The sequence below is a fragment of the Ovis canadensis genome, chromosome 22 (assembly GCF_042477335.2).
Source record: "Ovis canadensis isolate MfBH-ARS-UI-01 breed Bighorn chromosome 22, ARS-UI_OviCan_v2, whole genome shotgun sequence".
NCBI lineage: Eukaryota > Metazoa > Chordata > Mammalia > Artiodactyla > Bovidae > Ovis > Ovis canadensis.
Genome location: NC_091266.1, coordinates 58417280 through 58561458, shown reverse-complemented (window position 1 = coordinate 58561458; position 144179 = coordinate 58417280).

Here is a 144179-nt window from a genome sequence, read left to right as displayed (position 1 = left end):
ATTGTAAACCAACAGTCTCCAACTAAAAGGAACACACTTGATTCTCATGCTTGCCCTGACCTTCCTTGGGATGAAGGTGGATTGACCCCCAGGATCCAAGCAAGTCATTGCACCTCTCAGTATTAGGACACTTGAGGGGCTGCCTCTAGGAAGACTGTGAAGACTGAAGACCACTGCTTAGCTTACTGTTTTTGTAGAATTGTCTTCAAAGCTAATTCCTTGCTTTGTTAGGTGTTTATATACTTCCTCCGATCCTCCCCTCCCACACTCTCCACGTCTACATATCACATAACTTTGGCCTATATAGCATTTCTTTCCAAAATTAAAATGTTCTCAGGATGCGGAAGTAAAAGAGAGAGAGAGAAAAAAAGAGGGCAGGGGATGCAGCGGGGGAGAGGAGCAGGAAGAGTAAACGAGAAGGAAAGGAAAGCAGGAAGGAAATTTGCAAACTGGGGATCTTCCCACCGCTCAGGCCATTTCACTTTTCTGTAAAGATTTTTGTAAACGTCAGTCTTGCATTAGCTCATTCGCAGTGGCAAGTGCTCTTAGCAACATAGTGGTATTCAAATTGGATTTGGGCAATGGACATTCCCTGAAGTAATTTGCACATATTAGCTCCAGAGTTTCAGGAGCCGTAGTTGCTTAGGAGCAGAGACTCTGGCTCCCTGGATTCTGGTGAGTAAGGGGCACGGATGATGGAAGCTAGGGCCGCTTGGTACCTGGTACCCAAAGCCCAAGCTCTCCCTGCAGCCCAGCCCCCAGGGGAGGAGGTTTTATCAGCCCTGATTTTCACTGGGCTTAACTGTCCCTTGCAGGTTCTCCTGAGGTCAAAACAGCCCATCACAGGGGTTTACAAATATGCTGGGTCTTAGAACCCCCTGGATGAGATCCCATCCAAAACTTAGGAAACCAGACTCGAGGAGAGGCAGGGAGTCTGTCTTCTTAGCAGGATGAACGAAGTGACTTTTCCAAGGCCTTCCTCAGAGCCACTTTGTGCCAGCTCCTCAATATCCAGGCTGGGAAACCGGGTGTCCTCTTTCTTCTACCAAGTTCTCCACAGCTTCCAGCGGCTTCCGGAAAAGGGACAGTTTGACATCTGACCCTGAGCCCAGCGATGGTGTTGCAGGCTGCTCAGGGCAGGTGGCATGTAAGAGCCGCTTTCCTTCCTCAGGACCCCTGTCTCCTTGGGCATAGGGACTCTTAGAACCCCACCAGGGCTAATGAAACATCCCTGCCTGCCTGGAAGTGAACTTCCACCCTAGGAGACAGCCAGATCTACTGTGAGGATCTTAAATCGGTAGATGATTGGATCAATAAATAGGTCAAACTAGATAGATAGGTAGATAGATAAATAGATAGATAGGTCATTTCATGGTAGAACATCTGAGATAGACGATTTTGGTTCATTTCCAAAGACCTGTGGGCCTTGAGCCAGTCTCTTTGCCTCTCCGAGCCCCACACAGTTATCTATAAAATGAATGAACTAAAGTTAACCCTGGCAGCCTGTGCTTGTCTTCCTAGAAGTGTCCCAGGCAGTCAAACGGAGGGAGGTCGCTTTGAGCGGCAGGCACCGTGTCCCCATGGTGGAGGTGGTGCAGGTGAGAAGAGGAGGTGCAGGAGTAAATGCCACGTGCAGTGGAGGATGGGATCAGAATGAAATGTGAGGAGGAAAGGATTCTCTTAGAAGGAAATAGGAAGAAGACAGCTGGCTTCCGCCTAAGGGAGACATGTCCAGCCTGGAGGTTCGAGGTGGGTTTTTTGTCTGTTTTGTTTTGGGCTGTGCAGGGTCTTGGTTGCTGTGCAGGCTTCTGTTTAGTTGCAGTGAGTAGGGGGCTACTCTAGTTGCACGTGGGTTCAGTAGCTGTGGCTCTTGGGTTCTAGAGTACAGGCTCAGCAGCCTTGGCACCCAGGCCCAGTCACTCTGCAGCATGTGGTATCTTCCCCAACCAGGGACTGAACCCATGTCTCCTGCATTGGCAAGCTGATTCTTTATCAGTGAGCCATCCAGGAAGCCCTAGAGGTGGCTATAAGGGAAGTGGCTGCAGCAAGTGGCTTCTGATTGAGGCCACCACTTCCTGAGAAAGACAAATCTGGGGGTAAGGTGGCAAGAAGGTGGGTAACTCGGATTTCCTTGAACCCTTTCCCCATCACGTTGGAGCTCTGCCCATGGGACAAGTGTGACAATAGGGGGTGGTTCTGTCCCTTGGGACCGGGATAGATGGGTATTGAGAGAGGAGAAATTCTCCAAGTAGCATTTTTTCTACAAGGACACATAGACTGAGCAGAAAGGCTGTGAGCTGGAGAAGATGTACCCCACACGGAGTTCCCAGGTTAGAACATGGGGCTGGAAGAGCTTCGCGACTTCCGGGAACATTTTCCTTACGGGAAATGGCATCAGTCAGTGTCCAGCCATGACACAGCCTGGAGAGGTGGTGGTGATGGACGAATACCAGGCTTGGAGGAGGGGCCATGTAAGAATCTGGAGACTGTCTAGCCACGGGCCCAGCTTTGTGAGCTTGTTCCGGGATCTTGAGGAAGACACTGCTGCTCTGTAGACTCAGTTTTCCTATCTGGAGATAAGGGGATGAGATCTCCTAGGGGGCCTCTCTTTGAGGCCTCTCTTGAGACCACGCAAGCCTAGGGCTCAGGGAAATGCCATATTGCCAGGAGACTGAATTAGCAAGATGCTTCATCTCTGCCTTGGGAAACCGAGTCTCTGATTTGTAACATGTGAGTGATGTGAATGGGAGACCAGCAAGCCCTGGGGGCCTCCACGTTACAGATGATGAAACTCCCCCAATTTATGGTGTCCCTCCAGTAGCAAGGTGCATACCTAGCACCCAGATCTTGGTTTCTTATACCCTTCTCCAATGAAAGGAACCAGGGCTCCTTGGAGAACTGACTGATTCTAGGACTGAAGAAGGACACATGCAAGATAAACCCACAGTGTCCTACACCAGAAAGTATGGGAGTGCTGACACGTGTGTGCATGCATGCACGCGCACACACACACACACACACACACATACACACACACACACGGAAAGTGATAAGGCTATGTCAAAGACACAGGAGCTAACTGAAAGAGCTCCCAAATTGAACAAAAAATAAATATGGTAGCATCAGATTATAAACCGATGTATAAAGTAAGTATGAGTCCATATTGATAACTAGATGAATGAATAAACAAATAAAAGGAGGAAGGAGATAAACCCTCCTATGCAGAAGAATTTCAAAGAATTGATGTGGGCTTCATGCAGTGACTTTATTTCAAAGAACAGAATATGGGAGGTGAGTAGAACAGGAAAAAAGAGCAACTTTACGGTGGAGAAATCTTAGGAACACAGAGTAGGCATTTACGAACACTGTTAGGCAGATGGTTAAAATTAACCTCAACAATGACAACTCACAGTGATAGTATGCACCCTTGATACAATGTGATGAAAATAGCACCTTACCTCTGTGGTTTTCCTTCCCAAAACCCACAGCACCAGTGGGGAAAATATCAGACAGATTCCAATAGAGGCACATTCTGCAAAATAGCTGACTGGTGCCCCTCAAGACTGTCAAGGTCATTGACAACATGGAGAGCCTCGGGTATCATCAGAACCAAGAGAAGCCTAAAGAGGCATGAGGGCAGGTAATGTGGGATCCTGGCTGGGATCCTGGAGCAGAGAGACGGGAGATTAGCTAAAAACGAAGGAAACCTGAGTCAAATATACGCTTTAGTTTAAAACGTTGGTTCATTACCTGTGACACATTAACGTACCACAATAAGGTAAGATGCTAATAACAGGGGAAGCAGGGTTAAGGGTATGCACAAATGCTGTCCCATGGCAACTCGCATACAAATCTAAGCCCATCTTTGTAAATCAACCATATTTCAAAAAAATCTAAAAGCAGATCTAAGTCTTCCCTAAGATTAAAAATTTACAACAAAAACAACAACGAGAGGAGGACTCACTACATCCTCGGAGTGACTTTGACATGCTATAGGAGCTATGTTCACGTCTCTCTCTCAGGGCTTCGGTAATTAATCATGCATAATGGATAGATTTAAAATTAGCCCAGGCATTTTGGTAACAGCTGGTCCCCCCAGTCCCCCCCAGAATCCACAATATATGATTTATTTTGACAGACTGTTCCTGGAAGCAGTGGTGGGGGAAGCACAAAAGATTTGCTACTGCTTGGAAAATGGTCCTTCTGGTCCCCAGTTAGGGGTCTGTCGGGGAAGCTGGGGGCCTGGGTCTACACTTCCATCCTGCCATCAAAGCCCTGGATGGATCCCTTTACTTCCTACTGATGAGGATGTGTCTGGCTGTATCTGCTGGAGCAAGGGGAGTATGTGTGGATGCCGGCCAGTGCTAGCTGGTGAGGGATGACTGGCTTTGCCCTCTGCCAAAGGACACGCCAGCCTCCTCCTGGCAGGTCGTGGGTGCCATTCCAGGCAGAAGGGCTGGTGCTGAGGCTGGACCACAGACAGCCATGCTGGAGGCCATGGATGGGGGTAGAAGCGGGGTGTGATAGTCCAGCTTCGAGAAAGGAATCAGACAGTCCTGGCCCTGGTCTGGGTTCTGATCCCACGAAGCTAAAGATTCATGAGCAATGTACCTCTTCTCTCTGGGCCTCTGTTTCCAGCGTGTCGGTGATGAATGCAGGTCTGAAGTCTGACCTGCCCAGCCCCAAGTTCTGATAATCACGCCATCTCTTCTGCCAGCCGATTACTCCCCTCGGATATTCTCAGTTCATCCCTCGACTATTTGGACAAAATAATGTTGTAAATTTGGAGAAACCACAAGCCTTTAGCGTTCTGTCCCTAAGTTTTTAAGAGAGCAAGACTATTTACACTTTTCCATTACGAAGCCGTGGAGTTGATGAAATGTCGTTAACAAAAGTGTTGCCTTTCTCATGGCGTTCCTCATGACCCTGCGTGCGTGCGTGCTAAGTCATTTCAGTTGTCCTACTCTTTGCGACCCCATGGACTGTGTCCCACCAGGGTCCTCTGTCCAGGAGATTCTCCAGACAAAAGTACTGGAGTGGGTTATCATGCCCTCCTCCAGGGGATCTTCCTGACCCATGGATGGAACCCGCGTTCTCTCACGTCTCCTGCATTGACAAGCAGACTGTTTACCACACCTGGGAAGCCCTTCATGTGGCCCTAAACCACCAATAATTTGAATGTCCCAAACAACCATCTTCGTGGATCCCTTGCTCTATACTTACAGCGACTTGATTCATTCTTATTTTAACTCCTTATGTTCCAGAAAATAAATAAAGGCTAATGGGATACCATATTGGAACCTCTCTGAAGTCCATAAAAGAAAGGAGTTCTGTTACAGCATTTCTTGTCCTTGAGAAATACTGGAGTCTCACCGCAGGAAATCTATAAAGCTACTCATTGCTGCCAGACACAGAAGGGTCTGTTGAAGTTCAAGGCCAGGTGAGAGTCCAGTCTAGTAGTGCCTGGGTGTTTAGTGGCTTGAGTAATTCATCTGCCACATTGTTCAAGCCTGGCCAGCTTTTGTTTTTCTCCCTACTTCGAACCATGGTCCCCCCATTGGAAAGAAGGGGGTTTGGGTCTGGGTGGGGAAGGTGTGTGCTGGAATGGGGGTGCCTCAGCACCCTCTGAAGGTATGGCTGGGGTGGCAGAGGTGAGAGGCAGTCTCAAAAGTCCCCTAGCCCTGCAGCCCATGTCCCCACCTACTCCCTGACCACGTGGGCCTCCAAAGGCCGGTGCAGCCAGGTTAACCCTTTGCTGCCTCTGGAGCCTCTGTGTGAATTAGACAGGCGCTCCGGCAGGTGATGACTTGCACAAGTCTCAGCCAAGAACCGAGAGTGCCTGGGTTTCTGGCTGGTGCCTAGCCCCACCTACACCCCGTGGTAAGGTACCTGTGGTCCAGGGACAACTTGTGCCGTCGTAAATGGCAGTCCTGAGAAGTGCTGCTTGGCTGGGCCCACCTGTCCTGTCTTCCACACCCTGTGAGCTCCGTTCAGCTCTGCCGCAGAGATCAGAGGGTGGAGGAAAGTTTGCTTGTTGCTTCACCAGCTCCTTCCCCATGGAAACGACTTCTCTCTTCTCCTTCTCACCTTCCCCACGCCCCGCATCTACTGAAAACCTGGGTGACATTCCATTTGTTTCTATTTATTCAACAGGGGAATTTTACACAGGAGAACTCAGTGCAGTTCAGTCGCTCAGTCGTGTCCGACTCTTGGCGACCCCATGGACTGCAGCACACTAGGCTTCCCTGTCTATCACCAACTCCCGGAGCTTACTCAAACTCACGTCCATCGAGTCAGTGACGCCATCCAACCATCTCGTCCTGTGTTGTCCATGTGAAGGTGCACATGGTCCATGGTAATAAAAGAAATGCATGTTAAAACAACAATGAGAGCTTATTTTCATGTCATATAATCAAGAATTACAAAGAAAGATAACATCAAGTGTTAACATATATGCAGGTAAATAGGAATGTTTGTATATTGTCGTGGGTGTGAAAATGGATGAGAGGCTTTTGAAGATCATTTGATAAGTATAGATATCAAAACTCCAGATCTAACAATTCCACTTCTAGGAATCTATCCGAAAGAGATGATCTACATACAAGTCTTCAAAGATTTATGTGCCAAAGATGTTCATTGTTTCATTGTTTACAATAGTGAGAAACGGGAAAGTGAAAACTGTGATCGCTCAGTCATGTCTGATTCTTTATGGTCCCATGGACGGAGCCCAGCAGGCTTTTCTGTACATGGGATTTCCCAAGCAAAAACACTGGAGTGGATTGCCATTCACTTCTCCAGGGGATCGTCCCAACCCAGGGATCAAACTCAGGTCTTCTGCGTTGCAGGCGGATTCTTCACTGTCTGAGCCATCAGGAAGGCCCCTTAAGTACTTGGAAACAACCCAGATGGTCATAAACAGGAGCTGGTTCATAAGTCATGTTTATCCTAAGGAATACTGTGTGGGCATTAGTAAGTGGAGTGTGGGCCTCCGTGAACAGCATGAAAGGGGCTCCAAGACACAGTGTTAAGTGGAGAAAGCATTACAGGAATGAGGCATATAATATAGTCTCATTCATACAAGAAAAATGTAGAGCAGCACACACGTGCGTGTAGACACATGGACAACACATCCGAGGATCACGTAAGCTCTGGGAGAGGAGTGGGAATGATGGAGGACATTGACAAGAAAAAGGTTAAATAACTGATGCTGAAACAGGGGCTCAGAACAATTGAGATCACTGATTCGCAATCTGATAAAAACACATAGATGTCTAGATTCACATCTCACAGTTTTCAAACACTGAAGTCAAATATAAAAATTGAATGAAAAAGTAGTCAAAATTAAGTAAATATTTATGACTTTTGCAGAGGAGTGAGTTTTCTCTAACATTGAGGCTCTGGAAGAAATCACGAAGGGAAGATTGAAAAATTCCACTGCAGAACAATTGGAAATGTCTGTGCAAACTGCCTTGTACAAATTCAAGGGAAACAAACAAGCCAGACAAAAGGGATTGCTGCTGTGTGGATTGTGCAATAAGTAATTGCTTAAATCAAGGCACAAAATAGCCCAGCTAACAAACAGATAAATTGGGACATATTTGCTTTAGAAGAGGATTCACCACATTTCTTTTAAATGGGACGATCTCCTGAAGTATCTAAAATATACTTTTTTCCCCCCCAAATTCCTCTACCCTGACTTTCCAGTTCATACCACAGCATAAATTAAAAAGCCATCTCTGGCTTCCTTGGTTCTCTTTGCTCCCAAGATGCAATGGTCTGGTCCACAAGTGGAGGATGCTGCTGTAGGTCGGATGAGCCTCCAGGACTAGGCAGAGGTAACCACTCAGAGTGGCCCATCCATGACCATTGCACAGTGGCTGTGGGGCAGCAAAAGCTTCTCTGGGCTTCCCTTTCCTCATCACCTCTGGCCGGCCCCCCCAGATGACCTGATGAGATAACACATGGGTAGAGGCAAGCTCTGTTCCCTGCTATTTCCTAAGGGCCTGGGACCCAACAGTGACTTGCAGTGTTGTTGTTGTTGTTCAGCTGATAAGTTGTGTCTGAATCTTTGCAACTCCATGGACTGCAGCATGCCAGGCTCCTCTGCCCTCCACTGTCTCCCAGAGTTTACTCAAAGTCATGTCCACTGAGCTGGTGATGCTATCTAGCCATCTCATCCTCTCCCACCTTCTTCTCCTCCTTTCCTTAGTTTTTCCCAGCATCAAGGTCTTTTCCAGTGAGTCGGCTCTTCACATCAGGTGGCCAAAGTATTGGAGCTCCAGCATCAGTCCTTCCAGTAAATATTCAGGACTGATTTCCTTTAGGATTGACTGGTTGGATCTCCTTGCAGTCCAAGAGACTTTCAACAGTCTTCTCCAGCACCACAATTCAAAAGCATCAAGTCTTTGGTACTCAGCCTTCTTTATGGTTCAACTCATATCCGTACGTGACTACTGGAAAAAACATTGTATCAACTTCACCTTTGTCAGTAAAGTGATGTCTAAGTTTGTCATAGCTTTCCAACCAAGGAGCAACTGACCTTTAATTTCATGGCTGCGGTCACCATCTGCAGTGATTTTGAAGCCCAAGGAAATGAAATCTATCCCTTTCCCCCTCCTATTGGCCGTGCAATGACTGGTCCAGATGCCATGATCTTAGCTTTCTGAATGTGAGTTTTAAGCCAGCTTTTTTACTCTCCTCTTTCACCTTCCTCAAGAGGCTCTCTAGTTCTTCACTTTCTGCCATTAGAGTGGTATTATCTGCGTATCTGAGGTTGTTGGTATTTCTCCTGGCAATCTTGATTCCAGCTTGTAATTCATCCAGCCCAGCGTTTCACATGATGTACTCTGCATACAAGCTAAATAAGTAGGATGACAATGCACAGCTTTATCGTACTCCTTTCCCAATTTTGAACCCTGCAGTGGGTTTTCCATTAATGTCTACTTGTGTTGGATCCTAAATGCCCTGCTGGTGTTCGGGCCTGTGAATCAGGGTCTCCCTTCTCTTTTCTGACTAAATAACATGCCAGGCTCCATGCTCTCTCCTTGGTGGCCTGGAAGATGCCCTAGAATCTTAGTAGTTCTTTCTGAACTTGGTCCTGAATGAAGGTAGCCTCTGCATCCAGGCCAGGAAGCTCCTAGGACACCTCATCTGCTTCCTACGTGGGCACAGCCCTGAAATTTCTGCCTGCATCTGGTCCTGGAGGAATCCTGGAGGCTTCACAGAGGAGGTGACACTGCAGTTCTCCCTGAAGGATGAGCAGGAGCTCCTCAGAGATGAAGGGAGGAGTCAGCAGGTGCTAAAGAGCGTGGTATGGAGAGAGCAGAGTGGAGCCCTTTGTGCTCAGGCTGTGGGGGTGGGAGGTCAAGTTGCAGACAGGGGCAGGGCAGGAGCTGACAAAGGGACCCAACCGTGGAGATAGGTTTGCTGGGCTGGGGCTGAAGGCAAGGGCTGGGTCAGGAGGTTTAAAGAAGAAAGCAAGTGGTGGAATGAAACATAGGACATAATCCTTTTTATACAGGAAAAGGATTCACATAGAGACAGTGCATGCATGTGAGTGGGAGGCAGTAGCAGTCACGTGGGGCTGCACCCACAGCTGTAATTCACTCATTCATCTCTTAGTCCTGGTGTCTGTTCCAGGCTTGAGCCAGGTAAGGGGCTCCCAGAGGACTCAAATGTTCTTTCTTACCTCAAAGGAGTGAGGGAATCAGAGTGGGCTTCCTGGAGGTGGTGACTCTTCCAATAGGTGACAGGAAGCCCAGGGTAGAATAAGATGCAAGTGGGCTCCTGGGAATCACATTTGCTCAGGCGCCCTCCATGTTGAGAGGAGTTGAGGGAAATGAGCCGCTGCCTATCAGGGAGACCCAGGGACAGGGCACAGTGCAGCCTGGAGTGCCCCCTGGGGGTGGCCGGAGCCTCCCACCTGGAGTCCTAGCATTGCGCCTGCTTCACCTGGTGGGTGTACATCCGTTCCTTCTTCCCCAAATGGGAGGCCTGGGGGCTCTGTCCGTCCCCAGGAAACATGGTCAGGCATCTTGCCAAGCCAGACCTCTGCTGAAGGACTGGGTTGGCTGCAGTGGTGGGGAGGCCATCTGCCCAGGGGCCTCCTCCAGCCTTGCCGACGAGCAGGACGGGGCATGGGACCCTGGTCCAAGGGGCAACCAGAGTCACATCTCATGGAGGAGGGCAGGGCAGAGGTAAATATCTCAGTGAGGGAGAAGTTTGGCAATAATACTTTCGGGGCTTGGGTTCTCCCCTCCAGCACCCTCTTCCCAAAAAAATCATCAGGCTTTGCAGGAGGCAGGCAATTCCTTTGTGTGCCAAAGACAGACTTCTGCCAGATTACTGAAAATGAGCAGCGAAGCAAAATACAGTTCTGGTGGCTTGAGCCGCACCTCCAGGCTGCTGTGCAAACCACCTGCTTGGGAGAAACCAGACTTGGAGGCATCGCTCAAGTCAAAACCTGGCACGTCTGCCCTCTGGTGGTCTGTTCGTGCAAAGACACCAGCTTCCCACCTCTCGGACACTACACAGTCTATTTCAGTTCAGTTCAGTCGCTCAGTGGTGCCTGACTCTTTGCAACCCCATGGACTGCAGCACACTGTTAGGAAATCCATAAGGAGCATTTGAAAAATAAACACATGTTCTTTTTCCCCTTCTGCTGCTGCTAAGTCACTCCAGTCGTGTCTGACTCTGTGCGACCCCAGAGACGGCACCCCACCAGGTCCCCTGTCCCTGAAATTCTCCAGGCAAGAACACTAGAGTGGGCTGCCATTTCCTTCTCCAGTGCATGACAGTGAAAAGTGAAAGTGAAGTCGCTCAGTCCTGTCCGACTCTTAGCAATCCCATGGACTGCAGCCTACCAGGGTCCTCCGTCCATAGGATTTTCCAGGCAAGAGTACTGGAGTGGGTTGCCATTGCCTTCTCCATTTTCACCTTCTAGGCTTCTTAAAGTCTAAGAAATATATGTCATTTGCACTACTGATACTGATTTGTATTCAGCAAAATAAGAAACTTTTCTCATAAAGATGAGCTCTAAAGACAGAAAAGTGGTTTTTATCACTAAACCACAGAGACAAGGAACACTTAGATGAGCATAGGAGCTTCAACCTGATATGCCTGGGTGCTGTTTGGTCCATTTCTTGGGTGTGAGTGAAGTGAAAGTCGCTCAGTCGTGTCTGACTCTTTGCGACCCCCATGGAATTCTCCAGGCCAGAATACTGGAGTGGGTAGCCTTTCCCTTCTCCAGGGGATCTTCCCAACCCAGGAATCGAACCCAGGCCTCCTGCATTGCAGGCAGATTCTTTACCAGCTGAGCCACAAGGGAAGCCCTTTTCTTGGGTAGCAAGAGTCACTGAAGGTGCCTAAAGGGCAGCCTAACCTAGGATTAAGAGAATCAGTCTACGTGTGTACATGCCAAGTGGCTTCAGTCATGTCCGACTCTCTGCGACCCTCTGGACTGTAGCCCACCAGGCTCCTCTGTCCATGGGGATTCTCCAGGCAAGAATACCAGAGTGGGTTGCCATGGTTTCCTCCAGGGGATCTTCCCGACCCAGGGATCGAACCCACGTCTCTTATGTCTCTTGCACTGGCAGGCAGGTTCTTTACCACTGGCACCACCTGGGAAGCCCAAGAGAAGCAGACTGCCTGTAAACAAATTATTTCAACTCTCCCGTTTCCTCCTCTGTAAAATGAGGGTGATAATAGGATTTATCTGGTAGAATTGTCCTGAGGGTCAAGTGACCCTACATATGTGATATACATACAAATATTTTGAATCATGTCTGATTCATGCTACCTAAGTGCTTGAGATTGTTATTATTTTAAGGTGTAAGAGGTCAGGCTGATCCAGCCATCTGCAGTATAGACAAGGAATGTGGCAAATGGTCACTTTGAGCCCCCAGCATCCAAAAGTCTTCTTCCTGGGGACTGGCACGTTTCTGCACTGGGGAAATAGGAGGGGGCAGACAGCCCCTCGTCATGGCCATGTGACACCCTCTGAGACAGGAACCATGGACAAGGGACACACATTCAGAGATGCCCAGCAGTCCTTAGCCAGGCGGGTGGGTGGTCACAGTGGGATGGGACAGATAGGGCACCTCGAGCCGACAGTGCTTTGGAGTGACCCTGCTTGGTCCTCAGCTGTCAGAACCTCTGGTTTTTGGCTCACCCAAAGCTCTGCCTTCCTCTAAATTCTGTGAGCTGTCCAGCAGCTCCCTTGAGAGTCATTTCTGTCACTTCTGCCTGGGAATCCTGACCAGCATAAGGTCACCGGAACCCAGAGAGGGCAAGGGCCTTGGCCAAAGTCACACCGCAAGCCTAGGAGAGTCAGTGCTGACCCCCCCTGCCTAGGTCACCGGTCCTGGTCCTCCACCCATGGGGAGGGTAACCTGGTGTGTCCTTCCCAGCTCGGCCAAGATCTAGGCACAGGGCCGCGGCGTGTTTGAAGGAGTAGCAACACATTCTGAACTGCTGCAGGACCCGAGAAAACCCCAAACCAGCACATTTCAGGCCTGAAGTTTTTCAGGGGCTACAAACTCCCTTTCTCTGGATCCCTTTAACCAATAGAGCAAATCCATCAGCGGTTTATGGCTCAAGGGCTCCCCCCAGTGGCTATCTTGCTTGCAGCAGGGCCTTGAAGGCCTGGACAGCTGACTTCCTGGACCAGAGGCTAGGACCACCCTCATAAGCGGTGTGACTATACTCTGGACTCTGACTCCCGAGCAGGGGCTGGTAAGGTGGGGACCCTGGGGCAGAGGAGGCCAGGTCCAGAGACAATGGAATTGGGCCCAATGGTGAACGTTTCCCAGGAGGAACGTTTCCCAGCACCCTCCCTGAGATGCCCCATGGAGGGTGCTGTCTCCAGGCCCCAGAGGCGTGGCCATGCCTGTTGTTCTATGGATTCCCCAGCGGAGGCCCCTGTGTCCTGAGTGTGGTGACAGGCGAGGCTTGTTTCCATATTATAGGCTCCAAAGGCCGTCCAGAGTCTGCTGAAAAATAAGACACGTGTGCTCCACAATGTGAGTGTGTCCACGTGGAAACACACGCTCTCACTCACATGCTCTCACACACGCACGCACACATACTGTAACAACAAAGAGCTTTGTCAATACCGATCATTAACTGAGTGATCACTTTCCTGTACTGTGCTGAGTCGCTCAGTCGCGGCCGACTCTGCGACCCCTGGTGGGACTGCAGCCCGCCAGGCTCCTCTGTCCATGATTCACTGGCATGGGTTGCCATGCCCTCCTCCAGGGGATCTTCCTGACCCAGGGATCGAATGCAGGTCTCTCGCACTGCAGGCGAATTATTTCCATCTGAGCCACCAGGGAAGCCCATGAATACTGGAGTGGGTAGTCTATCCCTTCTCCAGGGACTATTTCCAACCCAGGAATCGAACCAGGGTCTCCTGCATTGCAGGTGGATTCTTTACCAGCTGAGCTACCAGGGAAGCCCAATCACTTTCTTACTTTTTTCTAAATACTGTGGGAGAGAGTAGGATAGAAAACATAATTCGTTTGAGGCCACCGAGCCTCAGTTTCCCCCTCTGCCTCTCCCCAGCAGGCAGGATGCTGAATGCCTGGTGCAGAGGAAAGCATGGCTGTTGGGCCATCCTGTCCTCCCAGGGGAGACGGAGGTGGGGCCCACGGGCTGGGAACCCGGGTCCTGCTCCTGCCCGTAGTTCTGCAAACCTGCACAACCCTCAGTGCTGACGAGGAGCCGGGTCCCAAGGGCACCTTGATGAAGAAGACACTGCATCCGTCCAAGGAGGTTACAGCTCTGCAGGAAAGACATATCCACAGACAATGACAGGTTCCATATGTGTCCTGACAGGAGAAGGTCAAGAGGGCAGAGAGGAAGGAGACCCTAACCCAGGGTGGGAGGAGAGAGTTAAAGAAAAATGAGCCCAAGAGTAGAGGGTGAGGACGAGTCAGAGAAACAGAGACATCAGATCTACTTATATAGAGAGAGATCTATATATTTAGCCAAAGCTTTTCCAGTAGTCATGTATGGATGTGAGAGTTAGACCATAAAGAAAGCTGAGCGCCGAAGAATTGATGCTTTTGAACTGTGGTGTTGGAGAAGACTCTTGAGAGTCCCTTGGACTGCAAGGAGATCCAATCAGTCCATCCTAAAGGAGACCAGTTCTGGGTGTTCATTGGAAGGACTGATGCTGAAGCTGAAGTTCCAATAATTTGGCCACCTGATGTGAAGAACCGACTCATTGGGAAAAACTTTGGGTCTGGGAAAGTCTGAGGGCAGAGAAGGGGACAACAGAGGATGAGATGATTGGATGGCATCACTGACTCAATGGACATGAGTTTGAGCAAACTCTAGGAGATAATGAAGGACAGGTAAGCCTGGCATGCTGCGTGGTTCTTGGGGTTGCAAAGAGTCGGACGTGACTGGGGGAATGAACAATAATACGTGTGTGGGGGAGGGGTGGGAGTGATAAGGGGTGGACATTCCAGGTCGAGAGACTCAGAGAGGACTAAAGACAGCAGAGTCTTTATGGGAAGCTTTGGGAAACGTGAGCTGGTTAGAGGATGAAGACCAAGGAGGATGAGGTGAGGCTGGCGAGTCAGGGAGCTAGAGCTGTAATTGACAAGGACACTGAGTGATGGAGACTGACCAGGAGCAGCCATGGGGAGAGGGCCCCAGGGATGAGCTTGAAAACCTCATGGGCATGGAGTCAGCGGGACTGGGGGAGCCTTGGGTGAGGGCTTAAAGGAAGGCGGATTCAAGATCAACTCAGGTTTCTGGATCAGGCGACTCTAGCTGGAACGGCATCATAGATGATGAACGCAAGAAGGGGACCCAGGTTTCAGGGGTGTCAGGGGACACCTGACACCTTTACCAAACAGGTAAACCTGTTTGGACGTGAAATTGAGATGCCTGTGGACAAGTTGCGGGCAGGCATATAGATGTTTAGAGTTAAGGGAAGAGGAGGCAGAGAGTGGTGTGATGAAGGGGGACCCAGGCCAAGGAAAGATTCTTTGAAAGAGGAGAGAGGCCAGACCGTGCATGTCTTCAATGGGAGAAGGCCAGAGCGAAGGCAATGGGGTCAGACCAAGTTCAAAGTGTTTGGTCAGAGGGTCAGCTTGCAGAGGAGCAGGGGGCATCCTGAGCCCCATCCAAGGAGGCCCCTTCCTGCTCTTCCACTAATCCAGGAGGGAAAGAAGGGACCAGCCAGGAAAAGTGTCCACATCCCAGTCTGTATGTGCAGAGGCTATGGCAATGGGGACACAGAAGAGTCTTGGAAGAGCCATGCGCTTGTGGTCACCAGTGTCCCAAACCTTACCATCCAGGGGCTGATGCCTTTCTGGCTGTGGACATAGAAGAGGCAGTGTGCCCCTCTCCCCATGCTTGGGCAGACGGGATGGGGCCATGTGACCTCAGCTTGTAGGAAACTGGCTTGAACCCTGAGTTGCAGTAAAACAGATGATGACAGCACATGCCCTTGACTCTGCTTGTGTGAATGTTAATATGAGAAGGCAGCACCCAGCCAGGGTCCACTCTTACTAGACGCTGGCCATTACTGTTGTGATGGCCAAGCACCTTCTTCCCCTCCAGATTTGCTTGCATGCCCATTGCCTTTTCCAGGTGTCCTCTCCACACAATCCAGGGACCCAGGGGCCTGAGCAGCACTGCCCCCATGATCTGGGGACATCTGGATAGAAGCCTACTAGGCTGGTTATGAGTACTGAACATAGATTCCTACTGTAGGGAGTAGCCAGACCCCAGAGAGGCAAGGGAGTCGCTCTTCATTTCAAACAATAACCTGTATTTTCTTATAAAAATGATATATATTCATGATGCAATTTTTTAATCAGGGTATGATTGCTTTACAATGTTGCGCTGGTTTTCACTGTGCAGCGAAGTGAATCAGCTACATGTGTGCATATAGCCCTGCCCTCTCGGACCCCCTTCCCGCAGCCCACCCCCTGGGTCATCACAGAGCGCTGAGCTGAGCTCCCGGTGCTGTAAGCGCAGCACCTGGTCACTGGTTACCTGTTCACATACAGCAGTGTGTATATGGAGAAGGCGCTGGCACCCCACTCCAGGACTCTTGCCTGGAAAATCCCAGGGATGAAGGGCCCGATGGGCTGTGGTCCATGGGGTCACGAAGAGTCGGACACGACTGAATGACTTCACACTCACTTTTCACCTTCATGCATTGGAGAAGGAAATGGCAACCCACTCCAGTGTTCTTGCCTGGAAGATCCCAGGGACGGGGGAGCCTGCTGGGCTGCCGTCTATGGGGTCGCACGGAGTCGGACACAACTGAGGTGGCTTAGCAGCAGCAGCACCAGCAGCAGTGTATATATATATCAATGCTGCTCTCAAATCATTCTGCCTTCTCCTTCCCTCACTGTGTCCCCAGTCCGTTCTTGACGTCTGTGTCTTTTTTCCTGCCCTGCAAATAGATTCATCTATACCACTTTTTCTAGATCCCACATATATGCATCAATATATGATATTTGCCTTGTTTTTCTCTTTCTTACTTCACCCTGTATGATAGTCTCTAGGTCCACCCACGACGCCACAAGTGACCCGGTTTCATTCCTTTTTATGGCTGAGTAATATTCCGTTGTACATAGGCACCACATCCTCCTTATCCATTTAGGTTGCTTCCATGTCCTTGCTGTTGTAAACAGTGCTACAGTGAACATCGGGGTGCATGAGTCTTTTTGAATTATGAGAGTTTGAATAAGAAGCCTGACTCTGAGAGGCAACCATCACCACCTGCAGTAGATAGAATGTGAACCTCTGAAGACGCCCACATGCTTTTCCGCAGAACGGGTGAACTTGGAACTTTGCAAGGCAAAGGGCGCTTTGCAGGTGTGATTAGATGCGGGACCCTGAGACAGAAGCATGACTCTGGATTCTCTGGGTGGGCCCTGGTGTAATCACCTTAAATGTGGAGACGCTATCGATGCTGGGTCAGAGAGGGGGAACCGACCGTGTTCTCTTCTCGTGCTGTAAACACAACGATGTACATGCCTTTGCCTTATGTATCCATCACTGTGTCTAAGCTCCCCTCCATATTCTTGTTATTTTCTGTTTTGTGTTGATTTCCTCAAGGACCCCCAGGTGACTCTAACTATTGAGGCAATCTTTTGCTGTCTCCAGTGTGGTCCTCCACACGTTGGAAGAGTGGGTAAGAGGAGGCTTCAGAGACCCGGGAGAGTCTGCAGCTTCAGCTGAAGTCATCGTGTTTCATTTTCTTTCTCTTGGAGCAGCCTGCTGTCCCTCAGCCTTCAACATTTAAAAACTGGCTTAGTTAGTGCAGTGGATAAGGATTGGCCTGCCCATGTAGAAGGCATAAGAGATGCAGGTTTGATCCCTGAGTCAGGAAGATCCCCTGGAGAAGGGAATGGAAACCCACTCCAGTATTCTTGCCTGGGAGATTCCATGGACAGAGGAGCCTGGCGGGTTGCAATCCATAGGGTTGTAAAGAGTCAGACGCGACTGAAGCGACTTAGCAGGCATTTAGCATGCCCATGCAGGAGACACGGGTTCAATCCCAAGAAGATCCCACGTGCCATGGAGCCACTAAACCCGTACACCACAACTACTGAACCCACGCTCGAGAGCCAGCCCGTGAGCAGAAACTACTGAGCCCAAGGTCTGCAACTGCTAAGCTCGTTTGTTAGAGCCCATGCTATGCAACAAGAGAAGCCACCCTGATGAGAAGCCCAAGTGCAAAGAGGAACCCCCGATCGCTGCAACTAGAGAAGAGTCTGTGCAGCAAAACGTCCACAGAGACCCAGTGTAGCCAAAATATAAAATAAATTAAAAAAAATTTTTTTTGATGAGTTGGTTCAGAATTAGTCTCCTCAAGTCCCAGAATCTCTGCCATGTAACTTGGTGATCTGCAGCCTCTCCCGTCTTCCCTTTCCCTCGCCCTCCTCCGGAGGTTCCGTCCCATATGATGTGCCAGAACAGGAGCCCTCTAGTCTCTGCCAGGGCTGGGTCTCCGTCACTGCATCACAAACAGTGACAGAACAGCAAGCATTTCATCACATCTCATGTTCTGTGGATGAGACGTCTGCTGTGGACTCCGCTGGGTATATCTTCTGTCCCAGGTGGCAATGACTGGAGTGACTTGATGATGTCCAGCTGGTGGCTTATCTGGTCTTGGAGGGTCCAAGGTGGCTTCTGGTGGCTTGGTGGGGATGGCCGGAGGGCTGGGCTCTCTGTGTGGTCTCTCTAGCTGGGCAGTCATCTCAGACTCCCAGAGACAGGAACCACCACTGGAAACAGTCCTTTAAAGTCTGGGCTGAAACTGACCTAGCACCACTCCTGCCAACCCAGAGCCAAAGGGAAGGGCAGGAGACCTGCTTCTCAACAGGGATGGATGGATGTTTAGTTGCTAAGTTGTGTCTGACTCTTTATGAGTCTATAGAAACCCATGGGATTTCCCAAACAAGAATACTAGAGTGGGTTGCCATTTTATTCGGAAGGGGACCTTCCTGACCTAGGGATCAAACCTGCTTCTCATGCTTGGTAGGTGGATTCTTTACCACTGAGCCACCTGGGAAGCCCTTTCCCAATGGGAGGAGTATCTAAAAATTTAAAGCCGTCTTCATTCCATCCCATTGCTGCCCCTGTGGAAGGAATCAGCACCTTTGTTTCTTAAAGGGCCAAGTAGTCAATATGTGAAGCTTTTTGAGCTGTGCAGTCTCTGTCACACCTACTCAGTTCTGGCACTGTAATGTGAAAACAGACATTGGCACTACATAAATGAATGCGTATGGCTGTGTCCCAGCAAGCTTTATTCATAAAAATGGAGGCAGTCTGCAGGCCGTAGTTTACCAACCTCTGTGCTACAGGAACAAAGTGGGTTTCTTTGGGAAATTTCCCATTTCTTCTGTCACTTCTAAATCCATTCTAATCAACAGGTCATTTGAAAGGCCTTGGGGAGGTTCAATGCATGAGACAGGGTGCTCAGGGCTGGTGCACTGGGATGACCCAGAGGGATGGGATGGGGAGGGAGGTGGGAGGGGGCTTCAGGATGGGGAACACACGTACACCCATGGCTGATTCACGTCAATGTATGGCAAAAACCACTACAATATTGTAGAGTAATTAGCCTCCAATTAAAATAAATAAATTTTAAAAATAAGTAAATAAGTAAATAAACGTTTACATCTCATTCACAATAAATAAATAAATAAGGCCTTGGAGAGCCAGCACTCTTTCTCTTAGGGAGTTGGTGTCCTACCTGTGGCCTGAGGAGGTGTGTGTGTGTGAGCCCCTTGGTTTGGTCCAGATATCATGGAGTTTAGTAGGTGTGCCCCTTTGGAGATATTACTCCACCCCTGTATGTGCCATCTGGGAAGTATCAGCTCTGTTTTCCCTTAGGCCTAGGAGTGGGCAAGAGACCAAGTTGAGTTGGGCCAACTGGACTCTCTCCCAGGCCTCTAGATCTGGGCACAGAGATGCAAGAATGCTCATTACTTTTGGATGGTGGGAGCTTATTCGTCCCAGTAGGCACATCTCAGCAAACCTCTAGAGTCGTCCTCATCGCTTACGGCAGAGAGGATTGGTGCTCTGAAACGTTCCCACCTCCATGTCCTCCTGGAAGCACACTCAGGCTGTGTTTCCCAGGCTCCTTGCATTCGGTTCCGGCTAGTGGGATGTGAATGAAAGCCACGTGCGCCATTTCCGACCTGGCTCGTTACCGACGTCTCATAAAGGTCCTCACCTGGTTTCATCAGTGGTTCCATTCATTCAGCGGTTGAATGGAGAGGATCCCAAGGACTCAGAGTAGAGAGGAGCCACAAGATGGAAGGAGCCTGGGCCCCTGAAGGACTGGGTGGAACAAAGAGCCCCGCTACCACCACCACCGCCGCCAGACGGTGACACACTGAACTGCGTTAAACCACAGAAATGGTGGGGTGGCCATTGCAACAATGACTCTACCTTGGTTAATACTGGTGGTGCCCATTTCTGAGCCTCCAACCTTCCCATAATTCCTTCCAATAAAATTCTTTTATACTCAAGGTTTCCTACCCATGGCTGTATCCTCTTGTTTGCAATCAAAGAAACCTGATGATAAGAGCTGGAAGTGGCCTCAGAGACCCTTTCCCCAAACTTAGGTCTAGAGAGGAAAAGTAAATGGTCCTAAATCACGCAGATGTAAATGGCAGATCTGAGCTAGAACCCAGACCTCCTGACTCCCCTTTCAGCTCCTTTTCCATGACCCTGGGATATATCTTCTGCAAAACATAAATCTGGATTCCCGTGATGGCAGTGAAATGCACAGAGTCACCTCCAGGCATCGATTTTGCCCAGAGGACCTGCGCCTGCACTGGGGGCTCAGAGCAAGGATCGATGGGGGTCCGGGTCCTTGGCTGTAAATCACAGTGAACAGAGCAAGGCAGCCTTGTTTCCTAGCAGTAAATTCAGCTCCAGCCAGCAGCCAGCTGTTCTCCTTTCATGATTCTACCTTGTAGATCAGTGTTTAAGAGAGAGAGAACATTCCTCGCCTCATGTATTTTCCCCCTCAATATATTTTTAAAAACTTTAAATTTTGAAATAAGTTTAGATTCAGAGAAGAACTGCAAAGATAGCACAAAGAGGTCTCTTCTCCCCTTCACCCAGCTTTTCTTGACATCAACAACTCACACCAGAGGACATTTATTAAAACTGAGAAATGTGCATGGAACTATATGAACTGCAGACCTCATTTGAATTTCCCCAATTACGAAAAAGCTGGCTTAAAAGTCAACATTCACAAAAGTAAGACCATGGCGTCTAGTACCATCACTTCATGGCAAATAGGTGGGGGGAAAAATGCAAACAGTGACAGGCTTTATTTTCTTGGGCTCCAAAATCACCATGGACAGTGACTGCAGCCATGAAATTAAAAGATACTTGCTCCTTGGAAGAAAAGCTATGGCAAATCTAGACAGCATATTAAGAGAGACATCGCTTTGCCAACAAAGGTCTGTATAGTCAAAGCTGTGGTTTTTTGAGTAGTCATGTACAGAATAAGAGTTGGGCCATAATGAAGGCTGAGTGCTGAAGAACTGATGCTTTCCAACTGTGGTGTTGGAGAAGATTCTTGAGAGTCCCTTGGGCAGCAAGGAGATCAAACTAGTCAACCCTATAGGAAATCAACCCTAAATATTTATTGGAAGGACTAATGCTGAAGCTGAAGCTCCAATACTTTGGCCATCTGATGCCAAGAGATGACTCATTAGAAAAGACCCTAGTGCTGGGGAAGACTGAGGGCAGGAGGACAAGAGGGTGGCAGAGGGTAAGATGACTGGATGGATTTGAGTTTGAGAAAACTCTGGGAGATAGTGAATGGTAGGGAAGCCTGGTGTACTGCAGTCCAAAGCCTAGTGTCACAAATAGTCAGACAACCTAGCAACTCAGAAACAACAATTTTCCCCCTAATGTCCTTTTTCTATTCCAGGAAGGATTTGAAGGTCAATCTGTTACAGCTTTTTTCCTTAGTTTTCCTTAGTTTTTCCATTTTTCCTTAGTTTTCTTAGATAGTTCATTTACTTAAATACTTTTGAAGAGTACTGATCAAGCATTTGTAAAATGCCCCTCAATTGGGGTCTGGTATTTTCTCATGACTGGAGTGTGGCTGTAGATTGGAAAGAAGAATACAGAGAGGTGAGGTGCATTCTCGTTGCACGAGCTGTCCGTGGGATCGCGGTGATATTGTGAGTGGTGTTGACCTGATCACTTGGCCAGGGAGGGGCCTGCCAGGCTCCTCTGCTGAGTGCTCACTCCTGTGTCCTTCCCATACTCTCCTGTCATAACTGAGCCACACACTCCAGGTCCAGCCCACACTCCAGGGGAGAGGAATTCGCCCTCAGCACTTAGGAAACACGATCTGTGACCCGGGTGACCTGACGACTCTTGTTCAACCCATACTCAAAAGCCTGTGGGGGACTTCCTTGGCAGTCCAGTGGTTAAGACTGCACTTCCAATGCAGAGGATGTGGGCTCGATCTCTGGTCGGGGAACGAAGATACCACATGATGCACAGCATGGCCAAGAAATTACAAAAGAAAGAAAAGGGGCGTGGGGACTTGGACTGATGGCAGAGTCCTTCACGCCAGCCTGCCGTCTCTTCCAGAGGGAAATATCCAGTTGCCCACTGGCTGCCCAGTGGCTGGGGTGGAGTGGGTGAGAGCTGGGCTGGTGACTGGCCTCTTGTTAAGAGCTTGGGGGAGGCTGCTGGGCTGGGGGAACAGGTGAGGACACTGAGGAGGTTTGGGGGTGAGGGGGCCATTCTTCCTCCATCTCCTACCTCACCCCTGCCTGCATCAGAGGGAGAGGCTCTGCCCCCGACTCTGGGTGACTCAGGGGTTCAGAATGCACACCAACCGGGGGTGCTGGTCTTTCAGAACTAGGATGTTTGTACCCCCTCCACCCTGCAGGGTTCTGAGTGATGAAGCCCCCTCAACAAGTAAAAATAGCCAGGTGGGAAAGAAAGCGCTGCTGTAAGGGTCACTGGGAAAATACCTGATACCCAGAACTGCCAATGCAAGTTCAGTTCAGTTCAGTTCAGTCGCTCAGTTGTGTCCGACCCTTTGCGACCCCACGGACTGGAGCATGCCAGGCCTCTGTGTCCATCACCAACTCCCGGAGCTTACTCAGACTCATGTCCATAGAGTCAGTGATGTCATCCAACCATCTCATCCTCTGTGGTCCTCTTCTCCTCCAGCCTTCAATCTTTCCCAGCATCAGGGTTTTTCCAGTGAGTCGGCTTTTCACATCAGGTGGCCAAGTTATCGGAGCTTCAGCTTCAGCATCAGTCTTTCCAGTGAATATTCAGGACTGATTTCCTTTAGGATGGACTGCCTGGTAAGAAGCTCCCTTAGAAAGAAAAACTCAGGTTTGAGGGCAGCTCATTTTGGGGGACCTAATTTCTCAGGTGAGCAGAGGAGGCAGGGGAAGGAGGAGGGTGGGGAGGAGGAGGAAAGGGGATTGTGTCTGTGGAGCAGAATTCTGGCACCAAATTCAATCAGCCCACTCCCCAGATAGCCACAGAAGGAAACAGAGACACAGGCCTGCTTCTAGAACAGTAATTCTCAACTTTGGTTGGACGTAAGAACCTCCTGGGGAATGATAAAGATGCCCACTCCCAGTCTCTGCCCCTGAAAGGCTATAATTTAATTTGTCTGAGTGGGGCCAGGAATCCAATATGTTTTAAAGGTTCCCTGGGTGATTGTCCTTTTGCACTGAGGTTGTAAACCCATCGCTTTAAAACGTCGCTCCTCAACCATCGCTTGGGAGACAGGAAAGCCCAATTCTGGGCTTTGGCCAGAGCAGCTCGGGAAGCATCTGCAGGAGGACCTGGGCAGCTTGAGGCACTCGCTGAGGACGTGCTTCCTTCACGGGAGCCCTTCCCAAACGGAGGAAGTCCACCAGGACACCTGGGCAGCACGGTCAGCTGCCCACAGGGAAATGTCACAGATCCTTACCCAACAGGAGGGGGCAGCTGTGGGGTGGGGGCTCAGAGGAGCTGCAGGGGTCCCTTTGACCTTCCTGCCTCCCGGGGAGAGGAAGTGTGTGTGGTTCAAGCTTCCCTTGGAAAGAACCGAAACACAAAGGCAGAAAGATGCCTTCCCCGCTCAGCCCTGCACCTTCACTTGGAGGCCACATGCCGCACCGCATCCCGGCCTAACTGTACCCGCCCCGCCTCCCCACGCCCCCTTCGCTCGGGACACCTCCTCACCTTCTCGACTCAACAAGTCGATTCCTCACACCTCCTGAGCAATCCCTCTACTTGGAGCCCCTCTCCAATTAAGTTTTAGCCTCACCTTTGAGGCTTCCAACTTGGCTATGACAGTACAGCCCGCATCTAAGCAGACGCCACTGCCTGACACACTCCGTTCATCTCACCAAGTTCTGCTTTTGAGGCGCTTGGTGGAGAACTTCCTGAAAGACACATGGGAACAAATATTAAGAGTGCCTGCTGAACCCGCCCCTTCCGTGTCCATTATTTCATGTTGCCTTCCCCAGAACCCTATAAAGTGTACATGGTCATCAGAGAGAGGAAGTGACCTGCCCAAGCTCACCCAGCCGCAAAGCCCATCTGCTAAGCTGTGATTGGATTCCATCTGACTCCAAACCCTGCTCTTCTCTTGTGCCTGTTTTAGTCTCCATTTCCCTTATTTCCTTGTTCTTTGTTTTCACACAGAGTTGTATATATTCTTATGAAAAGGAAAAATAATATTATCTTTTCTTCAGTTAATAAGTCATGCCCAACTCTTGCAACCCCATGGACTATAGCCCTCCAGGCTCCTCTGCCCATGGGATTCTCCAGGCAGGAACAGTGGAGTGGGTTGCCATTTCCTTCTCCAGGGGATGTTCCCAACCCAGGAATCGAACCCGGGTCTCCTGCACTGCAGGCAGATTCTTTACCAACTGAGCTACAAGGGAAAAATAAGGTTATAGGAAGATAATAATTCCACAAAGAACAGATACAACTGTCAGAAAATGAATACATTTAATGATCTGTGAAGCCGCATTTCACAATGACCCCAGTGTCTCTTGTCTGTATGTAAAATACATGTGTGTGCAAGGACACAGCAGCTCAACAAACCCAAGGACTTGGGCCTGAGGTTTACGTGTTGGCTGCACACACTGTGGTCCTCAGGACCCAAGAAACTAACACCTAGCACCTGGGAAAGCAGGTCCTGAGCAGTAGATGTTCAGGGCTGCAGAACGATAATGCCGAACCCGCCACTCTCACATCACCAAATCCAAATGCCGAGGTCCAGCCAGGCTGGGCTGCAAAATACACCCGCATTTCCTTTAACGTGCAAACACTGGCCTCTGTGAGTCTCTGTGCCCACCTCACAGCGGGCCTGATCCTGACTCGGGGGTCTCCTCTACCCCAGCACGGAGGCTGGCCCACATGTGAGCGTCTGTCATCACGGAGGATACCTGTCAAGGGAGGGGGGCTCAGCCAGGCAGCCCCTGACCCCAGACCCCTCTGGTCAGTCCCGAGGGAGCCTGCGATGGCTCATTCTCACAAGGACTGCCCTCATCCTGGCGGTTGCGGATGGCTGTGGCACATCCCCACAGCCCCACAGAAGTGGATGTGATGTACCGCTGGCAACCGGGCCCTGCCCAGGTCTAGGTGATTCCTTGTGGCACAAGGTGGGGGCCTCCTTTTTCCTCAAAGTGCCACACAGCCAGGAGACCCCGTGGTACAGCCCTGAGGCCCAGAGCTTTCTACCCAGGCAGTATATTTGATTGCTAGGGCTGCCATACCAAACTCAGCAGTTTGAAAGAGGAGAAGTATATTTTTTCATGGTTCCAAAGGCTGAAAGGCCAAAATCATGTTGTCACAAAGGGCGGTGCACCCTCTGGGGACTCTGAGGGGGATTCCTCACTGACTCTCTCCCAACCTCTGGCAAGTCCTTGTGTACAAAGACATCATCCAGTATCTGCCACCATCTTCCCTCTGGGTGTGTCCGTGTCTCCCCTTTCTCTTATAGGGACGCCAGCCACTGGGTCTAGGGGCCCTCATTCCAGCATGCCATCACTCTAAGTTGATTATATCTGCAAACACCTTACTTCCAGATAAGGTCACTTTCATCTAGGAGTCAGGACCCGAACATCTCTTTCAGGGGAGACTTGATCCAGTCCACCCCAAAGGCTCTGGGGTCCAGTTGAGGGGATATAACATCAGCTTCTCCCTGGACCCAGGAGCATCCCCCTTCTTCTGACCATCTGGACCTGTTCCCCCCTCTCTGTTCCCTCTCATCACTCTTCCACCCTGCCTCCTGGTTACCCTCAGATCCTCCTGAGGTCAGAAGGGTCTGCGAGAAGAGAGGGCTCAGCAAAGGGGATACAACATATAGCCCTCTGTGTCACCACACTGCTCCCTGGGGAACCTTCCCAGCCCTCAGAGCATGTTCATATCCAGAGCCCTATCTCATCGTGACATAGGGATCACTGACCCCATTGCACAGCTGGGGAAACTGAGGCTCAGAGAGGGCCAACAACTTGCTCAATGTCACACAGCAAATGCAGGACATAGCTAGGACTTCGGATGCCAAGTCCAGGATTTCTGTTGATTGGCTGCTTCTGTGACATCACATGGAGGGTCTTCCCCGTGCTGGGTCCAGTCTAAAGAAGAGGAGCTGATGACCAGAGCAGGACCAATCCGCATCGATGCCGGAGACAGCAAAGCAGACGCTTCTCCCATCACCCCCAGCTTCCCGCCCTCCATGCCCCACGGAAGGCACATGGATTAGATGTCAAGAGAATGATCTCTTTAGGAGCATAAATATCCCCTCCTGATGGCTTGGCACCCTGCCTTTCATCTTGTTATGGCAATCTTTTCCCTTTTTTTTTTTTTTTTTTAGCATTTGCTCATCAGAATGTTTCTTACCCTGAATAGAAAATTAAGTGGAGAGTAAATCAGAAGTAAAACGCCCGGGACTTGCCTTCTTGGCGTCTCTCTACCGGGCTGCCTGGTGCGTCTGCTGCTACTGATCGAGTCGTTATTTTAACTGTTGCCTGCTTTTAAGGCCTGTTGATGTATTGGCGGCTTTTTTATATGTGGTGGGTCATTTGTGTGACTGATTTCGTGGCTCTCGCCGCCTGCTGAAGGACACCCCTGGAAACAGATCCAGCGACTGAGTCTGCGGGATGCAAACAGTTGCAGGGAAGTGTCCGCGAGAAGGAGGGCTGTGATTGCGCTCTGCAAGCCGACTGGATGCGGCGGCGCGGCAATAAACGGGGGGAAATTGATAGAATCCAGGTGTCAGTCTTTGACATTAGAATCCTTTCTCACTCGGAAAAGAGTAAATGATGTGGACAAAGGGAAATAGCAACCTGTGGCCAAATGAGCCTCCAAGAAATGGTCTTGCCCTGCCTGTTGGAGTTTCAGCAGCCGTGCGAATCCCTGGGCAGACTTTGCCAGATGACTGTGAAAAAAAAGAGAGAAAGAGAGTCATTGTTCTGCTTCCAGAACTCAAATCGATCAAACAGCCCGGCAATGATGGCTACTTACTCCTCATTACCCCATCGGGACTGCTCGACGGCTGCTGTGTGTTGCCGGCAAGTGACATTCACTGTCAGAGTGGATTTGCCCCAATGCCCACGCTGCCGGGGCGCTTTCCCAGAGGTGTGGACATGGGGACGCATCTGTTCACTCCAGAGAATATTCTATTGCTCTGGGTTTGAACAATTCAACACTCAGAGAAGCCAGCTCTAACCATGATCCCTTTTCTTTTCTTTTCCTTTTTCCTCATTTTTTCCCCGTCCTCCTTTCCTTAAAAACACATATTATTTAAGATCCTGAAAGCTTTGTAAACAGCACAATGCGTTACTATAAACCTGTATCACCCAGCTTAAGAAATAAAATGTCATGTATGCGTGAAGACCACCTGTGTCCCCCAACTCCAGCCACATCCTGGCTTGTCTCCCTGTAGGTGGCCTCTCCCAACCTGGAGCACCCCCACCCCACCACCACCCCCACCAAATCTTTTCTCCACAAAGAACTCAGAAGGATCATGCCAGATGGGATCACTTCCCTCTGCAAAAGGCCCTGAGGCTCCTGCACTTTGAGACTGAAATGCCCCTCCATCACTTTCCAGACCTCATCTTCCTCTACAGTCCCCAGTTCCAGCACTAGGGATGCATTGCCTTCTTCTGTACATCGCGCCTCTAGCCCATGCCATCTTGAGGCCTTTGCCCTTGCTGTTGCCTCTGGCTGGGACAATTCTCCACCCAGGGCATCTACACTTTATGGCTTACTCCTACTCATCACTCAGTTACTGTTCAGAAACCTCCTCAGCCTGGCCTGTCCTCATCCCAACCTCTCCACTGGCTCAAAGGCCATTGCCATCACTCCCTTTTCGCCTTGCTTTCTTGTCATCATTTTCCATGTCATAAGACGTTATATTTCTCTTGTTCATCTTTTGTCTCCCCACCAGAATACAAGCTCCACAAAGGCGGGGACTTTTGTTCATGCTGTGTTATAACCCCAACACTGAAGATTGTGCCTGACACAGGATAGGCAATCAGATAGCTGTTGAATCAATGGGTTCCAAATATAGGTACAGAAACTGAGGCTTGATGAGATCACATGCTTGGCCGGTAACCCGCAGCTCCTGAGCTGATCCCTGAGCAGTGATGTGCTGGCTAATGCTGAAACCCTGGCTCTTCCCAGGGATGGGGTGGGGGTGGGTGGGAGGAGGTCCTGGTTGCACGTGTTGATCTCCATGGTGTAAATACTGATGGCTCAGTGGTAAAGAATCCTGCCAATGCAGGAGACACAGAGTTTGAATCCTGGGTCAGGAAGATCCCTTGGAGAAGGAAATGGCAACCCACTTCAGTATTCTTGCGTGCAAAATCCCATGGACAGAGGAGCCTGGCAGGTTACAGGCCATGGAGCTGCAGAGTCAGACATGACTTAGTGACTGACTACAAGTACTTCAACAGCTGCCGAATTCAAGCTATACGAAATAACATGACTGAACAGGGAATTGGGAAGAGATGTGTCCCACAGGCTCTAGAAGGAGATGGATCAGCGCCGACTCCTGCACACCCCTGCCCTCAGATCTGGTGCTCTTCTATTCCCTAGACTCTGTGTTTAACATAGCAGGGGAAATAATTTCTGCTCCACTTCCCCCTGCCCCAAATCCTGCTTCAAGAAAAGGATCTGAGCTGAGTCACTGGGAGCTCCTGGGCCTCGGCTTCCCCATCTGTGTGATTTCTAAGCGCCAGGTCACCCCAGATCACCTGAAGGGTCCAGGCCTGGCCATGTGCAGTACCCCTGTGGGACACCAGGAGGCAGTCCTTTCCCGTCGAATCCATCTGCTGCTCTGATTTCCTCTATCAGCACATGTCTTGAGCGGAACACAACCTGGGCATTGGGGCCCTTTCCTAGTTCATGAATCAGCAGTTGTGCGCAGCTTGGGGCAGACGTCCACATAAAGGACGCATTGTCTGCACGGAGGCCTCTTGTTCCAGGGGTAGCCCAGGGAAATTGGGGGCTGGGGGCCTGGAAGGAAGGTGGAAAGACCCCTGCAGGCCCTCTCCCCTTTCTCCATCCCTGGCATCGCTGACGGGTGCCACTTCTTACCTGTGACCTGGGCTCTGTGTTACCCCTTGCAGCCCAGCCCAGCCCAGCCTCACCTAGAGTTTCCTTCCTCCAGTCTTGGGTGGGTAGGGGGGTGTTCATCAGGTTACTCCCTCTATCCCTGCTCTAATGAACCCAACTGGACCCACTCATCATGGATGAGTGTTGGGGTTTTAGCTGGACTTTTGATTTCCTGCCTTCTGCCATCCTCTGCAATGGAGGGAGCAGGCTTAGAGACAGATTCTTGGTATGCCCAGGCTTTGGGCCCTCTGTTCATATGGAATCAGAGACTTGGCACCACCCCGTGGCCAAGCTGGACCCTTCGGGGACCTTATCTCAGCTCTCCTGGCTCACATTAGCCCTGCAGGCCCTCTCTCCTTCCCTCTGGCTCCCTGGGTACTTCCCACCTCAGGGCCTTCACACCTGTTCTGCCCCCTACCCGAGCCTCTGTCCCCCTCTCCTCCAACACCTCTACACTTGGTGTGGTTGACTTGTCCTCACCCTGGATCAAATGTCCATCCTTTCTGGGGCTGCCCTCCCTGGTCAAAAGCTGAAGAAGCTACCTCCACCCCCAACCAGGTTGCTAATCTCTACAGTTGGATGTTTTCTTTCCATTATAACTCTTACCTCCGTTTGTAATTAAGCATTTCCTTGGCTATTTTCACTGGTCTTGGGGGCTATGAGGATGGAATTTTGTTGGATTTATTCACAGCTCCGTCCTCAGTATCTGCATAGAGCAGTTGCTCAGTAAAACCATAAAGTGAACTAAGGGCAGATGCAGGGATAGTGGTGATGACCCGAGCTAGGTCTGCAGCCCACCCACACCTCCCAGGAGGTCCTGGCCCAGCAGGATGTGGTCCCAGCAACAGCGCTTTGCCCCAGACCAGACCAGACCCGCGCAGAGCCGCCTCTCAGGAAGCGGGCCCCAGAGCAGCCCCCATAAAGGGGCTGGGGCACAAGGAGCAGGCAAGCTCACAGCTTCCCGTCCTGCCTTGGGAAGGAGAGGTTCTCCTCCAACCTACAGCTCAGACTCCTGGCATATCCCCGGCCACACACACACCTCTTCACCCTGCCCCCATGGCTCCATTAGGGGACCCCAGGCTGGGCCTAGAATCTAAGGCTGCACTTGAGTAGAAGCCATTTGTTTGGGCCTGTAAACACAGGTTTGGCTCCATTTAAGAAAGCACAGCAGGGATTTTCCTGGTGGTGGTGGTGGTTTTGTTGTTGAGGTGCCAAGTCGTGTCTGACTCTGTGAACCCATGGCCTGCAGCACGCCAGGCTTCCCTGTCCATCACTATTTCCCGGAGTTTGCTCAGACTCATAGCCATTGAGTCGGTGATGCCATCCAACCATCTTGTCCTGTGTCATCCCCTGCTATTCCCGCCTTCAATCTCTCCTAGCATCAGGGGCTTTTTCAATGAGTCATGTCTTCGTATCATGGCCAAAGAACTAGAGCTTCAGCTTCAGCATGAGTCCTTCCTGTGAATATTCAGGGTTGCTTTTCCTTAAGATTGACTGGTTTGATATCCTTACTGTCCAAGGGAGTCTCAAGAGTCTTTTCCAACACCGCGGTTCAAAAGCATCATTCTTTGGCGATCAGCCATTTTTGTTGTCCAACTCTCACATCCAAACATGACTACTGGAAAAACCATAGCTTTGGCTGCACGGACCTTTGTTGGCAAAGTGATGTCTCTGCTTTTTCATCCACAGTCTAGATTCATCATTGCTTTTCTTTCAAGGAGCAAGCGGCTTTTAATTTCATGGTTGTAGTCACTGTCCGCAGTGATTTTGGAGCCCAAGAAAATAGTCTGTCACTGTTTCCATGGTTTCCCCATCTATTTGCCCTGAAACGATGGGATCGGATGCCACGATTTTCATTTTTGTTAATGTTCCCTGGTGGTACAGTGGATAGGAATCCACCTGCCAACACAGGGGATGTGGGTTCAACCCCGGGTGCTGGAGGATCCCACGTGCCGGGGAGCATCCAAGCCTGTGCACCGCAACTACTGAAGCCCGTGTGCCCCAGCACCTGCACGCCACAACAAGAGAAGAGAAGCCACCAAAACTAGGAAGCAGCCCCTTCTCGCTGCTGTCTCTCTACCAGAGAAAGCCAGCCCTCAGCAACGAAGACCCAGGGTAACCAAAAAAATTAAAAAGATAAATACTTTTTTGAAAAAGAAAGCACAGGAACTTGTCTTGCTCAGGGCATGTCCCCCCCACCCCTCCCCTCTCCATCCACCCCATCTCCCCAACAGGTATCCACCCTTGGACGCTGCAGAGGCCGAGCCCGGGCCTTGGCAACCCTGTTATGGGTGGAAGAGCATCCAAGGAGGTTGAGTGAAGCTCAGTCTTGAGCAGCAGCTCAGGATTGGCTCAGAAAACAAGTCTGAACCTGAAGGAAGTTAGACTCTGAGCCCCCTGGGTGAGCCTTGTAGCCAAACCCAGGCTCAAGAGGTGGTACTCTGGTCTCATGGATGTAGCACCAACTTAGAGGTAAACCAAAGGCCCAGTTCCAGCAGCGTGACCCTGGGCGAGTCAGTTCGCAGGGCTGGGTCTGCGAGATGGGAGACAGTAAGACCCGCTTTCCAGGTTGTGGCCTGGGCTCTGCTGAAGACCCAAGACGGGGTCATGTGGGGAACCGGGAAAGCAGCCTGGGCAACAGAATCTGAGCTCTCCCTGGGTGCTGCTCTCCTGGTGGGAAGGTGAATGAAAGACTGCCTGTCTCCCAGCCGTGCCCTGGGCAGGAAACCAGTGGGAGCTGTATGTGCCTGACTGGCTTCAGTGCCACCTACAGCCTGTGAAGCCCCCAGGCCCACCTGGACCTGAACCTCTTTCACCGCAGAATTGGAAGAATCACTGCATTTCCTCTTTGCAGGGAGCAATGGTCTACTGTGAGCTTCTAGCACCTTGAGAAGCTGCAGGAGTCAGAAGCAATGGCTGTCTTCTTTTCTGACCCTTTGTTCCTGCCTCCAGGGTCTCTGAGTGTCTCTGCCCTGAAAACCCTTGGAAACATCACTTGTCTCAGCCCCAGGCAAGACCCTGATTGATCCACCAAAGGCAAGAGGGGTGTCACAGGGCAGAGTTTCTGCCTGCTGAGGTCCCCCCACTCCTTGGGATGGGGAGTGAAATCCCCAGAGCACAGACTGGTTAGGACAAACCCAGGTTTAAATCCCAGATGGCACTGGGGAAGTTCTGATAACTTGCCTGCGTCCCAGCTTTTATATGGGGACAGAAGGGACTCTACCTTTAGGAAGGGGGTTGGGACTGGCATTTCTATCAGCATCTGACATGCGCACTTGAGATGTCATAGGACATTGTATTTTATGAGGAGAAAAAGTGTAGTCCACAAACAGGTGTACAAACATGACCAGGCTGTGTCTTACGCTGTCCTTAAGGCAAGAGTCTGTAGGGCAAAGGGAAGGTCTCACTTTCCAGGACTGCTTGTCCCACTGAAACAAAAGCGCATTATTCACTGTGCGACAAGGTTTGATTACTAAAATATTCGATTTGGTGCTGTTTAGTTGTTAGGTCCAACTCTTTGTTCCATTTTCTTCTCCAGGGGATCTTCCAGACCCAAAGATCGAACTTGTGTCTCCTGCATTGGCAGACGGATTCTTTACCACTGTTGTGGCTCAGATGGTAAAGAACCTGCCTGCAATGCAGCAGACCGGGATTCAATCCTTGCGTTGGGAAGATTCCCCTGGAGAAGGAAATGGCAACTGAACCGAGTATTCTTGCCTGGAGAATCTCGTGGATAGAGGAGCCTGGTGGGCTCTTGTCCATGGGTTCGCAAAGAGTCGGACACGATGGAGCGACCAACACTTTACCTTTTCTTTACCACTTGGACACCTGGGAACCCCAAAGTCTTTGATACTGGTGTTTAAAAATACAGAAATACATATAAAACACCTCTGTGATGAGCTGCACCCACAAGCAGCCTGGGTGGGCTTGAGGCAGTAGTATGTGAGAGTCCCTATAAGGGGGACTTAACCCTGAAGCTGACCTGCTTTTCTATGCCCTGCAAGTGCACCAGCAGGTGGACCCATTGGTTCCGGGTACCCCTGGTGCCCCGGGGAGGGTGCAGGCTGATTCCAGAGGTTCAGATCACAACACGCCATCAAGGAGGAGGCAGCGAGGGCCTGGCCAGCAGGGCTGTGACCTCAGGTCCCATGCAACTATGGCCTCTGCTCACATACAGGTGACTCAGCTTATGGCCTAGCCTCGCTTTCCTTGGAGAGATCTCTTTTCTCCCTGCTTGTTGATCAGCAGCCTCTATAGTCCTGTCTCCCCTTAGTAGTATCTCTGAGGGACACACTTGGTGTGAAAATCACAGTTTTTTTCTCTGTTTTTTCTTTTTGTAGTTTGTTCCTCCCTTTGTGATGCAAGTGACGAGCAGATGCCTTTTAGGGAAGTGGAGGCCACAGGCTGCCGTGCTGGACTGTGGGATGGGCACCTCTCCTCTGCTCTCCTAGGAAGGTTTTGTTGGGGGCTTTCTGGGCTCCCTGAGTGCTGGCAGTCCATGAAGCCAACTGGGAGAGGAGAACAAGGGGGTCCCTGTGCTCTGGGAGCTGACATTTGAGCAGGAGAGACCTTCCCAAGACCTCAGATCATTGTCTTTAGGCCCCTACTCCCATCTCCATCTGCTTCCCCCAGCTCCTCCCAGATGACCCAAAATGTCAAGCTGCTGCTAGGATCTGTGGAGAGCTGCTCTTTTCCAGTCCATGACAGACGAAGGACGTGCCCTCCCAATTTCCTAGTGCATCCATCTCCCCAGCCCCCACCCCACCCTGAGATACAGGCCAAGTGTGGACTCCTGGCTTTCAAGGGCTCCCCTGAACTCCTCCTAGCTGGAGATCAGAGAGGTTGACTCGGGGGCCAGCAGTCACCAGATGCCCCCACCCTATTCCTGAATAACAACAGGGTCCGATTGCCCATCCCAAGTCCCTTCATCCCAGGGAGCCCAGCCCAAAGCCCCAGCCTCCACAAGCCCTCGCTGGCCCCATGAGGATGTGGAAGAGACACCGTGGTGAAGGTCATCGCCCCAGATGGTCTGCTTCAGGTAGGATTCTCGGTGGCAGTTTCAGACCAACAGCAGTCCTAAGGTGCTAAGTGGTAGCCCTGAGGTGAATATTGGAGAAGAAAACAGCAGCCCACTCCAGTATTCTTGCCTAGAGAATCCTGTGGACAGAGGAGCCTGGTGGGCTGCTGTCTGTAGCGTCACACAGAGTCGGATACGACTCAAGCTACTTAGCATGCATGCATGCATTGGAGAAGGAAATGGCAACCCACTCCAGTATTCTTGCCTGGAGAATCCCAGGGACAGAGGAGCCTGGTGGGCTGCCCTCTATGGGGTCACACAGAATCGGACGTGACTGAAGTGACTTAGCAGCAGCAGCAGCAAGGTGAATATGGGGGCAGGGCAGCTGGGACTTCTGGGGGTCCCTTTGGATCCGCCAGGGTGTGAGGACTCAGCTCCACCCACATCCTCTTCAGCGTGACCTCTGCATGCTCAGTTCCCAGGAGAGAGTCCCGGTTGGCCCACAGGCCATAGTGGACTGGCCTCTGAGATGGCCAGGACCATACCCGCAGGAGGTGAAGTTGCCCAGATGGGGGTGCTGGCGGTATGGGGTGTGGCCAAGCAAACACGAATACCAGAGTCCACGGATGCCCAGCGGGCCTGGGAGCTCGGTTTCCCCCCAGATGCCCAGGCCTCGATCTCTCGGGAAGGCAGCCTGGAAAGGTGCAGCCCAGACGCCCGAGACATCGAGACATCGCCGCCGGCTGGGGAGTGTCAAGTGCGGGGCAAACACCTGCGCAGGTGAGGCCAGGAAGCCACACCCACTATGCCTGGCGCTCCAGTGAGCCTGGGAAACCTAACTCCGCTCGCCACTGTGGGAATGCAGGTCCCGAGCCCACACAACAGAGGGGGATTGTTGTAGGGCAGAGAGCGGGACATGCCCTGGGCCTGTTTACAAGGTGGCTTCTGGGGTCCTCGCGCTGTTCCCCATGTACTGGGGATCGTAGGGTCTAAAGGACCAGCCAAGGTTAGGTTGCCCCCAGCAGCTCTGCTGTCCCGGGTGAGTCGGTGGTGTGACTATACTGTAAGTCTCTCCAGCCACAAAGACAAAACGACTCTTCTCCCGTTACTTTCTCTTTCCTCAAAGAAGCTCCTTTAAGGGTGAGGCTCATCAGCCGTGTCTTTGAACCTAGAACCAGCCCAGACCTGGTCACTTCTCTCCTTTGCTTCCAAACCTCCTGGAACCCGTAGCATAGTTCACCCACCCAGGCCCAGGGCAGGCCCCGGGCCAGCGCTGCCTCCTCTCAGCTTCCTTTCTCCCTGCCTTCCCACTTTGCTCTGTACACCCAGCATCGTAGATCAAGTGCCTTTTGCAAGGTCTCTTTTCTTGGTCCCCAATGCCAGCCCCATTGGGCAGTCCAGTGAGCAGAACAGAACTAGGCAGCTGGACAGCTAGCAGTGAAGACAGCAGCTTCATCACCAACTTTTGAAAAAAAAAAAAAAAACCATGGTGCCACTTGCCAAGGAGGAAGTGAAATCAGTGTTAGCTGAGTGGTGGGAATCGTGCAAGGTGGAGTGGGATGAAGGCGCAGAGCCATCACCCTCCTCCCCTGTCACCCTCCTCCCCACCCCCTCTCCTCCCCTATAACTCTCCCGCTCCTCCTCCCAGCCCCTCCTCCTTCCCCATCACCCTCCCCTTCCCCAGCCAGGTGTCTTACATGGGGAGAAAGAATTATACCCCTGAGTGAAACACTCCAGATTCAAGATCCAGCGTTTGCAGGAGGAACGCATTGATCCCCAGGAAGAACACTGAGGGTGTGAGCCACCCCCTGGAGGAAGCAGCCTGTGTGCTCCAACTCTGGTCCAAACCTGTTTCTATACTTTCTGACTGAGCATCCCTGGGCAAATCACATACCTTCCCAAGTCCAGTTTCCTCCCCTGCAAAATGAAGAATGGCTCAAAGCCTCTGTCTCCAGGAACTGCTGAGAGGATCCACCATGGGCATCTTGCACCTTCTATTAATACCTGGTCCTTAATTTGTTGCTGTTGTTCAGTTGCTAAGTCATGCCCAGCTCTGCAACCCCATGGACTGCAACACTCCAGGCTTCCCTGTCCTTCACTGTCTCCCAGAGTTTGCTCAGATTCATGTCCATTGACTCAGTGATGCCATCCAACCATCTCATCCTCTGCCACCCCCTTCTCCTCCTGCCCTCAAGCTTTCCCAGCCTCAGGGTCTTTTCCAACGAGTCAGCTCTTCACATTAGGTGGCCAAAACATTAGCGCTTCAGCTTCAGTATGAGTCCTTCCAATGAAGATTCAGGGTTGATTCCCTATAGAAGTGACTTGTTTGATCTCCTTGCACCCAAGGGATTCTCGAGAGTCCTCTCCAGCACCACAATTTGAAGGCCCTTGTTTAGTGTTCAACAAATGTCAGATGCTGTCTTTATCATTTTTACTCTCTTTGAAATCTTGTTCAAAATAACTGAAGTGATGTGGAACAGTTCAGGCATAAATCCAGATGTGACTTGCCAGTTCTGCTTGTGCCCTGGGTGCCATGCTTATTTTATTAAAAAATCATTGATTTGACATTGATCAGAGGTGCAGTACAGTGGGTTGAAACTCACGTCCTGAAATCCCACAGACTTCACATCTGGAAGACACTGTTCCCAGCTCTGCAATCAAAGGCAGGTCTGCTTTGTCTGTTTCGTTCCCATGGTATCCCCAGTGCCTAGCACAGTGCCTGACATACGTAGGTGTTCAGTACATCTTTCCTGGTTGAATTTAAGTTACCTAGCATTGCTAAGTCTCAATTTCTGCATCTGCAAAGAGAGATGATAATAGAACCTGCCTCAAAGTGCTGTTGTGAAGATTAAACAAGATGACCCGGGAAAAGTGCATGGCACGTGGCCTAGAAAAATCCACCCGCCAGGGCATCAGTGTTGTCAAAGTGTTAGTCGCTCAGTTGTGTCCGACTCTTTGCAACCCTATAGACTGTAGCCCGCTGGTCTCCTCTGTCCATGGGATTCTCCAGGCAAGAACACTGGAGTGGGTTGCCATTTCCTTCTCCAAAGGAGTCTTCCCAACCCAGGGATTGAACCAAGGTCATCCACATGGCTGAAGGGATTCTCTACCTCCCAAGCCACCAGTCAGCTCATAACCAAATGATAGTTCACGGGGGATACAAATGTGGCTCTCAGGTAGTTAGAATATTCAATTAAGCAGAGCAGCCTCACTTATTTTGAGTTTGCTGCCTTTTGACAAAGCACAGGAATTTTGCTCCTCAGTCTAAACCTCTGGAAATCTGTTTGTTAAAACAGAATCCAGTGGGTCTTGGCAAAAACCTACAAACGCATTGATGAAAATGCAGAGGTAACTGGATAAATCTGGGGCTCAGGCTTAAGGATGCAGCCTGATGCCCTGGGCAGTCCTTGCTTCAGAGGATCCCGGTGCTCCACAGGCTGGTGTGGCTGAGACTTTCATTCTCATAAAAGATAGTTTAGGAAAAGCAAGCAGGTTTAGAGCTGCTCTCCGCCAATACTGAAATTGCCCTCGGAAACTTTCCACGGGCTGCTAAGCAGAGTGATAGAAAGAAAATTGAGGGTTTATATATTTTTTAAATAAAGGGATTCTAATTCCAATAAAAAATAATGCCCTTCCATGGCCAATTGCCATCTCCACGGCTTTCTTCTTCCCTTTTTAATAAAAATTTTTATTGTGCACATTAGGTTAACCAGACCTAAGCACAGCCTTTCCTGAATCAGTCAGGGGGAACTGCTCCGACTCCTGCCTGGGTTTTGAATCAGGACAGCTCTGGGGAGGGGCGGGGGGATGGAGTGAGCTCGCGCTCTCCAGAGAGTGACTTGGGCTGCAGTTCTGATCAGAAGCTGGAGGCAGGGTGGGTTTGCCCCCTTGAAGGAACTAAAGGTTTCATTCATACCTTTAACATGCAGGATGCTTCACGTTAAAGGTATAGAGGCCATTACACACACCGCCTTCTGGTCTCAGATTGGAGTCCCCAAATCTGGAGCTGGGGCAAGCTTGGGATGTGGAACGGGGCTCTGTGGCTATATTTCCCGTGAGATTGCTCCACCTTTTGTCTGTTTGACCCCAGGCAAATTCATTAGCATTTCTGCAATGCAGTTTCAGGCTTCCCAGGTGGCGCTCGAGGTAAAGAACTCACCGGCCAATGCAGGAGACACAAGAGACTGGGGTTCAATCCCTGGGTTGGGAAGATCCCTTGGAGGAGGGCATGGCAACCCACTCCGGTGTTCTTGCCTGGAGAATCCCATGGACAGAGGGGCCTGTCGGGCTACAGTCCATGGGGTCACAAAGAGTCGGACACGACTGAAATGACTCAGCATGCATGCACACAATGCAGTTTCATCATACGTCAAATACAGAGGAGTTGTACCCACCTCAGAGTGTGGTTCAAAGAAAAGGGCATGGCAGAGGATGAGATGGTTAGATGGCATCACCGACTCAATGGACATGGATGTGAGCAAACTCCGGGAGACAGTGGAGGACGGAGGAGCCTGGTGTGCTGCAGTCTGTGGGGTCGCAGATAGCTGGACATGACTTAGCGACTAAATAACAACAAAGTGTGGTTGGGAAGAGACGAGAAGACAGAGCGTGTGTTATGTCCGTAGCACATGGCTGGACAAAGCTGCTGCTGAGCATATGGTGGTTACAAGACTATGATGATGATGATGAAGATGATGCAAGTTCCTTGGTTTTCCGACCCCAAACCAGCGTTAAGTGTTGGACAAAGGTAGTTAAGTCCACAAGGTATACCAGTTAGTGATTGGTGCATAACAACCAAACTCCTCGCAAACAGTGACTGAAAACAATAAACATTCCCTATATATAGCTTAGGAACTAAGGCTGGGGGTTGGCAGATCTCAGCTGAGCCCCGCTATTTTGGGTTGCGTTTGGTCATGGATCTGAGAGTCTTCTGAGCTGCTGAGTGATCTGGGCTGGCCTCCTTCCTCCCCTACCCTCTTGAGACCTAGGCTCAGAACTCACAGACCTTCACATCTGTCACAGGCTACTGGCTGAACAGCCGCGAGGCCAGTCCACATGCTAGAGGGAGGGAAACAGGCACTATTTTCCAGTGGGAGAAATTGCCGAGTCACAGGGCAACAAGCGTGGGCCCTGAAAGATGGGAAGAATTCAGGCTAACCTTGCAGCCGGTCTACCCCAGGGGGTTTGCAGGTTTCGGGAAAACGTACAGGGATATCCTGGGAAACCTTGACCTCTCAAGAATTGTAGGAACCACACAAAGGGCCTGTCTGATACTAGCCTCTGTTGAGGGCTTTCATGGGGCTTGTGGGTGTCACTAAGGCCCCAGGACTCCAGTCTCACAGCCCATCTTCTGGGATAGGAGGTATAACAGTGGTTCATCCAGAAAGCTGGGTGCAGACCAAGGAGACAGCCTCCCCCAGCCCTATAGCCTTCAGCCAGCATCTTTCCTGTTCTGCTGAGGATGTAGCAAAGGGCCGGGATAGAGCCAGCAGCCCCCAAGGACAGGGCCTCCTTGCTGCTCCGTGCACAAGCCAAGCTTGTGTCCACCGCAGGCCCTTTCCCCTGCTGGACACACTCACCCCTGTACCTTCTGTCTCTTCTTACACGTCACTGCTCAGTGGAGAAAGCTTGTCTAACCCCAGTCCCTCTGTTACCTTGACCACTGCACCCCCCACCCCCACAATCTGCTCATTAGTTTCATTCATGGTATCTGTCACTCAGAAGTCACGCATTTGTAGCCTATTTTCTGTTCTCCCTCCAGAACATAAGTCTATGGAAGGTGGGGTCTTCATCTTATTCCCAACTGCCACCATGATGCTTGCATACATGAGGTCAGGGGCTTGACAGATGAGTCCTGTAAGGTCCAAATATATCTGTTTATCTAATATGATCTTTTGTGCAGAGACAGTCAGAGACCCATTTGACAGATGGTGATAGCGAGGCTCAAAGAAATGAATCAACTTGCATGGAGCCACATGGCCAGTGGAGCCGTGAGACTGGAACACAGTCCCCTGGCCTCACTTCCTTCCCAGGGCCTTCCACCTATGTGAGGAGGGTCAGGCAACAGCTTCAGCCACACCTGCCCTCTGTACAAAACCAGGTGTATTCCCAGGACTGCACACCCCAGACACTGAGAGACTTTGGGCACAAGATGTTTCAAGACCCAGAAAATCAGGATGAGAGCAAGTATCCATGGACAATATCCTGGACACCCCCAGGGAGGGTGTTGCACGGGGACGGATGCTATCATGGGGGCCAGTGAAGACCCAGACTACGGCGCGATGCTCAATACCAGCCATAAATCACACACTTTATCTTACAGGCATTTCCATTTTCACAAATTCTGAAACTAAAACACGACTTCTCTCTTACTTGAGCAGATGTTAATTTGCAATGCAGAAGCCTCCGTTTGTCGATGACTTTCCATTATCCTTATAATTGCCCCCACATACAGTGCTCGATAAAGTTATAAACCTGTCCTCTGGGAACACCGAGTCAATAACAGGGTTATTGATTAGGTGGTGAAATGGTCTCCACGCTCTGAAGTCGAGCAGCCTACTTGGCTGTCCATGAGCAGGAGTCACTGGTAGTAACAGAGACGGAGCCACTGGGGGCCTCTGTGTCATGCCTGGGGTCTCCTCGGATCTATAGGCAGGGCTGGGGAGGGTGGCGACTCTCGGAGACCAGGTTTGTTTGTTTGTTTGTTTGTTAAACCTGAGTTGGGAAGAAAATATAGACACCAGTGGGGCTTTTTCTGTCTGTGGGGCCCTGAAAAGGGCATCAGGCTATTGTGCCCTGGGCCCCTGTTGCAGTTCATGTTTGCAAAGACAGAATAAACTGGGTTGAAATCCCCTTTGCAGCTGCAGAACCTTGGGCAAGTCACTTCTACTCTCTAAGCCTGGGACTCCTGGTAGGTTAAAACAGATGAGATCTTAACACCTCTGGCCACCTCCCAAGGGGCTGGGAGGATTAAATGAAACAAATCAAGTGCCAGTTGTTGCCACCGGCTTTTTGAAACTCTGAATTTTCCAGATTACAGCTTTGCGCTATCTTCCTGCAGGGCGAAAGAGGTGAGTAACCGGCATGGTAGCTGACATTTCCTGGGCACTCTCCACTGTGCCAGCCCTGCGTGAGGCACCAAGGACTCTGAACTGAGCAGGATGCAGTTCCTGCCCTCCAGGGGCTCCCAGCCTCCCGGGGTCACAGGCAAGGAGCCACCATGCCCATGAAGCACACTCAATGGGCAGGTGAGCCAGGATCCCGGAATCTCAGGAGGCTGGAACAGCTGGGATCTTAAGGCTTCTGGACAGGAATAACTTGAGGGTTGAGTTAACTTATCATGATTAAAACCTCCCTCTTAATAAACGATAGAATGGAGTCTCTGAGAGGTTAAGCTACATGGCAAGTGAAGGAAGGAGCGAGGCTTTGAGCCAAGGTGACCCACAGTCCTGGTGTGCCTGGGGCTGTCAGTGTCAAACCCAGGTAAGTCACAAGAAAACCAGGACAGGTTGGCCACCCTACTTGGAGCTGTACCCAAAGGTGCGGTCTCATCACCACGCCCTTCATCTGATGCACAGAAGTGGGCTGTCTCCGCCAGTGACTCTCTGCAGAGCTGGAAGCCCTGTTCTCCTTGTTGGAGGTTCAAGGCTGATAGTGGGGTCTCTGTTTTTTATTGTTGCTTCAAGGCCTGCTGTAAAAATGGCTGACACATCCTGGGAGATCCTTCCCATATGTTAGCTCAGCCTTTCTTGTCAGGGCTGGGTGAGGGCAGGGATGCAGAGACCATAGGAAGCAATTATGGGAAAAGACGGGGGCAGGGGGCGTGGATCGTAACTTGATCAAAGTCAGAGCTGGGATGGGGCAGAATGGGGACACCAAGTTCCCACTCTCACCCTTTCATCCTGGTTCTCTGTCTCTGGGGATGACTTCGGGTGAGCAGCAGAGGAAACACAAACTTCTCTTTTTTGGGGTGGGTGCAGGGCTGACCTGGGTTCCCTTGAGAGGCTGGCTCAGCACTTGATGGGCTTGTTAGGGAGCCAATGAGATTGAGAAGTGGGTGCGTCCCTGAGAGCACTGGAAGTACGGCAGCTAAGGAGCTAAGCGGAAATGAGTCAGCTCCACGTGCGTGATACGAGCCACGCTTGCCCCTGACCCTTCCACAGCTTGACTCACTTCTATGATTGGAGCCTTGCTCAGGCAACTGCCAGATATTGTGAAAGTCATTACACAGAAGTGTGTTCAATGCCAGTTATTTCCAGGTGTCCTTGGAATCCTCCTTACAGCAAGTGGGCCCACAAGAGGGCCATTGTCTACAAGGAAGGCACTTGAGGATGTGGGCAGAAAGACAGAGGGAAAAGGCACCGTCTAGCTTTTCAGGGCTCTTCTCTGCTCCTGTGAAGCAGAAATTACCTCTAGACTCAGAATCACAGGCATTCTAGAAGAATGGGACCCTTGACCCCACCACGACTTAACAGGAGAAGACATTAGAATCCTGCCTTGCCGCTTCAGTTCCCTGGACACCTCCCCAAACCATGATGTGAAGGGGCAAAGGATTTGAAAGTGGCTGACATTCCCTGCTTCCATCACTCTCAGTAAGAAGCCCTGCTTCTTGGGACTTCCCTGGTGATCCAGTGGTTACGATTTCCCTTTCCAAAGCAGAAGGTGTGGGTTTAGTCCCTGATGGGAGAGCAAAGATCCTGCATGCCTTGTGGCCAAAAAAACAAAACCTAAAATAGAAGCAATATTCAAATTCAATAAACACTTTAAAAAGGATCCACATCCCAAAATATCTTTTAAAAAATGATCGTGTCCTTAGTGGCTCAGTCAAGTCCGACCCTTTGTGACCCCATGGGCTGTAGCCCATCAGGCTCCTCTGTCCAAGGGGGTTTTCCAGGTGAGAATACTGGAGTGGGCTGCCATGCCCTCCTCCAGGGGATCTTCCCAACCCAGGAATCAAACCCAGCTCTCCCACACTGCATGTGAATTCTTTACCAACTGAGCTACCAGGGAAGCCTGGAGAAATGGTTAAGATAGTAAATTAAAAATAAAAAAAGTACTGCTTCCTATTGCTAAAGCCCCTTAGGGGGATCCAGCATTTATAGTCCTAGAGCAGTAGGCTGCAGGCAAACTGGAGGAATCATCCTCCCCAGGAGGGTTTACTGAGCACAGATTTCTGGACTCAATTCTGATTTAGTAGGTCTGGGTGGAGCCCAAGTTCCCAGACTATGCGGGCATGGCTGACCTTGGACACACTTTGACAATCACTGATCTAGTCCATCCATGACAAATTCCGTCCCCCTTCAGGCCTTCCTTACTTGGCTGTAAAATAGGGACGATGCTGAGTGGGCAGGAGCGCAAGCAGGGCTGTTCGCAATGACAAAGGGAAAGGCGACCTTCTCATGTCCAGCTGTTGGCAGAGTCTCAGTCTTCATAGGGCTTCCCTTGTGACTCAGCTGATTAAAGGGTCTGCCTGCCATGCGGGAGACCTGGGTTCGATCCCTGGCTTGGGAAGATCGCCTGGAGAAGGGAAAGGCTACCCACTCCTGTATTCTGGCCTGGAGAATTCCATGGACTGTAGAGTCCATGGGGTCGCAAAGAGTTGGACACGACTTGAGCGACTTGCACTTTTCACTTTTTCAGCCTTCATAAAGGCCCCCCTTCCTGAAAGTGTTGCTTCTCACAATCAAGTCATCAGTTCAGTTCAGTTCAGTTCAGTCGCTCAGTCGTGTCCGACTCTTTGCGACCCCATGAATCGCAGCACGCCAGGCCTCCCTGTTCATCACCATCTCCCGGAGTTCACTCAGACTCAACGTCCATCGAGTCTGTGATGCCATCCAGCCATCTCATCCTCTGTCGTCCCCTTCTCTTCCTGCCCCCAACCCCTCTAAAGCAAGTAAAATATCTTCTTTACCCAACACTCCACATCAGTGGATGGAGAATTACGGAAAGCCCCCAAGCCCTGGGCTCATCCTCTTACAAAGAAGACTGGGATCCTGGCCAAAAAGGGCAGGAGAATTCCCAAGAGGCAGAAGATGCTAGGTGGACCTATTGAATCTCCTTCGTCAGAGTCAGTTCCAGTAGATGCTGACAGGAACTACCCTCAGCAACACCATCTTCCATCACGGCCAATGCAGGGTTAAATCTCACTCCCTCCAGCTCCCAGCTCTGCTCTTTTCTGCTTCCCTCTGTCCTGCTCACCCCCAGCCCCACTCACTCCCGCTTCCTCGCCCGGTGCAAGTTTAATAAGCTAATATCGAAACCATCTAGGCCCGGAGCTTTCAAAGATTTAAGACTTTTAAATGTGAAGCCCCTCATTATATCTGACTCTTTTCAATAAAAAAAAGACCTGATAAGCCATTGATATGACACCCGTTATCAGTGGGATTTGTTTGACGTCGATTTGAAATGTGCACTGCTTGCTTTGGGGGGTAATGGAATCAAACACTTAGAACCATACGGTGCCTAGTAGATCACTTTTCAAGTAGGAACATTAAAATGGAGGGGAACCCTGTTTGGGGGTTTGTAAAAATAAAGCACTATTGTACAGTATGGCAGAGAGCAGGGGCGGCATGCACAATTGACTTCCTTCCTATTAATCAACTACAATGTTTACCTTCTTATTCCAACCATTTCCAAACCATTAAAACTAAGAGGATTAGCATCGCCTTTCTGCCAAGGTGTACTTTTATTTCAGCAAATACCACTTTCGCTCTAGGGGGAGATTAAAGGCATGAAAGAAATGGTTTCTTTATCAGCCATCCTGTGTCACACAGGTTTAAAAAAATCAGAATGATCTGGTTTGAAAGAATACAGTGTTCTTGTCCAGGAAAAGCTGATCGCAAGAAGAGTTAAATTTCAGGACAGACAACATAAATTGTGAAGAATAATCCAGAGTCAAGACTGAGTGACATGTAAATAGTGTGATGGAGGGGTCATTTAGGAAGCAGAGGAGAAGGGATCACCATCAGTTTGATTAGGCTTGGAGCTTTCAAAGGTGTGTCAGCCTAGAGTCTGAATATGATGACGTGTGCTGATGCGGCTTCTCCTTCTAACATAATTCCTGAGACTTTGAAAAATGAAATGCTTTCCACCTTCTTTCTTTTAGAAATGCGTGGATTTTGTGTAAAGTCAACTTCCCAAAATCACCCTTTCATGATCCCCTTATCAAAAGAGGTGAGATGAATTGGGAGATTGGGCTTGACACATGTACACTACTATGATAAAACAGATAACTAACGAGAACCTACTGTACAGCTCAGGGAAGTCCACTTAGTATTCTGCGGGGACCTAAAGCTAAAGAAATCCAAAATGGAGGGGATATTTGTGTACTTACAACTGATTCACTTTGCTGTACAGCAGAAAATACAACATTGTAAAGCAACTATACTCCAATTAAAAAAATACTTTAAATTTCATTAAAAAAAAAAAAAGTTAGTATTGGGCTTCCCTGATGATCTAGTGGTTAAGAATCTGCCTACCAGTACAGGGGACATGGGTTTGATCCTTGTTTCAGGAAGATCCTTGCACTAAGCCTGTGCACCACAACCACAGAAGTCCACGCGCCCTAGAGCTTGTGCTCTGGGACAAGAGGAGTCGCCACGAAGAGAAGCCTGTGCTTCTCAAGCAGAGTAGCCGCCGCTCGCCGCAACTAGAGAAAGCCCACGCGCAGCGGTGAAAACCCAGCGCAGTCAAACATACATAAATAAATGTTTTTTAAAGTAGTCTCTGTCTGAAGTATAGTATACAGCTCATAGTTTTCTCGAAGGTCCACGGCAGTGGTTTGCAAATTGCGGTCTGTATAGTAGCCGAATGAGCTCCTATCTGGGAACTCGTCAGAATGCTCCTACAATTCCAGGATGCACCCTGGAAGCTGAGAACCTCTGGTTTAGGGCTATTTTTCTCCTACAACAAGAGAAGGCTAAAGAATAATATAAAATTGCCCAAGGGTCATACATCCTGTTAGTAACAGAGCCAGGGGTAAAAATCAGTGCAGAGTGAATAGGGAAGAAAAAGCAGGTTTGAGTCTCACAGGAGAATGAAGATGCTGATGTGCAAAAGATAATTAAAATGTTTAAAGGAGAAACAACAGAAGAATATTTGCAAAATCTATAGATTAACCTCAGAACTTCTTTAAGTAGTTCCAGCCACCAAATACAATGATCCAATTGATCTCATAGAACTGCTCAGGACAGAAGTTGAAGGGCCCACAGACAGGCCCACACTTGGTGAGGGTGAGACAGAGCAAGTCCATTTGAAACATCAGCAATTAGTGTCAGAGGATCAGTGTCAGAGGGTCTTAAAGAAGGTGCTACAACCCTCCATCTACCCCCCAAGAAGACTGAACAAGAGTGCACTTTTCATTGCATCTTCATCAATCTGGGTATTCTCATTTTATTTTTAATCATTACTATTTTGCATTTGTTGTTCAGTTGCTAAGTCACATCTGACTCTTTGCAACCCCATGGACTGCAGCACGCCAGGCTTCCCAGTCTTTCGCTCTCTCCAGGAGTTTGCTCAGACTCATGTCCAGTGAGTCAGTGATGCCATCTAACCACCTTATCCTCTGCTACCCTCTTCTCCTCCTGCCCTCAATCTTTCCCAGAATCAGAGTCTTTTCCTTGAGTCAGCTCTTCACATCAGGTGACCAAAGTATTCGAGTTTCAGCTTCAACATCAGTCCTTCCAATGAGTATTCAGGGTTGTTTCCTTTAGGATTGACTGGTTTGATCTCCTTGTAGTCCAAGGGACTCTAAAGAGTCTTCTCCAGTACAATTCAAAAGCATCAGTTCTTTGGCACTCAGCCTTCTTTATGGTCCAACTCTCACATCCATACGTGACTACTGGAATACAATTTTGTTAATACTTCATAGCCTTTCTTGAGAAGACAATGGCAACCCTCTCCAGTACTCTTGCCTGGAAAATCCCATGGACGAAGGAGCCTGGTAGGCTGCAGTCCATGGGGTCGCTAAGAGTCAGACATGACTGAGCTACTTCACTTTCTCTTTTCACTTTCATGCATTGGAGAAGGAAATGGCAACCCACTCCAGTGTTCTTGCCTGGAGAATCCCAGGGATGGGGGAGCCTGGTGGGCTGCCGTCTATGGGGTTGCACACAGTCGGACACGACTGAAGCGACTTAACAGCAGCAGCAGCAGCATAGCCTTTCTTATATAATTACTTGTAAGACAATATTTGCTTATGGCAAAATTCTGGAAATTATAGAAAAGAATGAAGAAGATAACAAGAAAATCCAGAAACCCACCAGTCAGGTAAATCCATTGCTTGCAACTATGTATTATCTAACAACAACAACAAATAGCAACAATAAAACGTTAGCATTTTCTTACATTAAAACCTCTTTGCAAGATTAAGCCTTTCTGAAAAGGATAGGGGATTTGAATACATACTAATAGAAACTATTCTAAATAAAAATCTTGGGGTAAAAAAGACTTGAATAAATGAACAGAGTCATCAGTGAGCTGTAGAAACAAATGTCAAGGGACCAACTATACATATCATTGGAGGCCTTGAGAGTAAAGAGAAAGGGGACTGAAAAAAATATTTGAAGTAATCATGTCCAGATGTTTTCAAGATTGATTAAAACTATTAAAATATATATATGAAGTTCCGTAAACTGCAGCACAAGAAACTTTAATAAAACTTCAAAAAAAATCGTACTAAAATTGCCTAAAATCAGCAGTAAACAGAAATCTTCAAAGCAGCCAGAGGGTGAAAAAGTCATAATATGTACAAAAGATAGGGAAGACAGCAGATTGTCACCAGAAACAACACAAGCCCCAAACCAGCGGAGCAATGTGTTTACTGAAATAATTGCCAACCTAGAATTCTCTATCCAACAAACATATTTTCAACATTAAGGCAAAATAAAGACTTTTGAAGACTTTCCAAAGCTGAAAGAATTCATCTCCAATAGGCCTGAACTATAAGGAATATTTGAGGCGGTCTTTCAAGTTAAAGGAAAATGATGCTAGATACAAATGAGGAGGACTGAGGATGGAGGCTACATAGGTAACTGCGAAAGCTTTTTCTTATTATTTAAATATCTTTAAAAGAGAATCACCTATTTAGAACAAAAATGAGAGCAATGTTCTCTGGGGTTTATAATACATATGGAAGTAAAACAATTGACATGATAGCATAAAGTCTAAGAAAAGAGGTGAGATTTACTTTTATAAAGTATACTTACTTTTATAAAATATAGGAATAATACAAAAGATTATATCAATAAGTCAATAAAAAAGATATAGTACAATTAATGGAAACAAAGCTGGTCTTTTGAAAAGATCAATAAAATGATAACCCTCTGCCCAGATCAATTAGGAAAAAGCCACACATTACCAGTTTTAAGGATGCTGTTGCTGCTGCTGCTGCTAAGTCGCTTCAGTCGTGTCCGACTCTGTGCGACCCCAGAGATGGCAGCCCACCAGGCTCCCTTGTCCTTGGGATTCTCCAGGCAAGAACACTGGAGTGGGTTGCCATTTCCTTCTAGAATGTATGAAAACGAAAAATGAAAGTGAAGTAGCTCAGTCGTGTCTGACTCTTAGCGACCCCATGGACTGCAGCCCACCAGGCTCCTCTGTCCATGGGATTTTCCAGGCAAGAGTACTGGAGTGGGGTGCCATTGCCGATGAGAGAGGTGATATCAATATGTATGCTACAGATATTAAAAGAATAATTAAGGAATATGTGAATAACTCTAGACCAAATTGTTCAGCTTCTATGAAATGGAAAAATTCCTTGGATGACAGAAACTATCAAACCTCACACAAGAAAAAAAAATGGATAACTAGAGCAGTCTTATGTATACCAAAGAATATGAATTTTTAGTTAAAACCTTTCATACAAATAAAACTCCAGAATTAGATGGCTTCATTGGAGAATTTTGCCAAGCATTTAAGGATAAATCATACCAATTCTTCATTTTGTATCCTAGAAATTTGAAGAGGGAAAACTATTTTCTAATTCATTTTACAAGGCAACATTATTTTGATACCAAAACCAGACAAAAAACATTACAAGGAGAGAGACTACAGACAAGTACTCCTCATGTATATAGATGCAAACGTGCTTAACAAATTCTAGCAAATAAAATTCAATAACATATTTTTTATAATATACACAATAACTAAAGGAGGTTTATTCTTAGGAATTCAAGGTTTCTTTAACATTCAGAAGCCAATTAATGTAACTCACTACATTAGATTATAGACTAAAAGAGAGGTAATGCAATCATTTCACTAGATACAGCAAAGGCATTTGACAAAACCCAACACCTATTTCTAGTAAAAATAAATAAATAAATAAAACACTTAGCAAACAAGGACTAGATAAAAACTCATCAACAAGATAAGGAACATTTATTCAGAAACCTAAACTTAATAGCGTAGGTAACAGTGAAAGAATGAATGCTTTTCCACAAGATTGGGAACAAAGCAAGGATGATCTATTCAACTTCCTCCAGAAAGTTCTAAACAAGGTAATACAGCTAGAAAAGGAAATAAAGTGAATCCAGGTGGAAAAAAAAACATAAAATTGTTTTTATTTGCAAATAACATGATTGTCTACATCAAAACCCCTCTGGAATCTAGAAAATGCTACTAGAACAAAAAAGTGAATTTAGTAAGGTTATAAGATACAAGATCAAATTATTAAAAAAAACAATGTGTTTGTATATACTAGCAACAAATAATTGGGGATTGAAAACTTTAAATATCATTTACCTATTTCAAAACATGAAATATTTTATAAATAAGCATGATGAAAGGTGTGTAAGATTTATACTCTGAAGACATTGCTGAGGGAAATTAAAGGCCTAAATAAATGGAAACCTATTTTGAGAGGAAGGATCAGAAGATTCAACATTGCTAAGATGTCTATTTTATGCCAAATTGATTTACAGATTTAATGCAATCAAAGTCCCAAGAGGATTCTTTTTAGACATTGGCAAGACAATTCTAAAATTCATATGGAAAAGTAAAATCCTAAGAATAGCCAAAAAGCTTTGGAAAAAAAGAACAGAGTTGGAGAACTCACACTGCCTGACCTCCAGTGTTAGTCACTTAGTAGTGTTTGACCCCTTGGACTATAGCCCGCCAGGCTCCTCCATTCATGCAATTCTCCAGGCAAGAATACTGCAGTGGGTTGCCATTCCCGTCTCCAGGGGATCTTCCTGACCCAGGAATCGAACCTGGGTCTCCCTCATTGTGGGCAGATTCTTTACTATCTGAGCCACCACGAAAGCCCATGCCTGACTTCCAGACTTATCATAAAGTCAGAGTAACCAAAACAGTGTAGTATTGGTGTTAGTATAGATAAATAGATAAATAGATCAGAATAAAGAGCCCAGAAATAGACCCATACATGCATGGTCAATTCATTTCAACAGAGGTTCAAAGACCGTTTAGTGGAAAAAGAAAAAGTCTTGTCACAAACAATGCTAAAATCACTGAATATCCACATGCAAAAATGAACCATATCTCTTACTCTATACAAAATTAACTCAATGAGGAGCAGAGAACCATGAAACCAAAAATTATGAAACTTCTATTGCCACCTTGGTGTTGGCCACTATTTCTTAAAAACAACACAAAATTCATTTTCTAAAAATGCAAAAACTGATATATATGAAATTTAGAATGCCTGCCCTTGGAAATGTGAAGAGCTGACTCACTGAAAAAGATCTCAACTCTGGGAAAGATAGAGGGCAGGATAAGAAGTGGGCAACAGAGGATGAGCTGGTCAGATGGCATCACTGACTCAACGGACAAGAGTTTGAGCAAATTCTGGGAGACAGTGAAGAACAGGGAAGTGTCCATGGGATCGCAAAGAGTCTGACTTACCAACTAAAAAACACAAAAAGGCAAATAAAAATAGAGTGTCGGACTCTTAGCGACCCCATGGACTGCAGCCCACCAGGCTCCTCTGTCCCTGAGACTTTCCAGGCAAGGATATTGGAGTGGGTTGCCATTTCCTTCTCCAAGGGATCTTCCCAACCCAGGGATCGAACCCGGGTTTCCTGCGCTGCAGGCACATTCTTTACCAACTGAGCTATGAGGGAAGCCCCTCATACTGTATGATTCCAGTTAAAATTCTGGAAAATGAACCACAATAACAGAGATCGGATGAGTATTGCCTGAAAATGAGGGAGGTTAGAAGGGGCTGGTGGAAGAGATTGGAAAAAGCCCCAAGGTAAACTTTGGAGCTGGTTAAATGTATACAATATCTTCGTGGCAGTCATAGTTTCACAAGTGTATACACACATCGCATCTTATCAAATTAAAATGTGCAGGTTTCCGCATGTCAGTTATATTCCCCAAAAGATTTTTAAGAAAAAAAATCTGTAAAATATTTTCAAGAAAGAGCATAAAATAATCTGCAGTCTGGATATCAATATTTTTTTATTTTTTAGTTACAGTTGTATTCTACCTTATTCTATAAAGAATTTTAAGACGTGTCCCTGGGAATTGAATATTTTTGTAGCTTTCTTCTGCTCTTCTCTGATAAATAACGCTGCATTCCACGCCTCTGAACACAGAGCTTTAGTTTTGCTTCCTTTCTTGGGATTACTTTCTTGGGATACATTCCCAGAAGTGAAACTACTGATTTAACAAATATGAACATTTTATTCATTGCTAAATTTCTTTCCAAAAGGAAAGGTTAGGCCAATTTACAACAGTTATAAAAGAGTTTCCATGTCTCTGTGCCAAGCTCAGGATTCTCATTTTTAAATGTAAATCTGATTTGTTAAATTGTATTTCTTTGATGTTGTAGTTTTCATTTATTTCATTTTGTAAGTAAAGTGCCTTTTTCAAGTATATACTGTCCATTTGTGTTTGGGGGTAGGGTGGGAAAACTAGCTCCACATTAATAGCCGGCTTGCATTTCAAACCAGAAAAGAAAACCATATGAGATCATAAACAACTTTAAAAGGACCAGCACATATGACGCAGGGAGTAAGTGTCACCCAAGGGCTGTGACCAAGGGCAGTAGAATGATCACCTATAAAATTACCTAGAAGTGGAACAAGCTTTTTATATGGAGTACAACACTAAGCCTGCCCTTAATGTCCAGGTTCAAATGAAATGAGCCACTCAGCCATGCAGATGAACCTCTACACGTGTGACCTGAGACGGAATCCACCCGGATTCACCCTCGATCCATACCCCAGACCCAGGCCCTCTGACCTCTGAAGGCCTCACACGTGTTCTCCCCCTCCAACCCCAGAACAGGCATGGCCCACACAAGGCCACCCCTTGGCCTGAGTCCAGCCGGCCCTCAGCCTGTGTCTAATGTGAGCAAAGAGCCATCCTCGGCTGTTGTGGAGATTTGGGGCGTGGGTTAGTGTGGAAAAGCTAAGCTGACCCTGTGGCATCTGTAGACCTCCGAGGTCCCTGTTCACAGCATGTTTGTGTGTGTTAGAAAGAGTACTGGAAGAACCCAGCCAGAAAACTCGGGCTCAAGTCTTGGCCCAGCCCTGTCTTAGCTGATAACAGTCCTCAGTCACCTTACCTGTCTGAGCCTTAGGCTTTGTCACCTGAAATGGTTCTCATGAAGGACACCAGTGGCCTCTGGGTCACTCAGGTGGATGGTCATTCCCCGATCATCATTCTCCCTCTGCGTGTTCAGCACTGCCCATCACTCCACCTGGATGGCTCTGGCCTTGTCCCCTGTGGTGAAAAGCTTGTTCACTCTCTTCTCTGGTCTCTGTTCTATATCCTTTGCAGACTGTCCTCTCCCATGTGCTGGGGTCTCCCAAGGCCCTCTCCTCACCCCTTACCTCTTTTCTCATGGTTTGCTTCCAGGAGACCTCTTGCATCCAAGGCTGTGACGAACACCCTAAGTGGTGGCTCCGAGATCTGCCTTGACAGACCTCCCCTCTGTGGTCCACACCATGTATCCATTCTGCATCTCCACCGGGATGTCCTGCAGTCACCGCAAACCAAACATCTGCAAAACGGGACCCACAGTCTCACCTTTCTAACCTGGCCATCTTTCCACACCTCACCCACCAAAATCAATATTCATTGAGCCCAAGACCAGAAACACCTGAGCTATCCTTGACACACCCACACCCCTAAACTGACCACGTCGAATCTGCAATCAAGTCCTGTTCACTGCTCTTCCTAAATCTCTCTCCAGCCTGCCATTTCCCACCCGCCCCGCCCTCCCCGTCCCACCCTCACCTTACTCTAGGCAATCATCTCTGCTCATCAGGGTCTTGGCAATAATGTCTCACTTGTCCGCCACCCCAAGTCCCATCTCTATCCAATACAGAGTTCACTCTCTGCCATGAAGGCGATCTTTTAAAAATGGAAATCTAACTGTGTCCTTGCCTGGCTTCTCACTTTTTGAAGGATAAAGACAAAACTCCAGTGCCTGTCTGTCCTGTCTCTCCTTGCATCATCTCCTCCTCTCCACTCATTTCCCTGGCCTTCTCACAGTTCCTCACATGCACCTCCCTGCCCCAGGATCTTTGCATAGCCCATCCCTCCTACCTGAAAATCTCTTCCCTCCTCTTTTACTTAGCAACATCCCACTCAGCCTCCAGACTTTGCTTCAAAGTCTGCTCCACAGGGGAGCCTCATCTGATCTCTGACTCGGACAAATTTACCTCTCCTCTGCGATGACCGGCCCACCAATTTGAATGCTTATTTAATGTCTCTCCATCTAAATCCCATAAGGACAAGCATCATGTCTTTCTTTTTTTAATTAAACTTTAAACTTTTTATTCTGAATGGAGGTAGAGCTGATTAACAATGTTGTGGTAGTTTCAGGTGAACAGTAAAGGGAGTCAGCCATACATATACATGTATCTATTCTCCCCCAGACCTCCCCTGCCGTCTAGACTGGCGCATAAAACTGAGTTCCACGTGTTGTACATGAGGTCCTTGTTAGTTATCCACTTTAAATATAGCAGTGTGTACATGACCTTCCCAAACTCCCTAACTATCCTTTCCCCCTGATAACCATCAGTTTGTTTTCTAAGTCTGTGCGTCTCTCTCTGGTTTGTAAGGAAATTCATTTGCATCATTTCTTTTTAGATTCCACATATAAGGGCTGTCATATGATATTTCTCCTTCTCTGTCCGACTTCCCTCACTTAGTATAACAATCTCTAAGTACTTTGGCCACCTCATGCGAAGAGTTGACTCATTGGAAAAGACTCTGATGCTGGGAGGAATTGGGGGCAGGAGGAGAAGGGGATGACAGAGGATGAGATGGCCGGATGGCATCACTGACTCGATGGACGTGAGTCTGAGTGAACTCCGGGAGTTGGTGATGGACAGGGAGGCCTGGCGTGCTGCGATTCATGGGGTCGCAAAGAGTTGGACATGACTGAGCGACTGAACTGAACTGAAGTCCATCCATGCTACTGCAAATGGCGTTATCTGATTCTTTTTAATGGCTGAGTAATATTCCTTAGTATATGTTACCATATCTTCTTTATCCATCCCTCTGTTGATGGATACTTAGGTTGCTTCCTTGTCTTGGCCAGTGTAAACAGTGCTGCAATGAACGCTGGGCTCAGGCATCGTGTCTTCCTATTTTCGCACACTGTGGTGCTCCTGGCCTGTAGCACACTGGGTGCTACAGGGTCGTTGTTCTTTCAGTTGCTCGGTCATGTCTAACTCTTTGCAACCCCATGGACTCTAGCCCACCAGGTGTTCCTCTATGCATGGAATTCTCCAGGCAAAAATACTGGAGTAATTTGCCATTTCCTACCCCAGGGGTCTTCCTGACCCAGGGATCAATAAATATTTGCTAGAAAAACAAAAAGAATAAAATTGAGACAAATTACTACCACGTGGCACTGTAGGAAGCTGTATGAGATACTACTTTGCTGGCTTCATTAGTAAACCAAGATCCTGTTGGTCGGGAGCCAGTCTTCATCTTCAGTTTCTCCGGACTTGGCCAAGACCTGAGGTTAAAATTCGGCAATTAAAAGTTGTGTGCGCAGATGCTCCCATCACACAATGGTAGGTCATCAAAGCAATGTCCAGGTGAACCTGCAGCAAAATGCTGAGTGCACAGGTAGCGCGGCTCAAGGAACCTTTGGAAGGACAGACCTGTTGGAAACACTGCCCTGCGTCTTCACGGCTGTGTGGCATGTGAGCAGCACTGTGCCTCTCTGGGCCCCGCTGAAACTGAAGGGCTGAAAGCAGGCTCTTACATGTTCCCTGCTGTTAATGTGCCAGAGAAGCTGTTCCCCGTGTCCCTGTGTCCTGTGTCGGCATCGAATTTCTCCAGTCTGATTTCCCTCCCAGAGGTTCCACCCTATGGGAACGTCCAGACTGAAACAGACACAGCTGGATCCTTCTTCAGCTGCAGAGCCAAGACCTCTGTGGAACCTGGCCTGGGAGGAAAGAGAGGGCATCCCATTGTCCTCTTTCTTGCAAGACCTGGAGTCCCCTTCCCGATGGGCCGCTCTCCTGCGTTGACAACCCAGGGACCATGCCACTAGCTGCACAGTAAAATCAGACTGAGTTCCAGGTGTGAGACAGGCAAACTGTGTTTGCCAAGACTCTTAGAGCAAAGAGGTGCCCATTTCCTTTTCTCTGCAGTGCCAAACCCGAGAGGACAAAGGAGCATGCCGCTGGGTGGAGAGGCCCAGATCCGTGCAGACATCAGGAAATTTTATAACCAGGGCTGACCTCCAGCTCTGGCTGGAAAAGACTCAAAGGACAGAATAATAAAGTCAAGAATGAGTCAGAACAGAAGTAATCATAGCAGTCTCACTCAGCGCTTGCTTCTGCACCAGAGCCTCACAGGCATCATCTCTACAACCTTCGCTGAAATCGAATGCTAAAAGGACTATTTGCATCCACGTTTGACCGAGAGGGGAACAATCTTATAGGCCTGCAACCTGTCCACAGTCACACAGCTCATGGCTTGCTGAACCTGGACTCAGGCCAGGAGGGCTGGTTTTGAGCAAACATGTTTTAAGGTTAGAATGTTGTTCGTGGCTGTCATGCACTGATCATGCATGCAAGCATTCATTCACCCCTGTTATTCTTGAGAGCCTGCTCTGTGCCAGGCTCTGAGCTTGGTGCAGTGAGAGCCTGTGAACAAAAACAAGTCTGTAGTCGAGTTGGGGAAAAAAGTGACTCAGCATCACACAAATGCATGAATAATCACACACTGTGAAATGTACCAAGAGGGAGCAGTAAGGGGTCCTGGGCTAGGGGGTGGGGAAAGTGTGGTTGGGGAAAATTCTTCCAGGACAGGGCCAGCAAGCACACGACACAGTCTGCTTACAAAGCACCCTGGTGGTTTGAGGTCCACCAGGGGAGCAGGGAGCAGCTTTTCTGGGGCTCAAGGGTACCAGGGCTGTCTGGGCAGGAATCAGCAAGGGCAGAGGGAGCAGGCAGGGCCAGCCAGCTAAGCCTGACAGCCCCAGATTTTGCCCAAATGATAAGCTGCTGAAGGAAATGATCTCCCAGGCCCCCGGACCTCTCTTCTAATTGCAAACCACGCAACCTTAGCCACAGCAAGATCTGCAGATAGCCAGCACTGTCAACGCCTCCGCTGCTTGGGCTGGCGCCCGCCCCACTCTATACCCCGAAGCAGGGGGATGTCTACCGGCTAGGGACTCAGCGCCCGCCAGTTCAGCTGTGCAACAGGGAGCCAGCAGCTTGGCAGGTACTGGAGTCCTGTCCCCAGCCCTCAGTTCACCCAGGACGGCAGCAGAGGATGCAGCCGTGTTGCCCAGAGCAAAACCACTGGAGTGATGTCCTAACTGCTGACATTGTGGAGTTCTCCAGAAGGGCCCCAGGATGGGGCCTCAGAGCAAGCGGACTTTCAGAGAAGGCATGACACCACCTTTGGATTTTCCCTTTTTTCCCCAGAAGGTAGAAACCAATCAAACTGAAATGTCCCTTGCCCTTGGCCATGCTACTTTTCTTCTCCATCACACATAAACTTGGCCTTCCTGTATTGCCAGTGGTCAGCCTAACAGGAGGCAGGGCTATGATGGCAAGAACTTGGGCTTTGAACACCAAAAGCTATTTGCTCCTTACGCCGAGAATCTTCTCTTCTGTACCCTCCTTTTAACTTTTCATCTCTTGATTATGTAAGAAATATATACATGTGGATTGCAGAAAAGTGAGAAAGAGAGCAAGAAAGGAGGAAATGGAGCCTCCAGTAATTTCGCCACTAGAGGAGGCACCTCTGATGTTCAGCCACATGCGTGCCCGTGTTTATGAAAATGGGTCCTACTCTTGGCACTCTTTAGTAGCTTGCCCTGTCAACATTTTTCATGCCACGGAATATCCTTCTGCGATATCATATTCATGGCTGCATAACCTTCTAATGAAGATCTCTACCACAATTTATTCAACTGATTCCCTGTTACGGGGCCTTTAAGTTGCTTCCAATAATTCCTATTACAAAAACCCTACAAAGAGGAGCCCTGAAGCTGAATGTTCATATGGACTCTGGGCACGTTTTGAGGGCCTCAGAAATTCAGCTGCCAATTTCATTCATCAATGACTAGCGGGGTGCTGGGATGGGAAAAGAACAGGGAATGATGCCTGTCCACACTCAGAATCACAACTCACGGGTCTGTATCAGGGTACCTGGGGAAGGGTCAGATATTGGCTTGGCCAAAAAGGCGGTTTGAGTTTTTCCATAGCATCGTGTGGTTTTCCAATAGATGAGTTTCTTCCTTTTGGAGCTATTGTTAACTCAAAAGAGTTTTAGTAAACAAGAAAATGTTGTTCTAAGGGGAGTCTAGCTTTTCCTGGGTAAATGCCAGTATTATTTGCCTATTAGACAATCACCCTTAATTGGCAGTTTCAACTTCCATAAAAATTGCTAAATATTATTCCAGTGGGCTGGGAAGAAGAAACTGCAAAATAGCTTAGTTCAGGCTGAGCTTGAACCCCAAAGACCTCAGACTTTGGCACCCATAAAATTAGAGCTAACAATGGATTCATTTTCATTTGGAAAAAGTCCTCATTGGTTTCTTTGCTTCTGGTGGGGCCAGAAATTGTAGCATCTCCTGAAGGAATTGCAGTCTTTGTTTGATTATTAATAGTAGTTCATGGACTTCACTTTACACTCCATGCAAATAAAGGTCCTGAAGAGTGCTATCACATGGGCAGACATGCCCGAAGCCTGGAATTTCTGACTCCCTGAGCACTTAGATTGAAGGAGGGGAGTTCAAGTTGCCAAATGTCAGTGGCAGAGAGATGAATGAGGGAAGGAGATAATGCTGAAAGGGGGCGAGGGAATTGTCCAGAAATCTTAGGTGACTGAGCAAGTGGAATTCGGATGGGAGGCGCCCAGGCTGGCTTTGAACGCTGCCCAAATTCTGCAGTTCACTGCACCGCCCTGCACTTTGCCCACCTAGATGAGGCCGATGATTGTCACCACGCTGGCCTTGCAAATGGAGCCTCTGACCGAGCTACGTGACTCTCTGTGGATTCTCTAGTTCTCTTGGAGAAGTAGCGCTTGGCTCTTTGATACTCTGCTCCTTCTGGAACAAGTCACGTATTCCCCCAGCCACTGAGAGTGTTGGCTACTAATGACTTGCAGCCCAGACCCTTCCTGGGTTTGCCCTTTGCCCAGGGAGCTGCCCGGCCCCCGGTTCTGCCGCTCACCAGGGACCGGCCCCATCTGAGGAGAGGCTGACCAGGTGGCACAAGATCCAGCCCCCCACCTCAGTTCAGGACCACTCCAGAGAGCCACTCAGCTCGAGGGCCGTCATGAGCTGAGCTGCCAGTTGCCGCTGCATCCACACTCCTATCTCCTTCCGCCCCTCCTGCATCCATCCACACCTCACAGACGCTGCTCCCCAGGGCCCTCCCTGTGAACTTCCATCTGAGTCTGTTTCCCAGGAACCGACCTGAGTCTTGCCCACAAGGTTTTTTATTTCAGCCGTGAAGCCCTGTAGTGTGTGTGTGTCAGTCACTCGGTCGTGTTTGACTCTTTGTGACCCCATGGACCACCAGACTCCCCTGTCCATGGAATTTTCCAGGCCAGAATACTAGAGTGGGTAGCCATTCCCTTCTCCAGGGGATCTTCCCCACCAGGGGATTGAACCTGGGTCTCCTGTATTGCAGGCGGACTCTTTACCATCTGCATGCTAGATCGTAATTCCCCAGCCAGGGATAGACGTGCACCCACAGACGTGGACGCACATAGTCTTAATCACTGGACTGCTAAGGAAGGCCTCACCCGCAATTTTTAAAATGCCATTTACTGAACCCATTGCTTGTCGTGCCTGCCAATCGTTTCAATCACTGAGTTTCGCAAGGTCCTACAAGGCAGATGTTAATGTCCTCTCTTTACAAGAGAGAAAACCCAAAACACCCCAGAGAAATTGGAGGTTAAATCATTTGGCCAAAGTCGCAGAGGCAGTCAGGACTGGAATCCAGGGCAAGTCCAAGACTTGGCTGTTTTAATACATCATGCTCCTCAAGGCCCCGCCCCCAGGCTTTCAGGATGCCAACCGTGGTCTCCTTGACGACAGTCTAATTCTCTCTCTTCCTCTCTGTGCCACTGCACCCCACCCCCGTCTCTCTCTGCCCATCTCCTTCTTTCCTCCCCTGTATGACATTTAAGTCTTGCCTTTCATATGAATTATGGCTCCAAGGTGCTTCCAAGCTCCGCGAGGGAGGCCTTGTGCCATACACACTGTAGGGTCACTCTACTGCCCGCCACATAACACATACAGGAGAGAGTGAACTGAGTTGACTGACTCTTCACAAAAATGAAACCCCCATCTCCTCAGGGTTTCTGGCTATATGGCTTATGAAAAAAAAAATCAGCCCAAGGATCTGCATGACCTATTTAATCATCAGCGGCATACATAGCAATGCGGTCTCTAAGGACAAATCGAAAACCCTGTATTCAATTTTGAGATTATAAAAAAGACTTCTCAGAAGCAAGAACCCCTGCTCAGACCGTGAGTGTGGCACAGTTTCTGAAGACACATGCAAACAAATTCTAGGACATTAAACTCTGAAATAGAGTTCAATCCTAAAGGCCCAAAGCAATCACTGCCTAGAAGGATGAAAAATCTCCCTCTCCCCTCCCTCTGGCATCAGAGGGCCAGCTCACAGTTTATTACCTGGCCAGGACACCAATCTTCAGCAGGTTTCCTGTGACCCATGTTTCTCCTTCTGGAAAGCCATCATCCCTGCCATCTTTATCATTGACCGAGCCCTTGCCACATGCCAGGGGTTGAGCTAAGCCTTGTTGAAACATTATATCATTCGGTCCTCCCAAGAACCTTCCAAAGTAGGAACATTGTTATCCTTAGTTTAAGAATGCTGTATTGAGTCACTCAGTCCTGTCCGACTCTTTGTGACCTTATGGGCTGTAGCTTGCCAGGCTCCTCTGTCCATGGGGATTCTCCAGGCAAGAACACTGGAGTGGGTTGCCATTACCTTCTCCAGGGGATCTTCCCAACCCAAAGATTGAACCTAGGTCTCCCACATTACAGGTGGATTCTTTACTCACTGAGCCACCAGGGAAGCCCAGTTTAAGGATAGGGACAGTATAAGCAAATTGCCCAAAGTTATACCCCTAGAAAAGTGACTGAGCTGGGATTCAAAGCCAGGACTATGACCAGAGCCAAGAACTGATTGCCTCCCTGAACTAATGGCAGAAGCAGAAAAGTCCCTAAAGTATGAGCCTGAATTCTGCCTCATCCCAGAGTTGCCAAAAGACAGATAAACATGTATTTCACTCTTAGATTCCCTGAGTCTGTTGGGAGACAATTCTTAATGGGTTCCTTGTGCTTCTGCACGTCATAAGAGCAGAGGCGCTAACTTCCTTTGTCCTGGACTAATTTTTTCAGGACTAACTACAACTTACTGCCTGTTCAGGGCATCACCTGGCCCACATCACATTGTCCTGTTGGAACCAGATCTTAGAGAACTTCTGCCAGTACTGACACTCTGGGTCCTGCTCTGAGTGATTGATAAACTGTCCTTGGTCTCTGACCCAGGAGTCTCGTGTCTTCTTCCAGCATCCACGAAACTGCAGGAGACTCACCAGTTAACTCACAAATAGAATAAACGTCTCAGACCCTCCACAGTTCTTGATAATTTCCTTCACCAAGGAGCAGCAGCAACCCCTCTGGGCTGGGAGTCCCAGGGAGGTCCTCTTGGGAGGTGGGGCCCTTGGAAATGGCAGCTGTGAGCCCATGGCTTTCAGCACTTTCTCCACCACTGGTCATCCTGAGGGAGACACGAAATATGAGGAGGAGGGAGCATGCAAATTCCAGATGGAAGCACAAAGTTAAAAGTCGTGACAATGAAGGTGATGATGATGGTGACGAGGAGGAGGAGGAAGATGGTGGCGGCACTTTCCAGAGCAGCTGCCACGTGCTAAGCTCTTGGTGCAAACCTGCAAGGTAGCTAGATGCAAACTCCTTCAAAAATCCTTATTCCAGTCTCACTTGCTCAGTGTGGTCTACCCCATCCACCCTGCTTAAATTTCAGCATTTAATCCCATCTCACATTCCCTCCACACAGACATCCTCAGTCCCCTTAATTTGGTCTATTTTTCCACCTTGCATTTTCACCTTGTAACGTGTGTGTGTGTGTGCGCGTGCCAAGTCGCTTTAGTCGTGTCCGACTCTGTGCAACCCTATGGCCTGCCCCCCGCCAAGCTCCTCTGTCCATGGGGTTCTCCAGGCAAGAATACTGGAGTGGGTTGCTATGCCCTCCTCCAGCGGGTCTTCCAAACCCAGGGATCAGACATGTGTCTTTTATGTCTCCTGCATTGGCAGGCAGATTCTTTACCACTAGCACCACCCAGGAAGCCCATAGCATACTATATAATTTACTAATTCATTGTGGTTTTGCTTATGATCTGTCTCTCCACGTAGACTTTCTTCTCTTTTATTCACAGGTGTATCCCACATATATAGAAGATTGCCCAGTAACAGTAGCCAATTCACACATGTTAACAGAATAAATGAATGAATGAACTTGGATTTGTGTGTTTAGGAACGTCTGGACTTCCCCAGACTTTAGATTCCCCAGCCTTGAAATGACAGCTTGCTGACTTCCTTGCTTGACCCATTTCTGAAATGCTGGGGGCTTCACAGATGTTAATGCATTAATCTTCCTGTAGGTCTGCATGACAGAGTCATAATTTCATTTGTCAACTGTTTCAGCTTAGATTTGATTCCTTAATCAGTCACTCATTCATTTAATCAATTAAGAGATTTTCAAGTCTTCTTCCTCTGAGCATTGTTGGTGATCCGGTTGGAGGGGTTTCTGGCAGATGGCTGGACCACGTGGAACGGAGGCAGTGTTCATCACAGTGAGGTTCTGTATTTCTAACAAGCGAGAGAGAGCTGCCAACCCCCAGGCAGCTTCAGCTCTGCCCATGGTATGGGGCCCAGCAGGCCAGACCACCTTTCACTTCTGTGGAACTAAGGCCCTCATGGTGCATGGGGCCTGGACCTCATGTGTGGACCCAAGCTCTGTATTATCTTTCTTTCTGAACTTCCCAATCTTCACTGCCCACCCCCTTCACTGCACACATACGTTTTTAAAAAATAGATCACTGTGCCATTGACATGTTGAACTTAACTATGGTTTCTTACCAGAGTAGAGGAGGTGGAAGTTAAGAACGCTGTGTGTGCTGCAAAGTATTCAACAATGGCATCAAAAGACAGCTGGGTGCAGGGCTCTGTGCAGAGTATTGGGAACACAGAGACGGCTCAGGATGTAGACCTCACCTCCCAACACTGGTCCAGCTCCAACCATCACAGGTTTGCGGGGGAGGAGGGCTTCTAAGTAAAGAATCACAAGACCTCCAGATGTGGGCTTGATCACTGGCACAGCCCCAGGGTCTGCTTCTGCCGGAGCCTCCAAAATGACACAGGAAGGGACTTTTGATCTGGGCTCCAGCAGACAGTGTGGAGTCTGCCAGGTGAAGAAAGATGACGGGGTAAACTGCAGCTGGTCCAAGCAAGGGAGTCAGCGCGGGTGAAGGCCTGGGGCTGGCCAGGTTCACGTCCTGCGGTTTGAGCACAGAGGATGTGGGAGGGAAGGGGGATGAGAGCTCCATGAAAGCAGTAGAGACAGCGTCGTATTCACTGCTCCATCCCCAGGATCTATCCTGGCCTCCTTCATATTTTGATGCCTAATAAGTAAGTATTGGTTGAACATGTAAATGAAGAATTTAAATGGAGTGAAAAACCCTGGCGTACAGAAGAGTTTTGAGCTTTAGGACCCTGTCATGTCCGCTCTTCGAGCTCCATTTGTGGAATACCAGTCCCTTGAGGACAAGGCTGGGTCTTGGTCTCTGCGGGGCCTCAGGGTTCAGCGCAGCCTGACTACCTGGGTCCTAACGCAGAAGACTCAGGGGGTGGAGGAGCTCTGCACCGGTCCATGCAAGGCTAACCCTGGGGGCAGGCCTGGGGAGTTTGGGAGGCCTGCAGAGCAGAGGGTGACTCTGTTCTGAGGGGGAAAGCAGGCAATAAATTGTTTGGTTCAGCCGCGATTCCCTTGAAGGGGATCGCTGTCCACAGAGATGGTGGTTGGTTCCCTGGTCCCCTGAATCCTTCCCTCCCAAGTGAGGCAGAGATGCCACACTGCTAGGATGTCATCAGCATCTGGACTCAAAGCTTAGCCTCAGGAGATGTTTCCCCAAACCCTGTAGACATCCTATGGCTCACTGGGCTCCAGTGAGCATCCTGGTTGGTACAGATCAGAGAGGCTGTTCACTTAAGGAGGAGTAGGAGCTGAGGGACATCTCCATTCCCTAAGAGAGGTCCCTCCCCGCTGCCTCATCAGGAATGTCCTGCTGAAAGGAAAGGGGAGGGGATGAGATGCTGGCTGGTTATGGGTGGGATCTCCACCCATCAGCAGGTGGGGAGCTACAGCTGGTTCCAGCACCCGAGCCTCACCCTAGGGACAGGAGGACTACTCTGGGGAGGACTCTGGCTGCCTTGCTCCTCTCCTAGACCTCCCTTGCCCTGTAACCCTGAGCGGTCCCTCAGTTTCCCCATCTCTGCAAAGAACGGGCCAGACTAGGCAGCCTCTGAGAGTCACCGTGGCTTTCAAGTGGAACGGCTCCTTGGGGTCATCACGGAGGTTCCTGAGAGGGATCTGTGCCCACAGCCATGTGCTCTGCTCCTCAGCCAGGCTGGCCCGCGTTTTCCCTGGAAGTGGAAGAGGCATCAGAGGGGGCACCAGCGGCCACGAGGTTGGAGGTGATGCTGAGAACATGACAGGCCCCAGGTGGTGCCCGCTGGAGCTGGGGGCGGGCATCAGTGGCCAGGTGGGTGGGAGCCTGAGCCGGGTGCCCCAGGAGGGGGAAGCCGCAGCACCATCTCTGACTTGGAACAGCAAAATGCTCAGAACAGGGGCAGATAGCTGGTCCTCGGAAAGCACCACGTGGGGTCCCCCTTAGCTCTTGGCAAAGCAAGTCCACTTCGGGGGTGCATGTGAAGGACCTCCCAAGCCCACTTTCTCCCAAAGAGAGGAGAGGTTCTTCCCATTCAAAAGCCACCTGTGCGTCCTCTCAATAATGTCTGTGCTTCCTACTGTGTACCCCAGTTAAATACCGGGCCCCCTCATCAGGAAGACTTGCACAGGACAGTGATCTTCCCTTGGAAAGGACCCCACGTGATGCTTTCCAAGGACCAGCCTTCTGCCCCGTCCCCTCCTCCCCACCCGAGCCCTTTGCTGTCCCAAGTCAGGTGATGCTGTTGCTTTGGGTTCCCGGGATACCTGGCTTAGCCGCACCCCCACCCCACCCTCCTGGCCACTGTCGCCCTGCCCCCAGCTCCAGAAGTCAAGACAGAGGAAAAGAAAGGCCTGGCAGGGCAGGTCTGAGGCCTCTGTGGGCACAGGGATCTCTGCAGTTATTCTGCGGCGATCATGAACCAGAGCCGCGTGTTGGGCCCTGCCTCGGTCAGCCTCTTCCACCTCCTCGCTCTCACTCTGGGGCAGCGGCGCAGGCAGGAGTTCGTCACCTTCTGGAACATGCTTCCAGCCTCCCCAGGTGCTGGCCCCTACCTCCTGCGATGGAGGGACAGCGGGGTCTCGGGTCTGGAACTCTATGAAAACTTTCTTCATCCTCACCTCTGTTCTTTTCCTTTGCTGTTTTGACTGGACATGTGTAATTTATGGGTTGTGATATACTGCGCTTCAGAATTGATTTTTGTGTTCAACTGGTGTAAACCATTTTTGGTGGACTCGCCGCCAGGCGAGATGTTTCCTCGTTATTGATGGGTGTGTACAGCTTTTGCCCCAGCGTTGTGGGGCCCTCTGCCCAGGCTCACTCTCTGGTTCCCAAGAGCTGGAACACTTGGCCAAAGGCACAGGCAGGCTTTTGAACCAAAGGAAAATATTAATTTAAGACACTGTTTCCACATGACATTACAGGAGCCTTCAGAAACCCTCATTAACTTGATTCAGGGCTGAGGCGCACATAGTGTCTTAAGGGCTAAGATTGGCCACCGTGTAGGAAGTTTGTGGCTGGTGAGCTAACAAAGAATTCTGCAAGGGCCCCCAGCACCTTGATTCCCCACATAACCATTTCCAGTTGATTTGCCTGGAAAACCTCTTATTGAAGAAGGAGAAACAAAAATAGCCCCTGTGTTCATTTTGGTGTCATCCCCAGTGGAGCAGTTACTAGGCCCATAATTTCTGAGTCAAGAATTGGACCATATGGCTTGCCAGGCGTGGATGCACTTGTGGGACTATAGGAACAACTGGCCATGGCGACTTCCTGGAGGACGCAGGTCCTGTGGTCACCGCGTACCATCCTCACAGTGGCTCTCTGGGTGCCTCAGGAGACCTGCAGTCAAGGTAGCATTAGTCCCATTTTACAGATTGCAAAACTGAGGGCAAGAGTGAAGAACTCACCTCAGGTCATTAGGCAGGAAGAGCCTTGGGAGAGGTGAGACCCAGGTCTCTCTGACCCCAAAGCACACACTGTCCACTGCACCAGGGTACCTGCCCAGGGCTGGGCTGTGCTGTGAGCCAGGGTGGCCTCTAACTTTCTTCGGATAATATAATTCAGCAGAAGAAATAGTTCCTATCTCCTCTGCCCTTCTAGCCAGTACTAGACAGGTTTTGGTCATCAGGATTACAAATTCAAAGTGTGGACTCCGCTCCCGAAGGGGAACAGTTCCTTAGGGAGTGCAGCTCAATGCACCAATCAGGCACGGGGCCTGCAATGAGATTTTAAGGGTCCATGAAAAAGGGGTTTTTTTTGTTATTCCTCTTAAAATCAGAAGAAAGAAATGAATATAGAGCAACAAATCCAGCCTGGATCATATCCATGAAGCTGTACACCACAATCTTCATTATTTTTATGGAAGAAAGGGTCCATGAAGCCTAAAGAGTCCAGGACCCCCAAAGTCCTGGTGTGACCCAGGCAACAGGTCGGGCTGAGAAGAGGCTCTGTTTGCCTTGGGGGTCATGTGGAGTATGTGTGACGGGACACAGTGGAGGTCCAGTGGGAGGTCTGCAGTGTGGTCTCCTGCCTCCTAGCAGGGCAGTCCTCCCCCACAAACAGCAGAAGATGCTTTGCCGTGATCAGAGAGAGACAACCTTCGGGCCCCCACGGAACCACAGGATGTGGGCACAGAGCCTTAGGTATCCCTGCCGTGCCCTGCCCCAGCCCTACACCCACCTCCACTCTGGTTTTTCCCCTCCAGCCACACCAGGAAGTGAGGTTGACCCTGGGAGGGATGGACTAAGACAGATACCTCCCGAGAGGCCAGCCCTGGTCCTACACAAGCTGCCCACCCCAACACGGGACCAGGGCCTCGACTTCATCCTGAACAGAGAACAGTTACCTTCAATGAGATCTAGCCCAACCCCCCTGCTCTACAGATGGGGAAACTGAGGCCCTGGGGTACAGCGAGCTGAGCAGAGCAGATTCATCTATTCATCTCTGGAGAGTTTTCCCTTTCCTATTCCTGCCTGCAGAATAGTAGCTGCATTTCACATGCATCTCTTAGTGATGGCTGCTGGGCTCATCAGAAGGGCTCCTCGGCAAACAGAATAAAGCCCTAGCCTTTTATCCCCCGCCCGAGTTCATGTTCCCCTGCCAGGCAGAGCTCGGAGCTAGGGTCCTCGAGCTGGTGGTGGGGGAACGCAGGTTCCGAGGGCATAATCCGAAACAGCGCGCCATCTCTGCAGGTGCCGTTTAGTTTCAAGCACGCCTTCTGTCCCTACCGAGGGATGAAAACCGCAGTGTCAACTGCCTTCTCCTCAGCCCCTTCGGAGGCCCCTTCGGCATTCACATCAAAGCCTCCTGCATATTTATCATTCCTCCCTCGGCATTAGGTAAAGACATCTGACAGGCACACAAAAGCTCCATAGTCTCCACTTGGACTCTAAAAAGGCATCATCAAGTTCAAACCAAAGTTAAAAATTCCCTCCAATAAGTATATTTTCTTTACTGGGAACCTGGGAAGGATTATCGCTTAGCACCCTCTCCAAAATCAATTTGCGTCCACTTACCACTCGCTCCTGGTAGAAAATAAAGAAGCTTAGGCTTCATCATTCGGGATTTGATAGATGGCACCCGGCTGGCTCTGAGCAGAACATTTCTGGGGAAGAGGATGGGATAATAGACAATACCCTGCCTGTGGTCTTACTTTCTTTCTTTTTTTTTTTTTTTAATTTTCAAGAGCAATCATGTCTCTTCTTTGAAATATAATGGCAACATGTTAAAATGTAGATTCAAGTATGATCTGACGAAGGATAATAGTCAACTTTAGTTGTGTTCAAAGTACTTAAGCTCTCTTTGAAAAGTTAAGAAAAGGACTGTAATCTTGAACTTTGGGGGAAGGGGAATAAGTGTGCCTTTGTTCATGAAAGAGATGTGAACAGAAATCAATTTCCAGGGTGAGTGATAATTTTCTTACTTCATGCTAAAACTTTATGTCTTGATTACAGAGATTTGCATGGATGTGTTGGCTTTGCCTCCAGTGAGATGCAAAGAAAGCTTGTGTAACTTGGGGTATTTTTCTGGCAGTGGAGACTCCAGTGTATGCAACCTGACTGGTGGGAACCCTAACAGGGTCTCCCCAACTTGTAATTTGAGCACGTAATCTGATCCTTCCTGCCTTGCCCATGCTCTCTGATCATGGTGGGGCCCATGATTTCCAAGTGATAGACAAAAACTGAGTTTTCCAGTAAGATGCTTGGGTTTCTGAAGAAAGCTGAGTTGAACTGTAACTATGTAGACTTTGGGGCTTCCCTGGTGGCTCAGATGGTAAAGAATCTGTCTGCAATGCAGTAGACCCAGGTTCAATCCCCGGGTTGGGAAGATCCCCTGGCAACCCACTCCAGCATTCTTGCCTGGAGAATCCCATGGACAGAGGAACTTGGTAGGCTACAGTTCATAGGGGTCTCAAAGAGTCAGACACAACTAAGTGATTAACACTTTACTATGTAGAGTCTGGGAGAAGGCAATGGCACCCCACTCCAGCACTCTTGCCTGGAAAATCCCATGGACGGAGGAGCCTGGTGGGCCGCAGTCCATGGGGTCGCTAAGAGTCAGACACAACTTAGTGACTTCACTTTCACTTTTCACTTGCATGCATTGGAGAAGGAAATGGCAACCCACTCCAGTGTTCTTGCCTGGAGAATCCCAGGGACAGGGGAGCCTGGTGGGCTGCCATCTATGGGGTCGCACAGAGTCGGCCACGACTGAAGCGACTTAGCATGTAGAGTTTGAGCCACAGTGGCTTTTCCAGGGATGCTGCCAATGGTCGAGTACAGCATCCTTACTTTAAAGATGAAAAAAGCAAAGTGCCAGAACAAGGAAAGGACTGCCTAGCTCACCTTGCTGGAGAGTGGGGGTTCTCACCCCAGACCGTCAGAGACCACTCATGCTGGATGAACACCCACCAGAGCAGCTTCTGAGCACCTGCTTTCCTACATATCAGGGATGGGTTTGCCCAAATCCACTAGGTGGGTTGTTTAAGAAGCATGACTTAAGTTCATTTGTTTGAGCCTTTGTTGGGAGTGAACCCACTGTGCCATGCTCCCGAAGGGGAGGGGGTCCTATCCCCCTGCTGGACCATGAATGGGGAATAGCACAACAAAGCAATGAGAGAGGCAGGCAGGGCTCAGCCAGCAGAGCGGCTGGGACCCAGGGCTAGTATTTCTTTCCTTCATTCATTCGGGCACATGCTAACTATTAACTGAGCTCTTAATGTACATAGATGATAGCAACTCCGCTTCCACTGTGCTTCAGCTGCCCTGAAAAACACCTTACTTGCATTATTTTATTTAATCTTCACAGCAAGTTTGAGGTAGGTGCTTTACTAGCCCATTTTACAGAGAAAAAACTGAGGCATGGCAGGCAAGGAGCAGTTGAACTTGGAACTTGGAACTTCCTCATGCACAGTTGCTGTTCTTTCCATGGGGCCCCACGTCCTGGGGGCACCAGCCCCAGAGACCGAGCTTCTCTGGATCTTGTTTCTTATCTGCAAGGCCTGGAACGCCCCTGGGCCTCTCTGAGGCTCACATCACAGATTTTCTGGGACTCCGAGGACAGGGACAACGTTCCTGAGGACCAACACGCTCTTTCCTTGTGGCACCTAGAACACCCAGGACCCTTGGGGTCCCCAGCATTGCCCCTCAGAAGGCTTCTGGAGTTGACTTCTTCACCAGGCATTCTAAAATGACATCGGTTCTCAGTCTCAAATCAAGCCTCGGGGCGTGCCGAACAAAAACCTCCTGACCTTCCTGACTTTGTCCCATGCTTCCCCCATCTTGCTGGGCTTCCTTCTGCCTCTTTAAAATTCGCAATTACCAATAATTCCCTTTGTTGCACCCAAATGCGAACTACCATATTAAATTATTAAATATAAGTGTTTCTGAAATATTTTATCTTGACATGTATCTCCGGAGTCAAATGACCCCAGGCAGTGTTCATAATTAATTTCATCAAAAGGGAAAAAAAAAAGTGCTGGCAAGGGACTCCCCGAATGACCTGTCCTGCAGAAATACAGCTGACACTTGGCTCGCTGTTCCCTCCTTCCCCTTCCTGGGCCTCTGGAGGGAGGCCAGGCCGGCAGAGCTGCTCTGTTCTCAGGATCCCAGAATCTCAGGCCTTGGGGGTGGGGGTGGGGGAAGTGGGGGACCCTGATCTCTTTGGCCCAGAGAGGAACAGTCATCTGCCCAGGGAGGCAGAGCCAGAGGACACACAGCTGAACACACCGCCCACCCCTCCTCCTCCTCCTCTTGAAGTTCCCAGCCCACTCCCTCCTCCAAGGTGCCCTCCAGGAACCAGAGAGGTGTATTTAAAGGGGCGGGGGAAACAGAACTGCTTCTTCGCAGGAAGACTGCCCTGAAACAAAGGGCTTTTTTTGTAGCTCTCCCCCACCAAGCTCGGACAGAAAGAGAGATTAAGTTTTGAGGAGTCACTTTCCAATCAGAAAGCTACCATTTAATTACAATGCACAGGAAATTACAGAGTGAATGGGCAGACGGGCGATAAGGGACAGCCCAGAAGGATGACAGGCCTGAAATCCAACCACTTCATCACAGAGCTTTATCACAAGAGGCTGTCTGGACGGCTGACAATCTGATTGTACTGTCAACTCAATTCATAATTAATATATTTATCAAATTAATTACTGAAAATATCTCCCTGGCGCTCGCCGTAAAACAGAGGCCGGCTTCATGGCGGGCGGGCTTCGTTTTCTGCTAATAACCCGTGCTGTCAGTTTAATGAGGGCAGGGAGCGGCCCCTGTTTTGCCTGCCTGACAGACAAATTGGCCTCTTACAGAGAATGATCCCTAGAATTTAAGAGAAGAAAAGAAATATGGCATTGTTTGGTGACAGCCGCAATCGCAGGCTTGTCTCGGAAACTTTGCATCAATTCTTCCATACAAGAGAGCGAGGGTGGGGTGCTTTGGGCAGCTAAATAAATACTTTATGAATTCCTGACTGATCCCTTCATCAGACCGTCCCCGCTGGAGCGGTTCCTCCGAGTCCTGAGTGAACCCCCAGCCTGGCTGGAATCTGCAGGTTGAAGTTTAGATTTAGGGATTTCAAAGCAGGTGATGCCGCCTGGGGGATTTTTTTTTCTTTTTTTAAGGAATAAAAATTTGTGTGCCAAGGGGTCCCAGTGAGATGAGTCTGTGACCCATTTGTTCTCCGTGCAGAATAACATTTTTCTTCTCTTCCAAGGGCAAAGAGTTAGGCCCAAGAGGGTCTCTGAGTTCAGATCTTTCCCACTGGAGCCCGACCAAGCCCTGCAGAATCCCGAGAGTCCCTTCATGGACCTGACCACCCAGCCTCTACCTTTGACCTCTGGACCATGTACTGCAACTCCAGCACCTGGGCAAAGCTGGCTGGGGAGACCTTGCCTGTTTCCCCAGGAGCCCACCCACCCAGTGAGAGAAGGGAGACGTGCCCAGGCCACGCTGAAGGCTCTAGGAAGCCCATATCTCATCGAGAATGGGCAGCAATCCCAAGGTGGTCATCTTTGTGCCTCCAGAGCTGAGGCTAGGCTCAGAGGCACCATGGAGGAGGCACCACGAGCAGCACAGTGGCCCTACCAGAGGGCTTCCTGGAAGAGGCACTGTCTCTGGAGCAAGGTAACAGAGAGAGGGTGCAATGCTCTCAGAGAAACTCGGCCCTGAAGACAAGCTTCCAGTTCTCCATCTCTAGTCTGCTGAGTGAAGGAGCCAGCTCCGACAGAGACCCAGGCCCCAGTGAGGGAGCGGTGGGTGGGGAGGCCAGACCTGCTCTGGAAGGTGCTTTAAGAGAGATACTCCAAGTTCTGGGAGAGGGGAGCACTGCCCTCTGGCTTTTCAGTTCAGTTGCTCCGTCGTATCCAACTCTTTGTGACCTCATGGACTGCAGCATGCCAGGCTTCCCTGTCCATCACCAACTCCCAGAGCTTGTTCATACTCATGTCCATTGAGTCAGTGATGCCATCCAACAATCCCATCCTTCTCCTCCTGCCTTCAATCTTTCCCAGCATCAGGGTCTTTTCAAATAAGTCAGCTGTTCGCATCAGATGGCCAAAGTATTGGAGTTTCAGCTTCAACATCAGTCCTTCCGATGAACACCAAGGACTGATCTCCTTTAGAATGGACTGGTTGGATCTCCTTGCAGTCCAAGGGACTCTCAAGAGTCTTCTCCAAGACTGCAATTCAAAAGCATCAATTCTTTGGTGCTCAGCTTTCTTTATATTCCAGCTCTCACATCCATACATGACCACTGGAAAAACTGTAGCTTTGACTAGACGGACCTTTGTTGGCAAAGTAATGTCTCTGCTCTTTAATATGCTGTCTAGGTTGGTCATAGCTTTTCTTCCAAGGAGCAAGCATCTTTTAATTTCATGGCTGCAGTCACCATCTGCAGTGATTTTGGAGCCCCCCCATATAAAGCCCATTTTATTTATCTTTTTGGCTGTGCTGGTTGTCGCTGCTGCCTGGGCCTTTGCTCTCGTGGAGCGTGTGGCCCCCTCTCTGGTTTTGGTGCACTGGCTCTTCACTGCAGTGGTGTCTCTTGTGGCAGAGTGCGGGCTCAAGGAGTAAGGGCTCCCACAGCCACAGCTCCCAGGCTCCAGAGCACAGGCTCAGCATTTAGGGCGCATGGGCGCAGCTGCTGCGCTGCATGTGTGACCTTCCCAGATCAGGGATAGAACCCATGCCTTCTGCGTTGGCAGGTGGACTCTTTACCACTGAGCCTCAGGGAAGCCCTTCAGGGCTGCTTTTATTCCAGCCTTTCTGCTTTGCCTTGTGTGGCTCAGGAAGGCTCTGATACAATGTGACCCGCCTTGAGCCTTTCCCGCCCTCTGCTCCACTGGCCTCCAAACCCCAGCCCATCCCCTGCTTTCTCCTCAGCTTCCTGTGTCCACTCGGTAAGTGGCCTTTCCCTTCAGCGGTCCCAGCCCTGCCCCTCCCCTCACACACTCCCCGAGTCTTGCCCCTCCTCGGGGCTTCTCACCCCCAGAGGAGGTCACAACAGTCCTGAGAGAGTAAGAAATACAACCCCATGCTGCGACCACAGGCCAGGGTGAGTGGACTTAAAAGCCCTGGTGGTGCCGAACCCTGGACTCTCCTCAAGCCCCGAGGCTTCTAGAAAGCCTCAGCTCCCTTCCCCAGCAGCCTGGCCTGTCACAGCCCCTCAGGATCAACGCTTCGGCCCTGTTCAGCCACTGGCCAGCCTCTTGTCCAGAGCCTGCCCTGAGCCTTGAGAGCGTCTGTCTCAACATGGAGCCGCTCTGTCCCAGGCACCTGGGCCCACAGCCATCCTATTGGCCAGAAGCCTGCAATCACAGCCGCCCTAGGAAGGCAAGGCTTGTGGGTCTGGAGGTAACTGACTGAGCCACGCATTTTGGAAAGAGAAGGTGCCTTAGTCAAGTAAACCCCCTTAGCTGTATAAGCCCCTCTGTGACAAGCAGTGTGAAAAAAAAAAAGGAAAAAAGAAAGAGCTTCACCCCACGGCTGAGTCTGGGGTTTGAGTCAACTTGAACAGCACCCATGGCTGCCCCAGACAGCCTGGGCAAGGTTGGGAGCCCCAAGCTGCAGTTCCCACTGGCCTGAAATGGTTTCTCTTCTTTGCGTTCTGGGGAGACGTCCACCCATGTTCTTCTATAACCCAAGATGGGAAGAAGATAAGGACTCAAATGATAAATCAATGAATCAAATTCTTCCCAGGTGTCGCTAGTGGTGAAGAACCCACTACATAAGAGACACAGGTTCGATCCCTGGGTCAGGAAGATCCCCTGGAGGAGGGCATGGCAATCCACTCCGGTATTCTTGCCTGGAGAATCCCATGGACAGAGGAGCCTGGCAGGCTACAGTCCATGGGGTCCCAAAGAGTCGGACACGACTGAAGCGACTTCGCACACACGCCACATCACTCCTTTTCTTCTTTCAGGACCCCTTTGATGTTGGGGTCCAGCGGTAGTTAATTACTCGGGCTGCTGGGGGCTGGCTTTTCACAGTCACACACAAGCAGTTAAGGGGCAGACCCCATCCATCTCTCCCTGGGCTCCTGGCTTCTCAGCACGGTGCAGGGAGGCCCATTCTCATCAACTCGGGACAGTTATCATCTGCAAAGATTGCTTCATCTCTCTCCCCGCCACCATGGCTTAGAGCAGCCTCAATTCTTTATGTCCCGTGTTGGGTTTAACGCCAAAGCACCACAGATTTCTCAGTGCATTAACTTTACAGCACCATCCCCTCTAAAACCGAGCCAAATGGGCAGGGCTTGTCTCTGTTTTATGGAAGCCCAGTCACTGTACAAGAAAAACTGGCTGTTTAAAAGATAGTTAAACATTGTATAAATTATCCACATCTCTCCTACTGGAGGTCTTCTGAGAACTCACCGCCGCAAGTCCCCTGCTCACCCTGCAGGACCTTTTCCTTCCCTGACCACTGACGTGTGCCTGATGGCCGGGTGGGAGGGTGCCTTCCCCTGCCTCAGCCTGTGCTTCACTCAGCCCAGCAAGCTCTTTCCAAAAACTAAAGTGTCCTGTCAATTTATGTGCATTATATGTCTCATAAATGACACTGTGAAAATAAAACCTTCGTGCATTCTACATTGACCAGAGACAACTAAACCCGTTCAGCAATTTACCATTTCAAATTGATTATGATATCCTTCTTTGGAACACTTTAAAAATCTAAAACAAGGAAAATACACACACACACACACAATAATTTTAAAGATGATTAACCTTCTCAACATGATGGCACATATGCACACATCCTTGAATTTGACCTCCCATTGCTGCAGTCCAGGCAAACCTCATTTTACTGCTTTTTACAGATATTATGATTTTTATAAACTGAGGGTTTGTGGCAGCGCTGGGCTGAGCAAGGCTATTGGGATCATTTTCCCAGCAGCATTTGCTCACTTCATGACTCTGTGTCACGTTTTGTGAATTCTGACAATATTTCAAACTTTTTTCGTTATTCTTTGTGAAGATGATCTGAGATCACTGCTATCTGATGCTACTATTGTAATTGTTTTGGAGTATCGAGCACCATGGGCCTCCCAGGCAGGGCTAGTGGTAAAGAACCTGCCGGCCAAGGCTGGAGACAGAAGATACAGGCCTGATCCCTGGGTCGGGAAGATCCCCTGGAGGAGGGCATGGCAGCCCACTCCAGTCTTCTTGCCTGGAGAATCCCATGGACAGAGGAGCCTGGCGGGCTACAGTCCACGGGGTCACGAAGAGTCGGACACAACTGAAGTGACTTCACACACACACATACATACCACAAACCATGCCCTGTAATACAATGAATGGATAAACATGTGCGTTCTGACTGCTCTACTACTGACTGGCCACTCCCCCATCTCCTCCCCTCTCCTCAGGCCTGAAACACAAGAGTAATGAAAGTAGGCCAATTACTAATCCTACAGCGGGCTCTAAGTGTTCAGGTGAAAGGAAGAATAGCACGTCTCTCACTTTAAATCTAAAGCTAGAAATGATCACACTTGGTGAGGAAGGCACATTGGAAGCCAAGATAGGCCCAAAGCTAGGCCTCTCATGCCAAACAGTCGGCCAAGTCGTGAATGCAAAGGGAAAGTTCTGGAAGGAAATTAAGAGCACTACTCCAGTGAACACACAAATGATAGGAAAACAAAACACCCTTATTGCTGATATGCAGAAAGTTTGAATGGTCTGGATAGAAGATTAAACCAGCCACAACATTCCCTTAGGTCAAAGCCTAATCCACAGGAAGGCCCCAACTCTCTTTAATTCTGTGAAGTCTGAAAGAGGTGAGGGAGCTCCAGAAGAGAAGTTTGACATTCACAGAGGTTGATTCACGAGGTTTAAGGAAAGAAGCCATCTCCACAGCATATCAAAGTGCAAGGTGAAGCAGTAAGTACTGATGGAGAAGCTGCAGCAAGTTATTCAGAAGATTTAGCCAAGATACGTAATGAAGGTGGCTGCCCTAAACAGCATAGTTTCAATGTAGAAGAAATAACCTTGTATTGAAAGAAGGTGCCAACTAGGACTCTCATAGCTAGAGAGGAGAAGTCAGTGTCTGGCTTCGAAGCTTCAACTGACAGGCTGAGTCTCTTTTTAGGGGTTAACATGGTGACTTGAAGCTGCAGCCAGGCTTAGTTCCCATTCTGAAAATCCTAGGGCCCTTCAGAGCCAAGTTAAATCTACTCTGCCTGTGCTCCACAGATGGAGCAACAAAGCCTGGATGATCGCACATTTGTTTACAACATGGTTCACTGAATGTTTTAAGCCCACTGTTGAGACCTACTGCTCCAAAAAAAGATTCCTTTCAAAACGTGACTGCTCACCGACGATGCTCCTGGTCACCCAAGAGCTCCGATGGAGATGCACAAAGAGATTTGTGTTGCTTTCGTACCTGCTAATCCAACATCCATTCTACAGCCCGTGGATCAAGGAGCAATTTTGACTTTTAAGACTCATTATTTAAGAAATACACTTCATAAGGCTCGAGCTGCCATACACAGTGATTCCTCTGATGGACTTGGACACAGCAAATTGAAAACCTTCTGGAAGGGATTCACCATTCTAGATGCCATTAAGAACATTCGTAATTCATGGGAAGAGGTCAGAATATCAACATTAACAGGAACAGAACCTGCACCATCTCCAAGGTCTACCTGAATTAACATAATGGTATTTGAGAGCAAGAAGGAATGTCATCTGACATCTGCCCTAGGTGTGCAAAGTATTAAATAGCAGGTGTGCAGCTTGGAGGAAAGGATGAAAGTCTGTTCCAAAACAAGAAGAACCTCTTTTGTGGTCAACCTCAGGGATATGGCACCATTTGTACATTTATTCATTTGATCAGCAAACAGTTTATTATCACCTTCTCTGTGCCCTGTGAGAGGCACGTGACTGCAGATAAAATAACTTCCCCAAGTTGCCTCAAGCACAGAGTAGCCAAGTGCTTCAAAATCACCAAAGGGGCTTGTTAGTGTGACTATTTCTGGGTTCTGTGTCCCCAGAGAGTGTGATACAGTGAGTCCTAGTTACCTAGGACTAGTGTTAACCAGGATTCTGCTTTTTAAAAATACCCCAGATGATTCTAACGCAGACCAAGACGATATGAAGACCAGGCTTTCATAAATGCTGGCCTGGTGGGAAATATGAAAGGGTGATAACTCAAGGGGAGGATGCCAGGAATTTCCCAGAGATGCCAGGGTTCTAGAATTCAAAGAGCTACTGTGCGGAAGGGGCAAACACAGGGCCTGTGTTTTCACGTATCCGTCCTCATCTTCCTCCTCAAGTTGAATGAACTGGGAACAAAAGATCGTGCTGTCAAGGACCACTGCCAGGTGGGTTACATCCTGAACTTTCCACCAACACTCAGGAAATCCACAACCCTTCTTAGGACAGGGGAGGGGGTGCAGGGTTGCTGCCACATTCAGCACGCGCGCGTGTGTCTCTGTGTGTGTGCGTGTGTGCGTGCGTGCGTGTGTGTGTATGTGTGTGTGTGTGTGTGTGTGTGTGTGTGTGTAGTGGGAGGGGAGGGGGGAGCGTGACCGCAGAGGCAGAATGGCTGCCCTGGAAGAGATGAGAAGGAAATGAGGCTACCTGGGACAAGGCTTCCTTCAACTGTCCAACCAGTCGGTCAGTGAGACACCAGGCTTCCCGGCCATCAGGTTTCAGGTGCTGAGACAAGGCCGTGGCAGAATCAAGGAGCCTGGACTGTGGTCCCTGTGCTCAGGGGCCAAACTGCTTCTTCAGCCACACACTCAGTGCACCGCCTGGAGGTGACACCACTGGGTGTCTGAGAAGAGAAGAGTCTGACAGGACAGCAGAGGGGACCATGGGCCAACATGTAGTGTTTCCACCGCAGTCCTCAATGGGCTAGAAAGTGCTGGAATAGCCTGGAGATTGTTCTGGAATAACCTGCAGCTGGGCCAGAAAGAAAGCACAGACTCAGAAGTTGAGAGCAACATGCCCTCTGGAGAGAGGCCAAACGACTGTGGGCGAAACCCTGGACCGGGAGCAATAGTATCAAATGCAGGCGTGACCCCGGGGCAGGTCACTGCCTTCCTCTGAGCTCCAGGTTACTTGTTTGTAAGGTGAAGGGACTCAGCAGGATGTCTTCAAGGGTCCTCGAATCTCTGAAACCTATAAAAATATTCTTATTTTTAAAAAAATCCCGTGGAACTGATGGGCTTCTGGTCACTGAAGTCATAATATTTAACAAAGTGTGGTTGTTGTTCAGTGGCTAAGTCGTGTTCAACTCTCTGTGACCCCATGGGCTGCAGCACACCAGGCTCCTCTGTCCTCAACTGTATCCTGGAATTTGCTCAAATTCATGTGCACTGAGTCAGTGATGCCTTCCAACCACCTCATCCACTGTTGTCCCCTTCCCCTACTGCCTTCAGTGTTTCCCAGAATCAGAGTCTTTTCCAGTGAGTCAGCTCTTTACATCAGGTGGCCAAAGTATTGGAACTTTAGCTTCAGCTGTAGTATTTAAGAAAGTAAAGAAGAATAAAAAGTCTTAAGATGTATCAAAATGCTATAGGACCCAGGGAGTTAAGGTGTGGGAATGCTATTTCCTTTTCAGCCTCTCCGCTCTTAAAGAATGTTACCCTTTCATACGATGGCATGGAGTCCATTTCACCTCTCTTCAACGTACATGGAACTTTGTGACGACCTCAATGAATGGAACGTGCCAGAAGGAACCCAGAGCAGCTTCCCAAACTGGGTCATAAACAGAGATGTGTCTTCTTTCTGGCTCTCCTGGAACATGAACATTGGGATCTCTGAGCTGATAGTAAGAAATCTGGTGACCCAGAGTCACCACACTGGAGAGATGGTGTGGAGAAACCAGAGAGAGAGAGAAATGTCCAGGGAGCCCCACCTGCTCCAGCCTCCTGCTGAATGGTTCTCCTGGCCTGAGAACCAGCTGGTGGGTGAGGTGACCCCAGCCCCCAGGCTATAGCCACCCTGGCTTTTGCCAAGGACAGCAGAGGAGAGCTCCATCCTTGAGAAAAATCAGCATAACTGTTGTTTTTCAGGCTGTGATGGTTTTCTGATGTGGCCTTAAGCATCGACTGCCACCGGCGTTGTCACTGTTCCCCACGGAAGATGCAGGGAAGGACTTGGGGACAGAGGAGGGGGAGAGGGAGCCCACCTAGCGGGTTGTGGGGGAGACACCAGATAACCAGAGCCTCCGCTGGCCTATTTTCCCCAGCTCTAGAGGGGATACATCCATTTTAGAATTACCTAGGGCAAAAAGACACAGAAAATGCTGAGAAGCTAACTAAAGGGCTAGAAACGAGTTCTGAGACCCCTCTCATGTCTGCCCAAAGGAAAGGAGAGAGAAAGCCAAGTACAAGTGCCCCTGCCCAGGAGACCCCCAGAGACCCCTGGCCATACTGAGGTTCAACCAACAAGGGAAAATCTACCTATGGTAGCAGCAGTTCTGCCCCCACCCCAAGCCAGTATGAGTAAACTCTGGCCAGTGGGCTAACTCTAGCTGTCTGCCTGTGTTTGTAAATAAAGTTTTATTGGGCCATGATCATGGACCTCTGTTTGCATATGATCTCTGGGTGTTTTTGCCCAACAACAGCTGGGTTGGGTAGATAGGACAGACACCATCTGGCCCACAAAGCCTGAGATAGTTACTAGCTGACCTTTCTAGAAGAAGGTTGCTGACCCTTGCCCTAAGCTATCAAAAGTGAAATCCCAAGACAACATGCCGTTACCCAGCATTCCTGCTCAGAAACACCCTCTGGGGTCCACCGCCCGCCACCCATTCATTCCCATCACCCATTCAGTCATTCAATGCCCTGTGAGCTTCTCGTGCATGGCAGGCTCCCAGCTCTACCTTAGGAAGAGAAAAAAACAGACACAGTCCTGGTCCTCTCAGGGATCATGGTACTACTGTGCAGGGGCGTGTCATACGTTCAGAGGATCATGGTGCCGACCGCTAAGAACCAGAGGGAGGCAGTGCCCATGGGATTCCAGCAGTCTAGACAGAGGCAATCAATCCAGCTTGGGAGCTAAGCCCAGGGAAGGCTTCCCAAGGAATGAAGGTATCAGTGGATCCTGATGGATGAGCGGGATCCAAGGACAGGTGAGGATGGAGGCCTGTCTGCACAGAGGGGGAGGGGGATGTGCACAAAGGATGCGGGGAGGGGAGGGGCATCAAGAAGGGCAGTGATGCTCAGGAGCAGGCAGGACCCAGGGCAAGGCAGAGACCACAGATGCCAGGAGCGACAGCTCTGGCACCACAAAGGACCCTGACAAGTGACCGTCGCCTTCTCCCCTTAGAAGGGGAAAGGGAACACACAGACCCCATGGGCCGAGCCTACCTTCACTGCGACAAGGAGGTTTTCACGTGGGTTTGTTTTTCTATCTGCCTTGTAGCTCACCCACACCAAGCCCCCCACCCCCTGGCGCTCCCACACTGAGGGACCAGGGGCAGCCAGAGTGTGCTGTCCATCGTGGGGAGAGCCCCCACCCCACCCCCACACACATCCGGGAACTTCCAGTCTGTGTTGCCTGCATCCTGCCTGCCTCCTCCAGTTTTATCTCAGGCCAACTTGTTCCAAGCAAGAAAAAAGGAATATTCACGAGCTTCAGTTCAGTTCAGTCGCTCAGTCGTGTCCCACTCTTTGCGACCCCATGAATCGCAGCATGCCAGGCCTCCCTGTCCATCACCAACTCCCGGAGTTCACTCAAACTCAGGTCCATCGAGTCGGTGATGCCATCCAGCCATCTCGTCCTTTGTCATCCCCTTCTCCTGCCTCCAATCCCTTCCAGCATCAGTCTTTTCCAATGAGTCAACTCTTCACATGAGGTGGCCAAAGTTTTGGAGTTTCAGCTTCAACATCAGTCCTTCCAATGAAAATCCAGGACTGATCTCCTTTAGAATGGACTGGTTGGATCTCCTTGCAGTCCAAGGGACTCTCAGGAGTCTTCTTTCTCCAACACCATAGTTCAAAAGCATCAGTTCTTCGTGCTCAGCTTTCTTCACAGTCCAACTTTCACATCCATACGTGACCATTAGAAAAACCATAGCCTTGACTAAACAGACCTTTGTTGGCAAGGTAATGTCTCTGCTTTTCAATATGCTGTCTAGGTTGGTCATAACTTTCCTTCGAAGGAGTAAGCGTCTTTTAATTTCATGGCTGCAATCACCATCTGCAGTGATTTTGGAGCCCTCAAAAATAGTCTGACACTGTTTCCACTGTTTCCCCATCTATTTCCCATGAAGTGATGGGACCAGATGCCATGATGTTAGTTTTCTGAATGTTGAGCTTTAAGCCAACTTTTTCGCTTTCCTCTTGCACTTTCATCAAGAGGCTTTTTAGTTCCTCTTCACTTTCTGCCATAAGGGTGGTGTCATCTGCACATCTGAGGTTATTGATATTTCTCCCCATAATCTTGATTCCAGCTTGTGCTTCTTCCAGCCCAATGTTTCTCATGATGTACTCTGCATATAAGTTAAATAACCAGATAGATCACACGAATGGGGGAAGGGGGACAAGGCTACACATGTGTGCCCTGAAAACCTCTCTCTGAAAACGCAGCTAGGCACGTGTCCCAAGCAACAAGGGCGCCTTTGTTAAAGGGCCTGGCATCTGGGAACCAGCAGGGAACAGGCATTTCATGGAACACTGTGGATTTAAAACTAGAGGGTAGCCCTTTGTTTCTGCATAATACGGCTCTTTTAAAGTTGCATTGTCCGCCCACTTTTTCTTAATTAGAAGATGATAACTTTATTCCAGTTTTCATAATATTATGGCTAAATGCAAAGGTATTTTATGAAGACAACCCTGCTTATAAATCCTGTTCCCCATCACAACCCTGCTTACCCAGTTATTTTTGCTGTTGTTGTAGTTTTGTCTAAAAGATTAAGGGAGGCTTGAGTCATCTGTTTCAAAGACAGACTCTGAAATGGAAACCATTTCCTCGGGTAGGTGGAGGGACCCAGCTTCCGTGGCACCAACCTCGGCTGGACTTGATTTGTCTCAGGGTGCACCCCTATGCTGGGAGAGCCTTGCTTTTTCTGTATTAAGAAAACAGAAATGCCATCCTCTCCTGTGGTCCAGTGATCAGGAACACACAGCACTTGCATCACTGGGGCCCAGGTTTAATCCCTAGTTGGAAAACTAAGATCCCATAAGCAGAGAGGCACGGCCAAAAATAATAATAATGGGGGGGAGGGGAGGGGAGAAGGCCAAAAGCACAGAAACAAACAAGCAAAAAGCGGATGCCTGGAATGAGAGGAAAGTTCAGGTTTGGTGCAAATCACAGCAGTGCCCTGACATCCTGGGTAATTTGGGGCAGCAAGTCCTTTCATCCTCAGTGGACCTCAGTTTTTCCATTTGTGGAACAGGAGGCTTGATGATCCTCATAATACGGACTTCAAGATCTTTTGTAAAATAAAGCAAATTGAATTAAATGAAAAACTAAAATCCCATTAAAAACCTACCATCCTGATTTTCAGAGGTGAGAGGTATGAAACTTACACAAACCCACGAGAGCCACAGTCCTGCGGTTTCCGCTCTTAAAACAGTGTGTAATTGGGCCCAGGATCTATAGATGGCAGCCTCTTGCTAACTAAGATCCAAGGGGAAAATGCTTCCGCAGACCCATACCTTCTCAGCACATGTAAGAGGGCCAGAGAGGAAATGGAAACCAAATAGTTATTTATCTTCAAATGTCATAGAAGTCTCCCATAGACCAACATGGCCATTGAGAATGTTTAATCTTGAAAGTAAAAAGTAGGTTTCTAAAGTAGTTATTCTCAAATCGTATTTTCACTGGAGGGGATATATTCTGCCAACAAGGATGTAACTGGTGCAATCTTTATCACATGAATGATAAATCCTGTGGCATAGACTCTGTGAAAGTGGGAGAATCTTCTTTGAGGTCCTCTTCAAGCAAATCTCCCTCACTGTCCCACCCACCCTCTCCCCCAGTGGCCTCTCGGATGCCCCTCAGGTGTGAAACGTCATGTTGAAGGAATGGGGTGTCTTCCTTTGTGATGTTTCTTGTTATTCACTGAATAATCCAGTTTGGGCCTTTCTTTTATTCCGATTTGTGAGCTTCATGCAAGCAGTTGAACTTATGTACAAAAGTCTTTGCCATTTGAGGAGTTTACTGACAAAGACTTTCTAATTAAAACAAAGAGATACTGTGTTTAGATCATACAAAAATGTATGAATGGCAAGTATTAGGTTGAATCATTATGAAATGGCTGGTCAAAAATCAGCAGTTTTGTCTCATTCTGGAAGGGATAAATTGGGAGATTGGGATTGGCATATACTCAGTACTACATATAAAATAGATAACTAATAAGGACCTACTATATTGCACAGGGAACTCAATATTCTGTAATGGCCTACATGGGAAAAGAACCTGAAAAAGAATATATATCTATGTATATATGTACGTATAATTGATTCACTTTGCTATACACCTGAAACAAACACAGCATTGTAAATCAACTATACTCCAATAACTATTTAAAAAAATTTTTTTCATTCCACCTCTGTGTTAACATTGGTGCCAGGTATTGGTTGTATAACAGAGACCCAGACCCATGGAGCCCTGCCTTTGTAGGTTCCAGCTGGGTAACAGTGAATGAACAGGCTATTTTAATACAGGATGGCCAGTGTCTGAGACATAAAATAGAGGAGCTGACCTAGGGAGGTGGAGATCCACTTCTCAGAAGAGGACATGAAACAATAGAAAGAAAGAAAGCTGCAGAATGTTTGTTGGGGGAAAAGGCCAATCTTTAGAAAGGAATTTTACGTGTGATTAGGACTAGCTAAAATTGAAATGAATGTCAAGTAATTGAGTTTTAATATCAAAGGTAAGCTGGTAAACAATTAAACATTGTTTTTTCTCCCTGTTAATAGGACAGAACCTTGTTAGAGTATTAGTCTGGGCTTAATGACAAATTGTACACAGAAGTTTTGTTTACCTTTAATGAAAAAGCAGAGACATTACTTTGCCAACAAAGGTCCGTCTAGTCAAGGCTATGGTTTTTCCAGTAGTCATGTATGGATGTGAGAGTTGGGCTATAAAGAAAGCTGAGCACTGAAGAGTTGATGCTTTAGTGAAGACTGCAGGATCCAACCAGTCCATCTTAAAGGAGATCAGTCCTGAATATTCATTGGAAGGACTAATGAAGCTGAAACTCCAATACTTTGGCCACCTGATGCGAAGAACTCACTCGTTTGAAAAGACCCTGATGCTGGGAAAGATTGAAGGCCGGAGGAGAAGGGGATGACAGAGGATGAGATAGTTGGATTGCATCACCGAGTCAATGGACATGAGTTTGAGTAAACTCCGGGAGTTGGTGATGGACAGGGAGGCCTGGCGTGCTGCAGTCCATGGTGTCAGAAAGAGTCGGACACAACTGAGCGACTGAACTGAACTGAATGTAATCTCTCTAGAACAAAGGTTCTATATTTTGTAGCTAAGACATTTTACAACTATATAAACTTTTATATTTGCCTTCCCCCCACCCTGCGAAATAAAGAGGCCTAGTTGGGACATGAGTGAGGAGGAGGGGTCTCCTGTGCAGGTAAAGCAGAGGGCAGTGTTCTTGGCATAGGGGATGGCAGGTCTGGAGCTGCGAGCTCAAAGTCAGATGTCCCAGAAGAAGCCCAGAATACCTGGGCCGGGAAGGTGGGGAGAAGCCCAGGGTGGGAGGAGACTGAGAAAGCAGGTGATGTGCAGGGTGTGAAAGGCCTCCTAAGGGAAGGATGTGCCCCATCCAGAGGGCGATGGGGAGCCACTGGAGGCTCTGATACTGACAAACAGCGAGGTCAGATTGGCCATTTAGAAAAAAATCATTCTGCATTTAAAGTGAAAAAATAGTGAAAGTCTCCCAGAGTTGTGTCTGACTCTTTGCAACCCCATGGACTATATAGTCTATGGAATTCTCCAGGCCAGAATACTGGAGCGGGTAGCCTTTCCCTCCTCCAGGGGATCTTCCCAAACCAGGGATGGAACCCAGGTCTCCCACATTGCAGGCAGATTCTTTACTAGCTGAGCCACCAGGGAAGCCTTTTGCCTTTAATGTAGAGAATGGATTAAGTACAGCAAGAACTGAGTGCTCACCAGCCAAGGTGAGAGGTGGACTGCCTGGTTCAGAGAAGTGCCCTGATGGCTAAACAGATGGACTGTTTTTGAGGTGGACTCTCGGGATGTAGTTGCTCATGGATGTGTGAGAGTAGAGAGAGGGAGGAATCTGCCATGGGTGAGGCTCACTCAGGTGGGACCTCAGTGGGAGAACGGGTTTAGGGAGGAGACACTGCTTTTGCCTTTGGACATGGTGGGGTGTGTAGCACCTGGAGTCGTCTGAGGGGGCTTAGGAGGCACCAGCTGCCTCCTGAGATCTGATATTCCTTGGGGGGCTCTGGGTAGGAGTCAGCACCAAGCTTGGGGTTGGATGAGGCTGCAGAAGGGTAATGCTCAGGGCTTGTCCCCCACCTTTAACAGGCATGGGCATTGCAGGGGGCACAGGTTCGATCCTTGGTTGGGGAACTAAGATATCCCATATGCTGGAGGGTGCAGCCAAATAAATAAATAATTCCTTTTTTAATTATTAAAAAAAAAAAACCCACATGGGAATCCAGTGGGCTTCCATTAACTTGAGCATTTGTGGCTCCAACCTCAGCCATGCTAACTAGAATCTCAGGGACAGTCGTTGAGAAATGGTATCTCTTAACAGGCTCCTTAGGAGACCAGTGGCGATACTCTGCGACCAAACTTGTAGGAACCCTCCTGATGCTATGGAGGCAGAACTTAATAAGAAGAATATCAGAGGAACCTGTAAAATTCAATTTCTTAGAAAAACTAAATAACCAATATTAGTGAGGGTAGCTTTCATATACAGCTGTCAACACATGTATTGAACCTAGAAATTGAAAGCCCTAAAATGGTAATGAAAATCCTAGAAAAGAAAAATGCAGAAATTAGGTTTGACTTGACAAAAGCGGCACAGGATCCATGTTTTCCTATAAAAATGCCCTGCCAACCAGTACTCTAATGTTTAATGAAACTTTGGTCCTAAAGAGCATTTATGATAGAAAACCAAGCCAGGCAGTTTAAACATACATAATATGCCCAAGAGTATCAAACTGACCTTAAGAGGGCGAGCGGGAAATCGATTGAACGCATTGGTCTTGATCGTCAGAAGAAACTGGCAAGTAGCTTAACATGGACATCAGAGTTCCTTACGGAGTCAAACATGTCAATATGCCCTCATCATCTGAGCCTCAACCAAAAGGCTTGGATCTGGAAGAATATTAATCTCTTACCTGCCCCCAACAAGCCCATTATGCATTGTTTATACCCCTATTAGAGAGGGCAGCTGAGCCCACCTGGGACTTGAGTTATTTACGTCCATGTCTGTTCGCCCACCACACCGCACAACCCTTCAGGGCAGGGACCTCATCTTCATCACACCATGCCTGGCACCCTGGCTGGCACAGAATGGGCATTCCGACCCTCTTCGCTAACCTGAGCTTTCAGCAGACAGCAGAGCTTCTCGATCCTTGTCTGCAGGTGCAGAGCTTCTGTTTATGGCAAAGCTGGCCTTGGAAGCCTCCCCACGACCTCTCAACATCAAAATGATTTTAACCTTCAAACCATTTTAGGAAAAGGAGAGAAGGCATAACAAAAGCAAAGGCAGGACGATAGAATGTCCCAACACGCACAAAGTCTGAGTTGAAAGAAGGCGATTCCTGTGCAAGCCCGCTTATTTGGGATTCACCAGCTCAACTGCACTTGCACGGTGCTCTTCTGATAAGCTGCAAAATCTAAAACTCCTTATTAAATGTCAGATAAATCGGCTAGCCTGGGGCGAAGCCAGTGCATGGGCGGTGTGTGCTACAGTCCGGTCCTCTGTGATTGATGGGCTCTGAATAAGCAGAACCAATCCAGGCTGATTGTGGATGAAATGACTACAGCCAGCAAAGTTCAAATAAGAAATATGTGAACTTTAAAGTACTTGAACACAAATCAAGACAGTGAGTTTTTATAAAAATCTTTACTAGCTCAAACCACTGAAGCTCAGAATGACCTTTATCCTTGGGTTGAGTAGCTGGTGGTGCAGGAAACGTGTGCACCGTATATCAGGCTCCGAGCCTCCGGAGAAGCGCAGTGGGACAGAGAGGCTGGCAGATCCGACGCTCCCAGCCCCCTCGTCGGAGTCCATGTGGGCGAGGCAGGCGGCGACTCGAGATGTCAGCTGCCCTCCACTGCTCTGCCTGAGCAGGTTGCCCTCCTCTTTTGCAGGGTGTTGGATGGGCTTTCATGTGTTCCCTTGCCCTTTGGTATTGGAATCAGGACTCTAGGCTGCCATCCCAGCTTCTTGCCTGAGCTTAGCCACAAGCAGGGCTTTTAGAAAAGCCCCCAAACCATGTATCAGAGCTGATAACAGTGCTTTGCACAGCCCTGCAGAGCTAGACAACACACTTTTGTGCAGCCCCTCTTTGTGCTAAACTCTTCATAGGTGTTCTCCACCCCTCTCAATCCGAGTCCTTCCCCACCTCATCCCCAGGAGGAAGCATCCTTACACCCCTTTCTCATATGAGGAAATGGAAGGTTCTGAAGGTCCTAAGTTCTGAAAGGATGGAGCGGGTTTCCAGCTGCTTCTATGGGTCCCAGATTCTCTGCTTTTTCTATGACACCAAACTGCATCCCTTTGTGAGGATTGAATGGACGCCCTTCTCAGTCTTATTCTAAACTGGATCTTCCTTTTCACCTTCACAGATCTCCTAGCTATTTGATGAGAGCATCAGATACAAACACCTCTTAGGATGAGCAATACCATACTCTTAATTTCTCAGTTAGACACCCAAGGCTGGTAGAGTTGATCCCTCCCACAAGAACTGTAGAATCTACAGGAGAGAGAAGAAATCATTACAGTTCATTTTATCCTTTATCTCAAAGGACCAGGCAGGAGGGCGCAAGAAATATAGCTGAGCCTCCTTCCACCTGAGGGGTAGGGAGGAGGACAGTCAGGAGTGCTTCATGGAGGAGGTGGCCCTTATAGGATGATTGAGATTTGGCTTTGTAGACAGAACGGAGTCAGAGTCCTTATTACTTTTGCCATTTGCAACAGCATAGATAGACTAGGAGAGCATTATGTTAAGTGGGAAAGGTCAGACAGAGAAAGAGAAATACTGTATGATATTGCTTATGTGTGGAAGCTAAAAGCCACAAAAAAATTAGTGAATATAACATAAAAGTAGCAGACTCCCAGATACACAGCAGGAACCAGTGGTTACCAGGGAGAAGGAGGAGGGGAGGGGCGGGTGGAGGAGTGGGAGCCAGAAACTGCTGGCGTAAGATAGGCTCAAGGATGTACTGCGTAACAGCGAAATGTAGCCAATATTTTGTAAAAACTATATTATATAAAATTGTAAAAAACATACATTTTATAATATATAAAAATAAAAATTTATCTGAAATTTTTTAAAAAACTTATTACATGTCACACTCTGTCTTCTAAATGCCATACACGTATTAGCACTTCTGTTCCTTAAAGCAGGTGTTCTTGTTACCCCCATTTATTAGTGAGAAAACTGAGGCACAGAGAGTTAAAGTAATTACCCAAAGACACACAGTGGTAGAAGCGAGACTCAACCGCAGGCTCCAGCAGTCGAGATCTTGCCCCCTGTGCGAGGCTGCCTGTGTCTGCGGGAGGGGGGTGCCTAGGAGAGGACCATTCGAGCAGAGGCAGAGTGACCTGGAAAGCAAGGGGTGTGTGTGGGAAGATCTGGCCACCGCGTCTGACTGCAGCACGGGCTATGAGAAGGTCACACAGAGGTCGAAAGGGGTGAGGTCCACTAAGCAGGAGACCATTCATTCATTTGTTGAACCGATGTTCATTGGGGACCTACTTGGCACCAAGGACTCCATTAGGCACTGGGAGATGCTGTCACTAACCAATGTTTCAAAAAAAGCATGAGTTCAAGTCAGGGAGGGTAACTGCCCAGAATGAGCTAGACATTTCACATGAACCCTTTGCGTGGCTACCTAAAGCCCTGAATATCAAAGAAAAGCCATGTGCCCCATAGTAGAAATTCAGAAACTACTTGAGGGGGTGGCGACATGAGCAGGGCTGAAGGATAAATGCAAGACGTCTGGTTAAGCTTGACTTTCAGATAAACGACAGGTAATTTTTCAGTAGAAATCTGTCCCGGGTGCTGCAGGGAGCATTGTTGCCATTGTTGCTCACTCACTCAGCTGTGTCCGACTCTGTGACCCCATGGACTGCTGGACTCTGTAGCCCACCAGTCTCCTCTGCCCATGGGATTCTCCAGGCAAGAGTACTGGAGTGGGTTTCCATTTCCTACTCCAGGAGATCTTCTCAACCCAGGGATGGAGCCCAAGTCCCTGTGTATCTGGCATTGGCAGGCGGATTCTTTACCCTTGAGCCACCGGGGAAGCCCGCATGGGGCATGCCGATGCTAAAAAATTCTTTCTTGTTTATCTGAAATTCAGGTTTAACGTGGTGTCTGCTGTTTTCATTTGCTAAATCTGGCGGCTCTAAACTTGAGTGATATTTTCATGAAGCTGCCCCATTTTACAAATGGGCCAAGAGAGGGTACAGGGTGTAGATGATCAAGACAGCAAGTCAACAACTTGGTCAGAGGCCCACGGCCAGGTTTCAAGGGCCCAGTCCAGGGCTCTGTCTGCTTCACCAGGCCGCCTTCCATGTCCCCGGCTAAAGGGGCAGAGACACAGGGACAAACTTGCAAATGACTGAATCCAGCCATTCAGCCCCAGCGTGTTCCAGGCACCTTCCAGTCCCAATGGGTTTATTAGCCCTTTGTGTCAAAAGCAGCGCAGCTCTCGAGCAATTTTAATCGTGGTGGCCAAAGTAAGAATTCTGATCATGCAATTTCCCCAGGAGTCAGAATTGCTCTCAAAGGCCAAAGCCACAATAGGAAGCAGGTTAGCCCCCCGGGGATTCGCCCCGCCCCGCACCCCCCCCCCCCAACCGGCTCCAGTGTACTGTCATGTGGCTGCATTTGGTGAAATGCTTCAGGGAAAAAAAATCACCAAGTCACACTGGCCCAGCTTAAGGGAAATCAAATGTTCCCTTCAGAGCGACATCTCAGGAGACTGTGGCCAACTTCAAGGTGCCTTTATCTGAGTACATTCCATTAGGAGAGGAGCAGGAAGAAGCGCTGGCCTTTCAGGGTAACTCAATCAGACTCTGTGGCATTCACAGGGGTATCGGTTACCCTAAGCCTCTCGGGGCCGCAAGGAGATTAAGACGCGGATTACCTGCCACTTACTCTGTGTCATCAAGGAAAGCAGGGCTTCGGCTACAAGCCCTGTTTAATCGGGTCCCGGCAGGCTTTTCTCAAAAGGATGGCTGACAGCATTTCTAAGCACGTTTTTAAACTGCCCATCATATCCGTGATGGAAACTCAGCAACAGAGAGTGACAGCAATGTCAACAGCGGCCACTGGAGGAATTTCTGACAGGTGGCCTTTTGTGAAATGATGGGGAGGGGCCAGGGAGGGGCTGGGTGTTGTTAGGCAGCTCAGGGGCCCACTTCCCTGCACCCTTAACAGCCAACATCTTCAGGCATGTTTCAGCCTTACATCATACTCCTCCATCGGTATGTGTGCTGGGGCCAAGACAACACGGCTGTCAAGACAGAAGTGAGTGGGTCTGACACCATCTCTGGAGACAAGAGGGAGCCAGCAGGAGCCCCAACTCTGCATCTGGGCAGTCAGACAAAAGTGAGTTTTTCTATGCAGTGAGAGCCCTGTATGAAAGCCGTGAAGTATCACGGCCTGGAAAGAGAGCAGGGTCCCAGACCTTTCTACCGTTGATACCAGCAGTCAGCGGACTAAGACACGTGGGCCACATCCAGACCACCAGCTATTTTTATAAAGTTTTATCAGAAGAACAGCCACACTCATCATTTACATAATGCACTTTTGTTGTAGCTCAGTTGGTAAAGAATCCTCCTGTAGTGCGGGAGACCCGGGTTCGATCCCTGGCTTGGGAAGATCCCCTGGAGAAGGAAATGGCAACCCACTCCAGTATTCTTGCCTGGAGAATCCCATGGACAGAGGAGCTTGGCGGGCTACAGTCCATGGGGGCGCAGGCGTCGGACACGACTTAGTGACTAAACCACGTGGCAGAGCTGAATAATTACTATATGGGTCACAAAGCTCCGAATATCTATTATCTGCCCTTTACAAAGAACTGTCTGAGTGTTAGTCTCCAGCATTCCTCAGAGGAGATCTCCCAGTCCTGCTTCGCCTCAGATCTGCGCTGGGGTGGAGGGACTGGGGCTCAGGTCTTGACACATTCTAAATGCTAAGAGGTTGAAGGAGTGATTATTGACGAGAAACCCTTACTGAAGCCCAATTGCTAAGAAGTGCAAGTGGGGTCATCGCAACTGAATTCTCTCCATGAAGACTTTCAAATTCATCAAAAGAAATAGAATACCCACTTTCGGTTACTTTTCCTAAAGTGGAAAGGCAGATGAAGCCCAGAAATCTCAGGGGGCTTCCCTGGTGGCTCAGTGGTAAAGAGTCTGCCTGCCGATGCAGACGACACGAGTTCGATACCCGGTCCAGGAAGATCCCACAGACCATGGAGCAACGAAGGCCTTGTGCCACAGCTCCTGAGCTCGCGCGCTGCAGAGCCTGTGCTCCACAGCAAGAGAAACCACTGCAACGAGACGCCCTTGCCCTGCTTGCCGCAGCTAGAGAAGAGCCCGCGCAGCAACAAAGACCCAGCACAGCCAAAAAGAAGTAGATAAATAAAATCATTTTTTTAAAGAAATCTCAGGTGGCTGCCCACTGCCAAGGTGAGTTAGGAGAGAGGCCAATTTTCGACTCTGGCATTGAAGCCACCCACAACACGCACCCAGACCCCCTCCTGTCCTTACCCGCTACACGGTCACAGGATTCTGGTGTGCCTGCTTCCGGCTTGTCACGTGCAAGACGTCAGCATCCTGATGGTCTGATGATGGCTGGGACCATGACGATCATACCAACATCTCTCTGCACCTTTGGCTCTGCACCCAGGCGGAGCAGCTAGGTACTCCCTGAACACAACCAGTTCTCATGCTACGCCCTCCTCTTAATTGTCCTTCCCTCCATCTGTATGTGATGACCACACCTGTCCTGTAGGGCTCTTCTCCAGATTATCAGATAAAATCTTTCCTGATGCCTTCCGTCAGGTGGTTCTTCTCCCTCCTCCTCGGGCCTTCAAAGCAATTCTCCCAAACGTCTGTGGTGGGACTGATCAAATTCTACCTGATCTTGTTGTTGTCTTGGAGAAGGAAGTGGCAACCTACTCCAGTACTCTTGCCTGGAAAATTCCATGGGTGGAGAAATCTGATAGGCTACAGTCCATGGGGTTGCAAAGAGTTGGACACAACTGAGAGACTTCACTTTCATTTTTCACTTTATTGTTGTCTGTAGCCAGGAAACCAAAGCATTCATAAATTATTGCTATCACTATACTTGAGTGATGCCAAGGTGCAGGGGTGGGCATTGTGAGGGTAAAGGTAATGCATTGTGGGAAACTCTACTTACATGAACTCAGGACCCCTTTCAAATTAATCCCCCAGGGGAAGTTAGACAGCAAGTCTGTGTCTGTGTCCATGGCTGGGGCTGAGCTCAGAAAAAGGACTGTGGACCTTTAGGAATCAGAGCCAGGAGGAAAAGCCCAACAAAGTAGATGGAGGCTTTGTGGGCTCTCCAGGCCTAGGTGAAGCTCCCCTTCAGGAACGACCAGCCACTAGGCAGGGAGGGAAGTCCTCTTCCTCACCGTCTGCATGGGCAGGACAGAGGGGGACCACTCCCCAGCACCACCTTCTCCATCCCGAACTCACGTCAAGGAGGGAGCAGAGGGGCAGGTCACTTCATCGGCCAGCAGACACCAACTGAGCACCCGGGATGGGCCAGTCACTGGGGGAAGCGGGAGCAAGGCAAGGTTGCCGCCTTCACAGTGCCTACACTCTGACCCCGACCCAGGCCCACGAAACGAGCGGTTCCGGATATTCTACAAATGAGCAGGAGCCACAAAGCCTTCCTCTCTGTCCAGAGACGCTCTGAATGTGCTGTCCTGCAGCAGCCAGGACTCTCAGGTACCCTGAGATAGACAAAGATGACTCAGCGCCTCATCCGAAAGTGCCTTCCCTGCCCACCTGGGTGGCATCTTTGTTCCAGGTTGAAGGCGTTTGCAGAGAGAGCCCTTGGAACCTGGCAGGGAGAGGCCTTTGGGAAATAGTCCCACCAGTCATTTTATGATGCTGAAGAGAAAAGACGAGTGTGGGAACTTTAGGTCTCCCCACCCCTTCTGGGTTTCAGTCTTACCCCAAGTGGCAGAACAGCCCTCAGGGCTACCTAGGGGTTTGGGGAAGACCTGAGGGGGTGGCCTAGTGACCACAGGCTTCAGACTGTCACAGTCTATGCCCCTAAGGTCTCTGCATCATGGCCTAGAGGAGAAAACCGGGCTTACGCTGGAGAAGGGATTTGCCCAGGTAGCTAGTGGGGGCACAGGGGCTCAACCCAGCCCCTGGATTCCAGGCCAGTGCTCCCTGCACCCCGTAACTGCCCTTAAGCCCCTGCTTAGGGGTCAGATGGACCAGCCTGTGTAACTGAGTGACTCACCCATCCAGGCTCCCCGGCTGGCCTCTGGCTGGGAAGGAGGTTCAGGGTGAAGGAGAGCCTCAGGGGGTTTACTAGAACACTCTAAGGCTGTGGGCACCATGAGCTGCCCATGAGCCCATCTAAGGCCAGAGCAGATCCTGTGTCTCAGGATGCTCAGAGCCTGGCACAGCGCCTGACCCTCTGAGTACTCCAAGCTCTCGGCAAGCGAGCGTCTGTCCGAACTCCCACCTCCTGCCCCAACAAGCGCTCCTCCTGCTCTAGACGTGGACTCTCTTTGTCTCTTCCCTCTGGGCTGCACTCCCCTGGACGACAGAAGATGGTTCCCTCAACCCATCTGGGAAAACCTTTAGACATGTGTTTCTTTGTCTCTCCGGGGACCACAAATCAGTCTTAGTCCTGGGGACTGACTTTGAAATATCACCTGGTTGAAGGTGCCAGGTGGGCAAGATGGGTTGCTCCATGCTCTTCTCTCTGCACCTGTTCAACTCCCACCCGTGGTGGAATTTCCAGCCTGGTGGGCACCTGGGCATCAGCACTCACGCATCTGCATGGATACTGAGTCCCAGGCAGGTGTGGAAGAGGGGGGTCAGGTCTCCCTCAAGGGTACCCGTAAGGCAGTCAGTCAGTCCTCTCTTTTGCTCTTGACTCCTGCAGACCCTAAGCCCCCACTGCACCCTCTGAGAGTCCTTGCAGCCTCGGGCCTGGAGCCCCTGGCACCCTGGGCTTTGCTGTGATGCAAAAACAGACTTCACCTGCTACCCTCTCCCTTTCCCGTGGAGAAGGAGACTTGTCTGAGTAGAATCGAAACCCAGTGGGTTCAGGGGTTTGATTCATTACTGTGCTCTGAGTTCCCCAGCGACCTTTCCAAATGTCAGCCCCTCTGCGGACGCTTGTGCCCAAGGTGGGCGCCTTGTAAGGGTCACTGGCAAGAGGCTGTGCAGAGCGAGGAGGGGAGCCATCAGCACCCTGCCTCCCATCCCCTGAGCCTTAGCACACAGAAGAGAGTGCTTGCTCCCCCATGCTGGGTGCTCCAAGTCGTCACAGGGAATCTGTCCTGGGAGCAGGTGCCCCGCAGCAGGTCCCAATGCGGCTCGTCCAGCCTCTGCCCCCTCAGCCGGTGCCACCTGGCTTCCTGGACTCTCAGCCTCTCTCCCCTCCCGCTCCCCAACCTGTAGGACCACGCAGGGCTCTGTGTGTCGCCCGCAAGCGGAGAGCAATTTGTTTCCACCAAACGCTGTTTCTATCGCCCTTGACCACCCCCATTGGCTCCTCAGCCAAAGTCAACCTCTCGTTTGGAACCTCCTCATCTCTGCAAGAATCAGCCCCTTTCTCCCTCCTCCCGCTGCCCTCCTCCCTTTCTCAATTTCTCCTTTTTTTTTTTTTTTTTTTTCCTGCTGGGCACAGGTAATTGTGAGACGGCGAGGGAAAGCCCTGGAGGATTCAGTTCCAAGCGCTCCCCAGCAGTTCTCAGAAGGGCACAAAGAACCGCGCTGAATGTCACATTGAGTCCCTCCAGCGCACCTGCCGGCCGCCCCGGCCCCTCCGGTTCACCGGGGGGTCACCGGGCGCTCGCGGACTCTCCGATGGCCGGGAGAGCTACTATGTTTTCAGTTCACAGTGAGATTAAATCTACAACGCTTGACCCGTCTAATTTATTGTGTGGTTGACGGAGCAAGGAGAGCCCATAGAAAGAGCTGGATGTGTTTCTCCTCCTTAAACAAAACACCGTGGAATTTGTAGGAAGCCGTCAGCAGCTCGGCGTTTTCGTTCCAGGCCTGGAAGAGAAAACCGGTTGTAATGAGCTTTGGATTCCACAGCCTGGGCAAGAGTCAAGCAGACCCATCGTTGTTTTCACCAGTGAACTAGAGACTCGAGCTGATCAGTGCTGGCAACGTGAGGCCTGATGGGTTTGAGCATAAGCTCGGGGCTGTCGACCCTGACCGAGGTCAGATACTTATCAGGATTTTCCCAGACTTGGCTGTACCCTTCAATGCCCTTTTGCCCCCTACTGGGCACTGACCACATTCGGGCTGAGGCTGCCCCTCCATCACCAAAGCCATGTCCATTCTCTCCTCCTCCATCTTGTGGACCAAAGGGCCCTCTCCTGATCACAGAAAAGACCCTTGTATGTGATGCTGATAAATTAAATTTCACTTCTGTTCCTGCCTGTTGAAACATCTCCTGGCAGGAGACTCATTTCTGGCTCTTGAGTGACTACTCACTGTGGATTCTGGAACTGCTTTGTCAGTAGCAGAACATATTTTTGTTTTTATAATGACTTGTAAGTGGGAGCCCAATAAACCAAACAGACTCTGGCCAAGTTGCTTAGCCTGGAGAGTGGGTGGGGGCCTGCACTTGGTTCCGTCAGGTTTGCAGATGTTGAAAGATCAACGCAGACCTCAGCTGAGATGCCTGAGCAGCAGAGAGACACACGGTGCTCATAGCCAGAGGAGAGCAATGGGAGCCTGAAAACTTGGGTGCCACTTGCTTCTCCCAGACAAGAGGGTCAAAATAAAGGTCTCTGAGCCCAGGCTGGGCAGCGGGGGCATTCACAGCTGCAGGCAGCGTGGACACACATGGGAGGCCTGAGCGCACCTGGAGAAGCCCAGTGCTCCTTCTATGTGTAGGAGAGAGGCCGCCAGGAGACCGGACCGTAGTCTGGGTCAGGGTGGGAAGGCCCAGATGTGTTTTCGGGGGTCCCCACGGAGTTCTCTGAGCATGTGGGAGGCAGTGAGGGCTGTGGTTTAGAAAGGCAGGCCTGGAGGCAGTGGGACAGCGTGTGTGGTGGTGTGCATTCAGGCCAGAGCCCAGTGATGACTCCTTGGGAGGAGGAACAGGGGGCTGAAAGCCAGAGGAGGCAGGAAAAAAACAGATGGAGTGGGTGGCGTGAAAGGAAGAGCAGGTCTGGTCCCCAGGGTGTGAGGGACAAGGAGGAATCGGGAACCTGCGTCAGCTCTCGGCGGGAATGGAGGGTCTGTGCTGCTTATTGAGGGAAGTCAGGAGAAGGAGCAGACCGATGGATGAAGACGCGAGTTCACTGAGGGCGGACCACACAGGGACGCAGGCCCAGGGTGATGGCGTTGGCAGCTCATCTTTTTTGAGAATTGGCCAAGAGACTCTGCAAAGCACTTTATTTTGTCTTATTTGATCCACAAAACAACAAAGTAACAACAAAGTTGCTGCTGTCCCTTCTCTTTTAAGGAAGAGGGCATTAAGCCTCAGAGAGGTGCAGGAAGTCGCCCTAGATCACACAGCTGAAAGCGATGGAGGCAGGCTCTGCATCGCCATTGTCTCCTTAGCTAGGATCCTACACTGCCAGGAGAAACGTACAGATGTGGCCTCAGAGCTGGAAAATGAGGTCCAGGGTCCCCTTGTCGGGGTGCCATCTAGCCTTCCAGAGCAAGGTGTTCACACAGGTCAGTAAGGAACAGGAGGCCTCTCGGGTCCAGACCCCGATGTACTGAAATCAAATCCTCTACCTGCCTCAGAGTTCAGGCCTGGCAGGGAGGCGCCTGTAACACTAAGGAAACTTGAACTGCGGGCCCAGGAGCTACAGTTCTGCCAAGATACATGTGCCCCCTGGGACCAGGATGTGCGTTTCGCTCAGGCTCGGGCAGAGCTAGGTATTAATTATAACACATTAATTATGACATTCGGGAAAGCTCGAAATGGAGGACGGCAACCCACTCCCAAGGCCATATCTTGTCTCATATTTCTCCCTTGAAGCTCTGACTAAGGCCTGGCATTAAGGGCGGATCAGTCCTCACACTGGTTGGTATTGGGGTGGGCTGGGAGAACCACGCCATTACTAGCCTGACTTGAAAACGCTGACCTTTGAACAAGAGAAGCTCAAAAGATGTATCAAGGTATATATGCAGCACGGGGTCCAGAGAGATGGGCCTTCTGATAAGGCAATCATGTTAGCCACAGAACAACGAAGCAGATTGGGCTTGTGTTTCGTATAGAAAGAAAAGGCTTGTGTTTTCAATAATTAGCCCAAAGTGAATAAAGTAAAAGAATTGAGAAGGCAGTGCTACTGCCCACTCTTTTCTTTTTTTCTTTCTTTAAATTTAAATTTATTTATTTGTAATTGGAGGATAATTGCTTTACAATATTGTGCTGGTTTTTTCCATACATCAACATGAAGCAGCCATGGGAATACGTATGTCCCCTCCCTCTTGAACCTCCCTCCCTCCCACCTCCCACCCCATCCCACCCCACACGCCTGCTCTTATCTGACCAGTTTCTTTTTTTTCTTTGACCAGTTTGATGTGAATAAATTGAGCAGGAGTGTCTGCAGTGAGTTCCTTCTGGCATGTGGGTGAAATATTAACAACAGCTAACATCTTCTAACAGTACTGATTAGGTAGAGTTCAAAGGCATACTGATGGATTAACTCATTTAATCCTCATTGCAAACCTGTGGAGACCATGTAGCTACCATCACCGTCTGACAGAAGGGGGATTCCCCATCAAGGCAGGGGATCCTGTTACCAGCCTGATATCCCCAGACTAGTAATTGCTAGAGCCAGGAACTGAGCCCAGGTGGTCAAACTCCATAGTCTACCTCTGACCATCTGCCATACTGCTCATATTTCAGGAGGTATAAGGACCACCTGATGTGTATATCCAAGAGATAGGAAGACATTTGTCCTTACAAAATCATAGACATGAAAGTTCATAGCAGTGTATTCACGGTAGCCAAAAGTGGAAATAATGTCTGTACACTTACAGATGGATAAAAATAGTGGTATATCCATATGATGGAATATTATTCACCCATGAAACGGAATAGGTTCATCTGAGTGGTAACATGAATGTCACTGACCTTTGGACACTTCACGCTAACACACATGTGATCCTTGAAAACATCATGCTAAGGAAAAAAAGGCCAGACCAAAAGACCACATACTGAATGATTCCATTTATAGGAAATGTCCAGAACGGGCAAATCCATGCAAACAGAAAGCTGCTTGCTCGTTTCCAGTTGCTGGGGAGTGGGAGAATTGAGAGAGACTGCCATAGGGGTGGGTTGGTTTGCAGAATGAGAGGAGTGTTCTGGCATTAGAGGTGATGATTGCCCAACATTGGGAACATACTAAAAAATATCAGTAAATGGTATACTTTCAAGTAGTGAATTTTATGTTCTATGAATTATATCTCAGTTTTTAAAATTGCCTCCCCCCAAAACCCCATCACACTTGATGTATCAGTGAGGATACCTTGAGCTCTGCCTTTGGTTGTTCTCTGGGGTGCAAGACAGAACCCAGGCCCAGGCATCACAGAGACACAGCAACATGCAGGGGAGGGAGAGAGGGGGGTTCCAGAGAGGAAAGCCAGCTTTCCAGAACCCCCAGCCTCTGTCCTGGCATATCCCCTTGATCAATACTGGGCCCCTGCCCTCTGCTAAACCTGTCATCAGCGGGGGGACAAGAGGCTTCCTGATCCGCTCAAACCAAACAGGATTTGCCCCCGAGTTTTGTCAAGGAGGAGTGGACCCCTGAACAAAGCAGATTTGGTCAGAAGAGAGAAGGGTGATGATTGTTTGCCGGCCCTGAGCTGTGTCTGGGGCCCACAACGCTCATTAGCAGGCAGACCCCAGGAGCGACTGATTGGACAGGTTCGTCATGGCCTGTAGAACCCTGCAGCTGACATGAGCCCCTTAGATTCCTCTGATGGAGGTGTCCCCAGATCCCACTCTGAGAAACATTGTTCAGTGAGGTCTGAAAACATATTCCAGCTTTCCTGTTACCCAGATCTTCAAATAAACCCCACTTTCTCCCTGCCCCTGACCCCATCCTCCTGAAAAATTCTTCAAAAAACGGAGGAAAGAAAGAAAGGATAGGGGAGGAAAGGAAAGAGGAAGATGGGAGAGAGATCACAATTTCCTCTGCATCTCTCCCATGCCTTTACGCAATTCCACAGTATCACTGCATGGCAGCTAGATTGCTCTGCCCAATTCACAGAAGTGGAGACTAAGACTAAGAATATTGGCAACTTTGCCCAAGGTCAAGTGGCAGAGGAGGAATTCAGACCCAGGTCCTGGATCTCCATCTGGAGCTGCTGCCTGCAGACCCTTCTCCTAAGACACCAGTGGACGGTCAGGCCCTAAGGCACAGAACCTCTGGATTCAATGCAAATAAGCTTGGTTACAATGTGATCATCTCTTAGCAAAGAGATTTCAAGACTCCTTCCTAGAATACAAGGTCTTTCATTTTTTTTCACATCAGGAAAAGAATATTGCCCATTCTCTCGATATTAAAATTGTACACCTATACCCTTTGACTTTTCTGCTTTATTAGTGCATCTCCTCTGTGCTTGGCCTTGATGTCACCAAAAGATGAGACTAGAGCAATCATGCCCCATGGATTTATGCTGAAAAGATAAGCATTTAAGACACACCACTTCTGTTTGTGTGGGCTACAGTAAAGAATCTGCCTGCAATGCATGAGGCCCAGCTTCAGTCCCTAGGGGGGGAAGATGTGCTGGAGGAGGGAATGGCTACCCTCTCCAGTATTCTTGCCTGGGAAAGCCCATGGACAGAGGAGTCTGGCAGGCTATACAGTCCATGTCACAAAGAGTCGGACACGACTAGCGCTTTCACTTTTTATGTTTGTGTAACTCTAAATGTCATGTTCTCCAGACCTGTGAATGGGCAGAATCATGGATAAGCTTCTATTCACAATCATGAAAGCAGGTCATAAAATACTTTACAACAAAAACACATAGACCCAGAGCTGATACCTGAGAAAGACTTTCCCCTGGATCCAGGTCTTTCACCTTTCCAAGCACTGACCTTTTCCTCTGTCCACGTCTCTCTTTTCTCTGGATCCAAACCTCTCGAGACTATGGTTTTAGGAGAACTAGAAAGCCGAATGTGAATGTAAAATTCGCATTCTGTAACACAATTTCCCTTGACAGTTTCCCTGGACTGTTCCTAAGGGAAGAATTCTGAAATTGCCCACCTTCCCCACTCCTATGGGAGACTTCTGGTTCTTAGAAGGGCAGAACTCCTGTCTGGCCACATGGAAAACACATTGGAAGGCTTTGGAGTAGGCACGTTTAAAAATGTTGACCTTCTCCAAAGAAAGCTAGTGGCTTGGGCTGTGACTCTGAAATACAGAATGGGGCCAAGAAGATCAAGGCCTGAGCATCAAGATCAAGTCTTATTTGTGCAAATCTGCCTGAGTTGCTGGTGAATATACTTATAAACATGACCCATGTGGGTTTGGGGATGGGTCATGAACCTGAAGGTGGGATGGAAAGAAAACAGCAGCAAGGGAGGCTGGAATTCACTCAAACCCTGGCAAGTAGAGAGGCATGACCATGAATGAAGTAGGTAGGAACTTCAAGTGTAAGAGTATGTGCTTTGGGGCTGAGGATTTCTGAGTAAGGGCTGGTTGGTGTCCGTGTAGACCAAGCTGGAAGTCTGAGGTTTCACAGTGAGCTGAATCAGATTCATGAGCCTTAAAAAGTAAAGTATTTCTGGGAGCCTAACTCAAGCCTCAGGGAAGCCAAGATGGAAAGTTCCCCACGTAAGGCAAGTGACTGATCCTCAGAGTCAGGTTCCAGTCCCCAAGGCAGGACGCTTCAAGCTGATAGGGTAGGTTAACATCACTTGTCAGCACGTCAGACATTTAAGAACTCCCTGTGAGACGGGTGATGTTCCAAGAAACAAAGTCATAAGTCGTCGGTCTAGGAAAGCTTCAGCATGAGGTCACCCCAGATGGATAATATGCCAATGTGGCCAGCCCCCTGATAACACGCCAGGAGCTGCTCTAAGCACTCAACCTGCATCATGTTATTTAACCTGCTCCCAACAACTGCCCATAAAGGTTCTCTCTTTATCATTTCTGTCTTACAGATGAGGAAATTAAAGCTCAGAGAGGAGGAGTCCAGGTCACATGGCCCAGAAATAGGAGCCAGAATCCCAACCCCCGTTCTGTCCTACCCTTACAAAGAGCCAAATCGATATGTATTGGGTTGAATGTGAGTCAATGACCCCTTTCCTGTATTGATCTAAACGCTCTTCATCAGAGGTATGACCTCCAGGCTGACCTCTCTCTGAGGACCCTTGTTGAAGCCGGCACCAATTCTAGAGGTAACATCCAGGCCACCCTACCTGAAACCCTAGGTCGTCACTTGAAAGAGTTGAAGGCAAGCCTTTCCTTTACATGTTTGCATCTCCAGGTGGAGAGTGTCCTATTAAAATACAAGCTAAAACAATGCAACTCTGAAAAGTCTGGGGCTGAGTCTTCGCCTTAGACATATGCAAACCATTCCCACATTACACTACTTGCTTTGCATCCCGCCATTAAACTGTCATGATGGGAAATAAATAAAGTCCCAGTGCACTGTTTGGCAATTAGCAATTACATCTCAACCTCTTTGGTAGCCTTCACACTGCTCCATAATTGTGAGATTAAAAAGCTATCATTTACATGGTTGGCTATGAGTGTGTGGATATCTTGCTATGACAAAGCAATTACCCAAGTCATTATCCTCATAAAGTAATCTGCAATTGGTAAGTAAATAATGATTATGTGGCTGACAAATGTTGTATTATTGACTCTTAAAACAAATATTAAGATTTATCTTTTCATATGGCCATCTATGATATATACTCCAGGAGTCCAAGGTAGGGTCACTTTAAGCTAATAGAACATGAGGTAGATTTACATGCTGCTTCGAAGTCTGGAAAGTACTTTAAGATATATTTTCCTAACTGGTTCACATAATTATGACATAAAGAAGGCAGAACGGGTAATGCCATTTCCATATTTTAAAGGGAAGATGGAGTCTGAGAGAAACTGCTGCTAAGTTGCTTCAGTCATGTATGACCCATTATGACCCTATGGACTATACTGCCAGGCTCCTCTGTCCATGGGATTCTTCAGGCAAGAATACTGGAGTGGGTTGCCATGCCCTCCTCCAGGGGATTTTCCTGACCCAGGGATTGAACCCGTGTCTCTTATGTCTCCTGCATTGGTAGGCGGATTCTTTATCACTAGCACCACCTGGGAAACCCTTTGAGAGGCTGAAGGACTCTAAGCAGATGTGAGATTCCTTTTTTCAGGGATATTTAAGTATCAATAGATGAGCATTCCCAAGACAGCCTGTCTTTCTCCTCCCAGAGGCTCAGAGGCTGATACAAAGGACTTTTCAGTCTCTGTAGAATGCTCCTGTCCTTGTCAATGAAATAGAATAATTCAAGCTATAATGACATCCCCCACTCTCAAAAAAAAATCAAAAGGCACTATATACTTCAACCGTATTTTATTGCCTTGCTCAGTAAAGTTGGCCAAAGGTCATAATTCTTTCATTGTGTCTATACAGAGCCAAATGGCCATTTGAAAAATGTGAAGCTAAAAATGTTCGAATGAAATGATTCCATATCTACCACTCAAATTTTATGGCCTGCCTCAATGTGACCAACATTATAATAAATGCAGTCTTATTGCTTTGTAAAGACAGAGTCAAGGGTCATGGCAAGCACCGGAAAGGGTAGGAAGTCTACAAAGAATCTGGTCAATAAGGCCAGATTTCAGATCTGAGCTACTCACAAGTGTGTGTTCAGAGACCCTGGGGAGGCTTTGCTCTACCATAAATGGTCATGGAACCTCAGCCACTGAGAACCTGACTTTTCATCGATTCCTTCCTTCATTCAACAAATGCATATTGAAAGTTTATGGTGAGCCAAGTGATGGCCCTGGAACCTCCCGTGAACAAGACATCACAGAGCTGGCATCTCGCTCAGATGGAGAAAGGAAAGGAAGGAAGAGGAGAGGTGATTATTCCATTTAACAGACGTTTAGGGGCGTCCCAGGTGGCGCTAGTGGTAAAGAGCTCGCCTGCCAATGCAGGAGATGCAAGAGATGTGGGTTTAATCCCTGGGTTGGGAAGATCCCCTGGAGGACGAAATGGCAACCCACTTCAGTATTCTCGCCTGGTGAATCCCATGGACAGAGGAGTCTGGCGAGCTGTGGGGTCACAAAGAATCAGAGACGGCTGACATGACTTAGCACAATAGACATCTGGGAAGCTGTTCAAATAGCAAATTTTATTGAGTTTTCTTCATTTTTTAATATTGCTATTTCAGTATATTAAAAGTATTCCAGGTTTTAAACTTGCTTCATTAAAAACAAATAAGTGGAATCGCTCAGTCTAGCAAATCACTTTCAGGCAAGTGTCTATCACCCTGTTGAAGCTGTGTCCCAAGTAGTCCAGTCTCTGAGTGACACTGTGGTCAAATGAATGTGGTCTGGCAACCCCAAATCATTTCAACATGTCGGCATTTCCACCCGGGTTCACTCATTCACACAGACGTAAGTACCCTCCTAAAGGGGCATGTGGTCCAGGCAACACTTCTGAAATTCTCCCTTGTCCTTCACATCACTTTTGCTCACATATTACAAGTTCTCAGCTACTCCTCTCTTCCAAGAAGACTCCAGTAGCCTCCACTAGGGCCTTCCCATTAATACCGCTCGGGCCCCTCTATGCTTCCCCCTTCTCCTGAGTCTGTCACAAAAGCCCAAGAAACCTCTGCAGCCACAGAAGACCCTTCCAGGAAGGACAGGTGAGGACAGAAAGGTAAGTAGACAACACCAGCTGGTCCCCATTAATAAACAGTGCCCCTTCCTATGGGTATTTACAACCCAGCTCTCTATATGATTATTTCAATAAATCACCAAAGTATGTGACTGTCAAAGGTTTCACCATTTCCCTGTCGAGAGATAATGAAGAAAAACAGAAGATTCACATTGGAGCTGATCTGAGTTATCAAAATATTTAACATCTGCTTTACTCGGAATCATCAGACCTGGCCACAATCAGTGGCATTGTTCCCAGAGCTAATCTCATAGATTTTCCCCTTTCTTTATTTTTAATTGAATTGCCCTACAGGTAACTACATGGAGCCCTTTCCAGGGCAGACACCCTGTATGTGGGTATCCTCCTTGCCCCAGATTCTTTGTGTGTCAAACGAAAGCCTCTCCAGACCCCCGAGTCCAAAGTAGTTAATTAACAGATATCAAAGGAGCCTTTGTTGCCACCCCAAACCTTCCTCTCTTCTCCAGATGGGGACAGATTCACTGACAATTTAGTTCCATTTCTGAGAATGGTGTGTCAGGTTCCCCTTGTCGGTGACTAGAAAGGGCCAGGTGCCATCAAGGACTCCCGTTCCTGGGGCTGTGCCAGCGGCCGGGTCAAAGGAAGCCGAGGGGCCTCACATCAGTGGTCCAGGACCCATGGGGGCCATGAGTCTTCCTGTCGGGACTGACATGGGGGTGGGGGAACCAGCAGAGAGAAGTGCTGGCCCCAGGGGTGTTGATGGATGACGTCACAGGGCACTGCTCTGAGCAGAAACCCACGGGGCAGGGGGGTCCCAGCCCAGGCATCTCCTCTCAGATGAAAGCACCTGGATCCGCCCAAACGAGACCCATTGGGCAGGGTCTGCAGGGCCCCGCGATGGAGTGAATGAGTGTCTGCTTACTTGGATGAAAGATCAGGGCCAGGATTAGCTTGAAGAGAGAAAGAGAAAAGGACCAGTTTTATGCGATCCGCACAGCCCAGAATAAGCAAAGCGCGCGCATTCCTTCTGTGTTTACCAAAGCCCAGGTTGTAAAGAGGAAAGATTAGCGGTGTGGGACTGCAAGCAGGATACGGTCGGTGATCAACAGTCATGAGGGGTGTGGACAAGTGACCCAGGGCTGTAAATTCAGAATTCAAGGGAAAGAAAAACATCACATAGGATGTCTGACTTAAATATCCCAAATCCTAGCAAGGTGGATGTTAACCCATGAAAGCAATAATGCTCAGAGGGCAAGCAGACATATCTATTAGCCCCATGCCACCCAGCTGGGGTTAAACCCAAGATGTTCAGATTCCAGAACCTACACAACACTGGAGAAATCATGTGGCTTCCCCTGCAAATGGAAAAGCACCTCCTGGAGCTTGAAGGAGACAGTTTTCAAAATGAAAGGAGGTTCTGCTTCATACAGTGTGTAATGAGGAGCTAGGGTTTATTTTAATGCTAAGAACTGAGCATAAGCTGAAAATAGATGTAGATTTAAGAATATTTTCAAGCAGTGGTTTTTAAACGGTGCTCATTCAAACTCGGGACTGGATAGGCAGGGATGGGGGAAGGACAGAGCCGCTTTGTGGGGAGGCTGAGCAGTGAGGGGGCAGCAGGGTCTCTCATGGGCCCGCAGTAAAAGGCATGCTTTTTGCCCAAGATTGCCTTCAACTTACATTGCTGAAAACAATAAGTTTTAAATAAACCATTTGGGTCAATCATTTTCCTGAGGTGGCTCTGGGAGGTTGGGGCACTTGGGTAGCCAAACAAAAAGAAAAGAGCTCACCCTCCTGCTCAGACCCTGCCTTTTGTGCTCTGAGCCTCCAGCTTGCCAGGAACCAGGGGTTCCCTTTTACACCCACGAATATGCAGAGTCTGTGTGTGTTTCTCTGCGGGAGCCAGAGTCTCACAAGCTCCATCAGAAGGAGGGGTCGAGGTGGTCCTTGCTGGAGTCACACCATGACTCTCTCTCCGCTCCGTAGATGCCACAGTTCCACATTTTCACTTGGGCAGTCATAGGGTCTCTCAGAGCCCCTGGTTTCCTCATCGGTGAGATCAAGAAAATAACACCCACATTGCAAGGTTCGGTGGGAACCAGTGAGATACTCCAGCCAGCCCCTGCAATCCCGTCAGGAGTCCAGGATATGTGATGCAGCTGGTACTGAGAGAGGTGGTGCAGCATAGCGCTCCACCCAAGCCCGTGGTCCTTCTCGAGGCAGTCTGCTGAGCCTCCCTTCCTGGGACGGAGATCGGAAGGGGGAGGCCCCGAGGGCTAACCTGCACACGGGAAATGGGGCTTTCCCTGATTCGTCCCAAAGGAAATAATCGCTGTGATGAAAACCCAGGGAATTCAGGAAACAGTATTTTCTGAAATATAATGCTTGGTGGATTGGGAACAATACCAACCAAAACCAAACCAAAACAAAACGAAAAGAGAAGAAAAATGAATAGAATCTACCAAAACCAAAGGGGACAGAAAAGTCTCAACCTCAATACTGTGTCAAATTGAGTAATAAACTGAATTCCCCAAATGCACCGAAGTGTACTTACTGATTTCCCGAGCCTACTGCCCCATCGGCCCCCTCCCCCTCCGCCCAGGGTCACTCCCACCACCTTCTAGGGTCACCGAGACGGCACCTTGCCCACACCGCCCCACACCAGCACCCCCAAGCCTGGGTCACACTGAACGATTTCCTATTCCTCAAACTCTACTCCCTCCCACCTCCATGCCCTTGCAGAGAACACGCTTCCTTCTTCCAACCCATCCCTCCATCCTTACCTTTCACCTGGGAAACCCCAAGTCACCCTTCATGGCTTCAGCATCCCCCAGAGGCCTGTGTCCCTGCAGGCAGGTTGCCCATGGGCGCCTTCCAGTGGCACCTGTCCTGTGGCCACTTTGCCCTGCCCATTTGTGTGTCTGCAATCCCTCTAGGCTGCCCATCACTAAGCACAGGACCAGACTCACCGTTTACGTGGCAATCAAATACTTAGGTCAGTGCCTGGTACTTTGTAGGTCCTCAATAGAGAGGCATTTATAGACAGCAGTTTGCAACGCCAGGTCTGAGCAGTCTAGCCTCCTGGCAGGAGAAGGCATGCAATTGCTATCTTTTCCTTTTGCCTCTCCCGACTCAGAGAAACAGGCAGGACACAGCCCATGTGGCCTCCTAGCTGCCCTAGTGGAATTTCTGGGATTTCTTTCCAAATCCATGGTTGGAGACAAGTACATTATGAAGTTTCTGGAAAGCCCTGGCCTTGCCCTACATTGTTGTCTGACCCTCTACTCTATAGGGATCCCCACAGTACACTCTAAGGCAGCCCAGTCTCTCCCCGGAACCTCCCCCCTCCTTCCTGGGTTCTCCAGACGCCCCTTGGGGCTTAACCAAATTGTGGGTGTGTGTCTCGGGGACATTCATCACAGAACCACAGCTCCAGAATAGCGCTTCTGTGGCTATGACATGATGACTGTGTATTTCACGCCTTCCAGTTTCCCAGCTGGGATTCGGAGATTTAGAGACATGGGAGATGTATTTTTTAAATTTACGAGAGGGTCATTGATTTAATTAATTGCATCCAAAGAGTGTAGTCAGTCAGTCACAATAAAATTCTTAAAGGCGAAGGAGACTGGATTAGGGAGGATGGTTTGGGACTGCAAAGCTTTTGTTTCTTTGATAAAGCCAGTGATGCTGAGGATCTGGGCTGCAATCAGATCTGGTTGCTTTAAAGGGCTTGTCCGCAGCAGGCATTTTGAGAAGTGTCTGGTTGTATGCACCAGAACACATGTGCAGTGGTATACACCAAACTGCCCTTTTTTTTTTTTTTTGAGGGTCTCTATGTAACATGATCCTTTGAAAAGGACAAAAACCAGTTCAGCAGCTGGAAATAGCCTCTGCTTTCACATAGCTCTGGTCCATCATCTGATTGCAGCTGGCTGGGCCAGAGCACATCCCTGGACTTCTCTGAGCTGGGCTTCCCCAAATCAGCTACACGGAAGAATGTCCTCCCATTGGTTGACCCAGTCCCAAGGTCAGGTGTCAAAGACACCTATAGCCAGCCTGGTCTAATCTCCTCATTGTACACCTGGGAAAAATGGAGTCCCAGAGACCTTGCCTGTAGCCACAAAGTCAGGCTGAGTCCTCTCTCCTGATCCTGCCCAGGGATCTGTCTGCTGCCTGGTGCTGCTTCTTGACTGGGAGGGTGTTGGCTGGTATTCCTTTCACAATGTCCAATTATTTTATTTACTTTTAGACTTTTTCTTTTTCATTGAAAAAAAAATCGCTAATGAACTCATGTATTTCCCTCTAGAATTACATCCTATTTTTCACCTGATCAGAGTTGTGGTCCCGTAGACTCCAAACTTGAGGCTGGTGTGACATTAATTCCGCTGCTGGGTGCGTCTTCTAGGACACACTTCTTCCCAGGGGCTTCCCAGGAAGAGTTGGCAGAGAGAGAGGAGAGGGCAGCCATAATTTGACTTGATGTCATTCAGAACTTGACAATCGAACCGCTGAAAGGACTCTGTCAATGTCCAAGAAAGTCAGGCTGTCATCTAGAAGTAACCCCAGATCACCTCGAGGTGAGGGAGCCCATGAGGACAGGCAGGAGAGTCAGATCTGAGGGTCAGAACTGGAAGAACGGCATTACCTGCCCTGGAAGGCCCCTCCTCTCACCCACCCCATCCTCTGTTGTCCTGTCTTCCCAGCACAGGTTTGTCTGTCTTCCTAAACAGCACTGGCACAGGCCGAGTTGGTGCCCACTGGTCTGCCTGCTGCCCTACTGGATAGGGACCTCCGAAAGTGAGGGCCTTATTTACCCTGTTGTATCTTAATCTTCTAACAAGTGCCCTGCAAATCATATATTCTCAGCTGAGAATATATGAAACTGAGATCTGGCCCCATTCACTCACTTTACAGAAGAGGAAACAGGTCCTACGAGGTCAAGCGGGAAATTGGAAGTGAAGCCAGAGCAAGGATCGGGGCCTCAGCCTGAAGGTCTCTGGATTCCAGATCTTTGCAAATAATAAGGAAACAATAGGGCTTAACCTGAAACACTTAGTTCTGTATTCCCAGGCTCATGCAAACTCCTGTTTCCACCTCTGCACTTCCCACCCCACCTACAAGGCCTTGGAAACACTGCAGGTTTTTATGCAAATGACCTTCCAGGAGCCTAAAGGAAGCAAATGTTTATTTTTCATTCAAACGTCCCAGATGGGTTTTATCTGCTGGGGCAGCTCAGACCCCTGTTATCAGATGGGCATGCAAATGACTCCCCCAGAAAAGGCCTGGAAGAGAAGGGCTCTGTTTCAAAATATACAGACATTTGCCTGCATTTCCCTAGCTCATTTTCCTTTTCCACTCCCAATACTGTGGAGATATCATAACTGCCCTGCCTAGTAAAATTCTAACAGCAGGGAGATTGCAGGCCTATTGATTGGGAAGAGCTTAACTGCCTTCCAGCCAGGCAGTGAGAAGGGGCCTAGCCTCAGCACCCAGAAATTCTCAATCTAGCAGGAGCCCCATCTTATCCATTTGCCCCCAGCAGGGACCCAAGGGCGCCTGTGGGGAAGGGCTTTGAGGCAGGCTCTTGAAAAGCATCACTGCATCCCTTGGTGTGCAGTGAGTCAGTAAGTCAGGCTCTGAATCGTCAGCTCAGAATATTGAGAGCTTTTAAAACGCAAACTTTATCCCCATTTCCAACCTGCCTTGTTTCATTGGGGAGGCCTGAGGGCTGCCCTCTAAGCCCCATCAGATCCTCCCCAGGGAGGGACACTCACACTGTGGGTGAAGCTGGGCCTCCCCCATCCCAGGACATCAGGCTCAGGGCTTCATCTTAGCATCCTTGGGCAGGACCCTCATGGGTCCCAGAGTAAGGCAACTTCAGAAAGCCACCTCCCAGGCATAAATATGGCAATACACTTCCTGTGCCACCAGCAAGTCCACTCCTGGGTCCAGACAAAGACCTGTATATGAATGTTCATAACTCCTTCATTCATAATAGCTCCAAACTAGAAATTACCTAAGTGTCCATCCACTGGGGAATGGATATCCAAATTGCAGGCATATCCAAATAACCAAACACCACTTGACAGTAAAGGAATAAACTACCAAGAGCAGCAACATGGGTGAATTTCAATTGTGCTGAGTAGAAGCCAGGATCTAGGAGGAAGCTGCTGTAAAAAGGATGGGGACCATTCACGTCTCAGAGACACAGATGTGGAAAATAAATGTTTGGACACCCAGAGTGGGAAGAGAAGGGTGGGATGAATTGGGAGGCTGGAATTGACACATATATACTACCATATATAAAATAAATAACTAGTGTGTTATACTCAGTGATCTGTGGTGACTTAAATGGGAAGGAAATCCAAAAAAGAAGGAATATATGTATATATATAGCTTTACTTTACTGATGCACTTTGCTGTACAGCAGTAACTAATACAACATTGTAAAGCAACTATATTCCAATAAGTTTTTTGTTTTAAAAAAAGATACAGGGAGACTGCAGATGCTTCCTATCTTAATTGTGGAGGTGGTTGTACAACTACTCACTTGTGTCAGAGTTTATCAGATTATACACTTAAAATTGGTGACTTGCACTGCATGTAACTTATGACTTTTTAAAAAAGGGAATAGCATGATAAATCATGTTGAATTACAGATTAATCTTCTTTAAGAATTCTCATTTTTCTGCCCAAAACATCGTATTAAAACCACAGACTGGACATGAAACCCCTCCTGAAAGAGCCACAGGAGAGGAGGGCCAGAGAGCACCAGTCCACTATCTTCTTAGCCCAGCAGCTGCTCTGACCTACTGAGAAGTCGTGGCTGCAAAACTTAGAAGCGGAGATTTTAAAACCTGTATTTAATGCCCACCTCTGTCAGTCAGCTGAGGCACCTGGGAAAAACATCCAACCTTGATCCTTTTCTATGAAATGGTGGTAAAATGAGTACTTCTGAAGGTGAAACAATCCAAATGTCCACCAATGGATAAATGAACAAACAAACTGTGGTCCATGCCTGCAATGGAATATTATTCAGCCATAAAAAAGAACGAAATACTGATACATGCTACAACGTGGATGAACTTGAAAATGTGCTAAGTAAAAGAGGTCAATCAAAAAGGTCACATATTATGAGATTCCATTTATATGAGATACTCAATATAACTAAATCCATAGGGACAGAAAGTAAATTCACGGTTACCATGTGCAGGAAGAAGAGCAGATAGGGGAAAACGGCTTAAATGGGTACAGGGTTTTATTTGGGGGTGTTGAAGATGTTTGTATCAGATGCCACTAAACTGTTCACTTTAAAATGATTCATCCCATTTCAAGTGAATTTCACCTCAGTTGAAAAATACAGGGTTCCCCACCTTGGTGTTCCAAGGAAACAAGAACGCTGATAAGGTGAGAAGCACAGACCCTGAGACAGGGCAAATCTCAGTGAACAGCAGCTATGGTGACACTGAGCTTGTTGGAGGAGCCTGTCTTCGGCAGCTGTGAAACTGGGGGAATGCCTCTGGCTCAGGGGAGTGGCCTCTCGGAGAGGTGGAGATGCGGAGATGGGGGAATCACCTTGCTGGCCCAGATCCCAGCCTCCAACCCCCTGGCCGTGCCTCCCCTGGGACATTTCCCCTCCCTTGAATCTGAATCCAGGCTTGGTCTGGAAGATGAGCCACTTAGGAAGATAACCTCACTTGTGTCGAGGACCCAGCCGTGGCCCCAGTGCTGACATCTGATCTTCCTCCTGCGACCCCGGCTCTGACCCGTGCCTAATCCCATGGCTGGGCTGATAGCGGCACAGGCCGGCCAGGAAAGCAGCTTTCCCATGGAACCCCAGGCAAGCTTTGACTCCCAACTGCTTGTGCCTTTTGAGGGAGCCTGTTGGACCAGGTGTACAGAGCACAGGATAGCCTGGAGATGTTTAACAGGCTCATTACAATGAGACTAATTAGTATCTAATCAGAACCTTATTAGTGTAAGGACATATTGAGGAACAGTGATCCACAGTCCTTAAGACTGTGTCTTCTAATGGAAATCAATGAGCGTCCCTCAGCCCGGGAGCAGCTCTCCGCCCGAGAGGGAAGAGAAGGTGCAGGTTTGCAGAGGCTCCAGTAAAGCAGGTTTCCTGGAGCCCTGCTTCAGGCCCCTGTACCCATGAAATGAGCACCCACACCCCCAAGCCCACAGATGATTTTGAGGAAGGGTCTATCTGCTGAAAAAGAAAGGCCTCTCTGGATTAGAAACTGAAACTCGTAGGCCCCTCACCCTTCCAAAGCCCAGGGTTCTGCTCATTAAAGTGAAAGGATTGTTCCAATTGACCTGTCTTGGGGCTTCTTCTAGCTCTTTCTATGAATCACATTCATCATCCCGAGACAACATCAAGCTTTCATAGAATCACTAGGTGCCAAGGAAAGATAGACAGGAGACAGAAACTTAGACTTACTTGCTCACAAAAGGTTAAAAAGGCTCTTGGAATGATCCAGGAGAGAATAGGCCAAGGCTCCGGAGGCATCTAGAAGGTGACTCAAAGCACAGTGCTGGGCCCATCTCCCAGACTTTCTGATTTTCTGGGTCTGGTTCCTAATCGGCTCTTGGGTAAGCCTGATGCTGCTGGTCCAGGGACCACACTTTGAGAACCTCTGGGGTGGGACAAGAGAGTGAAGGAGGGGCCAGGAGATCACACCAAGAACAGTTACCCCATCACGGACAGGGACATCCCTATAGGATTGGGGTGGGGCAGTGGCCTTCCAGGGAAGAGATGGAATGGATGGCCCAGGAAGGGTGGTCCTGTCCAACCTTGAGTGGACGGTGTTCCAGAAGGCAGGATGTGCTCAGGTCACAACCAGGCCCAGCAAGAGGAAGATAAGAACCAGGGGGAAGCAGCCGGCAGGCTCGGGGGACAAGCCAGGATGCAGTGGAGGGGAGGAGGGAGAGAGAGTAGGTCCGTGGAGGCTACGTGCTCCCTCTTTAAAAGAGAGAGACCCGTTCTGTGTGGCTTAGCATCCTGTTTCTGACACATGTGTTCTAAGTATGACAGTTGGCTGACTCTGACTCACAAAAGAATCCATGCGGTGCTGCACTTCAGGGAAGAAGGAGACTGCTCTGGACACACCGAGAGCCAGAGGCAGGGCCTGGAGTCAAACCCAGGTCTGTCGCAAGCAACCTTGTTCCCACTTCAATGCCTCTCAGTTGGGTGTGGGAAGGGAGTCACAAAGTCCTCGCTTCCAGGAGCTTGTCTTTGGGAAAATGACTTCACCACACATGTCTTCTACCTCAGCTGTTAAATGGGGACGCTTCCCACCAAGTCAGGAGTGAATCAGCCCATGTAGTGGTTTTCCTACTGCCCTGTACACAAGAAGCGTCTTTATTTTCTGCATCTACTAATAAGCACTAGTTGATGCCTATTAGTTCCAACCAGCCATGATTAAGATTGCTGATAGAAGCTGAAACAGATCTGGGATTTCATAGGTCTGTTCTTGCAGGCTCCGGCCGAGGGCTTGGTTAGGTGTTTGGGCAGTAGCAATGGCTGGATGGAATTTTCCTTCAAAGCTGAAGCAGGCAGAGCCCCAGGGCAGGACACTACAGGACTGCCTGTGAGGAAGACAGTTGGCTCAGGGAGGGGCCTGGAAGCTGGCTAACTCAGCGTCCCTGAAGATCAGCAAAGGAGGCTTGTCAGTCCAGGAGCGGAGGAAGCGCTCCCCACAGACTGCGAGGCACCAGGGAGCCTAAGAGGTCACTGGCCTGGGAGTGGCCTGGGAGCCAGATGTTATCGCAGGCTCGACCAGTGAAACCTGAGCCTGGACCCTCACATGGCAGATGATACCCTGGGGCGGGCGCCAGGCGGCCATCAAGGCCAGGAGCTGCTCCCGCCCTGGTGCTGGGCATGTGCCGGCGGGCTGCCCATCAGCTCTCTCTCCTTCCCACCCCTGTTCTCACCTCCCTTGTTTGGTACTCCTCCTCCTGCACCTCAACTCAAGAGAAGTTGCCAAGCTGGGTGATACTCAGGAACTACGTCTTACACAACAGTCTTGTGTTTGCAGAAACATGGGACAGAAGCACAAAGACCCAGCAGAGGGATGACCCCCCACAGGGTGCTCCCATCCCACTGAGCTCCCTGCTGCTGCTGCTGCTGCTGCTGCTGCTGCTAAGTCGCTTCAGTCTGGCTGGACTCAAAAATGCCTCCAGGGCCACCGCTTGGCCAGGCTCCCCTTCCGGTCACTTCCTCCTAGAAGCCAAAATGAAGCCCATTTGCCCTGAACTCAGCCTGGACACAGAGACTCAAAACGACACCTCTCTGCATGACCAAGACTATGTATCCCTCAGCTTCATCAGCATCACTTTGTTTACCTGGAAGCCTCTTGTCCAGGAAAATGGCTTGATTACTTATCAGAGGAACTTCCCTAAAGACATGCAGTTCTTTCTTGGGAAGCACCAACTGATGCACCCTGAGTGTATCTCCTGAAATTTCTTTGAATCCCTTACCTAGAAAATCCTTGCCTTGCTGTTTCTGCCATTCCTTGAGCACCGGACCACAATCCTTGTCTAATCCTAATCTACCCTTCTCATACCTCCCACACTTCCAATTATCAATAAATTCTGACCTTGCCTTCCCCACTCTGTAGAGCTCTGTAGAGGTAGGGCCTCCTTTACCTTGCCGATCAATAAACATTGGTTTGTCTTTTGATAAGTTGTGTTGGTAGTATTTTGGTAGCCAGCATTGAACATAAGCATTCAATAAGGATTTTTGGAATGGTGAATAAATTGGTGGGTGGATGGATGGATGGATGGATGGGGGGTTTAATGTAGGGGAATAGAAGAATGGGTGAATGGGTTACAATGGATGGGGTGGACAAAGATGGTTGAATGTGGGGAGGACAAATGAATAGGGAAGAAAACGCATGAATGAATCAATATGTAAGCAGATGTGTGGATGGATGAATTGCTGGATTCCTATCAATGTAGCTGGTAGCCTTCAGGTCTGTGCTGAGTCTCACCCAGAAGAAGGTCCTATTCTAGTCTCACGAGGACTGGAGGCCTGTCTGATCAGAGGAGCATCATCCACTCTTGCAAGGAAGCTCCTTAAAATTACAAAGGTTAATTCTCAAATAGCAAATCAAGATGATTTTGGTTGCAATTTGCAACTCAAAGGCAGCATTTGAAAAACAGCCCTGGTGAGGGAGTGGGGCTGCCCACCCTGACATCGTGCCATGCGTGTAGATCAGTATCAAATTAAATTTCCCCATTGTACCCTCTCTGTGGTGGGCGCAATGCAGGGTGTTACTCCCCCAACCCCTCCTCTTGGCAGCATCCTTTTCAGCTCAAATTATACAGAAGCAAATAATTATCAGGGCCTTCTGTTTACCCTCCTTAGAAGATTTAATTTATCCCAATAAACATGGGGAGGCAGACCTTTTGGATTTGAAATGACATATAATTTACTTCTAACAAATGCTCGGGGTCCAGGAGAAAGCCCATTCATCAAGCCGATCTGCATCTGAGGCAGCTTACCAAAAGGACCTTTTGTCTAATTGTTTTCCATCACAAACAACATGTGGGGAGGAGATTTAGGCAATATTTCCAAACACTGGAAGCTACATAATTATTGTCCTCAGCAAACCTGGTGATAGTGCTAGAGTCAGAATAGCAATTTATCTGCCTAATCCCCCATTCACAACGGCCCATCACAAGCCTCGTGTGGTTGAGGAGGCATTTAATAATGTTCCATTCAAACCCTAGATTTAAATAACATTAACGCAGTGACCCGGGCCCAACAAAGCCTAGGAAATCCAAAGGCGGGTGGTGGTGGAGGACCGTCCTTGGTGGCTGGCATTCAGCTGAGGGTCCCAGGATGGTAGGGAGGAGACTCTGAGTTGAACTGTCTCCAGCCTGGACCAGACACAAAGCATCTTCCGTGGCAGTAGATTCAGTGGTTGGGCTCTGTGCTCACTCACCTGGCTGTCTTGTATCCATCACCTATGGGAGGTTGTCAGCTTCATTTACAGCTTTTTAAAGCCACAAATTGTGTGGTCTCAACAGCTGTCTGTGGAATTACCTCTGTCTGAGTTCCTAACCCAGCACCTAATGGTCTGCTGGACACTGCATCCATCCTGAGGTCTCACTGACATCTCAAACTCGATGGTCCAACATTCAGCTCCTGTTTCTGAACCTCCATCTCTGAACCTCCATTGATTGCATTAAGCAGAAGCCTTCAGTAAGGATTTAGGGATGGTGAGTAGATGGGTGGATGGATGGATGAATGGTTTAATGTAGGGGGATGGAAGAATGGGTGAAGGAGTGACTACAGATGGGTGGACAAAGATGGTTGAGTGTGGAGAGAACAGATGAACAGGGTGGAACAAGTATGAATGGATGAATTCTCCTCGGTGAATGGCCTTGCTGTCTTCCCAACCACTCAAGCCCAAAACCTGGGGGCAGCAGACTCCACACCTCCTTTTTTCTTTTAACATGGCATTCTCCATTGGTTGGCAAGCCCCATCATTTCCATCTCCCTGACATTTTGAAGTCCAGCCTGATGGCCGCTTCCCTGGTGCAGGATCTTGTCTCTGACTGCACTCCTGTAAATCCTCCAGCTGGCTTTCCTGCCTCTAGTTCTCTCCTCTCCCAAACCATTCTTCTCAAGACAGCTGGTGTAGGATGTAGTTCTCAAATGGATCAGTTCAGTTCAGTTCAATTCAGTTGCCCAGTCGTGTCTGATTCTTTGCGACCCCATGGACTGCAGCACGCCAGGCCTCCTTGTCCATCACCAACTCCTGGAGTTCACCCAAATTCATGTGCATTGAGTCGGTGATGCCATCCAGCCATCTCATCCTCTGTCGTCCCCTTCTCCTCCTGCCTCCAATCCCTCCCAGCATCAGAGTCTTTTCAGATAAGTCAACTCTTCACATGAGGTGGCCAAAGTATTGGAGTTTCAGCTTCAACATCAGTCCTTCCAATGAACACTCAGAACTGATCTCCTTTTACAGACTGGTTGGATCTCCTTGCAGTCCAAGGGGCTCTCAAGAGTCTTCTCCAACACCACAGTTCAAAGGCATCAATCTTTCAGCACTCAGCTTTCTTTATAGTCCAACTCTTACATCCATACATGACTACTGGAGAAAACCATAGCTTTGACTAGATGGACCTTTGTTGACAAAGTCATGTCTCTGCTTTTTAATATGCGGTCTAGGTTGGTCATAACTTTCTTTCCAAGGAGTAAGCATCTTTTAATTTCATGGCTGCAGTCACCATCTGCAGTGATTTTGGAGCCCCTGCAAAATAAAGTCAGCCACTGTTTCCATTGTTTCCCCATCTATTTGCCATGAAGTGATGGGACTGGATGCCATGATGTTCTTTTTCAGAATGTTGAGCTTTAAGCCAACTTTTTCACTCTCCTCTTTCACTTTCATCAAGAGGCTCTTTAGTTCTTCTTCACTTTCTGCCATAAGGGTGGTGTCATCTGCATATCTGAGGTTATTGATCTCAAATGGTAACTCAGGTCTATTTCAAATGAAATCGATAATTCAAGGACATTTGAAAACAGGCAAGTGGGGCTGCCTATTCCAACTATAAGATCACATAGGGTCACTCCCTTGTTTAATAACTGCAAAAACTTCCTGTTATCTCCAGAGCAAAGTGCCAGCTGGCCCCACCATCTCTCTCATACACAAGTCTCCAGCCATTCCAGAAGATTCTCATGTGTGTCATGCCCAAAGCTTCGAAATCAAAAAGACACAACCCAGGACACTGCGTGTTTCTGCAGACTCCATCTCAGAAGCCAAGTTTCGGCATCACCTGCAGGTGTAGGAAGCATCCCCAGCAATGAAGTGGGGGCTCAGCAGAAGGTCACGGTCCCCAAGCAGCTGTGATGCCCAGCCGTGTGCATCTTTCTTTATGTGCAGTCACTGAGCCAGTTGGCATGATGGCCATTTGTGGGAGGTGCTTGAAGCACAGTGCCCTCCTGCCTGTGTCTATCAGTGAGGCCAGGCCAAGGCTGAAGAACTGCAGACAATACATCCCTGAGCTATCCTATCAAGAGGCAGGCCAGCTGGGTGATTATATGCCTACTCCCTGCCTCAATGGGTTGAAGGTGTTGCCCAAGGAGGTGAAATTCCTGGCACTTCTGGGCTGCCCAAATATGAGCTCCACACACTCCCAGCACTCAAGAAAGCTTTTAGGCCAAGAAGCATGGAGACTAGGGCAGACATGGAAGTGGGAGGCTTTCACTGAGCTGGGAACTGTCCTTTGTTGCTGCAGACGACTCAGAAGTGGCCCCAGGAGACACAGGCCCAGCCATCAGTGGTATCTGTCACACCAAGGCCTCCTGCTGATATGGCCATCACATATTTGATAGGAACTGAGAAGAAATCCCCCCAAAAAGCAGCAATAGAAAAAAGAGAGGCTAGGAGGGCTCACCTTAGAACAGTCAGGAAAGGTCTCTTTGATGAAGTGACTTTTAAGCTTAAAACTAAATGACGTAAAGAAATTAGCTATACTCACAGTAGGGCAAAGAGTGTTTTGGGCCAAGGAGGTAGCCTGTGCAAGGGCCCTGGGGCAGGAAAGAGCAATGATGTCTGAGGAAATGAAGCATCTCCCATGTGGCCAAAGAGTGTTTGAGCAAGGAAAAGAGTAGATGGGAATGAGATTGGAAGTATCGGGTGGGTCAGCTCATGGGAAGGCTGTGGGCAGAGCTTGGGTTTTATCCTTAGGGGAAATGGATAGCCACTGATGGCTTTAAAGTAGGACAGCAGTGTCCTCTGATATGTAAATTCAAATGACTGATGTCTTCTGAACAGGAAAGAACTGAAGATGGGCAGGAGAGGGATGAGAAGCCTATGGAAGGCCTTGGACAGAATTCAGGTGGGAAAGAAAAATCACCACATTTTACTCATCAAGGAACCCTCCCACCCTTCACCCAAAGGTGACTTGCTGGTGATTTACTCTTTCTTCTAACATTTGGGTTATCTTGGCTTCTGATCTGAGCACAAGAAAAGTGATTTTCAAAGGACCAGGTGGAGAATTCCAGACTGAGTCCCAGAGCTAAGTTTGCAGGGAGAAACTAAAGTTACAGGAGACAGCTTAGGAAGTCACATACACGTAAGAGGCAGACCAGAGAGCAAAGGTCATTGTAAGGGGCCACTCTGTGCAGGGCCAAACAGCCTCTGCACCTTACCCCAAGCGAGGCATCATCCAATGCCTGGAAGCAGCATTTCCTTGACCTTGGACAGTTGCATAAGCCTGGGGCGCACACTGCCGTTCCAAAGGGCTGCTCCAAGCACAATGGCTTATCTTGTCCAGAAAACATACTCCAGTGCTCTAGGGAGGTGAGCCAGTGGTGGATGCTCACAGGAGTTGTTCTACTCACAGAGGGCTCCCTGTGTCTATTCCCAGCGCTCTGCATGTAGTGATCACTTAATTTCTCCAAGCACCTCGTACAATTGGTACTGGCATCAGCCCAGGTTACAGAAGAGACAGCTGGGGCTTGAGCTGGTGAGGTGACTTCCCCCAGGTCATCCAGGCTGCACGTAGAAGTGCCCGCACCAGAATCCAGGCAGTCTGGCTCCAGGGGGGTGTGCTCTGCTTTTCAGAGCTGCTGGCCACACACATTTTACCCCAGCTTGCAGATGCAGAGATGCTGGGATATCACTGCCTGCACACCCTCTGCTGGGCACCCGATGTCCTGCCCTAGAAGAGCTGGCCATCTGTTGTCTGGTACAGAAGCGAAGCTGTCAGTGATCAGCCATGACCCAAGACAAAGTGATCCCCCTTGGAGTTCCTCACTGGGTGACGTGCAATGATTCACTTATTTGTTCAGCATTTACTAAACATCTCCAACTTCCAAAGTCCCAGCTGCAGGCCAGTCACACATCAGGGGGAAGAGCCCACACTCTGGCGTCCGAGTCCTGTTTTGCTCCTGGCATGCATCGTGACCCTGGGCTGCTCACTTAACTTCCCTGAGCCCAGGTTTTCTAACTCTAAGATAGACACGGTAAAGGTTCAGATGGACTTCAAAAAAGAAAAACAAACTGAATGTGAAAGCAGCATATGAACCATAGTAGAATGCTTTCTTGATGAAAGTGAAAGAGGAGAGTGAAGAAGTTGGCTGAAAGCTCAACATTCAGAAAACTAAGATCATGGCATCTGGTCCCATCACTTCATGGGAAATAGATGGGAAACAGTGGAAATAGTGGCTGACTTTATTTTGCAGGGGCTCCAAAATCACTGCAGATGGTGACCGCAGCCTTGAAGTTAAAAGACGCTTACTCCTTGGAAGGAAAGTTATGACCAACCTAGACAGCATATTAAAAAGCAGAGACATGACTTTGTCAACAAAGGTCCGTCTAGTCAAGGTTTTACTTTCTCCAGTAGTCATGTATGGATGTGAGAGTTGGACTATAGAGAAAGCTGAGCACTGAAGAATTGATGCTTTTGAACTGTCGTGTTGGAGAAGACTCTTGAGAGCCCCTTGGACTGCAAGGAGATCCAACCAGTCCATCCTAAAGGAGATCAGTCCTGGGTGTTCATTGGAAGGACTGATGTTGAAGCTGAAACTCCAATACTTTGGCTACCTCATGCGAACAGCTGATTCATTTGAAAAGACCCTGATGCTGGAAAAGATTGGGGGCAGGAGGAGAAGGGGACAACAGAGGATGAGATGGTTGGATGGCATCACTGATTCAATGGACATGAGTTTGGGTAAACTCCAGGAGTTGGTGATGAACAGGGAGGCCTGGTGTGCTGCAGTCCAGTTGGGCACGACTGAGTGACTGAACTGAACTAAGAATGCTTTAATCCTGCCAAGGCAGAGCACATGAGTGTAATCACTGAGGTGCCGGCAGCCTGGGCCGAGGGAGGTCTCTGGATCCACTTTGGCTACTCGGCCCTTTGGGAAGACAAAGCTGACAGAGGTCTTGTAGTTTATAAATGACAAATATTTGGGTCTTAGGCACCTAGATGCTCAGAAGGTAGGTGGAGTCTCATTTCAGCTGATCCGAATTTCCTTTGACTTGAATCTCTGATCCAACCTGTTTCCTCCAAGTGAAATCAACTCGATTACTCCCAGTGTCAGGAAGCTCACTGCCTATTAGGCAGTCTCTTCTTAGCTGTCTTTTTGCAAACTCTCTTTCTTATGCTCTGTCTTAACTGGGACCCTTGCCCACACCCACAGTAACCTAGTAAATGAATGGCCTTCTCTGGTACCTTCTGCTGAACAATTAAAGGTCAGAGGGTCAGGTGGCTGAGGAAAAGATAAAATCTAGGCTCTTCACATCTCCCAGATGGAGACCAGGATGTTTTAATAAGGATATGATTTATGATGAAACCTATGCTTCCCTCCTGATTGGAAAAGGGTGGCTGGGGCTTTCTTTATGTCAGCTGTAAGGTGGATTGAGTCCCTCTATGATGTTTTTCTGCAGACTCTGCTCCTTTTGGGAAAGGCTGCATGCTAAGTCGCTTTAGTCATGTCTGACTCTTTGCGACCCTATGGACTGTAGCCCACCAGTCTCCTATGTCCACGGGATTCTCCAGGCAAGAATACTGGAGTAGGTTGCCATGCCTCCTCCAGGGAATCTTCCCAACCCATGTCCCCTGCATTGGCAGGTGGGTTCTTTACTACTAGAGCCATCCTGGGGAGTCTGCTTCCCAATAAATAAATAACAGAAAATCACAAATGAGCCCTTCCTATCCTGGAGTCGCATATGATTTACCAAGACCGAAATGCACAACCTACTGCTTCCAAGTTGGGGGGGTGGGGGTGGTCCGGAGAGAAAGCCCAGGGGAGCCTCCAAATTGTCTGCATCCCAAATATGAGCCTTGAAGGAAAGGGTTTAGCTTCTGTTCTCCCAGAGAAGAGAATCAACAGAGAAATAATGATAGTGTGCAGTGAAGGGAACAAAATGAATAAATAAGCCCTCTCTGAACTGGCTTCAAACATTTATTTTACATGAAAGAGGGCTAATGACATTCAATAGGATAGAGGAAATCAAAAAGTCATAGCCAGCAGCCACTCTTTTAAACCAGATTTTGAGCACAACCCCCCAAGGGCTGTTCCCACCAATTTTCCAATAAATCACACACTGACTTTTAGAAGAGACAGATATTTAATTCGTGCATTAGAACCATGGGGCCATGACCGAAGGCTGAGGCCCCCGCGGCCCACACTCTTCCTGCACCGTCCCTTAAACCACCCAGCTATAAAACGATGTGTTAATTGGGTAATTAAGCACCAGGCTGGCTGCAGGATGAGTGGCTGATGGCTGACCTTTGGGGCCGAGATCAAAGTTCGAAGGTTAAAGGACTTGCTCCATTGGGAGCCCACGGCTTCCTCTTCTGCTTCAGGTAGTTAGATTATAATTAATTATTTAAACAGAGGGTCCCATCCTGGGGTTGAGGTACCCGGATGAGAAGGCAGAAAGCTGGAGAGGGTTAATTACCTCCTCTCTGTATGAGCTGAAGTCAGCCTCCTGTGTGTGTCCAGGAGGGCAGATGGTGGAGGAAACACATTGCCTCTGCGGCTGGTCCTCCAGGCAGCACGCCGGGGCACAGAAAGGACCAAGATCCTCCCGTGAATGAGGGCGTTCCCCGCACACACACGTGTGCACACACACACAAGTGCATGCACGTGCACACACATACATGTGCACACACATGTGCTCGTGCACATGCACATACATGCACGCGTGCACAGGTGCGCACAAACGTGCACGCACACACATTCTTCCCCTATCTGCTCATTTAACAATGAATGCCTGTTCTAGACAATGCAACAGGGATCAGCGCCTCCCAGGGCTCAAGATTTGTCCAATATCACAGGGAAATGCAGTCACCACGGCCTGATCCAGAGCAGAGAGCAAAGAACAGGACACCCTAGTTCTCCGAATCTCCCAAATCCCAAATGTGTGCACCCAAAGGGAAGAAGCTAGGGTCTCCTCCTGCTGGAGCAGCACTCAGGAGGAAGATAAAGACAGTGTCTAAGGAGGGGATGCAGAAGGAAACAGCAGCCCACTCCAGTATTCTTGCCCGGAGAGTCCCATGGACAGAAGAGCCTGGCAGACTACAGTCTACAGGGTCGCAGGAGTGGGACAGGACTGAGTGACTAAGCACAAAGAGGGGACGTGCACAGACCTCATTGTGGGGGAAAATGGCCAGTGGAGAAATCGAGGCCTCCTGATGGAAGGGGGAGCTGAGAGCTGAAGCCCAGGACCCAGCAGGCCCAGCACTTAGGGGTGTCAAAGGTGTTCCCCACAGCGGGGACAGCCTGAGGGAAGGCAAGAGAGAAAGAAGACCCAGCGCTGGAGTGAGGGGGTGAGGTGGGGCGGAAGGCAGAGAGGCCCTGAGAGACCCCGCTCCTGGATTTACCCGCCCCCGTGAGGAAGACTCTAGAAGGTTTACAGGAGCATGTGCGTTGGGTTGGGTGGGCAAGTAACCGGGTCAGATTTGCAAGGTCTCAACAGGACCCAGGGGGTCTCCCTGATGACTCAGTGGGTAAATAATCTGCCCACAGAGCAGGAGACACAGGAAACCTGAGTTCGATCCCTGGGTCAGGAAGATCCCCTGGAGGAAGAAATCGTGACCCACTCCAGTATCCTTGCCTAAAAACCCCATGGACAAAGGAGCCGGGCAGGCTACAGTCCATGGGATCTCAAAGAGTCAGACGCCACTGAGCACGCGTGCAAGCCCACAGCAGGACGCAAGTCCAAATCTGAGGCAGAGGCCTGGCCCAGCCAGAGGGAAGGGTGCAGAGGGCCCACCAGCCCCATGCTCTCCACTTGAAGCATACGCCCTGCCCCCATCCTGATACATGGCTGCTGGCAGTGCAGGGAGCCCAGACACGGGAAGGTTGGAGCCCTTCTTGAGGCCCTGCCTGGGGGGCACCCCTCAAAAAGCCAAAAGGCAGGGGCTGCAGAGGGAAGCCTGAGACTGGGGGCTGGAGATGCTTCCTTCTCTGGCCTCTTTGGAGCCAGATGATGCTGGCTGGGGTCACAGCCTCAGCCAGGAGAACCCAGACCCCGCCTCTCTAGAGTGCCTATGGCACGCTCATGTTACTACCGTGCGCTTCCACCACTGTCTCCCCGCAGACAGACAGCCCCTCGAGGGTCTCCCTCACCTTGTACCCTCGGTCCTCAACACCCCACCTGGTGGGGAGACAACCCTGTCCCCAGCCTGCCACCTACGATCACCGCTGCTTCAGGGTCGGAGGAGAGGACCTTCTCCTTATCAGCTGCAGGATCAGCCCCCAGTCTTAGAAAACTGGCTTCCTGGGCCCATCTGAGCCAGGTCAATATGGCAGCCATGGAGGCCAGGAAGGCCGCTGAAGACCACGCCTGCTGCTACAGGCACAGCCGTGTTGCAACAAAGCCACATCCATCCATAAAGGGAAGCTGCGCTGCAACTCTGTCGGCAGCTGGAAATCCTACCCTGAGTTTGCACCGTAATGAAAGAGACAATGGAGAGGTTTTCATTTCCCCCAACCCCGCAGGGTAGAGCGCCTGCTCTGAGATATAAATGAGACCCAGACGCCAGGCTTAGCAAATCCACAAATTACAACACCTCTGAGATGCCCATTGTGTCCAGGCTGACTCAAGCAGGTTTGCATGTCCCTGCATCCCCAAAACAATAGCTCAAGTAGTCATCAGATGGCCAGAAACCAAAGCCACCATCATTAATAGCCAAGAGGTGCTGTTAATTAAAGTATCCCTAGCCCATTATGTAGAGAGAGTGGCTATTTCTATTTGAAGCCTGCTGGTTGGATAACTGCTTCCATTAAAACAAAAAACTCACTGAGATACGATTTAAAACGCAAGTGCTTTGGGGGTTTGCGACCGGCTGCCTGCGCACGTGGCTGAAACACACGCACAGATTTTCAGGGCCGTGACTGCCAGCATGTATCTGCACTCCAGCCTTCAAGGAAACAGATACATTCCCCTGAATTAAACTCTGCTCATAATGGCAGTGCCAAAGTCAGCAAAGGCATGCCAGAAGATGGCAAAGGGGCCAGTGCATCAGAAGTCAGCCATTCAGAAATATCATCTTTCATTTGTTTGTTTGTCTGGCTTATTCATGGCGCCTGAGCTTGGGGTACTTACCACGGGGCTGGACCCTGCAACAGTCACTGGAGTAGTACAGTTAATCAGCCACACCCAGAGCCTGTCCGCATTGCAGTGCCTGTCCCACCCGGGGCTTACAGGGAATCCCGAAGCAAAGACAGAAATTAAGGCGCTGACAGCACAAATGAAATACCCTGGGAGCTCCCAGAATGCAGGGCCTTTGAGACAGGAGGATGCCGAAGTCTCCGTGCAGAGCCCCTGGGAGCAGCAGGCACCAAATGTGCTACCTCAAGCTGTCTCCCTGCTGACAACCGCGGATGGAGTGAGACATTCCAAAGGTCTTGGCAATCTGATCAATTCAACCCAAGAGCTAATACAGAGAGCAGTGTTAGCAGGTGCTGTAACGCTGGGGCCATTCTAAGGATCATCTTGAACTTCTCTCTGTGCTGGTGATGCTCTAACTCACACATCTGCAGGCCCTTCCCTGATGGTCTGCAGTGAGATGCTTAGACTAATACTGGGAGCAATCTGTCCCCCAAAGCAAGAAGCTGTAGAGACTAGAGTCTTCCAATCAGTCCCCAGACCGGGATGAAGGCTTCCCAGCTCATCAACGGCGGTGGGGAAAACCTCTCCCCTCCAGGCACAAACGATGAAACAGTGACCCGCTCACTCCATAGTGTTGGCTGAGGCCAGTCACATTGAACCTGAATCCCAGGTACTGTCTGCAAGATGAGGAGTAACTGGAAGGAGAGAAGAGGGAAGGAAGGAAGGAGAGAAGGAGGGAAGGAAGGAAGGAGGGAGAGAGGAGGAAGGGGAAGAAGGAAGGAAGGAGTGATGGGAGGGAGGGAAGGGAAGGAAAGGAGAAAGCGGGGAAGGAAGAAAGGAAAATAAGCAGCCCAGGTCTATTTCACTCAGACACAGATTCACCACTTGACACACAGTAGGTACTCTAAATCATTTTTAGAGGAGAAACAGATGAAGTCAGTAGATATGACCAAGGCTAATCTAAACCTACTATAAAATTCTCTTTCAATATAGTATAAATTGCAACATCATTGATTCACTAGTATTATTTTATGAGAACAAATGATTGCTGATGAAAGCCACTGCAGGTGATAAAGGAACTTGAGAAGGCAAGGCTGCCAGCTTTGGGTTCCGCAGCAGCTGCGTCCTTAATTACGTTGCCTGATTTATACTCTATTAAATCTGTATATAAGTAACCCATTTCTCTGAAAGCATTTAAACCTCTTATATTCTACCAAACACGGTGCTTTTATTTGAAATAAATGTATCCAGCTCTTTGGGGAACATATGGTATATTTCTCTCTTATTAATAATTCAGTTCAAATGAGCAAAAATTAGTTGGTGCAGTTACGGCTGATTTTGTCCTGAAAAGATCCGCATTAATTTTAGACGTTTTGTAAATTGGGCTATTAAATAAAAGCATTATATGTGAATTACCCTTTAAATTTTAAGCAACTTGGTAGTTTAATGGTATTTTCTAGTCAGATTCATTTTCAATCTTTAAAAAATTATAGTCATTATGGTAAGACAAATTTTAGAAACCTGCTCCTTCTATCCAATTACATATTGTACTAATAAGTAAACGAGAAAACTTTTATGTTCTCATTTCAGGGCTCCGTCTTGCTTAGCTCCCTTTTTGGCTTTCATCCATCTTCTGGGACGTTCCCTAGGAGGACGTTGGTCCTCCCTGAGAAGCTCTGATAAGGGGCCAGGCTCTGGGGGAGCCGAGTTCATCCATGAGGGGACCTACTGTGGAGGTGGAGCTCCCAAGTTTGTCTTTAGGGTCATTAGCTCTCTGTCGATGGGACTTCCTCTCTGGAAGGAGATAATGCCTCACTGATGGTGTAGAGCTCTGCACCTACAAGACCCAAGCCAGGTAATTTTGCTAGAAAGATCAAGGGATTCCTAACTGGCCAGGACTGCAAGGAGATTCAACCAGTCCATCCTAAAGGAAATCAGTCCTCAATATTCATTGGAAGGACTGATGCTGAAGCTGAAACTCCAATCCTTCGGCCACCTGATGCGAAGAACTGACTCATTTGTAAAGACCCTGATGCTGGGAAAGATTGAAGGCAGAAGGAGAAGGGGATGACAGAGGATGAAATGATTGGATGGCATCACCGACTCAATGGACATGAGTTTGAGTAAACTCTGGGAGTTGGTGATGGACAGGGAAGCCTGGCGTGCTGCAGTCTATGGAGTCTCAAAGAGTCAGACATGACTGAGTGACTGAATTGAGCTGAACTGGCCAAAAGGTCTTAGTTATAGAAGATGGACACAGAGTTCATCAGCTCCACGGTCCAGCCTGGCAGAGATACCTGAGGCCAGGCCCACTCAGTGGTCCCTCCCCAGCTGCTCAGACTGTGAAGGCCAGGATCCCAGTGGTCCTCCTGAGAAGCTTCCCTTGTTCAGCCCCATTCAGAGAGCCTGGGAGAAATGACAGGGCTCTGAGCATGGCTAGTGTCTCAGCTCTGAGCTTGGCTGACTCTGTGATCTTAGGTGATCCAGCCAGCTAGCCAAGCACGGTGCCCGTCGGGGACAGTTATGCTTTCTGCCCACTGACCTTGACCCCTGGACCAGCGCTGCACTCACAGCCACCCTTCCACCATCACGCTCAGAACAGTGACTGCAAGACGGGAATCATCTCATCCTTTCTCCCAACTCCCCAGTTCGTTCCTGCGCGACGGTCCATGTTTTCCAAGTGGTTCGCTGGATGCTGAAATAGGTATCATGCTGCCATATCCACGGATAGCCAGGGTGAGTGGGGAACTCACATGGGGTCCCTTCAAGCACCCAGCCCAGCCCTCCTGGCAGACCTGGCTGCTGAGCATGGTACTTCCTGGAAGGGCTGGGGAGTGGCATGAGCAGAGAGACTGAGGCAGAGCAAGCACTCATTCTGTCACATGCAGACGACCGGCAGACCTCCATCCCATGGAGCACACCTGCCCTGCTGCACAGAGACGGCTCCACTGTCGAGATGGCAAAAGTGAGGTCCTAGGAGGAGGCAGGCCTGCCGGAGGCTGCATGGGGGAGTCTGGGGACACGCCATGATTCAGAGTTACACGATAGATCATCAAACCCCTTTATGTTCTGGTCACCTGAGATGGCCCCCAGTCACGTGCTAGCCCTTGGAAGCAGACACAGAACCGTTCTTAGGGACACAGGTTCTTGTGTTGGCTGTCCTGCCACTTACCAGGGTGTGGCCTTGGCCACACATTACTCAACCTCCCTGTAGCTCAGGCCCCAGCTGTGAAATGCGAAGAATGTTACTGACTTCATAGATGGAATGAGTTCATGCATACCAAGTGCTCAGAAACTCTCCAGCCAAGGATATTTAAGGAAAAAAAAAAAAAACAGTATGAAACACCAGCTGGGGTCTCCATGGCAGGTCAACTCATGTGCCCCTAAATAGCAATGTTTAAAAGACTTTGACACTGGGAGGGATTGGGGACAGGAGAAGAAGGGGATGACAGAGGATGAGATGGCTGGATGACATCACTGACTCGATGGACGCAAGTCTAAGTGAATTCCGGGAGTTGGTGATGGACAGCGAGGCCTGGTGTGCTGCGATTCATGGGGTCACAAAGAGTCGGACACGACTGAGCAACTGAACTGAACTGAAGATTGTTTCTGAGACAGACTTACTTCCACCCTGCCTCACTTCACCCAGCCAGATGCTAGGCCACTCCTGACTGCTGTGATCTACTAGCTTTGAGAACACCGCCCAGTGTGCCCAATATCTGCCCATGAAAGGAACAGTATCCATGGTATCCTTGGTATCCATGACAACTGCACCACAGGAAAGACCAGGCTGGAAATGCCACCCTAATGGGCTCCAAGCTGAAGTCCTGGTCCAAGCTGGGAGTGGTCATAAGCACAGATTGCTTAGCTTTATACATTATTTTAACACTTGATACACCGCATTAATGCTTTCAAAGCACTTCCCCGCACATCTTGCCATTTAATCTCCCCATCAGACTAGGGTTATTCTTCCCAGCGATTATTATTTCCTGTGAATGGTTGATGTTAATCTACTTCCCCGAGGTCTCATGGCAAGAAATGGAGGAACTGGGGTTCAAATGCAGGCTCCAGAGTCCATTCTTGATGATTACACTGTATTATGCGAAAGACCAAAGGTCTCCTTGTCTGCGGTCCTCAAAACAGAGCCAGGGGGCTGTGATGGTTAATGATGTATCAACTTGGCTGGGCTGCAGTGCCCAGATATGTGGGACATTATTCTGGATGGTTCTGTGAAGGTGCTTTTGGATGAGATTATATCAATGGACTCTATAAAGCAGATTGCCCTCCATGAGGTGGGTGGGCCTCATCTAATCAGCTGAAGACCTGAATGAACAATGACTAATCCCCCCACCCCCAAACAAGAGTTCTGCCAGCAGGTGGCCTTCAGACTTGAACTGCCACACTGGCTTTTCCCAGGTCTCCAGCCAGGTGATCTGTCTTGCAGATTTGGACTTTTCAGTGTCCATAATTTTATAAGCCCATTCTTTAAAACTGGGAAAGGGAATGGCACCCCACTCCAGTCTTCTTGCCTATAAAACCCCGTGTAAAATCCCAGATAGAGGTGTTAGCTGGGCTACAGTCCATGGAGTCACAAAGAGTTGGACACAACTCAGCACATGTATACATTCATTAAAATTGGTCTTGATAGAGGGACAGACACAGAGACATTTCTCTGGAGGGCCCTGACTAATGCAAGGGCTTCAAAGAAAATTGCAGCTTCCGCCCTCATACTCATCCACACTTAAAACTTTAGTGCTCTGGACGCTGAGAATGTAATTCTGCTTTGGGTCATTTTTTTCTCAGGGGACAAGTATTGGGCACTGCCCATGGGCCAGCTCTATGGGGGGTGTACAGACACAGGCCCTGGTGCTGCCCTCAGGGAGCGTCCAGGCTGGGACCCACGTCAGTGGCAGTGTAGAGGGAGCAGAGCGCAGACCTGGCTTAAATGCAGCCTTCAACACTGATTGACCAGGTGAACTTTGGGCTTGAACTTCTGGGTTTGGTTCCTTTGTAGGCCAAACTGAAATAATGGTGCCTAGGACATGAGCACTGGGTATGAGGATCAAATGAAGAACCAGGTGCCAGGCCCTTCATACAGCACCTGATCCATAGCCAGCACTTAGTGATTAGTAGTTATTTATTGATATTGATTTAAAAAAATAGCGGAATGAATTGGTCCCAAAGTTTCAGAACCCAGCTTCTTCTAGAGGATGACTATATCAGGGCATATGGTCTAGAAAAGGGTGCTGTCAGAGGACACTGAGGCGCTGAGACGCCTGCCCATGGACAGGTGAGGCAGCAACCTCTCTGTACTCTAGTGGTGTGGGAACAAGAGGGCTCTTGATAAAAGTAAAAGGAAAAAAATCTAAAAAAGCACGGAAGGAAATACTTATGTACATGCCCTGTTACTAGCCTGCAGGACTCTGGACCATAGGTTATTATTTAGGTGAGTGGCTTAAAGGAATTAAGTGCATCCAGAATGATAGCTCAGTTAGGTTCTTGTTGGTACCAAGTGGCCCAGGTGGTTTACAGGAGAGCCATCCAGATACTGATATGTGAACAGCTCTGTGTATAGTTAGTTATAGGCAGCCACAAACTCAAGCAGCATCACCATCTATCCCTTCCCATCAGAGTAAGACCCTCAGAAGATGAAAAGCCAATTGTCTGGCATTAGAATGAAAAGTACTCTCAATGCCTAAGGTTGAAGACAGAAATTAGCCCGGATCCAGGAAGCTAACCATCCATGTACAGCATGAATAAGGCATAATACCATGGATATTTCTGCAATGCAATTGATAGCAATAATAATGATAAGATATGAATTATATAGCAATGACATTAACATCACCATCTTATCCCAGAGGACAGGGTAGAAAGAGACAGATAAGTAAACAAAACTAGAATGATCCAAAGTTCCAGGTGCTATGAGAAAGCAGTTCAGCAAAAGAGACCAGTTCTCCCATGAGTGGCAGGGGATTGAGGCAGAGAAGGTCAACTGATACTTGAGCTGAAACTTCCAAGATGAACCGGGTTTCTACTCTGAAGAGGGTGAGGAGACTGCCTGGTACAGTATTCCAGACAGAAAAAGTAAGGTATACAAAGCACAGAGGTGAGACAGGCTTAGCTCATCCAATGAGTCCTAAGGGATTGAGGCTGGAGGCTGGGGGCAAGGGGTACAGGAGGTTGAGATGAACAGTGAGGCCAGAGGTAGGCAGGGGCAAGGTCTCCAACAACGGGTCATAAAGCTTGATGAGATTCAACTGCATGAATATTCTTGATGCCTCCATTAAAAAGCAGAAAAGAAATCTATTTTCTGAGTTCAGACCATGGTCTTTGAGATCTCTTCAGCTGTAAGGAAGCATGGAACATAATCCTTCAGAAGGAAATTCTCCCAACACAACGGAGAGTAATGTGTCAAATAGTTGTGTGTGGAGAGGTTTGGAAAGGAGTCCACTGGAGGGGTGGGAATGGGGAAAGGATCTCCAGCCTGCTGTCTCTGTCCATTATTCAAAAGGTGGCTGGCTTGCCTGGTGGCTCAGTTGGTAAAGAATCTGCCTGCAATGTGGGAAACCTGTGTTCGATCCCTGGGTTGGGAAGATCCCCTGAGGAGGGCATGGCAATCCACTCCAGTATTCTTGCCTGGAGAATTTCATGGACAGAGGTGTCTGGCAGGCTACAGTCCATGGGATTGCAAAGAGTCGGACACAACTAAGCAACTGAGCACAGCACAAAGACTAAGCATTGGCTAAGCTGTTGTTTAGTTGCTGAGTCGTGTCCAACTCTTGAGACCCCATGGACTCTAGCCCACCAGGCTCCTCTGTCCATGGAATTTTTCAAGCAAGAATACTAGAGTGGGTTGCCATTTCCTCCTCGAGGTAATCTTCCTGACCCAGGGATTGAACCCATGACTCTTTTACATCTCTTGCATTGGCAGGCAGATTCTTTACTACTGAGCCACCCAAGAAGCCCACTGGCTAAGTTACAACCAGGAAAACAACTGCCAGAGACACACACCATATCTCAGTGGGTCTTCATATTTAAGTAAAAATGGGCTTGAAGTTGTAATATTATCTACTGACCCTGGCTCTGGACACAAGTGCAATCTTAGTGAAATGCCTACATATTTATAAAACAAAAATGCTTCTAATCTACTAGTCGTCATATTAAAGGCACAAGTCTAACTCAAAGTGTCATGGTGATTAAATGAGAAATGCAAACAGCTTTATTCATCTGTGGGTCATGCAGGTATCAGCTTGATCACTGGTAGTAATGTATAAGAGATACACAAAGAATTTAATGGGGGATTGGAGGAAATTGATAAATAGATTAAATATTTTTATACTGGTGTGCTTGATGCAGCTTGTATTAGGATAAGTAATGTTAGTTACTTAAAACTCAACATTCACAACACTAAGGTCAGGCATCCAGTCCCATCGCTTCATGGCAAACAGATGGGGAAACAATGGAAACAGTGACAGACGTTATTTTCTTGGGCTCCAAAATCACTTCAGATGGTGACTGCAGCCATGAAATTAAAAGACACTTGCTCCTTGGAAGAAACGCTGTGACAAACCTAGACAGCATATTCAAAAGTGGAGACATTATTTTGCCTACAAAGATTCATATAGTCAAAGCTATGGTTTTTCCAGTAATTACTTGGGGATGTGAGAGCTGGACAATAAGACTGAACACTGAAGAATCGATGCCTTCAAACTGTGGCTGCTGTAGAAGACTCTTGAGAATCCCTTGGACTGAAGGAGATCAAACCAGTCCATCTTAAAGGAAATCAACCCTGAATATTCTTTGGAAGGACTGATGCTGAAGCTGAAGCTCCAATACTTTGGCCCCCTGATGAAACAATTGACTCATTGGAAAAGACCTTGATGCTGGGCAAGATTGAAGGCAGGAGAAGGGGGTGAGAGAAGATGAGATGGTTGGATGGCATCACCAACTCAATGGACATTAGTTTGAGCAAACTCCAGAAAATAGCGAAGGTCAGGGAAGCCTGGCTTATTGCAGTCCATGGAGTTGCAAAGAGTCGGACACAACTGAGCAACTGAACGGCGGCAAGAATGTCAGTTACTAAAACAAAACCCCAGAATCTCCATAGTGTAACCTAATAGGAGTTTCTTTCTAGTTCAAGTAAAATTCCTTTCTGGCTCTACTGTTCAGAGGCAAGAGGAAGAAAGATTCTTGTCTTCTCCATTTATCCTACAGATGGGGGGAGAGAATACGGATCACAAGAAAAGGTTCTCTTCACCTAGAAGAGATGCATGAATCCATTCTTACACCCAGAACTCAATCGTAAGTCTCCATCCAACAGCAAAGGAGGCTGGGAAAAGTGGTCTAGCCAAACGCCCAAGATGAGAGCACTGGTGTGAGCATGAGCCGTCTTGCCCTCATAGCTTAATATGTCCAAAAGTGAAGTGAAGTCACTCAGCCGTATCCGACTCTTTGCGACCCCATGGACTGTAAACTACCAAGCTCCTCCATCCATGGAATTTTCCATGCAAGAGTACTAGAGTGGGTTGCCATTTCCTTCTCCAAGGGATCTTCCTGACCCAGGGATCGAACCCGGGTCTCCTGCATTGCAGGCAGACACTTTACCATCTGAGCCATCAGGGAAGTCCAAAATCAGACTTTAAAAACAGATTATGAAATAGCAATAAATATTTTTCAAAAATGACTGCTTTCATTCCTATTCCAAGTCATAATTATTTTTTTCCATGTTTCCTCCACTCTCCAAAGTTGTGCAACCATAACCCATGTACCCCTGGAGACGTAATATAAAATATAAATCAACAAATTCTGCTATAAAACTTTGCACAGCTCATGTGTGGAAAGAGCTGTTGCTGGCAAGTGTGGTCAGTACACGTTCCCAAGATGTGTCCCACTCCTCGTTCATGGCCTTCAGCCACTGTAGAAACGCAGGATACCAACTTGCCCCAAATGTCTACTCTGTTTTCTAAGCTGGATTGAAACCACCAACTCAGAATCGAATGACTTGACTTCAAACAAATTAGCCGTTGGACAAAGAAGTCAGTCCTTTTGCCATCTGCTTAGAGAGAGCCAGACCCACCATCCAGCAGGTCAATAGCATCCTAGACCAAGGCTGCAACTCCATCCAGACATCGCTGCTCAACCAGCAAACGGATGATGCCGGCGACTGTGCCCCTGACCCGGCCATTTTTCACACAGCAGGAGCGACCCCATAATTTCTCCATCCCGGCTTCTTGGGGTCTACTTAGATGAAGACACACGACCGTGTGCCAGGGATGTGACAGCTGAAGGGGGAGGGCAGGCTGCGTGATTATGGCTAATCATTGTCCCCCTGTCCCTGGGTGGTTGATACTTATCAATGAATGGCACCAAATGTGGTGTAAAATCCCAGATAATTAACCGTGAACTGGGGATAACTTAGCCCAGGCCCATTTCATTCATATTTTAGAGGGAAGATACACAGGTAAACAATTCAAACCTTGGTGTTTATACCACCCCCACGTTTGGGAATGAAGCTTCAGTATTGTCTCTTGCAGGCTGTAGATTCAAAAGAGACCCACAATTTCTGTCCAGCAAAAGGCAAGGTCTAAACCGACAGGACTGGGGAGAATTTATTTTTTCCCCTTTTCTCCTTAGCCGAAGTTATTATCACAACTGCCGGGGAATTTGTGAGATTGGGAGATAAGGATCTTAATGATTCTTTGGAGACCCGTCAATCACCGCAAACTGCTACCAGGATCGAAATTACATCTGCATTTGAATTAGCAACATTACTCGCCAATTTAGATCAGAGTGAACATTTTTCCATTGAAGATGGAATTAAATTAGAAAATGAGTGAGTCTTTAATTTCCAGATTATAAATCACTGAAAATAATTCAACTCCTGTACCTTAAGGCCAATTACATTATCCTAAGCGACATTTTATCTCCCAAGCTTGGGAGTGATTTGGTGACAGGAGCCTTCACACAAATCAGTCTTGCTGCAGCAGCAAGAAGTGTGTCCGCCCACCGAGTCACACACAGAACACACCCGGAGCCGTTTTCCTGCCGAAGCTTATGTTACATGAAATTTGCTTGTCTGTTTGGTCGTGTATTCTTGTGTTCTAATGAACTGATACAGTAGCCAGATATGAGGCCTGAATTAAGTCAGGTTCAGCAACGCAATTTTAAAAGGACTGAACTTGTTCCAGACTGGGGCATCTTCATGCCTCCATGTCCTCCCTTCCTTTGATCTACAAAAGACAAAGATGCCGTGGATGTTTCTGAGGATGAACAGTCTGCGTGCAGCTTCCTGTGTCCACAACGCCATGTATGTCCTCTACCACCTTTCATTGGAATTATTGTCTGATGTCCACACAGCTGTCTCTCCCTAGACTGAGCAGCTCAGAGGGCAGGGCCTATTGTACTAACGCCCGGATCCATCTGGCAAAGGAGTGAGAATAGGTGTTTGTTAAGTACTAACAGCAAAAAAGGATTGAATGAGTGGATGACGTGGGGTCCTCTCCAGCAGATGAACGGCTATCACAGAGATGAAACAGACAGAAAATAGGCAGCCCACCTGCCTCCTCACCATCTTCCCCAGCACAACCAGGTCAACCAGAGAGCCAGGGAGGGCACTAGCAGGGTCTCATTTTCTAGGGTCCACCTGGCCTACACAGAGGTCAAGGAGCCTCCCCAACAGACCACAAACCTTGCTCAACCTCTGAGAAAAGTAAACTTGACCGAGAAAACTTCTGAGTCCCTGATCCAGGGACTAAGGAGGGATAAAAAAGGAAAAGCCCGAAGTAGTTAGGTGATCGGGAAGCGTTTTGAACTATGCTGGCCTTTTAACAAGGCCCTCCCTTATGGCTCAGGTGTTATAGAATCCACTTGCAATGTGGGAGACCAGGGTTTGATCCTTGGGTCAGGAAGAACCCCTGGAGAAGGGAAAGGCTAACCACTCCCATATTCTTGCCTCTAGAATCCCGTGGACAGAGGAGCCTGGCAGGCTACAATCCATGGGATTGCAAAGAGTCAGACACGACTGAGTGACTGATACACATTTGCAGGCAGGGAAGGAGGCAGAAGAAAACACGGTTCTTCCCCGAAGATGCAGATGGGGACGGGGGCAGGGCGGGGGGAGCGCGCCGACAGATGACCTGCTTTCTTGTTAGAGAGGGAAGACCCCTTGTGCCCCTTCCCTTCCTGGCCTCGCGGGGTTGGAAGCAGAGGGGCTCCAGCCAGTGCCCAGTTCCCGCTGCCTCTCCCCACGTAGCAGCCCTCAGTCCTCTGGCCTTGCCCAGGAAGGCCCCATACACCTCCCGTCCTGGCAGAACCAGACACCAGGCTCTCAGTCTCGGGTGAGGGCAGCTGCTGTTGGACCACGTCACAGCTTGGAGCATTTTCCACATCAGCCTCTGAGCCCCTTACCCCCCAGGATGGCCCCTGGGACAGGGACTCTCCTCGGCCACTCTCTACCCAGGTCCAACAGCGTAGGCTCTCCAGGGACAGGCATGTGTGCAGAATGAGTGTTGTCAGTTAATGGGAACTGAGCCATCATCCAGGGGCTCAGGGTTCCTCCAGATGCCCCAGCTGGGAAAGGACAGCCAAGAGGACTGTCTGAGCCCTGCTTCCAACACACACACATACACACACACACGTGTACACACACGCACACGTGTGCATGTGTGCCTCTGCTCCAGGAGACACTTGTTTAGTCTCTATACCAGTTTCTTTAATGCTCATTTGAAGCAATGACTCTGCTGCTCAGAAATCACTTCATTTAAGTTAGCAACTGACTGACCCAGTCCAACTCACTTGGTCCATATACGGGATGTGGGACCAGCCCAAGGAAACCCTGCAAGTTCATGACAGAGCTTGGACTGAAAGTCAGGACCCAGACTCCTTCATCAGTTCAGTTCAGTTCAGTCGCTCGACTCTTTGTGACCCCATGGACTGCAGCACACCAGCCCTCCCTGTCTATCACCGACTCCCAGAGTTTACTCAAACTCATGTCCATAGAGTTGGTGATGCCATCCAACCATCTCATCCTCTGTCATCCCCTTCTCCTCCTGCCTTCAAACTTTCCCAGCATCAGGATCCTCTCAAACGAGTCAGCTCTTCTCATCAGGTGGCCAAAGTATTGGAGTTTCAGCTTCAGCATCAGTCCTTCCAATGAATATTCAGGACTGATTTCCTTTAGGATGGACTGGTTGGATCTCCTTGAAGTCCAAGGGACTCTCAAGAGTCTTCTCCAACACCACAGTTCAAAAGCATCAATTCTTCAGGGCTCAGCTTTCTTTATAGTCCAACTCTCACATCCATACATGACTACTGGAAAAACTCCATCATCACACCTATTCAAAGCTTACACAACAGAAGCAGCCACCTGGATGATCACCATCACCATGTTTGACTCAAGTATGCTGTCTACAGCGCCTTCATGAATAAACTTGCTAAAGCCCTGTGAGCTAGGAGCTATCCCACCATACCCATTTTACAGATGTAAAAGTTGAGGCTCAAAGCATTAAGTAACCCTCCCAAGGTCTCCCCAGTAGCAAGTACCAGAATGGGGCTTTGAATACAGGCAGTCAAGCTTCTGAACCCACATCTATAATCACTGAGTTGTATTTACAGTGTCTCTCATCACAGATCTGGCAGGCCTTACTCTTCTTTCCACCTTATTGAAGCTTTCTCAGTTGTCATGAAGTATGAGAGGCTGAAGCCCTTGACCCTTCTGGCTTCAGAGCCTGGGGTGTATTTGGTAAGGGTTTAGATTTGCCAGATTTAGCAAAGAAAACTCTTTGGAACAGACTTACATCAAACAAATGTTTGTTGTTTAATTGAAATGCAAACATTGCCGGGTAGCCTGTCTCTTCCTGGCAACCGTACGGAGGTGGCCTGTGTTCAGAGAGCTATGAGGTTAGGGAGGCTCACCTGTCCTTCCTCCTGGGACAACCTCCTCCACAACTGTCCTCACTCCCAGGCCCTTACCCCATGCCCCTGACTCCTTTTCAGCTCGCTGGCCAACCCTGCCCTGAGAGGGGGTGAGGTTCCGGCCGTGGGGCTCTCTTGCCAGAACACCTCTCGGGGCATCTGAGATCACAGAGGGACCAAACGGCGACTGGAGGCCTCTTGACAATTTGGCTGAGGACTGATGCTCCTGCTGGGGACCCCAGCCGTGGGACCAGTCTCGGTGCTGCCCTGCCTCCTCCCACGGCTGCAGGGGACCCCTGGGCTGTCCCTGCTCCATCTACCTGGGAGGATGCAGGGCACACAGCTGAGCATCCCTGAGCCACTGCTAGTCTGTCCTGTTTTTTTTTTTTTTTTTGGTCTATTTCTTCTCTCTCTCTCTCTTTTTTTTGGTCTTTATTGAATTTGTTACAATGTTGCTTCTGTTTTTTATTTTGGCTTTCTGCCTGCAAGGCATGTGGGATCTTAACTCCCTGACCAGGGATTGAACCGACACTCCTTGCATTGGAAGGCAAAGTCTTAACCCTTGAACCGCCAGGGGTGGTTCCATCCTAACTTGTTCCTTTGCCGCCACTGCAGCACTTCAAAGAGCACCTGGGAGGTTGGTGACCCAGGACTAAGGCAGGGGTGATGATTTGATTCACGTCTTCCTCCCCAGGTGCAAGGCAGGCATTGCTAATCGATCACTGCACTCTCCAACCAAACCCCAATGCAGCCTCAGCATCCTCCTTAACACTCCCTTCGAGGGATCAGTGTCAGCACAGAGATCAGAGCCCATCCCTGAGGACATTCATCCCCCAGGGACTGTGTCAGGTTGGGGAGGCGGGGAGAGAGAAGATGGAGGGGATTGGGTGGTAAAGAGGGAGAGGCTGGGGCTCCAGAGGCAGAAATGAGGTTCACAGCCTGGAGCCATCACTTAGCTGCTCTGAGACCCTGAGCAAGTTGAATTCCCATCCAAGCACCAGCTCTCCTCTCCATGAAACCAGCGTGGTGTCCTGTCCCCTGCAGATCCAGGCAGGGATGAATCTTAAGAGGCAGCGTAGTCAGCGCCCTGCTTTCCCAAAAGTGCTCAGCGGGCAGCCTGCCGCTTCTCCGTGGGACTCACTTTGATCAAGCGCTCAGGCCCGAGAGCTGGAAACATGGGCACAAGGAGGCCACAAGGTTTTGGTCCCAGTTGGCGTATCGGAGGACTTTTTCTAGAGAGAGTTCCGAATCCCAGAGCTGCATTCATGGACTCTGCGTGGCGTGACTTTCCTCAGGGCTCAGGGGACGGGATTCTGAACTAGGCAGCGTAGTAGGAAGGATGGACTCGATTGAGGCAGCAGGTTCCCATGGCAGGGGTGTCCGCCGCCCTTGAGGTCACCATCGACGGCTCTTCACCTGTCTGCCACGGGACCCAGGACACGATCCCAGCAACCTCATCTCTCAGTAACTGAATTCTCAATATCATTAGTCATCTCATCAAAGGAAGCACCAGCATTTGTAGGACTTTACAGTGTGAGGCTTGCTTATACACATATAAACAATAGATTTTTTTTTTTTAATTCTCACTGCAACCATGAGTGAAGGTTGTAGAGGAATTCTTAGGCCCACTTTAAAGACGAGAAAATGGAGACTCACACAGTTCTCAAGGCCATGCCACAGCGAGCTGAGGCTGGCAGGAGGCCCCCGATCCCAGCTTCCTTGGGTGCCCCAGCACCCTATGAGAACTGGCCGTGAGGGCCCAGCCTCACCCCGAGGGGCCTCCCGGGGACCGTGATCTCAGGAGTCCTTGAACCTGGGAGATGGGAAGCACCTCTCCTTTCCCCTGGGGATGATGGTCTCCGCAGAGCTCGGGCTCCCTGCTGGGAAGAAAGAGAAGGGTGGGATGGTCGGGCACCGGGAGTGCCCACTCTGGGCTGGGCTGAGGCAGCATCACCCCTTTCTCCCACCCAGGCCCCTTCCACCCTGAATCCACACGTGCGTGCCCCCAGGCACACACATGCACAAGGAGCCATGGCCTTTGCTCTCATCCGGGGCCATCACCTCCCCCGATCCTGACAGCCACTGTTTTTGGCATCCCTTACTGGAACCTGATGAAAAATTCCTTTTCTCTGTTTTCCCAGTCCTTGGCCTCAGGGGTCAGAGGAAGTGTTGAGAAGCGGGGAGCCTTGCTGAGAGTGCGTCTGTTGCATGTGGAGACTCTGAAGCATTAAAAGGGAAATTTCCAGTTCCATTTGTTGTTCAATCGCTCAGTCATTTGCCAGACTCTTTGTGAGCCCCTGAATTGCAGCACATCAGGATTCCCGGTTCTTCACCATCTCCCGGAGGTCACTCAGACTCATGTCCACCGAGTTCGTGACGCCATCCAACCATCTCATCCTCTGTCGTCCCCTTCTCCTCCTGCCCTCACTCTTGCCCAGCATCAGAGTCTTTTCCAGTGAGTCAGCTCTTCGCATCAGTCTCATTAAGACATTGGTAACAGAGAAAGCAGCATCCAGAGTGGGTTCTTTGCCATTTTATGTGAGAATCTGGTAAAAGCTGGAGACTGTCTCCCCAGAAAAAAAATTACAGTTGCTCACATACACACTCACACACACACACTCACTTACACTCACACAGACTCACAAACACACACATATACACTCACACATACACACACACACCCACATACACTCACTCACACTCACACTCAAACACACGCACACACACACACACACACACTTCCAACAGAGCATCTCTTTCTCTCTGTCTCTCTGATCCTCCCCCACCCCATCCCTTTGTCTTTCTCTCTCCCTCCTGAACCCAGTCCCTTCTCAAAACGCTGAGTGACATAGCAGCAAAATTATTGACGTCCAGCCAAGGAGAACTCTCCAGGACCGCCTCTCCTGGGCCCAGGCCTCTCCCAGCCTGGGGCTGCCCCAGCGCAGGAGTCTCCCTGTGACCTTGGCATTCAGGGTTTCCGTGCTGCGTCTGTTCTGACTCAGCACCTGGGCTCACTCAGAGCTCCCACCCTGGCCTCACTTCCATTCGCCCTGGTGATTCTGCAAACCACTCCGCTTTCCCAGACACAACAACCCTTTTGCGGGACAGAACTATGTTTGCTCATCTTCCCTGAGGGAATCCTAGCAGGGGTCTGTCTCCCTTCTCAATGCCAGGGTTCAGCCTGACTGAGGGCTACAGCTGGTGGGGTACCTCTGAAAGATTACCCATCCCAAGAAGGGCTGTCCTGTTGCTCTGCAGGCCAGGAGGGCAGTGCTATGCCCACAGAGCCCCCTCACTGGGCAGAGGGCAGAGTGAGCGCCATGCTGGCCCCCAGGAAGGAGCTGCCCCCCCTTTTCTGCTCTCCTTCTGTAAATGACCACTGAGACCTGAAGAGGGACACACATGTGAGTGTGGGGACTGCCCACCCTCGATCAGAACAACCTTGTGAATCCTGAGTGAGTCAAGTTGCTTCTACTCCCAAAGCATCAATCACTCCACCCAAGAAGGCATTTGGCTTCTCACCTCTCTGTTTGAAGGGCACCTGGATTTTAACGTGCACTGACCCACAACCTCTAGAAGGACAGAAAACCCACCGGGGTAGTCACTGCTGTATCTCCAGAGCCTAGGACTGTGCCTGGAGTGTAGTAAGCTCTCTGTAAGTGTTTGCGGAGAGAATGAGTCAGTAAACGAGTGAGTGAATCAATGCTGTGGAGCCTGACCGGAAAGACTCATATTTTTTAACTGATTGCAGGAATTCTGAGGAACTGGCACAGCAGGAAACCTGTCTTCTCTTCTTCCAATCTCTTCCTCACTTCGGGTAGAACTTCAAAGTCTAGAAAAGACTAGATTCCAAAACCCTTATTAAATGCCTGCAGCATCAACCCTAAAGAAAATGTGGGTTTCTGAAACTCTAGCAAAAGTTTGGAAACACTCCCTAAAGAATCTTACAGGCAACACCATTTGAGGATTGTGGTACCTGGCTCGTTAAACCCTCAGTAAACATGCTGGTTGGTTGACAAATGGCTGGTTTGAGTGACATTGTGATTTGTCTTTGGCCATATTTTTCCATCAGGTTCTGGAATTCAGAATAGCATTCACGTATAGCTTCCCCAATGACTCAGCAATAAAGAATCTGCCTACAGTGCAAGAGACGCAGGAGATGGAGGTTCGATCCCTGGGTCAGGAAGACCCCCTGGAGGAGGAAACGGCAACCCGCTCCAGTATTCTTGCCCTGGAAAAAATCTATCAACAGAGGAGTCTGGTGGGCTACAGTCCATGGGGTCACGAAGAGTTGGAGATGACCGAGCAGCTAAGCACACAAGGCCAACATGACCCCATTTCAACTTTTATTATTTTCTCTGTGGCCCATTTGTCCCAAGACACACATGGGAAAAAAAGAATCACCTGAGGCCAGTCTTGCCAGGGCCTGGCAGACAGGTGTCAGTGCCCATGCCCCAGGCTGCCCTGCCATCCGGGCTCATCTCTGAGGCTCTGGTACCAGGTGGCTCCAGGTCCTCCATGGGACACATACCACCTTGTCCCAAAGCTTCACCACTGGGGCCAAGACCCAGCCCCAGACAATGTCAGAGCCTCTCACACAGGGAAACATCATGGTTCCTGGAGACATGGTCCCCTCCCCCCGGCCCCGTTCTTGATCCTGGACATTAAATATTTATGAGTTCTTAAAAAAAATAATAAGCCAGAGGCCTCCAATAATGCAAGTTGTCTAGTAGGCAGGGAGATTTCAGGACGATAAACGTTATTTAGAAACATCATGATGTGCCTTATATTGTGATGTGATTGGGGACCATATTAAAACCCGGCAAGGCTATTATACCTAATTTTTGTTTCAATTCAGGCAATATCGCCACTGCTTAATATGATTTCTATTTACTTTTTTCTATTGTCAGTATTTTATTGGGGTTGTGTCTGCTTTATCAAGCAGATCGCCTCTGAAAGGGAGGTCAGACTGTGCTCAGATCTCGAGATTTTTCTGTCGTCTTTCTTTTAAAGGGGTTTCCATTATATTCTGCTTGGCCTGAATTTACTCCAAAACCCTCCACGCTAATATAAACTCTTTTTCTTTACTCTTCTCCAATTGCAATATTTCTGCCCGCACAAAGCCTGACAGCTTGATATTTAAAAGCTATATAAACTCTCATCATGCAGTTTTATGTTCCTGTTTTTCCATGGTACCACTGGATTTGGGTGAATGCTACATAAAATATGTACATGGAAGGGTTTCAAATTAAGTTATCTCCTCCATCTATAAAAATTGAATTTTAAAGATTATTTTAATTATAAGTTTAAACCCCAGCTCTACTAATGACAGGGGCAGCCTCTTCCACTAAAGCATTCATTCGTCTTCTCCCCAGGGTCGCGGACAAGCTGAGGAAAACTATTATTTCCTGAACGAAATGGAATTTTGCAAAACAGGATATTATTTTTTAAAGTATTACGCACTTTGCATAACTCTCTCTTCCTGGACTCATCCAGGGTAGGGGGACGGAGGGATGGACAAGGGTGATGTGTGGTTCTGCCCGTTGAACAAGGTCCGCTTTTGCACAACCTGCAGGAATCTCTGTGCATCACAAGTGTAAAGGAAGAGACGGTATCAACTTCCCAGCTCCTGTAAGCCACGTCCAACCCACCTGACTGTCTGCAAGTCAGACGAGGGTGTCACGTCACCAAAGCATTTGGAGGAAAAAATAATTAATAAAGTAAGCAAAATCCAAATTTTAAGCCCTGTTTCTTCCGATTGCAATCTAAACTCCTTTAGTTTAAGATGAAAAAAAAAATTCATTCTTCTGTGGGCTCCTAGACTCCAAGTTTCTAAACGTGTTATTGAAGCCATGATTGAAATCTGACAAAAACAGACTGCGTTTTATAATAATGTCCCGCAGCCAAAGTATGGCACTAATAACTAAACAA